The sequence below is a fragment of the Esox lucius genome, chromosome 1 (genome assembly GCF_011004845.1).
Source record: "Esox lucius isolate fEsoLuc1 chromosome 1, fEsoLuc1.pri, whole genome shotgun sequence".
Taxonomy (NCBI): domain Eukaryota; kingdom Metazoa; phylum Chordata; class Actinopteri; order Esociformes; family Esocidae; genus Esox; species Esox lucius.
The window spans coordinates 22,561,703-22,683,598 of NC_047569.1; the positions used below are offsets into that span (position 1 = coordinate 22,561,703).

Genomic DNA, 121,896 nt, shown 5'->3' on the forward strand with positions numbered 1-121,896 from the left:
GCCTTGTTACCACTGTGCAGGCTGGTGGTGGTGGTGTAATTTCTAAAGAATGCTTTCAGCAAATTGTTGAATCAATGCCACGTAGAATTAAGGCAGTTCTGAAGGCGAAAGGGGGTCAAACACAGTATTAGTATGGTGTTCCTAATAATCCTTTAGGTGAGTGTATAACTGTAGCTAGCTAGAAAACGTCAGCTAACCGCTAGCAAACGTCAGCTAACCGCTAGCTAACATAGCGTGACCAGTAATTCCGTGCAGTGAAAATGAATATTTAAAAAAAACTATATAAGAAGCATACAACGGGTAACGTAACTTCTAGAAGAATTTTACAATGGTTTTGATCGGTTGTCAGCTCTTCCAGGAAATGTTAAGATGCTCTATAGTAGTCCCTAATATAATTTGTTTTTGTGTATTAGTGTTGGGCTGTTGGTACGTAAGTAACACTTCTTGTCCCGATTTGAATTCTACCTGGTTAATATCATAGTGTGGTTTTGAAACAATTACAATCAGGAAATAAAGTTATAAACACTGTTTGAGCTTAATGTGAGTAAATAACAGCACGGTTTGACCAGCCATTGTTACGTTACTTGTAGCTAGGCATGCTAATGGTGCGTTCTAAACAAGACGTTCTAATCACACCGGTGTGATCGTACGCTTCAGGGACCACTCTAGCTTGATTACACTGGTGTGATCGTAAATTACAACATTTCATTTTTCTTTTAAAACACAGATACTCAGAATCAATAAATGTGCCAGTAATACACTTGCACATAAATATTTTGGCCTATTTATCTTAGTTGTTCAACTTAGTTGAAAAATGCTTAAGGACTGCCATTTTTAAATAGTGCCAGAGATTCTCATTGGGATTGAGATCAGAGCTCATCTAAAACATGATACACATATTACTTGTCTTTACATTTACATTTCAGATAAAGGTCCTTAATGTCAGGTCCTTAAAGTCCTTTATGTAATAAAAATGTCCAGTAGAAGAAAATTATAGCTCTTAACAATACATGTTTACAGTCTTCTAGAATTTGTGCAGTGTGACTTCACAAGTGGATTAATAGATCGGTTTGAGTTAGAGACTCAAAAGATGCTAGTTAGACAAGAGTTAGACAAGATGCTAGTTAGGGACAACCTCCCTCCCAATCCCTAATCACTGCCCATTGGAAGGGGGAGATACTCAACGAAACACTGGCTAGAACTAGGACTTGCAAATCAGACATTATCAAAATACATTTTTGTAAACTTTTATTGAAACAAATGGCTGCCTTTAATTAACAAAACACCTACAGTGTACCTGCTTTCCACTCATTTCCTCTATTGACCACACCCTTTCCCTGGCCTCCCATTCACACGTCGTCACTAGATGCTGTTTGTCAACTAATCTCATTACAGTTCTCTGAATACTTCCTCTTCCTTTCTCCTTCTCTCTCCTCCAAGCCCTTCCACTCAGCCCAGAGCCAGATGGTAAGTTGCTGTTTCAATCTTTATTCTCTCCTCACTACTAATCTCTTCTTAGTACAGTGCCCTTTCATTATTATTGGTACCCTTGGTAAAGAAGTCATTGTTGTTCATGAGCTCTTCCACAGTACAGCAGAGAACCAGTGAGTTCACCTGTCTTCCCTAAGTCCATTTGTTTCTCTAAACCAGGCCAGGTTGGGGAGCAGTGGAGGTCAAATAACAATGTCTGAAGTACTTTTAAATCCTACCTGATAGATTTCCCCACCCTATACACTGCTCCAAACAAGCTCTCTCCTCCCCATGATCACAAGTTAAAGTTCAAAGATATTGTTATATGTTACGCACTACAGATGCTTTGTAAAGAGAAATCCCAGCCTTACATTTATGTAAGCTCTTAATGCAATACTTTCATCTTAGTCACCCCTTTTTCGGATTTATGTAGGACAGATGAGTGATTTTGTGAACCTGACACCTGTGTCTACCAGTGCTCATTTGTTGAGACAGTACAGCACTTCACGTCTAAATGTGGAGCCATAATTTGGGTAGGGTTGGGGTTGGGGCTGGGCAGGGGTGGGGCTGGCCCTCCTGGCTGCCCTTGGAATTTTCCCAGAACTTGCCGGCCTTCTTCCTTGGGGGCCTTGGTGAGAGGCTGATGTGGAAAGTGGGGGCATGTTGGTGCCAGAGTATTTATCAATAATGTATGTTGATTGCTCCGATTAAGAGCTTCACCTAAATGGCTAAAATATAACTGTAAATGTTCAGCACATTGTCAATTCATTGGAATTTATTATTCATTCAGAAATGTAATAGATTGTACCTGTCAGACTATGCTCCAGCAGGACATAGCTACTGAAGCGTTACTCAGCACCATGACTTTTCCTGCTATCAGGGCATTCAGGGGTAATCTATTCTCATGTCTGGAGTTAATAAAGATGAAAAAAAGATTACTGTAAACATCATAGTCAACCATTCATACTGGGACATTAAAACAGTGGTTTTGCTTTTAAATTTAGGTTGGCATTTGAATGCAAAAACAAAAAAATCTGTGCAAGTCGAACTAGAACTTTATTTCTAGCCAATTATAAATGTACATTTCAATTCTCTTGAATCTTACAACAATTGCTCAAACCTACAATAGTGAGCTGGAATGACAGTGGTGTTTCCATGCTCTGGGGAATACTGTTCTGTTAAATGGTGTAGTCCTCACTGACCAGATCCTCCACCTTGTTCACCGTTTCCCTGTGATTTATAAACATGTTGCCATAGAACAAAAGCGTATGTAGAGTTACCTTGTTCTAGTGATATTTACATGATTATCAAAGTGCAGAGTCAAAAAATCCTTTATGAAATAAATAAATCATGTTAACCTGAGCTTTTTTGGGGATTATGACTCACTATTTTAGTTGAATGCAAATCTATTTTTTATACCCACTGTTTACAAAAGCCTGGGGACAAGGTTATACTTTACTGACACAAACCTGCACCCTTGTGCAGTACCACTGCAGCTCCTCCTCTACATGTTCCACTTCCACATGGCAGCTAAGAGACACCATACTCTTTGTATCCTATAGTAAATTCTTACCAAATGAATTCCAGTTTCTCTCCATAGAGATAGGGTTACATCAAGAGCTGCTTTATTTATTTTACAAGACAATCATTTTTTGTAAATCATGGCTCCACATTTAGAAGTGAATTGCTGTACTGTATATAAGAATTACATTGTCAAGGCAAATAAGGCAGTCAGAACAATTAGAACTCTACAAAGGATTTTATCAAGAGCCAAAAAGGGTACCGAAGAACATGTGGTTCTACTTTAATACCTTTTTCTGTTCCTGTATCTAAGAAAGCAGAATAATATCATTTGTTTTAGTATTGTCTCATTCATGATAACACAGACCTGAAAGCAGTACATGGGTTTTGTAATGTACTTAGTTATTAAATAATACCATCCAACTGTGACACACCTGTAAAAGCCAACATATTATATGGAAATATTATAATAATGTTGGGTGATTCATGATGGCTTTTCTACATGGCTTTTATTCTTTGGTTTGGTATTTTATTTGTGATTCCTGTTTCACACTGTATACACACACCTCAGACAACACATACTGAGCTGTACAAGAACTCATTAATTATACACCAAGCACTAGCACTCACTGAACATATTATTTTGTGCTGGGAAAATATTATTACTATTATTACCAAATCTGGGATGAATGCCATGTAGGAGGTGTTTTTATGTACGCGCTACCTGACACAAAACACCCAGGAAGAGAAGCAGGTGGAGTCTCTAATCATCTGAAGTTAAATTATTCCACTAAGAGCTGAGAAATGAAGACGAGGAGCCAAGGGGGAAAATGTTATGCCTGAAAGAAATAGGTTCTTTCTGTAGAGCCTGTGGTCAAATGGTAACTATCCGTGCTTGTTACACATAGGCTGTTAATACAACCCCATTTCCAAAGTTGTGATGCTGCGAAAAAATTGAAAAACAGAATGCAACGATGTGCAAATCATTCAAACCCTATATTAAATAGAAAATTTTTATAACTGAGACATTTTATTATTTCTTGAAAAAATATACCCTCTTTGGATTTGATGCCAGAAACATGTTTCAAAAAAAGACTGGAAAAGTTGAGTAATGCTAAAAAACTAAACATGATGGAATATCACACAACTAATTAGGTCAATTGGTAAAAGGGCAGTAACATGACTGGGTTTCTCAATGTAAAATTGCAAAGAATTTGGGGATCTCAACCTCCACAGTACATAATATCATTAAAAGATTCAGAGAATCTGGAGAAATCTCAGTACGCAAGGGGACAAGGCCAAAAACCAATATTGGAGAGCCGTGATCTTCGGGCCCTCAGGCTACACAGCATTAAAAACATAAATGACTCTAGTGGAAAACACTGCATGGGCTCAGGAACATTTCCAAAAACCATTGTCTGTGAACACAGTACGTCACTGCATCCATAAATGCAAATTGAAACTATCATACAAAGAGGAAACCAGATATGAACAAAACGCTGCCGCCTTCTCTGGGCCCCAGCTCATTTATAATGGACTGAGTCGAAGTGAAAAACTGTCCTGTGGTCTGATGAATCAATATTGGAAATTATTTTTGGGAATCATGGACACTGCATCCTCCGGATTAATTAGGAGAGGGACCATCCAGCTTGTTATCAGCACACAGTTCAAAAGCCAGCATCCGTGATGGTATGGGGGTGCATTAGTGCACATGACATGGGTGACTTGCACATGTCTGAATTAATGCTGAACAATATATACAGCTTTTGGAGCAACATATGCTGCCATCCAGATTACATCATTTTCAAGGAAGGTATTGCTTATTTCAGCAAGACAATGTCAAACCACATTCTGCATGCATTACAAGAGAATGGCTCCGTAGTAAAAGAGTCTGGGTGCTAAACCGGCCTGCCTGTAGTCAAGACCTGTCACCCATTGAAAACGTTGGCCTATTATGAAATGGCCTATTACGAAACGAAATATGACAAAAGAGAACCCAAACTGTTGAGCATCTGAAATCCTATATCAAGCAAGAATAGGAATACATTACTTTATTAAACAAGTACCATCCACCTATTGCCTGTTCTCCGTGCATTGAGAATATATACATGCGCAGAAGCTTCAGGAAGCTCTGAATCAGTTTGGCTGTTAACACAGGTGTGTCAATAGCAACAGTTTTTAGAGCAATCAATAAACAGGTGCATTGGAGTTTTGAAAGCAAATGAGCCACTGTGTGGGCTCTGTTTTATTACTCACAGGATAGTAAGAGATGGTTGAAGTCAAATAACACAATTACAGGAAATCTGTACAAAACTTTCAATTGGATTTCTGCAGGAACATACTCTCACCAATAGTCTTTCTCAAGATTAAAAGTTAACATAAGCATGACAAGAAACAAACATAAATTAGTTTTTTTAAATATTTCATGGTAATACATAATTTCTGCCCTTCCCACCACATTTTATCACATGCCAGCTGAAATCAAAATCACTACATGTGTAACTGTATAATTCCTATTGTGTTTTGAAGATACATTGATTATCATACAGTGTACATTCCAACCACTATACTTATGGGAACAATTATTTCATTGCTCAGATGACATTGCCGTGATTTCTACAAAATCAATGTTTTAACATTAATCAACATACAAATCACAAGTCAAAATCTGTGTTTACACTTGAATATTCACTCCAGAGTTTTCTATAATTCTATATACTACTGGCTATAAAAAGCTAGTAGTAGTGAAAGCAGTGGTCATGAAACACTAAGGGACCCCATTTCTTGTTTAACTCATCCAATTGTGTACCACATCACCAATTTCATAACTTGTTATTATAGTTTGAAATTATAATAATATCACACAGGAAATGGTGCAGGTACTAATCCAGGCACTTGTCATTTCTCATCTGGATAACTGCAACTTGTTGGCAGGGCTCTCTGCTTGTGCCTTCGAAACCATTCCACTTAACGCCGAGCGGTGCCTGCCTGGTGTTCCTCCTTCCCGAGTCAAACGGCTTCCATGTAAAGCCTGCATCCACTACAAGACTATGGTGCTTTCCTACAGAGCAGCAAGGGGAATAGCCCCTCCCTACAGTGTAATTACTACTAAGGGGTACCCCATTTCTTAAGATGAATATATATATAAAAACATATATACATTTTCAAAACGTATGATATACAGTGTCCCTTAGGTAAAGCTTAGCATGAAAAGCTATACTAAAAATTTCATTATTGTTTATCAGCTTCTTCATACACTAAAAAAGCATAGAATTCTCACCTTTAATAGAGGTTAAAACAATATTGGAACCCCAGAACTAAATGAAATAGCAGTATTTTATATTCACTGGGTTGTAAATATGTTCATTTAATGGTCATTTAAACATTTATCAACATGGCAAAAGTTATAGAACACACAAAAGAAAACAGACCAAGGTTGTTGAACATAAATTAGGCTATAGCTATAAAAAAAAAGTTAAACATTTGAAATGTTTATATGGCAATAATTAAGATGTTTTAATCAACTGGGACTGTTCAGTAAGATCTATTTCCGTCTCAGTCAATGTCTAGACAAACCTGTCTAGTCCGCCACAGTTATCTTCTCAACTGTTTTCAACAATGCAGCAATGTTTAGTTGGGTAGTCTGTTGTGATTGCATTATATTCTTTGTTTAAAAATAACAGAATATTTATGTTTAAGAAAAAATACGTTAATGATGTTGCATGATTGTGTCATTTAAAGATTAGTTGGTGAAGCTTTGTGATTGTGATTTTGCACTGAAAAATATGTTTTGTTCTTTTTTTGCCACCAAGGCTCAAAAACTACAATTAGACAAGGCCTCTACTTTCGTCATTAAATAAATGTCAGTGGCTGGAGTTTGCTAACCATCACTGCACATTTTATTGGAACCGGGTTCAAAGGTCAGACGAGAGTAGAAGCTTTCTTTAGTCAAGATGTCCAAATAGGTTGTTGGCATGGTTATTTACATAGCAGTATTTATGACTTTTACATAATTTATCAATGTCAACAGACTTTGGTCTAATTTAATTTGTGTTCTTCCACCTTTCACATATTAATAGATGACTTAGGGAGTTTGGCATGTCTGTAAATGTATACCCCAGTTGAACAGAAAGTCACAGGTGACCACTAAATAGTTCGTAGTGACTGATGAACCTACAACAAAAATGACTGTACTTGCATTCGATTTTGTTCACAAGAACTTCTAGAGCTGATAATAATTGTGACGTCCTGAGAAAAACATTGATTTCTTGTTGAAGATGATTTTTTCTTTAAACAATTTAACCTCAGTTAAAGATTGTTTCTATAGTTTTTTTATTCAGTGTTTGATCGTGCTAATAAATAAAAACATATTTTTGTAGCATTCCATCTTTATCAAGGAGGCCAATAATTGTGAAGGGCACTGTATACAGGTGTGCTTAAGATCCCGGAATGTATCTCTAACTGTATAGCATGACCGATCTACAGACCCAGACCAGATACAGAGATTTTATTTACATTCACGTTTTAAATATAGTCACTGTTCTGTCATTGGGTTAGTATGTTTCGATAATGGCCCAATAAGGTGGTGCTATAAAGGCAGAAACCATTCCTCTTCATCTCTCCCTCATTGCAACCACGCAGAGGAATACTGTCCAGTCAATAGGTTCAAAGTTTAACCTTGAGGCAACTCTAAAGCTTTGGCTCTTTCTTCACACTTATATAAACTACCCCAGTGCAAACTTTGATGAGACAATCATCTTAAATCTGAACAATATAAAACACTCTACGTTTAACAAGAGGCACCAGCAACACTGAACATCCTTTGACTTTGCATCCCAGAACAGTTTTCAATTGTCATGCTCTTGGACTCCAGGTATTTACACAATAAATACTTAATAAAGAAATATACATAAATGTACATAGAAGCACACACCCGTAAACACACACACACACACACACACACACATACAAACTCCCTAACAGTGCATGCGTGGTGCTGCATGTCTCCATTTCCACAAATAGGTCAAATGTATGTACAAGACAAAATATCAAGATACAATGCACTTTCTCATTCATTTAAAACTCATACTTTGGTCAAGCAATTAGAATAATAATGTCATTTTCATAATTCTACACAACAACAAAGTAAAATTTAAGGCAAAAGTAATGATCAGATACGTTAACCAACAAAGTTCATAAAACACACTTTTAAAATATTTCTGTATGCTGTGTTTTATCATAGAAAAATATGTGGCAGATCTTTTGAAAAGCCACCATAGAACACTGTGATATTGGAACCTGGTACCTCATATCAACAAACAGAACCGTTCATTAGCTTTAGGACTCCATCACAGTTCAATATGTGGCTTTCCTAAAATAGATGTCAGCTAGACTACAGCATTTTGAACCACAGCATGTTATTTCACCTGACAAGAAAGTTATGTTCTATTGCAAGATATAGGCTAAGACTGTTATTATGTATTCTGTTTTAATTTTCAATTCCTTTCTACCATAACAAAATTAATTAATCTACAGTATACTATCATTCTTCATGGCAGGTCATCATGACTACTCTGATGTCTGTGTCTAACTCAGTCAGAGCAACCTTGAGGGCCGACCAGGTTCTGTGGCCCCTCCCAGGAGTGCTGTCAGAAGCTATTTTCTGCCTCACTCGTTGACTAAATGAGGTAAAAAGGAGAGACGGATGAATGGATGGATATCTACAGGGCTAAGGCTGGACTGGGGTCAGGTCAGGTCATCAGGGCTGAGGAGGTTAATGTCCCCAGGATGAGGCAGCCAGAGGCTCCACTGCAGTACTGGGGAGAGGGACCATAGAGAGGGACAAGATGTCTGTCCTATTTACATAGAGGATTATTGCAGGAATCAGTCAGTGTAGCTTTGCCACCTGTCAACACAGCAGGTCAATAAACACACTGTCCAGAACAGCTTCTGATGGTGTGTTTCTTGGACTGAAACACTTCTGCTGTAGGTTTCAACCAGTCCTCCTCCGGTAATGTCCTTAATAGGGGACACAGAGGAGTCTGGTGGCTTAACACTGTGGGCGTGTCCGTCTGTTGATCTCCTGTTCTGCAATAGGGGTGTCCTTACAATTACACTGCCAATTGCCCATGTGGCTCTGTTCAACAAAAGATAGGTGACACATTGGTTTCTAAACACTGCCACTGAAAAAATTTACGCTACACTGGATGTCCTTTGAGCTTTAAAAACAACCAATGGACGGATCAATTGCTGTTTTTAAGCATTAGGAGAAAGATTGAGGAATGTGTGAAATTATCTTTTGAGTCCTGGGAGTGAACTACAGTTCTAGAAGTGTAAAGGGCCAAGCTTCAGGAGGAGCAGGACGTTAACACACAGCTGACACCAGCAGAACATCCAACACAGGTGAAGACACTGCCAAAAGAAAGATAGATTCACATTTAGCATGTGATTCAAATGTCAACACACATTGCCATATAAACTACAGCACATGTAAGCAGTGATTTCTCCTTTATAATTTCTGCATGACTATTAAAACAAAACCAGAACTTCCTACAGGCCCGCTAGGTGACACAGCACCTATGCCCCCAATCTGTTGGCAAAAACACTCTTCCCAGATCCAGAAATGAGTCCTGACTTGACAGTAGTTGTAAGTAGTAGTAAGTAATCAGGCCCTGCAATTACATTTATGGGTACATTTTCACCTGGCTCTAAGCAGCTCTGAAAATGGGAAAATAGTAGGCAGTGGGTTTTCAAAATAAAGAAGCTGCTCCTAATAATAGCAACAGCTACCTCAGGCTGCCTCATGAATATGTATGAGGGAGTATTCAGATGGAACTCTGCTCTCTCTCTCTTCAGTATTCTTTCTCCCTATATTTCTGTCTGCTCTCTCCATATCTGTCTGTTCTCTACCTGCTCTCTACCTTTCTTTTTCTCTGTCTGCTCTCTCGCTTTTTTCTCCCTGTCTGCTCTCTCACTTTATTTCTCTCTGTCTGCTCTCTCCCTTTATATCTTCCAGCCTTTTTTCTGTCCCTTTCTCTCAAATCTCTCAGGCTCTGTCTGACTTCCCTCTCTATCCATCCCCCCCTCTCCTTTCTGTAGCTTTCCTCTCCATCTTTCTCAGCAGTCTCTCCATGTTTTGCTTTGTCAGTCGAATCTCTCTATACTTATCTTCCCTTCAGACAGTAAAGCTGTTCTGTTTAGCTGTATATATACATTTATTGACATTACACAATAAGAGCAAAGCAAATCAATCTAAGCCGGAGTAAAGCTGGGTACACATTTTAAGAATCCCAATTTCCATCTCTGTGTTCTACAGATAATACTATCAACAAACTATTGATAAAAAAACTGCTTGTTAAGCATAGGGTTGAGGTAAAGGTAAGGGTTAGTAAATAGTTAAAATGTCGGTATATAATCTATAGAGTATCTACAAAAATATATTTGGGACTCTCAACATGAAGTATTGACATAAAGCTTTATAAAGTTTCAAGTTCATAAAAGCATAGGAAACCAAAGCCAAAGGTGAATGTTTAAACTAGACCACATAATGACATTAGAATAACTTCTAGAATTTTATAGGGCACGTTAAGCTATTACAACAAGTTCTAAGAGTTGGATATAGGACACATTAAGCCATTAGGATAAGTCTTAGACACAGGATATAGTAAACATTAAGCCATGAGGAAAAGTCTTATTTTCAGGATATAGAACACATTAAGCCATTAGGATAAGTCTTAGGTACAGGATATTGGACACATTAAGCCATTAGGAATAGGCTTAGGTTTTGGATATAGGACACATTAAGCCATTAGAATAAGTCTTAGGTTTTGGATATAGGACACATTAAGCCATTAGGATAAGTCTTAGGTTGAGGATATTGGACACATTAAGCCATTAGGATAAGTCTTAGTTTAGGATACATTACGCCTTTAGAATAGGAGTGCTCACCTTGGCCCAGGACACTGAGACCCCTGTCCACCTCCTTTTCCATCCGCCATCTCTTTCTCTCTCTCTGTCCGTCAGGGAGTGGTGTCTCCACGGTGCATGGAGGCCCGCCCCCAGACGCCATGACCACCGCCTCCTCCACCTCCTCCCCCCGGGTCCTTGTCAGACTCTGGTTGGCTCTGGGCCCGCTCAGGCTTGGGGTTTGGGGTGCAGGGTGGGTCAGGCTGCTGAACAGACATGGTTCTCCTCAGGTGGGTGCGTTTACACAGGAAGTCGGGTTTGGCAGAAAGGCCAAAGGAGCCTTTCCTCAGGACCATTCGGACCGAGGAGGTCTTCTTGGGTCTGGCCCGGTGGCCAAACTGCAGGGAAGAGAGGTGCACTGCATAGCCATCACTGAGGAACTAGGGGAAGTGAGACAGAAAGACAGTGAGGATGATCACGGTAGATAGAATAACAGAATATAAAACAGATAGCAAGAAAAGAAATGGAGAGAGACAGGAAGCCACAAACACACCAGAATAGAGTTGATACATAAATAATCAATAGCTTTTAGTGAGTCAATGCTCTTGGCTTGACGGATAAAGAAAGGGAGAAGGAGTGTACAGTCCCCGGCGTCTACCTGGCATTGATTCTGGTACTTCTTGGAAGGCCTGCCCACAATATAAATCTGTGAAGGGCTCAGGCCCAGCATGTTGTACACTGAGATGTCCTTCATGGAGCCATAGGCAGAGTTTATCTTAATGTGACACTGGTAGAGAGAAAAGAGACAGCGTAAGAGTTAGATAGACATAGAGACAGAAAGAGGAGAGAAAAAAGGGGGTGGGGGAGGATGAAACATTTGATAATGGGTTTACCACTTGTAAGCGCTCGGTCCAGACTTTATACTCCTGACTGCCTACAAAGTTAATGTGAGAATCAACAAAGTCTGAATGACAAAATAATTTTGAGAGACAGAGAGATGGAGTGAAAGAGAGTGAGAGAGTCAAACAGTTGTTTTTAGAAGTATAAGTATTTAACAACTGAATAGTACATTGAACTTGATCTAGTAAAATTCCTAGATATTGCTGACTTACACTGTTTTATATGTAGAAGTCAGAGGTGCACTATAGTTTCGTAACATTTAGTCTCTCCCTATTTTACAATGTGGGAAGAGGTTTCCTGGGCAGACGTGTGCAAAATAATGTATGCTATTGCAAAGTCCAATGCTTCTAACAGAAGTCGACGTGATGAATAAACCATCACGTCGACTTATACTGTCTTTTAAATGGGCTTTTCAATAGTTTGCATAATAGTTGAATGTGCATTTGCTGTCCAGATTTGTCTATCACTATACCCTACTGAGGGACTATATACCTGGGAGGAGTTGCACTAGTCATCATGGCTATGCAAAAACACCATTGAATCGTTTAATTATGCAGACATATGGTGATATATTGCCATGCCATTATTATAGAAGGAAATCTCAAAGAGTATTGTACCAATATAATATAATATCTATCAGTACAGTAGAACATTTAAAAAGTAAATATTATGAAGTGAGACCAGAGGATTTTATTTTCCCTAACAGACTTTAGTTCTATATCCAACTAGATTCTGTTTGCTCTTTGTTACCCCAAGACACTATTTTGTTGAGTAGGCTTGCTATAACTTTCTTTCTGGTAGTTTTAAACAAGGAAAACCAAATGCACAGGTATTCTGTATGAGACTATTCAGTGTACTTGCCAATGACCTCATGATGACTTGATTCAAGTTCCTTGTTGTAAAAAATGTAAAACCCAAAACGATTTGATATTTTCATGTGACTGTGGTGAAAGACAGACTCCCCAAAACAATAGTTGGTACATTTCTGGCACATCTTTGCCTCTGTTTTGGTCCCATGGCTTATGGTCCCATGACTTTTGGTCCCATGGCTTTTGGTCCCATGGCTTTTCGGTATGAAGAGAACCTGTGCCCATGTGCCAGACAGTGTGTGACCGCATATCACTCATCCCAGTATCTGCAGTGCTGCTTGTTGCAACGTCCTTTGGCTAAGATTACCTTTCAATGGTGAATGCCTGTCATGATTGCCTGTCATGAAGTGCACATCTGTAGGAGTCTGCCCTACTAACCTCATTCTATGGATATTTTCTATTAAGCCTACATAGTAATATGTGCCACAGTGACAAGACAAAGTGAGATGTGTCATTTTCTACAAAACCCCACTCAAGAGATAGTTGCCTCTATCTATAGTTGGTTACATATCTTAACTCACTGGAATAAAAAATTAAATGGTGAATACATGGTGTCAGTGAACTCCACATGGAACTGTTCCCTTCACACCTTTACACACAAGTATTGAACAATTCTAATGTAATGGGTGTTGGAACATATCAGTGGAAAAAATGAAACTAAGGAAAAAAGAACCGAAGTTCCACAAAACGTAACAACGACCGATTATATACATCAGCCAAGGAGGAACCTAAATGGGGACAGTGTTCAGGAAAACAGATGAGGGCAATAATAATGAGGGATAGCAGGGCTGTCATGCAGAGACTTTACATTTGCCCTTTCTTTTCCTATAGTCTATTCAAAGCAGCACATAACTGTCTAATTTAGACAGATTCACGTGAGTTAAGAGGAACTGATCAAACAAATGACATTTCTACCACAAATGAACAGGGAGCTGTTGATAACAGCTTCTTTTTCATCCACAGCGTTCAAAACGTTAGTTTCCTGTGCAGGTCTCCAGCTACCCAGACATTCCTAGCCTGATGAGGTGCAGTAAGTGTGTCTAGCATGAAAGCTGTGCAAACCTGTGTGTCCAGCTATGGATTATAACATCCAACTAGTGCCTGTTGAGGCAAAGGTCCACCACAAAAGTCCCCTCCGAACTCTGCAAGCATCTAGAGCAAGGGTTAACTTGCTCGGTTGGTTGCTCAGGGTTGGTCCTAGTCTGTCGTCACTCATTTAGCCACTGTATTATTTGTAATATCTGTTATGTTTCTGGGTCATTGGGAGAATCTTCATTATATTTCCTTGATTCATTGCATCCTCATATCCTAATGAAAATCTAATGACTGAAAATGTAATGGGTTTGAGAAGGAAGTAAAATAGAGAAAATGTTAGCAATCAAGGGAATGCTGCTTAGACCCTCTCCTTGACTGATTCATTCATTTGTTTATCATTATTAAGGAATTAGCATGGCTACACATGATAGAGAAGTTGACTTAAGCAGAAACAAACTTGGCTACATGACATGCACATAAAACATGCCATGTGATATTATATGTATATCAAATCATTTTAAATGCTGTAATATATAGAAATACCTATTTTCAGAGTGAGAATAAATTAAGGAAATGAACAAAAGATCTGTGAATGTAAGGTACCTCCTGCACCAGGTTTCTGAGGAAGATGGTTTTCTGCCTCAGTGGATCATGGACCAGGCCCTCTGAGAAGAAGATCATGCCCTGGGGGAAGTTGTGTTGGGACAGCCATGACACCACACGTTGCTTCTGCATGTCTGGCCTCCCCGTGATGTAGATAATCAGATAGCCCAAGTCCTGCCAGTGTCTGGAAACAAAGATGGACAAATACATATCAATATTCCTATGAGAAGGTACAGGCTTTCAGTTAGAATAAAGACAGACTATAATAATGGTCCTCTGAGAAGAATGGTGTCTTGTTTTGTCTCCTTATAGTTGTGGAGTTGTGATTCATTGACCATTTTCATTCAATTAATATTTTTTCTCTGCTTGCATTGGGCCTAAATGATGCATTCTGGGATCATACGTAGACCAAATCCATATGCAATGTTACCAAATGGATTCCAAGCATTTGACATTAACCGCACAAAAAAATACAAATAAAATTCCATACGAAATGGGCTGAGTAGTACATAAATGGATGAGGTAGCACACAAAAAAGGGGGTCTGTTTTGACAAAATTTGAACACTTTCACTACCTCTTGGCTAAAACTATTTGAAAACTCTGGATTTTTTTTATAAAACAAAAGCTGTAAAGCATACTCTCCCAGCCCATGAACACACACACACACACTTTGAGGAATCAGTTACCTGACAACATCCACCGCTCCGGGGCGGACTTTGGGGTCGCTGCCCATGATGGAGACGCTTGCAGCGAAGGAGCCATCGATGCTGAACACCACACAATCCATCCCCCGAGGCAGCACTGTCAGGTAGGCCTCCGCACTCGTCTGGTCTCCCCTGGGGACAGAGAGGGGAAGATAACAGGAGATTATTGCTTGGTACTGGAGGCCATTCACAGCAGCAAGGGCCTCGTTTTCAGTCAGCACCCTGAGTTCACTGTTGGAGCTTCACAGTGTTCACCTCTACCACTTATATGGACTGGAATTCAATACCACTCGGCTCAAAAAAGACCCATTCTGCATCCATTTAATTACGGATACAATCACAAAGCAATGGTAACAATACAAAATCAAAGCTACTGTAACAATACAATCTCAAAGCTACTGTAACAATACAATCTAAAAGCTACCATAACAATACAATCTCAAAGCAACTGTAACAATACAATCTCAAAGCTACTGTAACAATTACCGTCTCAAAGTTACTGTAACAAAACAATCTAAAAGCTACCATAACAATACCATAACGATACAATCTCAAAGCAACTGTAACAAAACTGTCTCAAAGTTACTATAACAAAACATTCTCAATGCTGTGATAAAAATACAATCTCAAAGCTATTGTAACAAAACAATCTCAAAGCTTTTGTAACAAAGCAATCTAAAATCTACCATAACAATACAATCTCAAAGTTACTGCAACAAAACCGCCTCAAAGCTACTATAACAAAACAATCTCAAAACTAATGTAACAATACAGTCTCAAGTCTACTGAAACAACATAATCTCAAGCCAACTGAAACAATACAAACAATACAAGCCAACTGTAAAAATACAATCTCAAGCCAACTGTAACAAAATAATCTCAATCCACAGTAGGAAAGAAAAGGGAGCCGTAAACTTACTTTACCACCATTTTGATCGGGTAGACACCAGTGGCCAGCTTTTTGCTTTTGGGGAGAGTGTAAACCACTCTGCCACTACTGGTGGTCACCTCTGTGTCAAAATAGACCCAGCGGCCAGACTGGGGCTGTGTCATGAGGAAAATGTCCACCTGAGGGAGGACAAAACATTCACAGATGGTTTGTAAATAGTTTACACATCTGCAGAATATCTATAGGCTACTATCCAAATAATGTGATACAATTAAATATATTTGTTTTACAAATAATCAGCAGCAACTTAAGTCCTCTCAACAATCTTTGGCATTGAATTGCTTCAGAACAAGTTTGAGTTTTTCAGATGACAGGTGCCCGCATATGACCAGTAACTAAAAGGCTGCTAAAATCAATACATGAGCCGGCAAGGTGACAAATAAGTAATTCTGCCTCCAAGCCAAATAGTTGAGGCCCAATATGTCCATTCTCTGTTGGGGGGCTTTGGTTAGATGCAGAAGTCAAATTTGGACCTCAATTAGTGACTAGGTGAATTTAATATTTTAATCAAATTCACTTGATTGGCCTACAGGCTTTTCATTGGTGAAGCATGTTGTGTTGCGGTCACCTTTTCCCCAGTCAACGTCACCATGTCCAGGGGCCCATACATGAACCGACCAACCAGAGTCTGTGGCCCCTCCTCTGTGGAAATGACATCATTCACCCTGTGATTGTCAGTCACGTTCTGTGTGGGAAACACAAAGATTCGCTGTCACTTTTGTTTGGCTTTGTGTTGTTGCCAAATGGCACCCTCCTACCTGTAGGACACTGGTTTAGGACAGGACTTATACCCGAGTCCACGTTGTGTTCTATTAAGGGAATAGTGTGTTTAAAACATAGTGAAAAATAAAGTGAAACAGGGTATTTGTCTTTCATGGCATTATTCATCACTCTTCCATAGACAGTACTTCAGATATTGGCAGTAGGAAATTGGATGTTAAAGGAAGGATGATAACAGTCTGTTTCCCATATTTCCCTGTTTTGATATGATGCATCATGTTAGAGATTTGAGGTGAAGGAGTCTCAGAAAAACTGTGTACTACCACATAGAAATTGTAGCCAGGCATCATTTTGAAGATTTTAGTCAAATCATTAAGCCTGGCTACACTATCTGTGTTACAAAATCCTCTTCATTAAGAATGGCTACATAATCTGTGTGAGTTACTCTCCATTAGACCTGGCTACATAATCTGTGTGGTTCTAGTTACTCTCCATTAGGCCTGGATACATAATCTTTGTCATTGTAGTTACTCTCCATTAGGCCTGGCTACATTATATGTGTGGTTGTAGAGTAGTTACTTTCCATTAGGATTGGCTACATTATCTTTGTAGTTGTAGTTACACTCCATTAGGCCTGGCTATATTATCTGTGTGGTTGTAGTTACTCTCCATTATGCCTGGTTATGGTACTTTATCTGCATGGTTGTAGTTTCTCCATTAGGTCTGGCTACATTATCTGTGTGGTTGTACAGTAGTTACTTTCCATTAGGATTGGCTACATTATCTTTGTAGTTGTAGTTACTCTCCATTAGGCCTGGCTATATTATCTGTGTGGTTGTAGTTACTCTCCATTAGGCCTGGTTATGGTACTTTATCTGTGTGGTTGTAGATACTCTTCATTAGGCCTGGCTACATTAACTGTGTGGTTGTACTTACTCTCCATTAGGCCTGGCTACATTATCTGTGAGGTTGTAGTTACTGTGGCAGACTGTAGCAGCAGAGATGTGTCACAAATGGCAACTTAGTTCATATGTCATGCACTACTGATCATGGCCCATGTGGTCAAAAGTGCACAACATAGGGAATAGTGTACCATCTAAGTAAGGCAACAAATCTCATTAGGATTTAATGGGAAATGAAAGCAGAGGAGTTGGCTATCGGGCTCTGTGATACCATGCTGTTACCTCAGTCATTACCTCAGTGAACGCCAGAGGTGGTTTGTGATAAAAAAGACATTGGTGTCGATTGACTGGATACCTTCAGGAACATGTTAAAGGCCATTTATAAGGGTTGCGGTTCAGTAGTGTCCCGTAAATTATGCAATGAACATTGTAATGCCATTAATGATTCACTATAAATATACAATCGTTTTACCAAATGGCAAATTGTTTTTGTGCATCAACTGCCACATAAACAAGCTGTAACTGTTGAGGTCTCATAATACTCTTAATACTACGGTAAGCTTCATAAGCCTAGTTTTATCACCCTGACTTATGTGTTGTGTTTCTGCTCCTTGAATAGTGGGACCCCGGTGCCTAATGGACCTAAATTAAAGTATTTATCATCTAATGAGGCAAATAAACATTTCCAGACACAAAGCAATTTGCACGTTGATTAAGTTGGTCAATTATTTATTCTCATCTGAGAAATGCTGACGCAGTTGTATCTCAGCATGCAGTTGACTCACATGTAAAATGTACGCATGCATGCACCTGCAACACACACACACACACCCACACAAACACACACACAATCCAACCTGAACTCACAGCTAAGAGCACTTGAAAATCAAGTACTATATTGTAAACAGTGGTGGCCTGGCTGCAGACACACACACGTACACACGCAAACTTCTACATGCTCGAACAACACTGGTACGGTCTTCTTACTGTGAATAGACTGAAAGGCCAGATGGAATCCACTATCTGTCAACATTTCTCTGCTACAGGTCACTGACAAATCTCCCAGCTTGAAAGCCTGTCTCATGGGAAAATAGCTAAACATTTCGCTATCACACCAGGTTAGCAGTAAGTTCAACTCTCCCTCAGACACACACTAGCACGCATACACTCATTCACACAGTCAACCATACACACGCATACACACAGTGACAAACACACGCAAACAAGCACCGAGTGGAGTTTATGGGGAGAGTTGGAGAGGCAGACTCCTATTTTACAGCAGTTTTCAGGAAGTGGCATTGCTCTCAGCGTGGTGGCCCTCTCCATCAGTGACAAAAAGCCCCTTACTAGAAAGGGGCCTGAAGTCCCAGTGTTATCAATGGCATCCAGGGCTTTCTATATAATATCATTATTCCCTGGATGACCTGGCAGAGCCCAGAAGCCTATACACTGTAATAGGAGACTGTACGGCCACACTCAGTATAAATGAATGTAAAATTGGTTATTAAACTGAAGGCCTGCTGGCCAAATCTGGCCCATACATCAATAAAGAATCAAGTACGAACATTAATACGAAATAAAATAAATCCCCCCAAAATGTGATATTCAGTGCCAGCATGAGCCCTTACTCACTATTCTCCCATGGTAGAATCTGTTTTCCTGTAGTCCCGCCAATTAAGTCTCAAAAAATATCACCCAGTGCACCAATTCCAGCCAATCTGAACAACTAACAGGGACAGTCTGCCTGCCTGTCACCACTGCCACAAAGTGTGCAATGGACTAATAGGTGGTCAGTTGAACACAACACGGTCTCAATTATTATGGTTACCATTAACTTTATCCGTTCTACATGCTGCAGGGAGTAGCATGTATGCAAAAGCAAGTTGCCTTTCTCTGTGATTGCCACCACAAGACATTTTTAATCTAATTTTTTGAGTGACATCTTAAATTATTTGCCTGGCTTTATAGGAGAGGAGTTAAAGATATATATTTAAATGATTGACAAATTATAGTGCTTTTCCTAATAAAAAGGTTTCTTCTCCTATTTAAGCCCTATAAAACTGCTTGATTTCCCTACACAACGCAATGAGTCATTATCAGCACAGATTACTCCTAATCACTCCTCATTTGCCTTAACACGATTTTGATGACTTTCATCTCCCCACATAGGTGATGCAACGAGTTATGGGATTGTTCTATTCCGATGTGCGGAGGAAAAAATATGAAATGATAAAGAAATGCAAAACAGAAACAGAATGTGGTGCTGGTCCCGAGATAAGCTATGAATCATGTTATAACACCTTTAGGTAGAATAATCCCATTCAAAATATTTTTCACTTCAGAAATCAGTGTTAGTCCTGAGGGGTGGGGGGTTTATGGGGTAATAACATGCATGGATGAAGTGAAGGTAGGTAAGGAGCACTTCTTCCGGTCTCATCCATGGCAACATTGTTCACCTTTATCTATAATTGCACAATCTTTACAGTACTCAATTGAAAATTTACTTTTAACACTTTAATCGACAATTTAATAGAAGGCATTTACTTCACTGATATGTTGATGCCCAACAATTAGGATAGGACAGGTAGCTACTTGAAGGGGCTATTTCAAGCTGTGCATTTAACCAAAGTTCAATGGTATTTAGGTGATGTACTACAAGCTGCTCTTCCTTCCACATGGTGGCTGGAGCAGAATATGTAAGACAGTCCAAAAATAAAACCAATCATCAGCTTCTTTAAATTTGGGGGAGAACAAGTATTTGATATACTGCCAATTTTGCAGGTTTTCCTACTTACAAAGCATGTAGAGGTCTGGTATTTGTATCATAGGTACACTTCAACTGTGAGAGACGGAATCTAAAACGAAAATCCAGAAAATCACATTGAATTGTAAATAATTAATTTGCATTTTATTGCATGACACCTTTTATTTGATCACCTACCAACCAGTAAGAATTCCGTCTCTCACAGACCTGTTAGTTTTTCTTTAAGAAGCCCTCCTGTTCTCCACTCATTACCTGTAATAACTGAACCTGTTTGAACTTGTTACCTGTATAAAAGACACCTGTCCACACACTCAATCAAACAGACTCCAACCTCTCCACAATGGCCAAGACCAGAGAGCTGTGTAAGGACATCAGGGATAAAATTGTAGACCTGCATAAGGCTGGGTTACAGGACAATAGGCAAGCAGCTTGGTGCGAAGGCAACAACTGTTGCCGCAATTATTAGTAAATGGAAGAAATTCAAGATGATTCAATCTCCCTCGGTCTGGGGCTCCATGCAAGATCTCACCCCTTGGGGCATCAATGATCATTAGGAAGGTGAGGGATCTGCCCAGAACTACACGGCAGGACCTGGTCAATGACCTGAAGAGAGCTGGGACCACAGTCTCAAAGAAAACCATTAGTAACACACTACGCTGTCATGGATTAAAATCCTGCAGCGCGCAAGGTCCCCCTGCTCAAGCCAGCGCATGTCCAGGCCCGTCTGAAGTTTGCCAATGACCATCTGGATGATCCAGAGGAGGAATGGAAGAAGGTCATGTGGTCTGATGAGACAAAAATAGAGCTTTTTGGTCTAAACTCCACTCGCCGTGTTTGGAGGAAGAAGAAGGATGAGTACAACCCCAAGAACACCATCCCAACAGTGAAGCATGGAGGTGGAAACATCGTTCTTTGGGGATGCTTTTCTGCAAAGGGGACAGAACGACTGCACCGTATTGAGGGGAGGATAGATGGGGCCATATATCGTGAGATCTTGGCCAACAACCTCCTTCCCTAAGTAAGAGCATTGAAGATGTGTTGTGGCTGGGTCTTCCAGCATGACAATGACCCGAAACTCACAGCCAGGGATACTAAGGACTGGCTCCGTAAGAAGCATCTCAAGGTCCTGGAGTGGCCTAGCCAGTCTCCTGACCTGAACCCAATAGAAAATCTTTGGAGGGAGCTGAAAGTCTGTATTGCCCAGCGACAGCCCTGAAACCGGAAGGATCTGGAGAAGGTCTGTATGGAGGAGTGGGCCAAAATCCCTGCTGCAGTGTGTGCAAACCTGGTCAAGAACGACAGGAAACGTAGGATCTCTGTAATTGCAAACAAAGGTTTGTGTACCAAATATTAAGTTATTCTTTTCTGATGTATCAAACACTTATGTCATACAATAAAATGCCGACTTCTACATGCTTTGTAAGTGGGAAAACCTTAAAAAATCAGCAGTGTATCAAACACTTGTTCTCCCCACTGTAATTTCAGTTTGCCTTTAAAGAACAGAAACATATTTGTTGTTATATCATTTATCATTTGAATATAGTTGGGCAAAATGGATGGCCCAGAAATAGATTGGAATCTTCCAGCTTGGCAGTGGACATGTCTTTTATGCTGGGGTATCAGGTAATTGTGTTGTCGTGCTTGAATCAATGATCCAAGGTGAAACAGTGGGTCTATTGTTGGACATTCAAGTCTCAGCCCACACACTGACACACAAGCAACGATGACCAAGACCAGTAGCTCTCTGCCCATTCAGCTGTGGTGGTATTTTTAGTTCAGCTGGAGACCAAGGCTATTGAAGCAGAAATTCTTAAAGCTGTAAAATGAGGTGTGAAGCTAACGTAAAGTGTGTGTGTAAAAATGTGTGTGCGTGTACTTGTGAGTGTGCTTGTAAGCATGTGTCAAAGTGTCGGTGTGCATGTGTGGTCATTGTGTATGCACAAACGTTCTTATCACTTTGCCTCAAACATGGTACATTAGCTTGAGATTAAAATATATAATATTGGAACATCTTGAGCAGATTTCAGCTAGTGTTTTGATTAAATATTCATTGGGTTTTCTTCATACAGGGATTTAACTTCACTACTTAGCTGCTCAGGCTCTAACGGCTTGCTACAGTACAAAAACAAAAATAAGGGTCCTGGCACAAACCCGTTTTGGTTCCAGGGAGAGCCTTTTATTCCAGGGAGAGCTGAAGCACACATTTGGGATCTTTATTTGCTGAGAGTGTAAGGTTCTGTCAAAGTGTTCCCTTACTTCCCATGAATAGATCATGTCGGTCTCCTCACCCTCAGTTTGACCGGGGTCCTCCTGCGAAGCCACTTCTCCCGTGGGCTGGAGGGAGAGAAGAGGGCTGAATCCCTCCTGTCGGCTTCCTGGGCCTTCACACTGTCGCATCGCATGAGCTGCATGAACACACACACACACACAAGATAATATGCAAGAACACACACACACGGACACACACACACACACACACACACACACAGTCCAGATGAATCCACTGCCAGCCTTGTCCAAATAGCCTTCTCTATAGAACATTTACTCCTCTCTTAGGGACTTGATGCACATATACTGTACCAGTGGAGGGATACACACTAGACGGTCAGACTATACAGACAAAACAATGTACCATAACAATGGAGGGATACACACTAGACGGTCAGACTATACAGACAAAACAATGTACCATAACAGTGGAGGGATACACACTAGACTATCAGACTATACAGACAAAACAATGTACCATAACAGTGGAGGGATACACACTAGACTATCAGACTATACAGACAAAACAATGTACCATAACAGTGGAGGGATACACACTAGACGGTCAGACTATACAGACAAAACAATGTACCATAACAGTGGAGGGATACACACTAGACTGCCAGAAAAACAATAACATGGAATACTCATCATGTAATGCTTTACTATACTTAAGAGCTAATTAAACTAGGATCTTCAGGCAAACACATTCCCAGCTGCTAAAAGGAGCCCATTTGTTAAGAGGAACATTGACAGGCCAGAGGATGACATTTTAGGGGATGACAGACTAGAGGATAACAGGCTAGTAGATGACAGGTTAGAGGATGGATAACTATTGAGTGAACTACAAGACATGTACAAAAAAAAGAATATCTTTAACCTAATTAATATGTAGCTGGGGCACACTGAAACAGTCCAGCTAATGATGTGAGATCACGATGGGAATTCGTTAATATAAATGTATACATTTAAGGTTGAACTTATAAACAAGAAAGGATTTTGAATAGTTAATTGATTTCACTTAATTCAAACTAGACCAGCTATTAAGTATGGTAGAGTGAGAGACTGAACTCCCTGGACCATAAGCTCCCTAGGTATGGATTTCCATAATGTGATATGGATTGGAGTTGAAACCCACTGATCCAAGATAACCATGAATCAGTTTATTAGCATCCCAGCAGGGGCAGATAACACTAATTATTTCCTGAGTCATTTCTGATTCCTGTCAAGTCGCTCTCCCTAACCAATAACAATAGCCAATATCATTGGTGCATGCCAATTGTAACTAATTGTCTATCTAGTCTCATGGGGAATACATGTCCCCATATTAGTTTACATTCCGATAGTATCTAATATCCTATCTAGGCCCATTAGTATACATGTCCCCCTATTAGTTTACATCCCAATAGTATCTAATATTCTATCTAGTCCCATTAGTATACATGTCCCCCTATTAGTGTACATCCCAATAGTATCTTATATTCTATCTAGTTCCATTAGTATACATGTCCCCCTATTAGTTTACATCCCAATAGTATCTAATATTCTATCTAGTCCCATTAGTATACATGTCCCCCTAATAGTTTACATCCCAATAGTATCTAATATTCTATCTAGTCCCATCAGTATACATGTCCCCCTTTTCACACTGCATTGTTCTTAGCCCCAGTGTATGTTAGCCCCAGGCGTAGACTGGCCCTCTGTTGGTTTAGCCTGTGTTCACATCAGAATTTGTTAACCCTGGGCTAAGGTTAAACCCAAGGCTAAGGTGCAGTGTGACCACACCTAATAGGTTCTAACAAGACAAATTGCTTGGTTCACTTTACTTTCTCTTTAAGTGTCTAGGGACACCACAAGCAGACACACACACCTTTTACATCCAAATAATTCAAGCATATACAACAGAAACACACACATGTATGCATGCAAGAACACACATACACAAAACCATAATTAACATTAAACCATGCCAACTTCCATGTGAGTGTAGGGAGATCAGAATGTAACACAAAGCTTCGACTAAAATACACATACCTTCATAGCCTGTCCATAACAACCAGACTGGTTTACCTATACAATTACATTGCATTCCTCTCTATGTGTTGTATGCACACGCAAATCTGCAAAAAACACACACCTACCTGTCGCAGCACAAATGCAGCTACATCAGTGGACTCCCAGTAGGAGGCATGGAAGAGGTGAGGCAGAGCCACTGTGGGGAAGGAGGTCAAGACATCTGGACAGTACAGAGCATAGTCCATCCTCTTAGAGCCCCACCAACTACTGGAAACTGAGTCACACACACACGCACGCGGGCGCACACACACACACGCACGCACGCGCACACACACACACACACACAAAAGGACCACAATTACCATAGGCCTATCAAGATAATGAGGTGTTGTTGAGGTTATTATAAGTGATTTGTGGGTAGTAATGGTATTATACAGCCACCACTGTGTTACCAATAAGTATGTTAATCTGAGGTCATAATTGGAGAGGCTTCAGTCATTCTGGGTCTGTCTACCCAACGTACATAATTCATTAAATAATGTGTGAAGCACAGGCACAATGGGCCTTTTTATTCTGATCACTAATAAACACGCTACCTCCCTCTCTCCACCACTCTCTCCCTCGAATTCTGACGTTCCTCTTTATTTTCTTCTCTCTCCCACTTACTGTTGGCGATGGTGCTACTCATCCGGCCCACTGAGCAGACAGACGTCTCACTGTCCAGGCTGGTCACACTGGCCCGGCGCCCTGCTCCTTCCTTCTCACTGCTGTCTGTGTCCGGAGCAGGGGGCACAGCCAGGGCACCAGGACTGGCCTCGGCCTCCAGGAAAACCTCAGGGTGGCTCTGGATACTGTCAGCTAGAATGGGATGGGGGGGTTTGTGTCACTCGTTGCGGCAGTTAAGAAAACCTAGCCGACCAATAAGATGAGGGAGTATGCTTAACACTAACGTTCAAAAGTTTGGGGTCACTTGTAAGAAAAGCAAATTTTTCATCCATTAAAATAACATCAAATAGACCAGAAATACAGTGCAGACATTGTTAATGCAAAGGAGCTATTGCATCTGGAAACTGATGAATGATCTTTTTTTAAGTAATATCTACATAGGTGTGCAGAGGCCCGTTATCAGCAACCATCACTTCTGTGTTCCAATGTTTAGTTCGAGAAACAGATACCTCACAGGTCCTCAACTGACAACTGTTCATGTAACACAGGTTTTATAAGTTATATTTTATATTTATTGATTGAGTGGCCCAACAAGTGACCACTCAATTAGTTCAATGACAAATGTACAGTATGTTGAATGAAAAAAGAAACAAATGTGGACAACCTACTAAGCTCACATCATTTCCTAAACAACATCTCAAAAATTGTACAGAAAAATATTCTAAGCATGTAATGTTGAAAAATGCTATCTTAATGAAAATCTTTCCTCTTACAATGCTTTGCATATTTTCACCAGAAATAGTAATAGGCTGCTCTGTCTATTTTCCATTTTACTAGATGTGATTGTAACACCTCATTATTATTTTGTCTGTGGTATCGCTGGGGCTTAGTTCTGATTGGTGCAGTTCAATGGGACACGGGTGTGTTTCTGATTGTAACGAAAGGCTGTTCCGTAGACTGTATAAACACATCCATATTGTTTCAGCTCTGGTTACACTATGACTTGCCTTGTGTACATGAACCAACATGAAATTCCTGGATACAGCTCTTAGATGTGGTATATTGTAACCAATGCAACAGCACAGTAAAAAGTTATATGCTGTAATACCCATGGGGAATTTTTTAAGAATAATTGAACTTTTTTACATCTTAATGTCAGATGGTTACTTACTCTGAAAATAGTCCATTAACCAGCAGAAAACAAATTATGATAAGTGAATGCATACTAACTACATTCTTCCACTAGACGATATAGTCCAGACAACATCTGGGGGTTAGATCTTGTTATGTTGCCACAGACATTCATTCAGTTTTTTGCATAGTTGCTATGTAAAAAAGACTGGTCAGAGGAGGCTGTCGTGCACACTGGCTAATGCTTGTTTTACTTGCTGTCTTGCTGAGCTCAGTCAAGTAAAACAAACAAACTAAAACGCCTAGCTGAATTTTTGTACATTTTAGATGTTCTGCTGGCATTAACTGATCTGTAAATTTCACACCGTTTACTCATGGTTGCCAACTACTGCCTGGCTTGATCACATTTCAAAAGTGAAACTAATCTTCCAAGTTCAAAGAGTTTAACTTAACCCCATAAATTCAGATTTACCCCTGCAGTACAAATGTAATTGTTAGGGTTGAAACAATAGGAAATAACGTGCCAATAGATAAATACAATAAATAGATTCACAGTAACATGCTGATGCTGAACAACACTTAGCTGTGATTGGTCATATATCACAGCCCTCATGCCTTATTGCTTACTTATACCACAGATTTCAGCCAATTAGCATTTTGGATTCAAACCACCAATTACAGTGTATATAAAAAGTCTACACACCCCTGTTAAAATGCCAGGTTCTTGAGATGTAAAAGAATGAGACAAATTTAAATCATGTCAGAACTTTTTCCACCATTAATGTGACCGATATCGTGAACAATTCAATTGAAAAACAAACTGAAATCTTTGAGGGGGAAAAATAAAAAAGTCACAATAACCTGGTTGCATAAGTGTGCACACCCTCAAATTAATACTTTGTTGAAGCACCTCTTGATTTTATAACAACTCTCAGTCTTTTTGGGTAGGAGTCTATTAGCATGGCATATCTTGACGTGACAATATTTGCCCACTCTTCTTTGCAAAAGCACTCTAAATCTGTCAGATTGCTAGGACATCTCCTGTGCACAGCCCTCTTCAGATCACCCCATTGATGTTCAATTGGATTCAGGTGTGGTCTCTGGCTGGGCCATTCCAAAACGTTAATCTTCTTCTGGTGAAGCCATGCTTTTGTGGATTTGGGTGTGTGCTTTGGGTCGTTGTCCTGCTGAAAGGTGAACTTCCTCTTCATGTTCTGCTTTCTAATGGACACCTGAAGGTTTTGTGCCAAAATTGCCTGGAATTTGGAACTGTTCATATTTCCCTCTACCCTGACTAAGGCCCCGGTTCCAGCTGAAGAAAAACAGCTTCAAAGCATGATGCTGCCACCACCATGCTTCACTGTGGGTATGGTGTTCTCTGGGTGATGTGCAGTGTTGTTTTTGCGCCAAACATACCTTTTGGAATTATCGCCAAAAAGTTCAAACTTGGTTTCTTCAGACCATAACACATTGTCCCATGTGCATTTTGGAGACTTGATGTTTGTTTTTGCAAACTTCAGCCGGGCTTGGATGTTTTTCTTTGTAAGAAAAGGCATCCGTCTTGCCACCCTCCCAATTACCCATTCATATGAAGAATATGGGAGATGTCACATGTAGCACACAGCCAGTACTTGCCAGAAATTTCTGCAGTTCCTTTAATGTTGCTGTAGGCCTCTTGGAAGCCTCCCTGACCAGTTTTCTTCTTGTCTTTTCATCAATTTTGGAAGGACACCCGGTACTTGGTAATGGCCATATTTTCTCCACTTGATGATGACTGTCTTCACTGTGTTCCATGGTATATGTAATGCTTTGGAAATTATTTTGTACCCTTCTCCTGACTGATATCTTTCAACAATGAGATCCCTCTGATGCTTTGGTAGCTCTCTGCGGACCATGGCTTTTGCTCTGAGATCCAACTAAGAAAATGTCAGGAAAATCCTACTAGAACAACTGAATATTATTTGTGATTAATCAGTCACTTTAAATGATGGCAGGTGTGTAATGACTTCTATTAAACATGAGTTTGAATGTGATTGGTTAATTCTGAACACAGCCACATCCCCAGTTGTAAGAGGGTGTGCACACTTATGCAACCCGGTTATTGTAAGGTTTTTATTTTTCATTATTCCCCCTCGAAAATGTCAGTTTGTTTTTCAATTGAATTGTTCACATTATAGGTTCATTTAAGAAACAGCCACAATCTGTTGTCTGTCAGTCCTTAACATCTAAGGCATTTACCAAGGATTAGATACTGTCTCATTACATGACCAGCAATGTATCATTGATTGTCGGTTCCTCTGAAAGAGCTCATTTGAATTTGTTTATGCTATGCTGAGCAAGACAATGAAGGTCTGTTTGTGAATCCTTCTTTGAGATTGAAAATGCCAACAACAGTGACACAAGGAGCATTTTACGTTCTACCTTCATATTGTGGGGATTTTTGGAACGAGGTTAGGCTAAAATATACAACTGGGGTTAGATATAGGATTACAAGATAGGGTTTGTATGATTACTGTTAGCTAGCATTGCTGAAAGACACAGATGTGAATAGTGTACATCCCTGTTTGATGACATGTTTCTCAGCAGGCTATCACGACCTCTCCATGTTGAACCAGTGCATTCATCAGCAGCCAGGTATTTCCTCATTATATTTTGACAGGGAGCAGCAGAACAGAGAGGGGCAGACGATTTCTGTAATGGGGATTATCTCCTATGTGACTATATCTGAATGCAAAAGAGGTTGTACTGCTTCCCCACCTCTATTGGTCAGATAGAGGACTCCCTAAGAAGGAGTGCACATAACACATCTCTGTGATTCTGTCCATGTACTTGGTTGCGCATGTACAGTATTTATGTTCATGAATGTGTAGTATACTTTATATGCCAATATTGATGTGCTTGCACGTCTGGATATTTTTTATTTGAAACAATCTATCTGGCCGGTCTCTAAAGGCTTCCTATCATTATGCACTTCATTCCAGCAAGGTTAAAACCCTTTGTGTTTTCCACCCTGACCTTTAACAGGGAATTTAAACAAAGCATCGGAGGCTCTTCCACGTTATCTGGCTGTCAGTCTAATTTTGCAGGTCTGTAGGGAAGTGAAAGTCGCAGCAGAATACCAATTCCTGGACACTTCACCAGGCAGGCATGAGGGGGAATCAGGTGGAGCTAATACAGGCCTGCTCTGGTTGTGGCCAAGGAAACTCTGGCCTTTTAATGTCATGGATTCTCCCCATATGTCTTCCAAATACAGGAGAAACAACCAGAGTACTCCATTATGGTCTCCATGAGAGGGAAATTAGTTCTATTGTATGTCAATTAGTGTGAAATATGAGGCTGAGGTGACAGTATTTATTTTATACACACACATGCACAAAGGCATACACACTCACACACGCATACATGCACACACACACTTACACAAAGTCACACGCAAACACACACACACACAGACCCAGACCCACCCAATCATCTGCTATCTTTAATCAGCCCTGTTCCATACTCGCAGTGGAGCCGTCATCCTCTTTTACTCTCTAGTGGGCTTTGTGTTTCACAGCACACTGCACACAGACAGGCAACACTGACAGTGACACACTCTGTTGAGAGAGAAAAACAACACATACACACACTGTGTGCTGAGCAGGAAACAGAGGGTGAGAGACAGACTCAGAGAGAGAAAAAGACAGATGAGAGAAAAACAAAATCACTGTCTCAAAAAATAAACAAAATGTTTGAAAGACAAAAGGTGAGCGTGAGAAAGAAAATGATAAAGAGTGAGAGAGTGAACCTGGAGAATAATTGGGAAATGGGTGGGTGACAGAATTTGTGAGGGGGCGATGTTTGATATAGGAGCCATGAGGGTTGGGAAGGACAGAGGGTTGAGGCCCCGGAGAACCATGAGATAAACACCAGAGCATCACTATCATTATTAAAATAAAGGGGTTGAGGACCAATAGAACCAGCAGATAGGGACCATAACACCACGGTCATATAATAGAGGGTATGAGGCACCAGTGTCCGCAGGGGTTAAGAGAATAAAAGCACCCAGGTTGTGGTTAGTAGCAGACAGGAGGAGATTTTCAAATACCAAGAGGAAAAGGCATGATTATACTGTGGCCTTGAAATGTCTCTTCACTACAGGCTGGCTTTTAAGGCAGTGTGTGTGTGTGTGTGTGTGCGGGGGTGCGTGTGTGTTGGGTGCTAACAGAATATAGTGAAAGGACAGAACTTTCCCTGTGTGATATGAAAGCCATAACTCCATACAGAGTTAAGAATTGACAGTCCCAGAGCATTAGCTATTTATCTATGACAGTTACACATGATCATCATTCACATTTAGCCCAAAGTTCAGTCAGTAGAAATAAAATCCAAACAGAAAACAATTTGCACCTGTACTACCATACATCACAGCAATGCCTTCACACAGAGGATCCGGTAAATTGATGGTAAACTTGTACCGGCAGCTGGATTTGGTTCCTTCTCCAGGCCACCACTGCAAAAACTAATCATCAAATTATGGCACCATAGGTAATGAGTGGTGTGTGTTTGTGTCTGTGTGTGTGCAAGGATAGATAAACTAGAACATTTAAGCTGCAAACAATGCTGTGTGGGGTTCAGCATTCATCTATCTTGTTTAGGACCAAAAAGATCTAGGTTTAAATGTATGAAATACCTGAAAAGTAACACTTTTGTGATGAGTGAAACATTTTTCAATAGATTCACTTAATCAGGAATTAATGGTTTTTCCTGTCCATTGGCCAAGTTGAACAATCCTTTCTAAATCAAACCTTGTGATATAATCGTGTACACTCAGTGACACTGATCAACAAATACTGTCATCTGGCTGGTAAGCCGTCACCTTGTGGCCAAACTGAATTTCCTTGCACATCAAAGCGTAATACAGTTTTAGATTTTTATACTAACTGTTATTATAATGATTATTGGTGTCTGATTTATATGCATTCATCTGCTAAACCACACCCATGTAAATGTTTAACAGACAAAATTCAAAATGTCCAAAAATCCAATATGTCTTATCAGCACAACTTTTCCTTGATGTCATGTACATATCTACCATGTTCTCACAAGGACTGTCAGTAACCCAAGGTGAGTGAAGTGAGCACAATAAGTGCCTTGTTATAGCGCCACCTTGAGGCCAATTTACATTGCGTCGCATGGCAGGGTGTCGCCTCTGGGCCCTTGCCATCATGCAAGTTTGGGCCATTTTTGGCTGTACCAACTTTTGCAAGTGGAAAGAATATGTATTATAATAATATGATAAATAAAAATGAACAGAAGCAGGCAAGCCTAGTTCGGCCGGCCCCCAATTAGAAGGGATGAGTGTTGTTGACCTCGCTGGATTCGAACCAGGGCCTCCCATGTGACTGGCTGTGTCTTCAACCTCTATGTCACTAAGCCATAAGTGTGCAGAGTGTCGTGACATTAGATCATTTTGTAACGCATTAACACTGCGCCCAGTTTTATTATTTAGACAGACACCATTAAGCATTGTGTTGAATTGACGAATGTTTCTTATTAAGTTTACTTCCACAACAAATAGAATCTATGAACTATGAGCTTTTGCCACTGGCTGTTTGAACAGCTTATTAGCCAGTAATAGGCTAACTAGTATCTACTAACTTAATACTTGGAATAGTCATTAGAACTGAGCAATTTCTAGCAAGATTAACTTTACACCGCCCAAGCTATTTAATTTCATGGCACAACAACGTACCTTTTTCTTTCATTTGTGAATGACTGTAATGCCTATGCGGGAGTAAGGAACCAGGCGCAGGCAGAAGGTGGTCCATTTCGACTTTTTTAATTAAACAAATACCAAGCACAACCAAACACCAAAAGAAAGGGGCTGACGGATGCATTCATCGATCAATCTGTAACATACATCTGACGGCAACACACACGACAACATAAAACAACTATGATCCACCAATGTGGGGAGCAGAGGGGAAACATTTAAACACATACTAATGAGATGATAGGGACCTGGTGTGAATGATGAAGGGCGTGACACGAAACAAGTCCAGGATGCGTTCGTATGTGATGGGAACTGAACGGTGGCACTGCTGCTCACCGTACCGTGACAACGACATTGATACAATAATTATCAAGAAAGGTGACGATAACTAAGAGAAACGATGAGAGAATCGTGGAAGTAAAAAAAAATAATGCAGTGGTTCACAATAGATTTGAACCACAGTCTTTAACCATAACGCCATGGCATTACGCATTTCACCAGTCGCTAAACACTATTCAGCATTGTGTTAAATACTGACTAATGTTTCTTATTAAGTTTACCTCCATCAGAAATAGCGTCTATGAGCTGTTAGCTTTTGCCACTGGCCGTTCGAACATCTTATTAGCCTGTAATAGGCTTACTGGTATGTACTAACTTCTTAGGAATAATCATAAGAATTGAGCAATTGCTAGGGAGACTGAAGATGAACTTTTCCATGCCAGAAACAGTCACAATATAACCGTATACAATTTCAGGTTCAATAGGGAATAATTCACAATGCGTACTTTGCTTTGCCGGCGAGGAGATACGAATTCGGGACCTATTGTTCACAAGTCCGCTTCTCTAACCACTACGCTATTTGACAAGAGGTAATCAGTCAGTCAGTCACTCACTCACAGTAAGAGACATTCGCGGTCTGGCAAAAAAACTACTGAACAACATTCTTACATGGTAACGGGGGAACAGAAAGTAAAACAGAGGGCTGAACACACTCCCCTGGGGGCCCATTGTTAAGAGACATTGAGGAGGATGAATTGTTGTTATCAATTCTCACAGCCTGAGGTCCGCCCATCAGAAAGTCTATCAGAGGTGTATAGAGACCCAGCGCTTGGAGCTTGGCGACGGTCAATGAACAGCATTCATACATAGGCGTTCCTGTTCTGTAGGTGCTGTGAGTTGGAAATTACACTCTCTGTGGGTCTGTCATAGCAGAAGGTGAGTGGATCCGTTTGAATCTGCCGTTGAGCCATGAAAAGCACTTCATGATGTCATGGGTGAGTGTGACGGGGTGATAGTCATTTAAGGCATGTTACGTTGGTGTTCTTGGTTTTCTTCAGGGACAAGTTGAAGAAGTCTGTAAAGTTGCCCATCAACTTGCAGGCAACTGCTCTAAAGCCGCAATTAAGGACGCCATATGGAACAGTGGCTTTGTGAGAGCGTTCACTCTTTTTATAGTGTCCCTCATGTCAGCCTGGGTGAGCGAGACCACCTTGTCGTCTTGAGCAGCAAGGGCTTTTCTGGATGGCTCAGTGATGTTTGCATTGCGGCTTTATTAAAAGTTGCTCCAAGCATTTCCCCCTTTTCAATTTTGGGATTTTCTAGGTGGGATAAAAACATGTATCTATCTCCGTACGTAGGTTTTTCTCATCAATTCAAATGCTGCTAACCCTTGCTCACTGAATTATCCTTAAATACATGTCATCTACTCGTCATGCCTCAAATTCAGTTGAAATCTCACCGGCGTTGTCACCTTTGGCGTAGAGCCTTTAGCAACGTATCTTTGTTTGGCTTCCCAAGAACCCAGGAGCCGGGTGACATTTTTACACATTTCCACCAGGTAGCCACTGGATTACCCAGACTGACCGTAGCTGTTTGAGATGTAGCGTCTCTCCATCTAACCACACCAACAACATGATTAATCGGTAAGCAGAGCCTGATAGTACATGTATGATGTTTTGGCCTATCTTAAAAAGCTAGTTCACTGTATTTCTTTTTACACAGATTAGTTAATGCAATGACCAGCTACAGTACACAGAGTAGGTAACAACAACAAATGCAGGCAGCTATAGTACCAGTCAAACGTTCACTTGAATAGGTGTGTACAAACGCTTGTCTAGTCCCATATACAAACACACTACATTGGCTGGATGACAATAGATTTGCAAGTACAGCTCTGACCTGGAGAAAAGGTTACTGAAAGTTCAGCCGTGTCCTGGATTCACAGTGGTTGGTAACATCTATGGCTAAGTTTTTTCGCTGTTAATGTGGGACAAGAAAGTTACATGGCTATTCATGAGGATTTAGAGGCAATAAAACAAAAAAAATAATACATTATCCATTATCCATTATTGGCCCCTATTGGGGTTCATTTCTTGGTAGGTGATTATGATGACACTTAACTAATATAAAATGTGAACATTATTAAGATTTGTTGTCGAGTTTACGGGCACATTTAAGCGAACATAGAGTGTCTTTAGGACATTTGGTAGGGAGAAATCAGATGGCATCCATTTGCCTGTGAGTTCTGTGCTGGCATTTAGTCCTTAGCCATTTCATAACAAGTTGGTTACGGACTTATAGCTTGAATTGTTATTTCCATTATTTTTCCATTTATTGTGACAGACTGTAGCAGTGTGGCATTCAACGTGTTTGGTTTACAGCTAATCTCATACTATTCTACAGATTTCGAGGCTCAGAGAATAGTTTGTTGTTTTAAAAGACAATTTGTGATGTTGGACAAACAAACAAATGCTATCTGGATGGGGGACCTTAAAGCTTGGTGTCCCTTGCATCATGGAGGGGTGGCGGCACTGCGTTTAGCTCTGTGTAAGCTGTGTCAGAGTGGGAAACACTTCTGTAGCATGAAGCAGCTTAAAGTTGACCCCATGGACAGAATCATAGCTAGTCATTCCTTTGTAATTCAGAATTTATATTGATGTCATGTTATGAAGGATGTAATTCACAGTGTAATATACAGCCTTGTCTTTCTCCCCAGATTTATCTTAAAAGGGGCAGGGGCAGAAGGAGGCAAAGACATAGTATAAGTGAGTCTCAATGTCCCATGAGGTGGATAAAATCATTCTTAACATAAATCTGGGCTTCATTGAAGAGTGGAAAAGCGAGCCAACTTTCCTCCCCCTTTATCCCAGATGGAATCCCTGTACTACTTAGTACCAACTGTACCTAGTCACATATATCTAACCCAGTACTAACAAATAAACACATCTGACAATGAACCATCCTTCTGAAGAAGTATCCTATTAACCCTAAACCTAACCTTTAACCTAATCTTTAACCTAGCCCTCAGCCAAATGTTTTACCTCAACCCTATATCTAATCCTCAACCCTATACCTAATGCTCAACCCTATACCTAATCCTAACTCAAACCCCAGTTTTAACCCTAATATTAACAATAATGTAACTGTAACCTTACTCATAAGCTAAAAAACGCCTTTTAGCCCATTCAAGCAGAAATTCCAATTTGGACCATTTGGTCCCCACCCAGACAGTAAATCCTGTACACACCCAGACATACAAATACAGACACACACAACCGTGATCAGTATCTGATCCTCAGAGAAGTACGCGTTCAGTCCAAAGGTGTCATAACAAACTAGACAACAAATGAATTTATCTTTTCATATGCCAGTATTTCTTTAAGACAAAAAGACAGTGGTGTTCAACATTGTGAATGTGTTTAATAATATAATAATGTGAGGTTCTGTTTTGTTCTGTTTGGTTTGGGCCTTGTGTTTCGGAATGTAGCCTGTCCTTTTTGTTCTGATTGCTTTCTCCAGTTTGTAATTTGCTCTCGTTAGCTCCCTATTTGGTCTGCCCAGTTTCGTTCAGCCGTTGTTGAGTTATTGTGTGTCTTGCCTGCTGTTGTGTGTGGTTCTGCCTGCTTGCCTGCCATGTTATTGTATTCCCGCCATTTTGTTGTGTTTTGCCTGTCCTAGTTTCCTTATTAAATCTGTGATTGTCCTATATCTCTGCGCGTGGCGTCCTGTCCCAAAACCATTACAAATAAATCCTAGCATCAGTTCTGCCTTTTTCATTACAAACCAACCCACTTAGAATTCCCTTAATGTTTCACACTGACTTTGAAATGCAAAAACCAAAAGATGAGGAACATCACACAACAATACAATTACAAGTGATAACAGACAAAACAAGCATTCCATTTGCTTCAGAAATACATGATTTTCTAGGCTACGTTTCCTTTGAACTCACCTAGGAGTGTGGAGCGTCCATCGCCCATTGGGTAGCGCTGATAGCGTGGCATGGGAAAGGGGGGTAGCTTATGGAAAAGAGGCTCCAGCAGAGGTTCCAGTCTTGAAGCAGAGGGATCCGAGGGGTAGAACAAGTTGAATATCTGGGTGCAGGCTGGACGGAGGTGACTCACTGAAGGACACAGGACAACAAATAGGTAGAGCAGTGGGCACTTAGCCTGAGATGAAACGGCATGCATACAAAATGTGAGATCATTGGGAAGGGCCAGCCGTATCTATATATAGTATCTGTGGTCTGAAGAGTCTGGATTTACTACATTATGTATTGGGGTTCACAAGTACATTTTGCATGATTGTTTATTTGGTCCTTGAAAGGGGTGGCGGTACATTACGGGAAAGTTGTTGCATCAGCGTCTGTCCAGACACAGAGGTGTCTGAGATACGTGGATTGTGTGTGTGCATGTGTGTTTTTCACAACACCTACCCTGGACTGTGGGCAGTACCGTGCGTCTCATTGCCAGCACCAGGCCCAGTGGACAGCCCAGCAGAAAACACTGAGAAACCTCAAAGTCAAACTTCCCTGGGTTCAACATCAGACTACTACTGCTGCCAGGACGCAGGTCCACTCCGTCCTGCATCAGACTGGGAAAAGGAGTGAAGTTAACAGGAAAGAGGTGTGGAAGGAGAGGGCCATGAAACAGAAGAGGGAAGTGGATAAATAACATCTACACATGTTTGAATCTCTGCTGAGTATAATGGATTTGTAGTCCACTGTGTTTGGATAATGGATTTGTAGTCCACTGTGTTTGTCCTTTAGGCAGGTGAAAGGACTGGTTGATACATTTATCTGGAGGAGAAGACCGGGTCCTGGGCGGACCATCCCGAACTACTCGTTTCTCACTCCAGGTGAATAGTGAGTGGGATGCTGGGTGTTTGAAAAGCCAAGCTGGCCTCACAACTACTGCCTAAGATCCTCCAGAAACTGGGGCTGTGTATGACCTCTTGACCTTCCTGGTCGACCAACACTATCAGTCTGGATGCTACGTCCAGCATTGGAGTTAAGGATTATGGTCAAATCTATCTACCATTGCTAGCTGCTCTCTTTGTCTTTTCAACACCTGTGTCCTACTGGCCTTCCACCAATCCACCCCTTTCTGTTGGAGTCTGAATGCCACAGGTTATCTGTCAGCCTCGTTGTCACTGCCAATGTTTCATTAGCAAAAGAAAGAAAAAGAAACTGAACAGAAAGAGCAGAGAGAGAGGGATAACTAAAGATATAGATATAGGATAAAGACTGACAGATCAAAATGGCAACATATACACTGTCGCTGAGTGTTAGCACTGCCAAATGAGTAAAAGGCTTTTGTTCATACCAGAGTGTCTACCGTGAAATCCCTTGGTTGAGGTGAAAGTGTGAGCAGGTTTCCCAACGGACCCCTATAAGAGGACTGATGCCTGGGAATCACAGCGCTAATAAGAGCGTGAATGAGCAGAGCCCTGTGACTAGGCTGGGACGCTCCGATGGGGAGAGCAGAGGCTGGGAGGCTCTTTAATCATCATCCACCATTTTCAACATTGCTGAGCTGACAGGGGTTTAATGAAGAGAATAACAAGCGGTGGAGAAGACCAGAATAGATGTGTCACCATGGACACACTGTGGAACCATGCTGTATGAAGTAGTCAAATCTCTGAAAGATTAAAGTTCAGTGCAGGAGTCTAAGGCACTGCCCCACAGAACAGCAGCATCGTTGCAATCAGGAGTTGGCGTACAGAAAATGCCAGGGAGTCTCGTAGAGGGCGGTGAGAATTGGCTCAGCGGGGTCTGGGGCAGCAGGCCAGGGGCTGCTAAAACAAGGCGTGTTTATAATCACGAACTGGGCATCAGTGGCAAAAATAAATATGTAAACCTACTTTAAGGTGCTCTGCTTGTTGTATCTAGGTTGCCAGGGAACTGAAGTGTGTATTTCGGAATTAGAACACTGGTTGCTTGGGGCCGATAAGTGGTGATGATTAACTTCCCATTCACCAAACTATAGCTAGTACCCCTAAGTGGTCAGTGTCATATGCAGAATAGGCTATTATTAGCCCAGAACAGGCAGACAAACAGTTTGACAGTGGTTAATTCCATACAGACCTAGCTGGGGGCCAGATCTCTACAGTACAGCCTTGCACACCTCACTAAACTGAAAGGGATTGACAAGCACTCACACACACATCATTTGATGATGATGAATATTGAATACATGTCTGGAAGAAATATATTGTAAAATGAATATACTAGGGAATTGTGAGTACTGGCCCTTATTTTCACTCTTGTTTACTGTTGGTAAATCAACATTTTTATTTTGTTTAGTTACAGAGAAAACTGGTTGTCTCATTTGGTTGTCTCATCTTGCTGCCATCAATTGCCGTAGATGCATTGTGTCCAACAACGCTATAAAAAGTTCTAAAACACTCCAAATTCATACCAGAATCCCATTCAATTATAAAATGCTCTAAAACACTCCAAATCCATACCAATAATCCGATTCAATAATAAAATGCTCCAAAACTCTCCAAAATCATACCAGAATCCCATTCAACTACAAAATGTTCAAAAACACTCCAAATCCGTAATGGAATCCCATTCAACTATAAAATGCTCTAAAACACTCCAAATCCATAACAGAATCCCATTCTGCACTAACTATAATTGTTATCATTCATTTTAGGCCCAATAAACCGATGGCATTCTATTTTTCTCCACCCTATGACAAGATGGGTAGCAATTGCTGAATTTCAGCTGGACAACAGCCCTGCCTGAGTAGAATGACATGACTTATTATTATTATATTATATTATTATACAAATTATTCCCTATTTTTTATGCCAATTAAAAAGATACAGTATATGCACAGAAGAGTGGAAATAAGCACACACGACAAATCAGTGAAACTCCCCCTTAAATAGGGAAAAGGGAGAGTAAAGAATCTTAGGTTAAGGTTGTGGTTCAGTGCCCGTCAGTGTGTCGTCTGTCCACAGTACCTGCTGAAGAAGCTGTGTTGTCCAGTGGATGTGTCATCAAACGAGTCACTCTGCTTCCTGCCCAGAGGCTGTCTGCCCTGGCTGTGGCCATCGCCGGGCAGGGCCGAGATATCAATGTTGCTCTTACTCAGCCTCTTACTGGAGTTGAGACCCAGGCTGGGGCTGGGACAGGGGCTGTCTTCAGGGTTATCCTGTGTGACAGCAAGAGAGCGTGGGAGAATTTTTTTTTCAAGTTCACTCACACATGAATACTGTACAGGGTACTGTACATAAGTGAGCATCTGATTGTTAATTCCTCTGTCATCAGAGAGGAGAATGCATATTTGTATTGTATTTAAATACTTATATTCTTATAGTATATTGTATTTTTCAAATGATGTTACCGAATCAAGCAGTTGTATCTTCTATGAGTAATACAGTGGGGAGAACAAGTATTTGATACACTGCCGATTTTGCAGGTTTTCCTACTAACAAAGCATGTAGAGGTCTGTCATTTTTATCATAGGTACACTTCCAACTGTGAGAGATGGAATTTAAAACAAAAATCCAGAAAATCCCATTGTATTTTAAATAATTAATTTGCATTCTATTGCATGACATAAGTATTTGATCACCTACCAACTAGTAAGAATTCCAGCTCTCACAGACCTGTTTTTCTTTAAGAAGCCCTCCTGTTCTCCACTCATTACCTGTTTTAACTGCACCTGTTTGAACTTGTTACCTGTATAAAAGACACCTGTCCACACACTCAATCAAACAGACTCCAACCTCTCCACAATGGCCAAGACCAGAGAGCTGTGTAAGGGCATCAGGGATAAAATTGTAGACCTGCACAAGGCTGGGATGGGCTGGGTCTTCAAGCATGACAACCACCCGAAACACAAAGCCCCTTAGTTGCCCTACTAAGGAGTGGCTCCGTAAGAAGCATCTCAAGGGTCCTGGAGTGGCCTAGCCAGTCTCCAGACCTGAACCCAATAGAAAATCTTTGGAGGGAGCTGAAAGTCTGTATTGCCCAGCGACAGCCTCGAAACCTGAAGGATCTGGAGAAGGTCTGTATGGAGGAGTGGGCCAAAATCCCTGCTGCAGTGTGTGCAAACCTGGTCAAGAACTACAGGAAACGTATGATCTCTGTAATTGCAAACAAAGGTTTCTGTACCAAATATTAGGTTCTGCTTTTCTGATGTATCAAATACTTATGTCATGCAATAAAATGCAAATTAATTACATAAAAATCATACAATTATTTTAGATTTCGTCACTCACAGTTGAAGAGTACCTATGATACAAATTACAGGAAAACCTACAAAATCGGCAGTGTATCAAATACTTGTTCTCCCCACTGTATATCTATAAAGAAATAAATAAACACTCTAGTGTACCCCAAAAAACCCCCAGAAATATAGCAGTCTGTGTATTTGTGTATTTTCATGCATGCCAATATGTTCCATCATGCGTTTCAATATTCAAGCTGTCTTTCCTTTCAAGTCGGTCATTTTGGTACAGCACATTATGGGGCATGCACTGTCACCACCTGCACACGTCAATTCACAATACATAAACGCCTTTCAATACATTATCGCCTTTCAGTACATTATCGCTCGAGTCCGACAGGAATGCCATCGTCCCCGGATGATGTAATACTGGTTTGGCACTCAGCACTCTTCAGCTCCTCATCGGACTGAACGGAAGGTCTCACTTTTCTAAAGAACCAGCATTTTATAACTTGGAGAAGATTCACTGCCAACTTTACGGCATAAGCATGCCCACTGAGGGAGGGTGTACCCCGTTGGCACTAACACTGTGTTAACTAAAGGCAATCAGAAAGATCCTCAGCTAGAACCAGTTGGCGAAGGGTTGGACCAAGTCTTTTATCATGAACCACCGATCCCTTAGTGAGTAGCGCTTTGGCCACACTTTTTCTGCCCGTCCCGTTGGTGTGCGAGACGTGCTCCAGAATGCCATATCTTACATGAACACCTCCTCGGTTTCCTCAACTTCAGCTTTGTCCAGATATGTGGCATTGTGAAGATCTTGATCTCTTCTCTGAGCTTGTGATATTCTTGTCGTGGGTCAGGTGACTGGTCCAATGGAGGGACATACAGCTGCTGTTTAGATGACCGACAGTGATCCCAACAAGCTTCCTCAGTGGGCGCGGATGCCCTGTGTGTTGGTGACTCAATAAGGGGAGGAAGGTCTGTGACACACAGCACATAATTAACTTGATGTGATCGCTCCTAGCGATTTACCTATTGCTAAGGCAGATCCAATTGTTGGACGAGAATATACTGAATCAACATGACTGCTGTTGAGACATGGCACAAAATAATAGCTGGGCCAAAATCAACAGTTTTGTACACTAAGAAGAAGAAAGAAAGCACTGGTGAGTACTGCAATGGCAGATTACCTGGAAGGCCAAGAACAACCTATACAGCGCATGACCAAAGAATGCTTACCGTCATGAAGACGATCAAACAAACAAGTGTCCGCGCTCTCCAGGAGGTAGGCATGGTTGTGTCACCCACTACCATCTGCAGAACACTCCAGCAGACTCCTCTGCAATTAGGATGAATTCTGAAGTGTACAGAAATGGTCTGCACAGATATAACCTAATGCCTCTAAACTCATTGGACTGCACTTCTGCAGTCACTTCTGCAGCAGGACAATGATCCCAAACACATAACTACTGCGACCAAGCAGTGTTTCAGGGACCAGGTCACCTGGTCTGAATCCTTTTAAGCATGTCCTTCACATATCAAACATTGAAAGCAAAAGGCCTCAGAAACTAGCAGGAACTGAAAATGGCTGCTGTACAGCCCTGTCAGAGCAAAAACACAAGTAGCACCACTGAGTGTCTTCCAGAACATGTGTGAGTGTGTTAACTGAATTGTAGTCAATCATGTAATCAGTGACTTAATCAGTTATGGAGTCAGTCATATAATCAGTGATGGAATCAGTCACATAATCAATGATCGAATCAGTCACGGAATCAGTGATGGAATCAGTCACATAATCAGTCATGGAATCAGTCACATAATCAGTTATGGAATCAGTCATTGAATCAGTCACATAATCAGTCATGGAATCAGTCATGGAATCAATCATGGAATCAATCATGGAATCAGTCATGGAATCAATCACGGAATCAGTCATGTAATCAGCCATGGAATCAGTCATGTTACCTTGAGGCTCTCAGTGCTGTTGTCTCTGCTGCTGCTTGGGCTGCTCTGCTGTCTCTGGCTGCTGCCGCTGCTACTGAAACACAGGGCGTCAAAGCAGAGCACCCCGCCCACACAGTCACCCATCAGACACACCTGGAGAGGAACACACACACACACACACACAGTCAAACACACACAAGCAAGGACACACACCGTTAAAAACCATCACTCCACAAGTGTCGGCAGGTTTGGGCTCGTTGTTTAGGACATTTCTCTTTAAAGATTCAGTGCAGTCAAAACCTTTATTTACAAAAAGAACACTCTGTATTTATGAAAATTACAATAATGCCACATCTTTTTTGTGTAAGCAAAGAAATCACACAGGGTGTGATTCAACATCCTGCTAGTCTAATGGTTGACAGGATTGTGAAAACAATTTCTCTGAATGTGTGCAGTGTGTCAAATCTGAGGGTGTGTTGTGGTGCGTTGTTCGGACCTATTGCTTCATGCCTTTGTTTGTCATTGGAAATGAGAATTGGTTCTCAACTGATCTGGTTAAATAACATTAAAATGTGATTATTTTTGCAGATGCTCTAATCCAGATCAACTCAGTAGTGAGTACATACATTCTTTTGTACTGGCCACTTGGCATGGAAATAATCCCACCCATGGTTTATACACAGATTTAAGCTTATGCATGACTGAAAAATTACAAAAAGGGAATTATCATAATTTTCGCAATTATACAATTACAAAGACAGCATGGGGTCTTTTGTACCTGACGTCCTGACTAATTGACTAAACAAATATCCAAGAAGGAGCAGTTTATATAGTATAGTATGTATAGTATTAGCATGTCAGTACAGAAGGAGCAGTTTATATAGTATAGTATGTATAGTATTAGCATGTCAGTACAGAAGGAGCAGTTTATATAGTATAGTATGTATAGTATTAGCATGTCAGTACAGAAGGAGCAGTTTATATAGTATAGTATGTATAGTATTAGCATGTCAGTACAGAAGGAGCAGTTTATATAGTATAGTATGTATAGTATTAGCATGTCAGTACAGAAGGAGTAGTTTATATAGTATAGTATGTATAGTATTAGCATGTCAGTACAGAAGATTACCCACTCCTGCCTAACTGAATCATCCCTTTGCATGGAAATATTTGGATACCATTAAATGAACTGGACTCCAATGTTGAATTTGGCATGGGAGGTCAGGCCTAGAATGCAGCAGATCTCTCTATCACTCTGTCCCCTTCTCCTATCGTGTTCCTTACAGTATGACTCATCTCCGGTGAGTCAGCTTGACCCAATGGGAGCCAGGTAGACAATTTACGGTATTTTTACTCTCACTTGTCCAGTGAAGCCCTATATAGAGGGATTTTAAGAAAAGAGATCTACAACTCTTTCTGTACATTGTCCAAAGCTGGTGGTTTTCTGTTCTACCTGATAATAACTTTCAGAGCACAGACTCACCGAGCCGGTAAAGCCCTGTCCATCCTGGGACGCCAGGAAGCTGTGGTAGACTTGGTTGGCGCGGGCAATGAGGGTTGCCACGGCATCCTGGTAGTGCGGAGCTGCGATGGCGAGGAGTGGGAGGGCAGCCAGCGGCAGGTGATCGACGCTGCTGGACACACAGCTCTCATCATAGCTGTACGGGTTCAGACTGGAGGGGAAAAGAAGTGGGACACAAAACAGGAAGTATTTTGTAAGCCATGAACAAATTCCATATAGCTTTCATCCCAGAGCCATTCCTTTTATCCTCATATATTGGTGTCCCGGACAATGGAGTGAATGGGTATTCCTTACATTTATTCATTCAACAAGAGTTTGTAATGCAAAAAAATATATAATCTTGTAATTGGCTTTCTACTTCTGCTAATATATGATTCTTCTTGGAAGCAGAGCCAATAAAATGATTTGTTACCATAGGAACGTATGAAATGATGAGTGAGCCTGTGGCTGTTCAGATTGTCTCTCTCCCACTCTCTCTGCAGGTGCAGACTGGCACTCTGCTGGCACAACTTCTCCTCCTCTGCCAATCTGATAGCACTGTACACTCTACCTGATGGTAGGGAGGGAAGAGTGCATGTTTCTCTATGTGTGCATGTCCATTTCCATGTCCCGGGGAGTGAATCACAGGGAGTGAATCATGGGACGTGACAGCACACGTTCCACAGCTACCAAGAGCCTTTATCCTACAGACTGATGAAAAAGTGAAGGATTGCCATGCCCCAGCCCGCTCTCCTTGAACCGATGTGCCAACCCTGTCACCATCCATCAGCCACTCAGGTTACAGGGGCCAACATTGTCAAGGCTAAAATATGGGTTGAGTCATGGACACATGTACCGGCTCCTTTAATGCACAGTACACAGTACACAGTACACAGTACGCAGACACACATAGTTTGCATCCCAAATGGGACTCGATTCCCTACATAACACACTACTTTTGACCAGGGATCTAGTATGAGATGAACCGGTTGTTGCTGTCAATAAGAATGTGTTGTTAGCATACTTATCTTGTGATATAATAATCAAAAATGAAGCCTGCAGAAAAGAACATCTACCACTACACCATTAGGAGACCTGATGTGTCAAACACCACCTAGGATGGGCTTCACAGGGTGTGAAGACTCTGCAGAGGAAATGCACTACTCAGCACCATCCCTGTCAGACACACCCCCTAGGAGGGGCTTCAGAGGGTGTGAAGACTCTGTAGAGGAAATGCACTACTCAGCACCATCCCTGTCAGACACACCCCCTAGGATGGGCTTCACAGGGTGTGAAGACTCTGTAGAGGAAATGCACTACTCAGCACCATCCCTGTCAGACACAACCCCCAGGAGGGGCTTCAGAGGGTGTGAAGACTCTGTAGAGGAAATGCACTACTCAGCACCATTCCTATCAGACACACCCCCTAGGAGGGGCTTCACAGGGTGCGAAAGCTCTGTAGAGGAGATGCACTACTCAGCACCATCCCTGTCAGACAAATCGTCATTGATGAGAACATCCACAAGAAAAATTATTGGAGCCTTCAAGAAGGATAGCAAGATTAAGCAGTGATTTCTGTCTGTTTCTGTTAAGGAAGCAGAAGCTCTCTCTTTCTCTCTCTCTTCGGTGATAAATGATCGTACTGGAGGAGAAATGTGAAGAAGTCGGGCTGAAAAGGCTGCGTCGTGTTAGCATGTAGCGTGAAACAGCGACATCACTATAATAAGACATCCACTACACTTACAACTGATATGTACGGTTCTTAGTTATTTCACAGGTATAATACTACAGGCAAGGTGCAACATTAGGTCAACGGTGCCATTTACTGGAATGCTGCATGTGACTGTGGCTCACTATGCCTAATGTAACATTTTGGTACAATGCCACCAGAATGGCTTTCCGCTTTTTAAGGGGATATCTGTAATTTCCGCTCTGCAGTATCCACACTTAGAATATTAGATACCACGGTACTCTGTTGATTGCCTCAGCAGCTTACTAGTTAACAATAAGCTAGCTTGGCAGTCTAGCCAGGGTTTGGGGAGTATGGGATAAAATGTAATCCACCACATTGGTGCCATGCTTTGGTGGCTACTATATGTTTAAAGATCGTAACATTTGTGCTGCTTTCAATATTTTAGGATGAAGACTTAACATATCATAGTGTATGGATTATAAGACATTATTTGAGGAAATGTTTGTTGGCAACATCAATTGGCCAGGAACAGTGGCGTCGGACCAGTGGAAAAGGCGTACTAAGTATATAGGGCCCTAGTGTGGAGAGGGTCCCTCAAAAATGTTTGAATGTAGAATAAAGCAGGGAGGGGCCCTCAGGGACAACCTACGTACAGGGCCAAGAATGTTGTGCTACACCCCTGGACAGGAACAGCGAGCCATGGCAGATTCATCATGTCCATTCAATTCCATGATCACTGCTAAGCTGCATGCAGATATGACATGTGATTATGCTTGCTATGGACAACAGACATCCGTAATAGCGGCTGCAGACAATATTGAAGCTGTGCTCATTAGACATATTTCTGGCTTATTTCTGTATCACACGTTTTAAAAATCACTGATGGCCCTAATAATTACGGGCTACATTTGCACACTGTAATACGTTTGTTTGTGAGCCTGTGTTTCTGTTGCACTCTAGCTTGAGCGTGTCGGGGGGGTTTTCTGGGAGGCAAACACCTTTGAAATCCTCTAGGGAAATGTAGCGCAGCGGTGATGAGCTACAGATAGCCCTGCCTTTATGTACCATAACGTGATTGTGAACACCACTCCGGCTCCATATCAGCCTGTGTGTCTCTCAATCACACAAAGGTTGTGCTTGTATTTATTCTAGCTCTCCAGAGCTTTATTCCAATTTCTTTTGGGACTGCTAATGGTTTCATTTTCTTTCGAGTTCTGCTATAATCTCTTTCCTTCCATCTTCATTTTATCAGTCATATTTAAACTGGAAGAAGAACTGGAGAAAGTAATGAAGGTGAAGGGGGATGTCAAATAGCGTGCGGCAGAGGAACCCAGACTAAAACCACCTGGAACAAGATATACAAGAGAAAATCATCAGGACAGAATCTACTGAGCATTAATACGGCAACAATAACAAGCACTTAGGCTTTAATAGTGTTGCTATATACTACCAGGTTTAGCCAATCATCTTCATCACAGAGCCAAATCAGGAATTCAAATTCTGAACTGGTTTCTTCAGAAAAAAGGCCAGTTATTTTAACATATATAGGTTCAGACATTTAAGAGTGCCGGTCAAAACAACACATCATATTGTATTTTACTAATACTTCCTGTATGCTGAAATAAATAAAATCTGCCATTAGGACTTCCCCAGGACATCTGGAAATTGTGTGTCGGTCACATTACCCCTGCTATATACAGTACTGTAGGTGATGCACAGGGAGTCACTAATGACCAGCACTGTATCACGTACATGAGTAATGTGAAGTGTATTAATGTACTGAGAGCTGTTCTCAACCAGCTTTACTGTCATGTGGCAGCTCCTGTCATGTTAACAGAGCCCGGGAGCCTCCTGCAGCTGACACAAGACATGTCCAGAGACCATCACATGGTCTGGGGATGTTCTAATGGCAGATTTTGGTTTGCAGGGTATAATTAGCAGCACTTGCCAGGGGACACAAATTACCATAACACCACTGGACAGGCAGTTACACTGTGCTAAAAGAAGTACTAAGCCCCAGGCCCTGGGTCAAAGGGCACTAGGCATAACAAGACAACATAAAACCACCCACTCGGCTTCACTCGTCTGCCTGTTAATTATTTATTTCTACAGATGGATAATTAGTTGTCTACTTATGCAAGCACCTGCTGGTATTGCTGTGGGATGTTTTACCCTCACCCAATATATATTTCCATTTTGTCATTTGCCAGATACTCGAATCCGGAGTGACTCAGTTGTGTGACTCAAATTGCATTAATCTTAAGATACAGTAGCTACGTTAAAAAAAAAACAACAACCATTAATACTAAGTACATTTTACTCAATAAAGCAGCTGTTCACAAAATCAGTGTTACAAGAGATATTTTTAAGCAAGCATTATTTCACTAAGCCTTACCAACACTTTGCATTTGCACGCTGCAAATACGGCGTTCTGTGTGAGGTAAAGTTTTACTTTACAAACGTTGTTGAGTATAAACCTGCTTTAGAAGAGTAGCTCTGTTATGTTAAGGTTCGCAGATATGTGTATATCTACCTAAGCATCAGACGTGGGGAAGGAGAATTTGTTTTGACTGTCACCCACATACCAATTATAGGAAAGACCTTATAAGGAAGTGACTTGGAGTGTAGAGAGAACAGAAACTGAGTCCCAGGGGACACTATAGTTCTACTGGTGCTTTACCCTGGAACACCGGTGATTTACTCCAATGTTGGCTCCAGACTTTTCTGTTTCCACTATACATTTGGTACCAAGGACTTAAGGAGGGGCTCACGTGGGGAGGAACGAGTAAACTATCAACGCGATTTGGTTTTCTGGTTACTAAAAATAAAAGGCAATCTTTTTTCTGGTACTAAAATGAACAATAACACCATGTTTTGTTTACAATACGGCATTTGAACTTAAGTAACAAAACTAATTTATTCCTCAAACTCCTGTGACCGGCTCCTTCTACACCTACACTCATGACACTGCAACTGTAAGCCAGTGTATTCATTGTTTAGTTTAATAAGTATTTTGTCAAAACTATCTAAGTTTAATAGAAGGATCTGGGAGAATTCTGAGGTAATGTTGTGTTGTTATAGGTTCTGCAGGCTATGTCTCAGTCTCAGCACTCCGTTTATCTATTGAGTCAATGGCATCGTATCACCTTCGGTCGTTCCAACTCTTTCCGTTCTGAATCTTTGCTTCCCTGCACTGTTGCTTCTTGTTCTTAATTTGATCAGGGATCTGTTAGATCAGATTAAAACCATTACGAGAATCCTAAAGCAAATGACATGCAGCGTTTTTCAAATAGAACAACATGCCGCGTTTTCACACCATGTAACCACGCCCTAAGTCCTAAAGACCGGGGCTTGGCACCAAGTGAGAGACGGGCTACTCGGCCATTGCCTAGTGGCCGACTGGCCCGTGTCAGTAGAAACAGAAAAAAATCTTTAGGGTAAAACACCAGTGTTTGGCACCAGTGGAAACGCAGCATAATAGTGAGAGCTCATAGAGAAAACCCTGATCCTCCCCACCTCAGCTGGCATGAGTGACCTGCCAAGCAGCAATCCAGCTGTGTGCAAACCCTGAGACCCCACGAACAGAGACAGAAAAAGAGAATCTGATGGTTCACATGGTCAAAGGCAGAGGGCAGATCAATAGACGAGACGAGAAAAGCAAAGACCCTCTGTGACACAGAGGAGAGTGGTCCCTTCTTGAAGCCTGACTGGTTGGGTTCAAGAAGAATGTTGTGAGAGATATGCACATTTTTGATGTCACAGGAGTCAAGTGTTGTTTTCTTTGGGGGGGGGGTTGACTCTGAAATCAGAGGTGAAGTAGTCGGTGGTCAGGGATGAGGGAAGGAACAGGAGAAGGGCTCCAGAGGTCTTCTGGTCAAGACCGAAGAGTATTAGGTCGAACGGGGCAGGTTGCCTGTGTGACCCGACACTGCTACAGAGAAATCAGGGAAAATATTCTTTGAATTATGCATGGATCAGTCTGGTGTGTGAGGGTCCAATGGACTCAAAAGGTTGAGTAAATGATGTGTGGATATCATCAACCTTCTTTACAAAGCGCTTGACAAAGTAATGCACGGGGGAGATGTCCTAACAATGCTTTCTCACTGAGCTTCACCAACTGACAATCAGCTACACAGCTACAGTATACTGATATCCAATGTCCATGTTGTACGAGAGTAAGGCTTGGCATGCTGGATGTTCTCAAGTAACATCTGATCCTTGCCTCTCCTTGTCATTAACAGTGCATTTGACACACGCCATGGAGTACAGGAAAGTACAGACTGATATCCAGCCTAAGAATATGCTGTTTATTTTGTAGATAAAAAACAAAATTAATTAGATGCATCGAAACAACACATTCTTTCAGGTGTAAAACGAGTACTCAGCCAGGGGCTCCTTAATTAGCATCTGAATTGACATTGAAAAAAGTAACAAAATCTAAATGGTAACTTCTCTTAATCTCTTAGATCGGGCAAAGTGATAAAACGGTAGAGGAAACACATTATAGCTAACCACAATGCACCAGGTGCAGGACTTTGAGGAATCAGGTGAGAGCCTGTTCACATGAGCCTTTGAGTGATCTTCAGCCCTAAAATACATTCAAAAGATTTCCTATGTATTTCACTGGGTTTATGTATATTCAAATTTATTTTGCAGTTGCATGTTATCTGTATTGTTTTTATTTCAAAATAAATGTTTCATTCATTAGGAAAATATATTGAAAAAGTCAAACACACTAATGAGGCCGACAGCAACACCAATACCGCAGCACTGCTTGAGACAACGGGTCAGGAAACAGAACAGAGTAAACACTGGTATCTGTCCGTCCTCAGGAGACTGGCACTAACAATACATGTCTGCCTCAGTTGGACACATCAACAACACGTTGCCTAATGGGAGCACAGTGGGTTTTCAAGTCTTGAGACCTTATTTCAGAGAGTATCTCTGCCATGTGAGGTAAAAAGACATTCACATACACAAAGACACACACCACTAATGCTAACCCCATTTACATCTCTCTCTGTATTCTCATTAGGATGGTGAAGATGAGGATAAATCGTAGTCTATTATCAAAGCAACACAGACCTTCAAAGAACCCCTCTGTAAAGACGGCAAGAGAACACTGTTATTTGCTACACTTGCTCTCTGCTTGTGTTTAATACTTGTCACAAAAATAGACTTACCACTGTCAGCTCATTCCTACAATATGTAATTTACCCTATTCAATAATACAACTTAGAGCATTGGTGGTGGTGTAAAGTTCTATCAAGGTCATTCACAAAGTGCTTGTCAATGCACTGCTTACTGTTGTTTTTAAAGCCAGGGGAACCCAAGTAGTTCAGTAAAAAATACAGTGCAATTCTGGATACAAGGTCTTTCATCCCATCTCCGGTGCATTTCTGATTCTACCAGTTTACATAAGAATGTGCTGATGAAGAAATGCCTAGCTAGCTGCCATTAACAGGACCCGTCCATTAGGAGTGGCACTACAGGAGAGAGGAGACCAGGCTCACTGAACTGAGAAGCACCTAACCCAACATTAATAAGCCAGCATCCCTCCTCATACCCAACACTACAGCCCTCTTCATACCCAACACTATAGCCCTCTTCATACCCAACACTAAAGACCTCCTCATACTCAACACTAAAGCCCTCCTCATAACCAACACTATAGCCCTCCTCATACCTAACACTAAAGCTCTCCTCATACCCAACACTATAGCTCTACTCATACCCAACAATACAGCCCTCCTCACACCCAACACTACAGCCCTCCTCATACCCAACACTACAGCCCTCCACATACCCAACACTAAAGCCCTCCTCATAACCCACACTATAGCTTTCCTCATATCTAACACTAAAGCTCTCCTCATACCCAACACTATAGCTCTACTCATACCCAACAATACAGCTCTCCTCATACCCAACACTAAAGCCCTCCTCATACCCAAAACTAAACCCCTTCTCATACCCAACACTATAGCTCTCACAATATCTCTCACATGACATCACAAAACTGAAAAAAGGCTATACATTCAAAGAGAGTTTGTGCTTAGTTGCAATGTCCTCGTCTAAATGGACACATTATGAAGTAGGTGAGACGCAGGGGTAGGGAGAGGCAGGGGATATACAGAGGTAGGGAGAGATAGAAAGGGAGAGGCAGGGGATATACAGAGGTAGGGAGAGATAGAGAGAGGCAGTGGATATGCAGAGGCAGGGAGAGTTAGAGAGATGCTGGGTATATGCAGAAGTAGGGAGAGTTAGAGAGAGGCAGGGGATATGCAGAGGTAGGGAGAGATAGAGAGAGGCAGGGGATATGAAGAGGCAGGGAGAGATAGAGAGAGGCATGGGATATGCAGAGGCATGGGATATGCAGAGGCATGGGATATGCAGAGGCAGGGAGAGTTAGAGAGAGGCAGGGTATATGCAGAGGTAGAGAGAGTTAAAGAGAGGCAGGGTATATGCAGAGGTAGGGAGAGATAGAGAGAGGCAGGGGATGTACAGAAGTAAGGAGAGATAGAGAGAGGCAGGGGATATGCAGAGGCAGGGAGAGATAGAGAGAGGCAGGGGATATGCAGAGGCAGGGAGATAGAGAGATGCAGGGGATATGCAGAGGCAGGGAGATAGAGAGAGGCAGGGGATATGCAGAGGCAGGGAGAGATAGAGAGAGGCAGGGGATATGCAGAGGCAGGGAGAGATAGAGAGAGGCAGGGGATATGCAGAGGCATATCTTGCAGTGAGCTTCATTAGACAGAGATGTGTAATAGACTGACTGAGAGTCCTCCTGTGTGTTGTTCTTGGTCAGAATAATGAGATGAAAAGATGGCGCTGCAGCTGGTAGTCACTGTCTAAAGGTCCTGACCAATCCCTTTATGTCTTGTTTTTATACTGCTCTCTACCGTCTGTACATTTACCCAAGAAGAACTTCTGAAAATCAAAACAGAGATCAATTTCTTTAACAACTCTGAGGTCCAGGATGTACTGCTAACTTCATAAAAGGCTCTGGTCTCTGGTCTCCGAGGCTCAGAAGACGCAGTAGAATAGAAACAGACCAGGCGGCTTTCTGATGAGACTACATCAGCAGGCAGACAAAGCTCCATTACCCACTGCCCTACAAGTAAACATGAAATTGAAAGAAAATCAAATAATTCTATTCTATAAGAATCAATTTCTTAAACATTTGAGTGTTAATGTGCGATACTCTCTGTTAGGTCGATGAGATACCAATGGGAGTTGAATGGTTTAACTACTGCAGCTAGCATTTGCATGAGATTAAACAAACCTTCTCAAAAAGTATTGATCGTCTCAACAGTATTAACAAATAGTGTACATTTTTCTAAAAACCCCATAGACAACATTCAGCGCAAGGAACCATCTAATACCATGTTTATGGTTGGTAAAATTCGCACTTTGACTTTTTTTTTTTGCCATTTCCTTTAACTCACCCATATTTCTCCCTAGACAATGGTAAATAGTAATGTGTGCTTTGAAAGCACATTGGTGTGTGTATGAAATGTGTACATTAGGGGATCCACAAAGACAGTAAAACACAAACTGCTCCCCACCAAACGGTATGGCTCCCCATTGAAAAGGTTACATTTAGGGTAAAACTTACAATGGTAAATTGTTTTTTCGAATTTGGGTTACCTTTAGGCCTTATCAGTTAGAATTAGGCATTAGGGCTAGGTTAGGTTTAGCCATAAAGGATAGGTTACCCAAGTTAATGTTAAGATTAGGGATAGAGAACATGGATTTCTGCATGTGGGTGTGTGAGAGGATTATCTTGCGGGTTCCTTTTTTTCAACGCTCTCATTACAGCGCTCCCCTTGACACCTACTGCAGTAGCTCACTAGGGGCACAGGGTCCCTTCATTAAGAGAGGAAGCCCATAATGAGCTTCAGGGTCTTTCGGGACCTCCAGAGGCCTCAGACAGACACCAAGGGTGCAGGACAAACAGCACCCTACCAGTTCTCGCCAGAGCACCACACAGAACAGTGAGCAACCCAAGAGAACAAGCAGCACCCGTAAGCGAGAGACAAACACACGGTAACTCACTCTGTTCTTCACACAGGGAATCACGCCCTGGCCTCCACAGACATCTGGTTACACTTTGGCGTGTTAGGAGACTATACAGCCCATACACTCCTACTGAGATTTCCCACAGAGCTTTCGAATCCCAGCAGGAGATTGAATTAGCAGCGCAGAAGCAATCTATTTTCCCACCACCTCCTCTGCAGCGTATTCCACTGATGTTGTTGTGGCTGGTGTTAATACTGGCAAGCGTAAACAAACGAGGCCAACACAGCCACCGGTCATGTGCTGTCGTAAGCACACGCACACCATTCAACGGCAGAGCTGTTACCTGTGTTGGTGTTCGCGTGCATGTGCGTGCACGCGCGTGCACGCGGGTCACGCACAGTGCACACGCGTGGGAGTTGGTGTGTTTATGGGTCGGGCCCAGCCGAGGTAGAAATGGAGCCACACTCATATGTATTTTTTACTATCCATGTGGGAGTCCAAAATATATTCCTGATTTGTTTTTAAATTAACGTAACACCTACCCTAAAAATCCAACCTTAGTAGTAAATCCAAGCTTGATTGTAATCCTAACCTAATTTGTACAGTTACCGTCAAGTCCAAAATAATTTTTCATCACGAGGTCTGGCTAAATATTTAAGGTTTATTCGTCAAATGCACCGAACAACACAGCATCATCCTGCACAATGAAATCCTTGTTACATGGCACCTGACAACTACATAGTGAGAGTTAAGGAGAAGAATGTATAAGCAAAAATAAAGCCAGACAAAAATAATAATAAAATAAAGCAACAATATACACTCACCTAAAGGATTATTAGGAACACCTGTTCAATTTCTCATTAATGCAATTATCTAATCAACCAATCACATGGAAGTTGCTTCAATACATTTAGGGGTGTGGTCCTGGTCAAGACAATCTCCTGAACTCCAAACTGAATGTCAGAATGGGAAAGAAAGGTGATTTAAGCAATTTTGAGCGTGGCATGGTTGTTGGTGCCAGGCGGGCCGGTCGGAGTATTTCACATCTGCTCAGTTACTGGGATTTTCACACACAACCATTTCTAGGGTTTACAAAGAATAGTGTGAAAAGGGAAAAACATCCAGTATGCGGCAGTCCTGTGGGCGAAAATGCCTTGTTGATGCTAGAGGTCAGAGGAGAATGGGCCGACTGATTCAAGCTGATAGAAGAGCAACATTGACTGAAATAACCACTCGTTACAACCGAGGTATGCAGCAAAGCATTTGTGAAGCCACAACACGCACAACCTTGAGGCGGATGGGCTACAACAGCAGAAGACCCCACCGGGTACCACTCATCTCCACTACAAATAGGAAAAAAAGGCTACAATTTGCACGAGCTCACCAAAATTGGACAGTTGAAGACTGGAAGAATGTTGCCTGGTCTGATGAGTCTCGATATCTGTTGAGACATTCAGAGTCAGAATTTGGCGTAAACAGAATGAGAACATGGATCCATCATGCCTTGTTACCACTGTGCAGGCTGGTAGTGGTGGTGTAATGGTATGGGGGATGTTTTCTTGGCACACTCTAGGCCCCTTAGTGCCAATTGGGCATGGTTTAAATGCCACGGCGTACCTGAGCATTGTTTCTGACCATGTCCATCCCTTTATTACCACCATGTACCCATCCTCTGATGGCTTCGTGCCCTGGATGTGCTTCCCACAAATCTCCATCAACTGCAAGATGCTATCTTATCAATATGGGCCAACATTTCTAAAGAATGCTTTCAGTACCTTGTTGAATCAATGCCACGTAAAATTAAGGCAGTTCTGAAAGTGAAAGGGGGTCAAACACAGTATTAGTATGGTGTTCCTAATAATCCTTTAGGTGAGTGTATGTCAGAACTGTCTATTTACAAACATCAAGTAAGAATGAGAGAAGACTTGCATTCTACAATGAACTCCTCAGGTATTTGGACAAACAATTTTTTTGACCCTGTATTCCAACACTTTGGATTTGAGTGAAACAATGACTACAGGATATAAGTGCAAACTGTTAGCTTAAAAATTGGGATATCCATATACACTGCTCAAAAAAGTCCAGCTCCTCCAGGATGGCACATCCATACGTGCCGTCGCAAGAAGGTTTGCTGTGTCTCCCAGTAGAAATTCCAGGAGACAGGCCATTACACGTGGAGAGCTGGACAGGGTCATAGAAGGGCCTCAACCCAGCTGCAGGACCTGTATCTGCTTCTTTGTGTGAGGAGGAACAGGAGGAGCACTGCCAAAGCCCTACAAAATGACATCCAGCGGGCTGCTGGTGTGCATGTTTCAGACCAAACTGTCAGAAACAGACTTCATGAGGGTGATATGAGGGCCTGAGGTCCTCACAGCCCAGCACAATGCAGCTCAATTGGTATTCGCCAGAGAACACCAGAATTGGCAGGTCCTTCTCAGTAGTTCTCTTCACAGGTGAAAGCAGGTTCACACTGAGCACATGCTGCCTGCAACATGACCAGTTTGGTGGGGGGTCAGTGATGGTCTGGGGAGACATATACTTAGAGGGTCACACAGACCTCCACGTGCTAGCCAATGGTACCCTGACTGCTGTTAGGTACCACGATGAAATCCTCAGACCCAATATCAAATCCAATTGAGAACCTTTGGGACGTTACGTATTGGTGCATCTGACACCACCAAGTAGCGACACAGACTGTCCAGGAGCACACTGATGCCCTGAACCAAATCTGGGAGGAGATCCTCCAGGACACCATTATGCACCATTAACAAATTACAGAATGTGTTCTACTTAGTCCCCCTTTTGGGTGCCAAAAGTATTTGGACAGATTAACATATACTGTACAAGTGTTATTTTTAGTAAAAAGGGAAACTATATGGGGAATCATTTGCAATTTGGGAAGCAGATTCCACCATAATAATTAAAGTCATATAGACACAACCATTCTCACAAGCATATCAATGGAAAAGAGCTGTGCAAAACAAAGTGACATTTTACCAAAGACAATATGGAGTGGGGAGTTGTGCATATGTCTAACAAGATTCCCCCCCAGAAAGACTGGCAGCTTTAAATACAACATGAAAAGATTAGTCATGCTTAAGAAGCTCTCTGCACAGCCAGGAGCACAGTGCCTACAATCGCCTGAACTGAACGGAACAGAAAGATATGCCGCTGCCTCCTCAAAACGGCTGAGAAACCGCAGATAGTCTGCAGAGCCTTTTGGTTGTCACCTCCCCAAGGTCTTCATTACTTAATATAGGTGACAATAGGAAGAACTAGAGGATCCAAAGACAGTAAAAGCTATTCCAACTCATGTGTGAATGAGGACTCACAGGAACCCATCACCAAAAACATTATTGGGAAAAAAATCTATAACAATGCATGCTTTAGGATAAATACTAAATTACATTCATCTTCTTTAAGGCAGGCAGTTGCTGTGACTGATGCTTGAATTTTATTAAATGGAGCAAAATGTTTGACCATTATTGTACCATGATTCGATGAACACCTTATTTACAACCTAGGAGCAATTAGGGACAGCTGTCTTGCTCAGGGGCAGGATGACAGGGTTTTCCCTTTGGGGTGTAGAACCTGCAACCTTTTATTCATGGGGCCAAAAGTCCTGACCATTAAGCTACCCTGCTGCCCTCTTTGACCCTTGAGGTAACCGCCTCTTTAGGAAATCTGTTTTATCTGTTTCTGGAATTCTGTTTAATCTTTCTCTGTCCAGAGAATAGTCCATTGTGTCTTTATGGTGGGATTTAACAATTAAATAATAATAATAATAATAATAGTAAGCAGTGAAAAGAGGTTAGGAGTTTAATATTCCAAATGCCTCAAAATGCAGGAAAATGTCAATGGCATGCTAATTAACATTTCAACGTCTGTTTAAAGGCTGCCCGCTCGATATGTTTTCCCATTTAACCTTCAACACAATTGCCGGTTTGGCAACTCTGTCACAACATTGCTGTTTTTTCTTTTGACTCACGAGAGCGAGTTCTGTGAACTGGAAATCTTTATTCATTTACGGCCACTTGGGTATTTAGTTCTGCCTCCTTAAAAGGACAAACATGCCGAGTGAAGTATCATTCTGACTGCCAGACTAAAAAGGAAATCACTGTTGGTTGGTAAATTCAAAGCAATTGCAATTCTGTCAAATAGAGAACATATCACAAGCAATTATTGATTTAACAACAGGGGAATCCAAACCTTCAAAGTCAGGGCTTCCAAATCTTTTTGCATTGTGACCCACCAATTCAGGTGTTTTGAGTTTCAACCGACCATAAAGGTTGGGAGCGAAAAAACATCCAGACCAAAGAATAAGTGAAGAAAATGTTTTCATAACACCGATCCCTAAAAACACGTAACTGAATGAAGATTTTTGATTTTTGTACAACTGCTTGTGACCACGTTTTACAGATTGACTTTATAATTAGGGAATTATGTTTTAGGGCTTAGCAATGAATGAATTATGTCCGTAGGCTGAGCAAGCATGTATATTTGACACCCTTCTCTTCATAGAGAGGACAAGCTATTAACATTAACATGGTTAATGCTGGGTTTTTATGCTCAAATGTGATCAAACTCTGTAAGTGCACTCATCATAAGACACAACTCAGAAACAGGAAGTGTCACATCCTGGCATGGCATGCCTGCTGTGTCAGTGAGACCCAAAAACATTTCTTATTAAAGTGATAGTTCGACGTTAGTCTAACCAACCAATCAACTCCCACAAGACCTTCTCCCACATGTCGTTTTGCACCTCAGCACCAACAACTCTGTTATAACAAGGCTGTGGGACAGCTGAGAATACAGCACAGCTGAGCTGTCTCATACCGTACTGACTGAACAAGGCAGCTCTTGCTTCATTAAAACAGATTGACTGTGATGAAATAATGTTAATACAGCATCTACAGTGGATATAAAAAGTATACACACCCCTGTGAAAATGCCAGGTTTTTGTGATTAAAAAATTAGACAAAGATTAATCATGTCAGAACTTTTTCCACTTTTAATATGACCTATAATGTGAACAATTCAATTGAAAAACAAACTCAGCCGCAAAAACAATACTGCACATCACCCAAAGAACACCATACCCACAGTGAAGCATGGTGGTGGCAGCATCATGCTTTGGGGCTGTTTTTCTACAGCTGGAACTGAGGCCTTAGACAGGCTGGAGGGAATTATGAACAGTTCCAAAAACCAGGCAATTTTGGCACAAAACCTTTAGGTGTCTGATAGAAAGCTGAAGATTCAGCATGACCATGACCCAAAGCACACATCCAAATCCACAAAAGCTTGGCTTCACCAGAAGAAGATTAATGTTTTGGAATGGCTCAGCCAGAGCCCAGACCTGAATCCAATTGAACATCTGTGGGGTGATCTGAAGAGGGCTGTGCACGGGAGATTCCTCGCAATCTGACTTTGGAGCGCTTTTGAAAAAGTTCTGACATGATTTATTTTTGTCTCATTCTTTTACATCACAAAAACCTGCCATTTTTACAGGGGTGTGTAGACTTTTTATATCCAATGTACCTACTTAATTAAAGAAACGTTGCTTTGTGTGATAGGATATTAGCTGGTTAGGTTGTCTTTTGTCTAATGAAGTGTCTGGCTCAGGTTGTCATGGGCAGAAATACCTCTCGATTGGGAACCATGCCTCACAGTATTTTGACTTGCTACATTTAAGATAAGATAGATAAAAGGCATTTTATGAATTTTAAGCATTTTAATGATCTTATGCCATCTTAGAAAATTGTTTAAAGCTATTGATCTGGGAAGTAAGTGATTATTTGCATGTAAAAAAAAAACAATGCTACATTAGAATGAATAAAAATTAAGATTAAAAAAATAAAAAGTAACAGGAATTTCTAACCATTTTGTCCAAAGAGTAACAGAAGACCCCAAACGTTTTTATCTGATGAACAGTGCATAAAGAAGATATCCCTAATTAATCTAAACTTTCACTCTTGGTCAACTATAAAAAGGGATTTAAATACAAAAACAAAATATTTGTATCATACAATTATCTCACTTGAAAAGACATTTAGTGAACTGTGTAGATAATAATAATAGCCACATAATAGCAAACAGGAAATTACCTGAGGGGTGTTCGTCTATAGGCTTTTGGAGAGATGGTCACGTATCTTACTGATGTCAGTGGAAGAGAGGGAGGGTGCATCTTTTTCATTTGACAACAGAATCCAGTCTTGCTACTGTTGACTAATAGTAGGGGTGGTTTTGTACACCACCGAAATAATGGTGAAACACTATTATTCTACTGTCAGAAGAGACATATTATGGATATTTTCTTAATACAATGCAAAAAGTCTATGTGGCTACTTGAAAACTCACTTCCTTGAAGGACAGAAGTAAATCCAGTGAAGTGCTTGCTCAGCAACTTGCAGAGTCTTATCGTTCGTTACAATTTCTCACAGCTTGACGAATTGGCAAACATTTTATCTTTCAGCACGATAATGACCCCAAACAATTTGCAAAGACAATTAAGACCCACTTGCCACAGAAGTCCTCAGATGGATCATTCACATCACATTAGCCATATCAGAGCTCCATAACATCATTTAAGATGTGTGAGACCATTAAAGAAATCTGCCAAAGCATGGAAGACTAACATACATTGCAAAAAAAAAAGTCCTTAACCTACTGAGACCCTGTTTCCACATATGACACTATATTTTAGGCTTCCTGCACCATGTACTTTATTCTGTCCTTAAAGAGGACAGTTGTTTGCGCCATGCTTAGAAATTATACTTATCAGGTCCTATGTATTATTAAAAATGCTTACATTATCAAAGCTCAGGTCTTAGGAGTTAAAAAAAACATAGATATCAAGGTTTTTGCTTGAAATATGTGAAATAATCTGCCAATGGAACAAAATAAATCACTTGATATTCAAGACTTATTTTCTGAAACCAAGCAGTATTATTTAGCTTGTTAAGAAGAAAAAATATTTTTTTTTTTAAAACAGAATATGTTTTAGTAACTTTTTATTGTATTCATGTTTTTTGTGTTTACTTCAATGTTCAAATGTTTTTTGCAAAATGCTTCTCAGATACATTGCTTTAAACAATATTCTCAGATGGCCTAACATATTGGCACAGTACTGTACATACCATTAGCCCACTATATTTTCTTTGTGTTTATAATTTGTTTTGGTCTTTGCATTTCCATCTCAAAAGTGTATTCAAAATACTATAATATTAATAAAAACCAGCAATCTACTTTTTTTCACCCACAGTTTGGGAAAACCTATGATAAACAACTCTCCACTCAAACGATAAACAATTCCACAATAAACAACTCCACACTAAACAACTCTCCACTCAGCGATAAACAACACTAATGCGACAGCTCACCAGAGAGCAGAAATCGTCCCACTAAAGAGGGGCGAATCCTTTCACTACTTTCCTCTCCTTCGACAGACCGTGTGACCGACTCACTTTGAGACCAGCGAGAAGGCCTCAGCGCACACAGCCGGGCAGGCCACCAGCTTGATCATCATGTGTTCAGCGGCCGCCTGAAAGTGAGCGCGTGCCACCTTCTCCAGCACGGAAGACAGCGTGGTGGCATCGCCAGCCTTGGTGCCAGGGTCGCCACCACCGGTATCCAGGATGTTCCCACCGTGCAGGACCAGCAGCAACACGTGGGTCTTACACTGGGTCTTCTACAGAACGGGGATGGGGAGGGGTTGGATGGACGTGACAGGAGAGAAGTGACAGGTTAGTGGTAAGTGGAACGGCACCGAGGTCTGCATAGTCATGAGGCCAGGAGAGGTATACTCACACGTTACACAGAGAACCTAGAAGACATTTTCCAAATTAATAAAAAATAAACCGGAGAGGACTTGATTGTGTATACCTTCACACCCGAGAGTTAACACTTGGAGGAATTACCTTTGGCAAGACTGAGCTGTGAGTAATTTCCAATGATATTCTATGAACTATTCATCTCTATGGGCAAAAATGTATGTCAGTGTAGACACTGGAAACCTCAACATCTGTTAAAAAGCTATTCTGGAGATTTAGATATATTTATACAGTTCTAACCCAGGATAAATGAGGATTCAGGCCTGTTTTCTTTTGACTTTATGTGCTCCTTTGATATTGGTTTTGATCTTGATAAATTCCCCAGTCACTGCTGTTAACACGCATACAGACAATATAATGTAGCCACAACAACACTTGACAGTTGAGAGGTTCTACCTCTGTGTTGTGTTGAATTACATAACACCCAGACCTGTAGGTTTTAAATTAGGTCTGAAATGAATTGTCTTTGCAGTGTTGTCAGAATTACTTAACAGGCTTTTTGCAAACATGGATAAATTGAAGTGGATTTGTCAAGACAAGATGTGGAGTGAATGCAATGTTGTTGATACAACTGAATGTAAAGTATTATGGTGGCAGCATCACATAAGGATCTGTTTATCGCTGGCAGGGACTGGGGTAGTAAAAGGCTCAAAAGACATGGAAGGATCAAATATAGGACTACCTGTCACAGTCTTCTGAAAACTAACCCTGTGATATAAATAAAAAATTCTAGGGGCCAATTTCCCAAATTCTTATGTGAAATACACGATATGATGGCTTTCCATGGGTTTTGAGTGTACCTGATGGGTCCAATCTCAGTCCAGACATCCGTCAGGTACAGGGTTTGAAATTTGCTGATATAATATTGATGATTAACCCCAACCCAATTTGCTCATCTTAAGCAATTTGGCCAAATGCAATGGATGTATATTGCCCTATAATTTGTGCAAAGTTGTTAGAATCTTATTTAAATTGAGTTGAAGGATCTTCAACTAAGTACTCTCTTGGGTATGAAAAAATACACAATCAATTCGTCTTTTGATTAGGACAATTCAAAATGTTTATAAAAAATAATACAGGAAGTTGTTCAAGCTATAAAATAATCCCTTTATAGAATTAATTTGAGGACAGCAAAGGTGTGTAGTCCAACACAGATCTCCTGAGCAGGGCAGTCGACCTGGTAACAGTCAGATCTATACATGTGGGTTTACTAGATATTATGAATGTGATCCTCCTACCTCCATGTCCTCTAAACCATCGATGCTGCTCTGAGGAACACAGCGAGGACGCCCCAGACCATACAGGCTCTCTACGCAGTCAAGACAGAAGAGACGGAGAGAACCGAGAGAAATGGAGGGTGGAGGAGAGAACGATAGAGGCCGGTGAGGAAAAGAGGGAGAGACAGGGATACAGAAAGCAGATAGGGAAGACAGGAGTAGGAGTGAGAGGAATAAGGAAGGAAGAGGTAGGAAGAGAGAGACAACGGGCAGATGAGCTACATCTCAATATTGTTCCCAGGAGCTGGCCAATTTCAGGATTAATAAAGGATTTACTTTTTGCTTTATTTGTAGATGGGTCACAAAATCCTCAGATCTCATAACCCCATACTGTCGAAAAGTGGTTCATAAAAGTGAATCCTGTCTTACACACACACATGGTTATGTCACAACCACAGTAGCTGGCACTGTCACATAATTGGATCTTGGCCTGTCAGAAACAGCTGAAGCCATGCAAATATACACAGGGGAATGAGAAAGCTGCAGATACCTACATAGTGCTTTTCCGATCCACCAATGCAGTGTCTGTCTTCATTCCTATGTAGAGTGTGCCATGCCACTGGCTCATGGCCAAATTCATTATCCTCCCCAAAGCCTCTTTATGCTCTGCCATCTCATTCCAGAGCCCTCGCTCTGTCTTTTTCTCTCTTCCCCTCTCCCCTTAAACCTCTCCCTCTCTCCCTCTCCCCCTCCTCTGAGCCCACCCCCCAACCCTTGAGGCTCTGCTACACTTTACCTTACTCAACATGTTTATTGGTTGTCCTTGCTGGTAGCATTTCCCAGAAAAGACTTTCACAACCTCCCAGCCAGCCCTATCCCACCTGCCTGTCTGACATGCTTGGGCCTGCATTGTACAACCTGTCTGCCTGCCTGCCTGCCAGCCTGTCTGTCTGTCCGTGCCAGCATTAAACAGCTTTACAGTCAGCCTGTCAGTAGGTCTCTGGATATCTCTTCCCTGCCTCTCCTTCTAACTGAACACTCAGGGGACCCACCACACTATTCTTGTCACAAAGTTAGCTACAACAAATCAATCGAAAAGTTTCATTTTAAGTGGGAAGTGGAATTTAGATGGTGTACTTTTTTCTCCTTTGAACCAGTACAGGAAGCGTTGTACCGATTAGTCATACAGACAGAATGAATTGTTATCAGAGGTTCACTGCATATTTACAAAGAAGCCTTTTGGCCTTTTTATGTAACTTCTTCTGAAGATTTAAAAGAATCTGAAGATTTAGCAACAGATCGTTTGGAATGAACCCAACTCACCAGGAATCCCCATCTTCATATTAAGTGGTTAAGTTAGTATTGCATTAGTTATAACTCTGAAACCAATTAGAACATCCCTTTAAGACGGCAAAAATCAACCAGTGTCTATATGTTTGCACATATGGTAAACTGTTGGCAGCACGTCATTGCCAGTGAAAGCTGTACACAAGCACAGACTGTAGACAGGCAGAAGCCCACTTTACTATAAATAAGATATTTGTTTCATTCTGAAGAGCATTGACGTAATCGTATTTGTGCTGAGTGGTAAAAAGCAGTCTCCCATGGTCCTCACTAAGCCTGTCAGGCAGCCTGGCGGACTAGCCAGCAGCAGGAGATCTATCCAGGTTTGCACCACTACTCAACTCTCCCTCCCTCTCCCCCATTTCTTCTACTTTCTACCTGTTTTCCCCTTTCCGCCATCACTCTCTCCCTCTTTCACACAGCAGTCCCCTCTTATTCTGCCAATCAATATGTGCATTACAAGGCTCAAAGGTGCTTAGTGTCACTAGCTGCCTCTCTCACTAAACTAATGAATTTGCACAGAAAGCCCACTCTAGAGTACTCCAGTCTGGGAGTGCAGGGTGCCAGGATTCAGAAGCACCACGTCTGTTGTCACCACCCAGTCTCAGCCATACTCACAAAGCCATCATGTCCACTTCAGATTCAGCCCCCATCTTTGGTGAACTAACAAACTGGACATTTGTGTTTGTTTTCAAGCACTAAATGGACATTTATAATTGTAGCATTTTGCAAAAGACAACCATAAATATATCTCAGTTTTTTAGGGTATCATGTGACTATATGGACGAATAAGAATATTCTGCCTGATTGAATAATTCAGCGAAAGGGGGAGAGTGTGAGAGGAAAAGAGACAATGACAACAGGGAGATAATCCAGTAGGGAAGCAGGAAGGAGTGAGGTCAGCAGGAAGAAACTGAAGGACAGAGAAGAAACAGAGGTGGAGGATTTGAAATAGCCGATTGGCGCCCGGATCCCTCTGAGTCGTTCTGTCTGTGCCACTATTTCTTCAAATATAATTCTTCCATAAATTCAATGAAAACCTTTTGTTTTCCTTCAATGTCTTTTGTTCCTGCCAGTTCGAGTTCTTCCCCCATCTCTTTCTCTCTCTCTCTCACACTCTTAGTCGATTGCTCTATTTCTCTCTCTCTCTCTCTTTCTCCTGGTACAGCTACTGCCCCAATGACAGATTTTTATCAGCTTAGAGGGAGCAGAGAGAGCAAAAGAGACTGGGAAAGACACACACACAAAAAGAGATAGAGGACCACATAAGGGGCGATTCATAATATACTGTGGAGTGCAAGTCTAAGTCATGGTGTCTTATAAAAACTAAAAGAAATCCTGCAAGAAAGCTGCATTTTCAAATGACCCTCCCATTGGACTGCAAAAAAAACGTTTTAACACCCTCATAAAATTACAGCTATGACCACAAACAACCATAACTGTAGAAACCCTGGGTTGACAAATATGGAAATCAACTCGGGCTACCAACCAGAATGTTAAGGGTCAGCTTACCACACTGGACCACAGTCCTACATGCAACCAATAAGCAACAGGTGACTGATGACTTTGAGCACTTCAACATCATTGTTTGCATTTCAACATCCCAATCAAATAAGCGTACAGTATAATCTGACCAACAGAAATTAATAAATCCCTCTTTATCTTGTACCTTTTACCACATGTGAAATGTAATACGGTTTGAAATAACACATTTCTAGGCTATACTGAAGGTCCATTGAGCCTCTCTGAATAACTGGGCCTGCTGGGATAATAGGCTTATAGGGTCACACTATATAGAAGAATGACTGACAATAATGAAACAATACAACCTGCTACTGTGCCTTTCAGGACATCATAATCTAAATTGTATGAATAAAATTTAAAATAAAATAACATTATTTAAGTGATATTTCCAGTGCAGTTCATATAACCTAGAATCAAATGTTACTCAGTTGAACTCACTAGGCAGGATCATGTTACTGTCCCAAAGCTTTCTGAGCTGAACGTGTCCAGTCATTATTTAACGGACATTGGTTCACCTGGGAGGTGCATGTAAGCAGATGAGGATGTGGCTAGGATTGAATCAATTACAGAGTACCTTCAAATAACAAAATAACACAGACGCAAAACAACATACATTCAGAAAACCCTGAGGCCCCTTACAAAGTGATTTTGCAGAATACAGATTTCCAATAACAAACGTGTCTCCAAAAATATCCCACTGAGGCTACATAATGTCAGCTCCACTTAGACTGCAGGCTTGTGAACTGTATGGCTTACTATTGGAGGGCCCTCAGTTGAAATGCAGACCCAGAGAGAAGACAGAACCTTCCCAGATCAAAATGTGAACCCTATTTGACTACTCACGTAGTGCTCGAGGGAATGTTTTCACTCAGTGAGACAAATCCCTCACCACACGCCAACATTGCTTTGTGTAGAGCACTTAGCGCCTTAACAACATTCACTTGTGTCCTGCCATGCAATGCAAGCTATGTACTACACTCTCAACACCCCATACACACCCAAACACTAGAATCATAATCAATTATAACAAAGTTAGATCCCTCAACATGATTGCCACACTCATCAGACTCGGTTGCGGAGTGCATTTTCCAGGGCATGTCATTGGTAATGAATCAGATATGGAACGATAACAACTCCGAAAGAAAGATGACACATTACAAACTGTTAGGAACCAGCCTGAATATGCAAATACGAATGTTACCCGATTCTCCATATACACATACGACTGCTGAAAAGTAGTGCGCTACATGCAATAGGGTGCCATTCCAGACAAAGTATTCATCTGACTTTTCCGGCATAGCAGCTGGTTAGGATCTTAATAAAAGATTGTTCTCAGTATCAACTGACATGGAGCTGTGACCTTTGTGACCTGGCCCAGGGACATCGGAGGTATGCAAACATCCAGCTCCATCTGTTCACTACAGGCTGGAGGTCAGCGCAGCACACACAACAGACAGAAGGTTCACCACCATTACAAAACATTTAGAACATTTAGACAAACACACAGAAACACACAGGCGCCTCAAACTGAGAATACATCCGCGTATGCTTGGACAAACATTAACAAGTAGAAGGACCACATACACCGATCAGCCAGAACATTATGACCACCTGCCTAATATTGTGTGGGTCCCCCTTTTGCCGCCAAAACAGCCCTGACCCGTCGAGGCATGGACTCCACTGGACCTCTGAAGTTGTGCTGTGGTATCTGGCACCAAGACGTTGCAAGGAGGGGCCTCCATGGATCTGAACTGTCTTTCCAGCACATCCCACAGATGTTCAATAATTGATTGAGATCTAGGGAATTTAGAGGCCAGGTCAACACCTTGAACTCATTGTGTTCCTCTAACCATTCCTGAACCATTTTTGCTTTGTGGTAGGATGCACTATCCTGCTGAAAGAGGCCAATTCCATCAGGGAATACCATTGCCATGAAACAATGCAACAATGTTCAGGTAAGTGGAAACAATGCAAAGTAACATCTACATGAATGACCCAGCAGAACATTGCCCAAAGCATCACACTGCCTCTGCCGGCTTGTCTTCTTCCCATACTGCATCCTGGTGCCATGTGTTCTCCAGGTAAGCGACGCACACGCACCAGGCCATCCACATGATGTAAAACGTGATTCAAGAGACCAGGCCACCTGCTTCTGTTGCTCCGTGGTCCAGTTCTGATGCTCACGTGCCCATTGAAGGCGCTTTAGGCAGTGCACAGGGGTCAGCATGGGCACCCTGACTGGTCTGCGGCTACACAGCCCCATACACAACATACTGTGATGCACTGTGTGTTCTGACACCTTTCTATCAGTAACAGCATTAACTTTTTCAGCAATTTGAGCTACAGTAGCTCGTCTGTTGGATCGGACCACACAGGCCAGCCTTCGCTCCCCATGTGCATCAAATGAGCCTTGGCTGCCCATGACCCTGTCGCCGGTTCACCGCTTTTACTTCATTGGACCACTTATGATAGGTACTGACCACTGCATCGGGAACCCCACAAGGGCTGCAGTTTTGGAGATGTTCTGACCCAGTCGTCTAGCCATCACAATTTGGATTCGCTCAGACCCTTACGCTTGCCCATTTTTCCTGCTTCTAACACATCATCTCTGAGCACAGACTGTTCACTTGCTGCCTAATACATCCCGCCCACTGACAGGTGCCATGATAATGAGATTTACAGTGTTATTCACTTTACCTGTCAGTGGTCCTAATGTTACGGCTGATCGGTGTAATAACAACACACATACGGAACCTACCTACTTACTTATCTACCTACCTGCCTACCTCCATAGAGTACCTACACACATAGACGCACAGACACAGTCCCCCAGTAGGTCCCTGATAGGCCCAGTGGCTCCCTGCATCCTGCGGAGCTCTGTTCAGTAGTGCACTGTGTAGGAAATAGGGTGCTGTTGTGTATCCAGCCTCACTGGGGCATTCCAGTTCTTCACTGCTAACACACATTTCAACACTATAAAATGCTTCAAAACTCAAACTACACTGACCAAACCCCAGACTTCCAACACAAAATGATACATCACACAAAATCATATTATCTGGCTTATGAATGAAACTTTGCACCGCAAAAGTCACATAAAAACATCAAATACAATGACACTCCTATTCTAGGAACTGAAAACATGTATTAATTAATTGCAATGTGTAACAGAACTCCCCCTATGAACTTTGCCCTTTGCATGATTTTATAGGCCATAGATGATGTGACTACGAGTCAGGTGAGTCGGGGAATGAGCTGGGGCGGTGTTGTTTTTGGGTACAGGATTAAGGTAAAAGGGTCTAAGGTACAGATCAAAGTGCAGGGCAAATAGGTAGTGAATTAATGGATGGCCTTTGGGTACATGTCCTCTTCCACCACCACAGCATTTAAATGGACAACGCCAGCTACACACCCTCACATCAGTAGTAAGCATCAATCACACATCTCCAACAGGTCCTAAAGCTGTCAACAAGGACCAGGACTTGTACATCTACAGTTAAAACTTCCATTTTGATTTCCTATCCTTTTACGTTTCCTGAGCCTCAACTAATCACTTCAGGTTTGATTACTGGTTCACAGTGTTATCACACCATATTTCCCACCAGACAAACTGTGCACATACATACACACAGCCAGACAACCCCCCCAACACACACCTTCCCAGATACCTGCGCGCACACACACGATTGACAAACACGACATCCCAGCAGAGAGACATATAGTGTTCAGACCTAGGAGGCAGACCGATCGCCCAGATATTTCAGACTAGCTGTCTCCTTCTTAACGTCCATCACTTGTAATCATTATGTCTCCTCTGACTTCCTTTGTTCACCAACCTTTTATTATTCCAGAGAGAGGCTGTCTGTCTCCCCAGATCACATGTTTTGGGCATTTTGTGTTTAAAGACAGAAGTCGCAAAAATGCATAAACTGAAAAAAGTAATTAGGAATTAGCTGATAAACAGATTTTGTCTGCCTTTACCAGCAGTGTATTACTTTCTTTTTTTTTTTTTATTCTTGGCAGGTGCAAAATTTAATGGGAAGGATAGAGTAGATTACATTTCCTCTGTGTACAGAAAAGCTAGATAGCTAGGGTGCACAGAAGGCTAGAGATAGCAGCTAACTACAGTATGAAAGTCTAGAGAGAGCAGCCAGCTACAGTTAACAGGGCTCGAGAGAGCAGTCAGCTACAGTTAACAGGGCTAGAAAGAGAAGGTAGGTACAGTTAAACAGGGCTAGAAAGAGAAGGTAGTACAGTTAACAGGGCTCGAGAGAGCAGTCAGCTACAGTTAACAGGGCTAGAAAGAGAAGCTAGCTACAGTTAACAGGGCTAGAAAGAGAAGGTAGCTACAGTTAACAGGGCTAGAAAGAGAAGGTAGCTACAGTTAACAGGGCTAGAGTGAGAAGGTAGCTACAGTTAACAGGGCTAGAAAGAGAAGGTAGCTACAGTTAACAGGGCTAGAGTGAGAAGGTAGCTACAGTTAACAGGGCTCGAGAGAGCAGCCAGCTACAGTTAACAGGGCTAGAGTGAGAAGGTAGCTACAGTTAACAGGGCTAGAAAGAGAAGGTAGCTACAGTTAACAGGGCTAGAAAGAGAACGGTAGCTACAGTTAACAGGGCTCGACGAGTGAGAGCAGTCAGCTCAGTTTAACAGGGCTAGAAAGAGAAGGTAGCTACAGTTAACAGTGGCTAGAAGAGAAGGTAGCTACAGTTAACAGGGCTAGAAAGAGAAGCTAGCTACAGTTAACAGGGCTCGACGAGAGCAGCCAGCTACAGTTAACAGGGCTAGAGTGAGAAGGGTAGCTACAGTTAACAGGGCTAGAAAGAGAATGTAGCTACAGTTAACAGGGCTAGAGAGAGAAGGTAGCTACAGTTAACAGGGCTAGAAAAAGAAGGGTAGCTACAGTTAACAGGGCTAGAAAGAGAAGGTAGCTACAGTTAACAGGGCTAGAGTGAGAAGGTAGCTACAGTTAACAGGGCTTAGAAAGAGAAGGTAGCTACAGTTAACAGGGCTAGAGTGAGAAGGTAGCTACAGTTAACAGGGCTAGAAATTGAGGTAGCTACAGTTAACAGGGCTAGAGAGAGAAGGTAGCTTACAGTTAACAGGGCTAGAGTGAGAAGGTAGCTACAGTTAACAGGGCTAGAAAGAGAAGGTAGCTACAGTTAACAGGGCTAGAAATGAGGTAGCTACAGTTAACAGGGCTAGAAATGAGGTAGCTACAGTTAACAGGGCTAGAGAGAGAAGGTAGCTACAGTTAACCGGTTACTGCAGTGGGTGTCACACAGACTGTTTTTCTGTACCCTGTGGTGACTATTTGGAAAGGCTTCAGTGGTAGTCCCCTCTAGCGATTCCCCAAAATCTTGGTCAACATCTACCCAAAAAAGGAGCGGATATCTAACATCAATCTAGCTTGTAACTTAGAGGAAATATGTTTTGAAGGTTCTTGTTTCGAAAGTAATCCCTATTAATTCGCATTATTTGTGGACCAAAACAAGATACAAACATCAGGAAGGTGACATTTCCCCAATTCCCTGTATAATAAAATTTGAACTACCTACATTTGTATGGTGGACATCTTACAAATTGAGAAATATTTTGTCTCAAAATCTGCTTAATTGTGACTACATGTTCAACTAGATGGGACTATTGACCCACTGAGCATTTCTGAATTAAAAAAAGAAACACGGCAGTATCAGGCTGACAGCACTAAACAGAGCAGTAAGCTAGACTCTGCAAGGCTGGAGAGCAGATGACGACAGTTAACAGGACAGTAGGCAAAGCTAAAGGGAGCAACTACATACAGACTACAGTCGGATACAAAATGTCTACACACCCCCTGTTAAATGCCAGGTTCTTGTGATGTAAAAAACAAAGGAAATGTGATTCATCAGACCAGGCCACCTGCTGCCGTTGTTCCGTGGTCCAGTTCTGATGCTCACGTGCCCATTGTAGGTGCTTTAGGCAGTGGACAGGGGTCAGCAAGGGCACCCTGACTGGTCTGCGGCTACACAGCCCCAAAATGTGACAAAGATAAATAATTTCAGAACTTTTTCCACCTTTAATGTGAAATTTTCCACATTTGAATTTAAAACACAATAGGGTGTGCACACCCTTAAAACTAATACTTTGTTGAAGCACCTTTTAATTTTATTACAACACTCTGTCTTTTTGGGTAGGAGTCTATTAGCAAGGCACATCTTGACGTGGCAATATTTGCCCACTCTGCTTTGCAAAAGTGCTCCAAATCTGTCAAACTGTGAGGACATCTCCTGTACACCGCCCCTCTTCAGATCACCCCACAGATGTTCAATTGGATTCAGGTCTGGGCTCTGGCTGGGCCATTCCAAAACGTTAATCTTCTTTTGGTGAAGTCATGCTTTTGTGTTGTGCCACATATCCTCCACTTGATGATGGACGGTCTTTGTTGTGTTCCATGGTATATCTAATACTTTGGAAAACATTTTTTTCCCTTTCTCCTGACTGATACCTTTCAACAATGAGATCCCTCTGATGCTTTGGAAGCTCTCTGCGGACCCATGGCATTTGCTCTGAGATCCAACTAAGAAAATGTCAGGAAAATCCTACTAGAACAGCTAAACTTTATTTGTGATAATCAGAGTCACTTTAAATTATGGCAGTGTGTGTAATGACTTCTATTTAACATGAGTTTGAATGTGATTGGTTAATTCAGAATACAGCCACATCCCCAGTTATAAGAGGGTGTTGCACACTTACGCAACCCGGTTGTTGTAAGGTTTTTATTTTTCATTTTTACCCCTTGAAAATTTCAGTTTGTTTTTCAATTGAATTGTTCACATTATAGGTCGCATTAAAAGTGGGAAATGTTCTGACATGATTTATCTTTGTCACATTTCTTTTACATTACAAAAACCTCGGCAGGGGTGTGTAGACTTTTTATATCCACTGTATATGCATTGGTTTCAATTGGGTATTGGGAGGTGGGGGGTTAAATAACAGGCAACGTTGACATTGTTTACAGCTTATTCTTTGCAATATCATTGGTAAAATAGTTGATCCCATGGGCCTGATGCCATGAGGTAGGAAGGGGTTTTCACATAGATTTCCTATTCATTTATAAGCAGTCATGATGTCTGCATCTGAATCTAAATCACTTGACCTTGTTGGCCACCTGCGCATGTGTCATCACTTAAATAATTCTAGCATCTGGACAGCTAATGTCAACATGATGAATGGAAATTTATGAAAATTAATGAATGGAAAGACAGAGAAAAGATGTCTGATGGCATTTGGTAGCTAGGTTATCATATATTATCTTGTCGCGTACACGCCGTCGCTGTCTTCCACATGCAGTTTTCAAATAAAATGTTCATAGTTTGCAATAACACCAAACAATGGTGTAATTACCTGTAGTACGGAAAGCCTTTCGTTTTTCATGTTTCATTTATGTATACAGTGACTTTATATATCCAATATTTCAATTCTTAATGTTTCGAAACCACTGTCACCAGACAATAGTTGATTTTGAATGTCAGCGTTTTAAAACATCAAACAGAATCACATTTCAAAGTACCAATTGTAACTCAGCAAAAGGAGAGAACTGGTAAGAAGTTTGAATTCACTTTGCAAGGACTATGTGTGTGTGTGTGTGTGTGTGTGTGGTGTGTGTGTGTGTGTGTGTGTGTGTGTATATATATATATATATATATATATATATATATATACACACATATGCATAAACTGGTCCCTTTTTGCAATGTGCATGCAGTGCACACGATGCTGCAGTGAAAGCACAGCACAGCTTTCATGCAGGAAATGGATGTGCCTTGTCTTTTTTACTCAGGCATCTGAAGTACTCCCTAAGTGTTGACACCGTGATGTAAGATAATGGTGCCCACCAGGCCTGGCATCAGCCACTGAGACAACAGCCAAAATCACAAGCTCTTATTTTCGATGCACATTTAAATTCACAAAAGACCCGTTATATAATGTAGCTATTTTAGGCTGAGACTATACTATAACACATTGGTGGCAGAGGGGAACTGGAAAAACAAAGCCATGTACGTAAGTAGTGTCGCATAAGTAGCGCTGACAAATCTCCACCCAGTGTGCAGGCAGGTATAACAGGGCTAAAGACACGGAACAGATCTAGAATGTTAGATGGATAGGACTGCAGTCCGTTCTGTGGTGTCACTAGGCAGGCGGGCCGTGGAGGGGGGAGGTTAGGATCCATCAGAAGCAGTGATACAGGAGAGGAGCCCTCACCGTCGACGTGACTTTCAGACATTGTAGTGAGCTGAGTCATTGTGACGGAGGGGGTTTACGCTGGGAATAAATTGGGCCTATGATCCCAAATGGGGATGAGCACATACACCTTCTGTTATGCCGTTTCCATCTATGACAATATCTAATGAAAATGATCACTGAAAAAATATTTAATTGTTCCACTCTTTTCAATATCACACAGTAAGGCATGGATACAGGTTAGGCTACCAATCCAAGCAACAGTGAGCATGCACAGTTCTTGCTGTCATTTGAAGAAAGAGAACTGTGCAATAGGGAAAAGTTGAACCTTTCACAGTATTGAAAACAAGGTGCCAACTAGGCAAGTAAATCATTATGCAACGTTACTGTGTGTCAGCTGCATTAAAATGAGTGGACTGAGCGGAAAACCAGCGGTAGACCTAGCTTTACACTCCAACTTACGTTGTGGTTCGACAAGAACACTAACGTTTTGCCAGGCAGGTGATATTGTGGTTGAAACCGTTATAGCAGCAGGAAAAATCTCTTTCCATCCATGAAAATATGGGTTTACAATGCATTGCTTCAATGCTGGAATTATTTCAGGCTACTAGGTTGTAACACTTTATGTTTCCTGTAAAAAATACTGTACATCCCAACACTGGATCCCCAAAGCAGCTTCCTGCGACTAAATCCCAGTTTAACTACATGGTTGCAGAAGGGTTCAATAATGTAGGAACAGATAAGAGAGTGAGATTGAGATACCAAATAGATTTGAGTCAAATTGTGTGACGAGAGAAAGACAAAGAAAATAAAGATAGTGTGGTTAAGAACTAGCCGTTTAAACATACTCTCTAAATCTTTATGAAAAACACATGATCAGTATCACCTTAATTTGGGCTAATACAGTTCATATACAGGTATCTCATAAAAGTGAGTACACCCCTCACATTTTTTGCTAATATTTGATCATATCTGAACACTGAAGAAATGACGCTTTGCTACAATGTAAAGTAGTGAATGTACAGCTTGTATAACAGCGTTAATTTGCTGTCCCCTCAAAATAACACATCACACAGCCATTAATGTCTAAACCGCTGGCAACAAAGGTGAGTACAACCCTAAGTGAAAATGTCCAAATTGGGCCCAATTAGCCATTTTCCCTTCCCCGGTGTCATGTGACTCATTAGTGTTACAAGGTCTCATGGTGTGAATGGGGAGCAGGTGTGATAAATTGGTGTTATCGCTCTCAAACTCCCTCATACTGGTCACTGGAAGTTCAACATGGCACCTCATGTCAAAGAACTCTCTGAGGATCTGAAAAAAATAATTGTTGCTCTACATAAAAATGGCCCTAGGCTATAAGAAGATTGCCCAAGACCCTGAAACTGAGCTGCAGCACGGTGGCCAAAGACCATACAGCGGTTTAACAGGACAGATTCCACTCAGAACAGGTCTTGCCATGGTTGACCAAAGAAATTGAGTGCACTGTGCTCAGCGTTCATATCCAGAGGTTGTCTTTGGGAAATAGACGTATGAGTGCTGCCAGCATTGCGGCAGAGGTTGAAGGGGGTGGGGGGTCAGCCTTGTCAGTGCTCAGACCATATACCGCACACTGCATCAAATTGGTCTGCATGGCTGTCGTCCCAGATGGAAGCCTCTTCTAAAGATGATGCACACGAAAGCCTGCAAACAGTTTGCTGGAGAAAAGCAGACTAAGGACATGGATTACTGGAACCATGTCCTGTGGTCTGATGAGACCAAGAGTAACTTATTTGGTGCAGATGGTGTCAAGCATGTGTGGCGGCAACCAGGTGAGTAGTACACACTATCTTTAATTTTCTTTGTCTTCCTCTCTCTCACAATTTGACACAAATCTATTTTGCATCTCAATCTAGATACTCTATTCCTACATAATTGAACCCTTCTGTAACCAAGTGGTTAAACTGGGATTTAGTAAGTCCAGGAAGCTGCTTTTAGGATCCAGGGTTGGGATGTACAGTCATTTTTTACAGGAAACAAAGTGTTACAACTAGTAGCCTGAAATATTCCAGCATTGAAGCAATGCATTGTAAACCCATGTTCTTCATGGATGGAAAGAGATCTTTTTTTCTTGCTGCTATATGTGTTTCAACCACAATATCACCTGCCTGGCCAAAACGTTAGTGTTCTTGTTGAACCACAATGTAAGTTGGAGTGTAAAAGCTTAGGTCTACTGCTGGCTTTCCACTCAGTCTCTGACTGAGTGATCTGACTGACTTGAGTAACTACCCATTGTTAAATAGCGTAGTGGTTAAGAGACGCCAGACTGCCATGCCGGGCGGCTGGTGTTCGAACCTCGCCTCGGGCAGAAACAAAATATGCTATAGTAATGTTTAGGAACAAGAAACCAGGCAAGCCTAGTTCACCTGGCCCGCAATAGAAATGGTTGCCATCTCAAGATTTAAACCCAGGTTGCCCATGTGAAAGGCTGAGTCGTTAACCACAACACTGAAAACATTTATAGTTAATTAGCCATTCGTGGAATGACATTGATACAGTTAAACTGACTAACGTTTCTTACTAAGTTTACCTCCACCAAAAATAGCGTCTATGTATTGCATTTGCCACTGGCCATTTTAACAGCGTATTAGCCAGTCATAAGCTTTACCGTTATCTACTAACTTACTGGAACAGACATAATAATTTGAGCAATTGCTAGCGTGTCTGCCAAAGCTAATTCATTTCATGGCACAAGAACATATTTTTTTCTTTCATGGCCAAAACAACATACTTTTTTTCTTTCATTCGTGAATGACATTTATACAATAACTATTAATAAAGGTAAATACAAATTCCTTTTTCATCAAGTGAAAAAAAATATTAATAAATGTAATTGATCTCAATAGATTTAGAATTTAGATATTCCACATGAGAGACACTGACACCATAGCGTCTATGAACTGTATTGCTTTCGCCACTGCCGTTTCAACAGCTTATTTGCCAGTAATAGGCTTACTAGTAATCTACTTCCTAGGAATAATCATTAAGACTTGAGCAATTGCTAGCGGGACTGAAGATGAACTTTTCCATGCCAAGAAACAGTGGCAATATAACCGTTTACAGGTTTTAGGCTCAGTATAACATAACTACTGTATGTTAAGCCAACAAATGTGTTCGTTCTATCCTGACCCAAAACGCATGCACAAATGCATACTTTGAAAATCCACCAGAAACAGTTGCAATAATCGTAAACTGTTTTATTTCAGGCTTACCATAATGTAGATACTAATGGTTTTAGCCAGCTAAGTTTTCGTCTAAATGGAATAATTCATACTTAGCTTCACCTGCGAGGAGATTGTGAACTATAGTTCACAAGTCCGCCTCTCTAACCAATACTCTATTTAACGAGGGGTAGACCATCAGTCACTCACTCTGTAAGAGACATTCGCTCTTCTTGGCTCGCCCCGCTTACGCAGTCCAGCAAAAACAAACATTTTGCTGGCTACAAGCTTCAGTAGCTATGGTTACAGTGAGCCTAAAGTAAAACTGTTTATTTTTATACGTGAGGTATGTACATGTAGTACGTTGTATGTAGTATGCGATTTGAGATTCAGACTTAATTTCCTCATGGTTTGATTTCCTCATAATTCACATAGCATAGTGGTTAGCTATTCAACGGCCTACAGTAATCTTTGTACAAGAGTACACTTTAGTTCTGTTAATAAACATTATTTTGTTATTTTCAGCAGAAATATAATGGCTGGTATAAAAGTTTGCATTTGGAGACTGTACAGAGGTAGTCTGACTACCAGTGAGCACTGTGGTCTTGTGGGAGCATCCCTGACCTTGACCCCGGTTCAATTCCCGTCTCAGATGTTTCACATTTTTTGTCTCTCAGAAATATTTATCCACTCTGTACTTTTCAGCTGTTACACAACAATACATATATTGTACATCGTGCAATTGGGCTGAACTCTGCTGGCAATACTCTGCCCTCATTTCAGGGTGGTTGCGGTTAGTGGGTGTCCCTATGGTTGATGCTTGGCAATGTGGGTGGATTGATTTCCTGCCTGTTGGGCCCTGTCCGGGGCCTCCCCCAGATAGGGCCACAGTGTCACTGGACCCTCCCTGTCTCAGCCCCAAGGTCGTACGCTGCTCTATTATTGTGCTGATGGGAAAATGGCTTTAAAAATACATTTGATTTAATTTGATTGATTGATTCTTTGAAATAATCAATTAATTTGAATCAGTGATTCATTTAATTAATCTTTTGTCCAAGCTCTTAATTCTATCACTATCATGGTGGGACCTCGTTGTTTGCTATAATAGCAATCAGTTAATTGACCCACAAAAATAGTAATGCAGGTTGCAATTTTTCAGTCTAGAAAAAGAATATCACAAGTAAATGAAGTAGGCCGCCATGAACAACAGCAATAAAAACGATGTCGAATGCATGTTTGGTTTCTGCAGTTAAATGAGAGAAATTACAAATGTTCAGTAACTTAAATATGATAGGGTAGCTCGGCCTACGTGTCATACACGTTAAACCTGAAGAGGAGGTGGAGGTCTTCACAGATACCACGCCTAGGGGACACGAGCCAATAAAGGTAGCATACGAGTGGGGGGCGGTTACTGTGCGTACTACGAAATAGAATCCTGCTGGCGCCACTGTGACTGGGCACAGTTCAGCCCTGGTACTAACGATGGTGGGCACAACAATATCAAACAAAACTGAAAGCAAATATGACATTACAATGAATAGTGTGTCACAGAACTCACAGCTTGGGCATCTGAAACTCAGGGTGTACAGTAGGCCAGTTCAATACAAACATGGTTAAAGGTTAGATTATTATCGTCCAAGACACATTCAAGCTAACTATTTATCCATATTTCAATTCTATATTCACTGGATGAAACAATGATCCAGATAAATGGAAGTACCTTGCTCAGAGAAGCGGTCAGTGTCATACATTTAATTTGGCCACAGTTTGAATAGCAAAAGAATATCAAAGGCCAAACTAAATCCATAGGGAGATATTGTGCACACACTTGATTCTATGACAGAATACAAATAAAACACATTTATTATGAATTGCCTGATGTGCGGAAGGAAAGTGGATGCACATTGATAAATCTTATGTAACAAGCATTACCTGGTGAATTTGGGGATTGTGGTGAATAACATCCAGGATCCAAACACCCCTTTGTAGAAAATTAATATTAGGTGTTTAAGAACTGACTAGAGAGAGATACACACGTGGTTGTTTCACTCCCTCAGTCTTGGAAGTGGATCTGCCCTGAAGGCTGAAATTAATGTGACTGGTAAAGTCAATCGAGGCAGCAGAGGTTACGTCCCAGTTTAAGTTTACATTGGTCAAACCCTGGTCAGTTTTCCTATATTAAAGCATTAGGCCATTTCAAATGCAAGCTCTGCCCTCTCCATTGACTCAACTAGACACAACTCCAAGAGATTGCCTAGATAGAAAAACCGAAAATTAAAATGGCCTTTATTTCTTTGTTGTTTTTGCGAGTTATCTGATTAATATTTCATTTTATTTGGTTGGCTAGCTTAGACAGCTACAGTGACAAAATCTTTACAACTGGTTGGTAATACATTCTACACGGTTCTATTATTGACAGTTAAGCTAACTCAGGAAATTGGTTTGAATCTAGGTATTCATTTTACATTTTGAGAAACTTAACCAATATTTACAAATATTTAACTTATTATCATTGACTAGTGAGGACTCTCTAGTCTTCTTCGCAAGCAATCCGTAAAAGTCTTTAGATACTCTGTGGTGTTGTTCCATGCATGCAGCATCAAACCAGAGAGAGAAAGCAAGAGTGTGGCAGGAATGAGGGCCCAATGATTGCTTCTTCATCACCATGTCAGTCCTGCTTAAGACCCCTGGTTCTTTATTCCAATTTTCCTGTCCAATAGAGAAGTGTAGCTTTGTTTATAAGAGTAAACACTCAAGTTGTCACAAATGAAACCCAATTCCCTATGTAGTGCACTATATTTTACTAGAGGGTATATAGTCCTGGTGCACTATATATGGTATATGGAGCCATTTTGGATGCAGCATCAGACTAGAAAAAGACTGAGTAACCGGGTGGCTCAAAGAGTAATCCGATCTGGGCCTTGCTAGGGGAACTCTACAATATGAAAAAGATGTGCTTCATGAACTACAGAGCATTGGGCTGTATTTCTACCACTGATATATCATTTATAGTACGGTATGTGTTGAGGCTGTGGGATGTCCGTAATTTAATATGGCAATAGTTAGACTCCAAAAGGCTTTGTGTTGGTATTTTCAAAATGTTATGATAATCTCCCTGTACTGAGACTACAAACACAGATCTATGATACATAGAGTAATTTGCAGTAAACGTAAGAGGCTAATTAGGGAAATCACTTGGCTGTACAACATCAAGCTTGGATTTCAGCAATCCCATTTCAAAAACATGTCGCCACATTTAAAAAAAGCGATATTTCATGAATGTAAAGATTTTCTGATACCATTGATGTGAGTTGACAAACATTGTCAGTCTAAATAAAGGGAAACAGAGAGACAGAGGGCTCTTTTAGAGAAGGTAATTGGATTACAGTACTTTCTTCATCTTGGCATGCATAGATCCGCCTCTGGCTTGTCGATCTTCAAAGAACAAATAAGAATGGAGAGAGCAAGACCAAATCAATCCCTGGGGTTCGCGAAACAGAGTTCTAAAAACAAGAAAGAAACCAACTAAATAGAGAAATAGTTCGTGGGTGACCGTATTGAGCAGTAATGAGGACGTCACCCTAGTGACTCATGGCCTTTGTGGCTTACTCCGATAAATAACAACCTGTGTACAATCAATATGTGCAGTCGAACACAAACAGAAGCAAATGAATGGTTGTTAAATGTATGTGTTTCAAAGCTAGTTTGTGATTTGCTATGCAAAATCATTTGGTGTGAGTGTGTGTGTGTGTGTTTGTTTGCTTGCTTGAGCATGCATGGGTGTTTTGGAAAGCGAGTGCAGCTTCATAGTAGGATGTGTAGGGAGCTGAACAGATGTTAAGTGGGCATTAGAGTCCCTTCATGCCCCTAGTGTATCCTGTGTGTAACGTACCTTGTGATTGGTCCATGTGTCCCAGGGTCTCAATCTGCTCCACCAGGTCATTGGAGTTCCACTGGCTCATCCCGAGCAGGATGGCACTCTTCCCCTCCAGCACATCTGCTGGTACACACACAGATAAAGGAAGGAAAAGTTCAAGACTGTATGTGCTGATACACAGGGAGGAAGGTTCAAATCTGTCTTCATGTGCTGATAGACAGGAAGGGAGGTTCAAATCTGTCTGTATGTGCTGATAGACAGGAAGGAAGGTTCAAATCTGTCTGTATGTGCTAATATACAGGAAGGAAGGTTCAAATCTGTCTGTATGTGCTGATAGACAGGAAGGGAGGTTCAAATCTGTCTGTATGTGCTGATAGACAGGAAGGAAGGTTCAAATCTGTCTGTATGTGCTAATATACAGGAAGGAAGGTTCAAATCTGTCTGTATGTGCTGATAGACAGGAAGGGAGGTTCAAATCTGTCTGTATGTGCTGATATACAGGAAGGAAGGTTCAAATCTGTCTGTTAGGTTAGTGTACCGGAGAGCATGTCAGTAGGAAGATAACTGTTATTCATATAACACAACTGGCCAATACAGATAACTGTTATTCATATAACACAACTGGCCAATACAGATAACTGTTATTCATATAACACAACTGGCCAATACAGATAACTGTTATTCATATAACACAACTGGCCAATACAGATAACTGTTATTCATATAACACAACTGGCCAATACAGATAACTGTTATTCATACAACACAACAGGCCAATACAGATAACTGTTATTCATACAACACAACTGGCCAATGACGATACTGATGTTTTGTTCATTCTCTACCTGTGAACCATGGCATAGATTAAAGACTGATGTTTGTTCATTTCTCTACCTGTGAACCATGGCATAGATTAAATACTGATGTTTCGTTCATTCTCTAACTGTGTACCATGGCATAGATTAAATACTGATGTTTCGTTCATTCTCTAACTGTGTACCATGGCATAGATTAAAGACTGATGTTTCGTTCATTCTCTAACTGTGTACCATGGCATAGATTAAAGACTGATGTTTCGTTCATTCTCTACCTGTGAACCATGGCATAGATTAAAGACTGATGTTTCGTTCATTCTCTAACTGTGTACCATGGCATAGATTAAATACAGATGTTGCTTCTGATGACGCTTATAATATATGTGTAACATCCCCTGCTGGCTCACTCACGCGCCAGCCTACCAGATCACGCCTTCCATTACTGCAATTCTGAACACCCATTTTGTTTCTCACTACTCTCATTCCACGCCCCTATATATATATATATATATATATATATATATATATATATATATATATATATATATTGCACTGTGTTTCCCTGTTTCCATGTTCGATTTTCGGCATTACTAGCAAAACATTTCAAGTATTCTGGCCCCTTTTGTCGCAACCTAGATTTCTCCTGAATATGCTTGTTACTTACTCCTCCTGTACCATAGTCATCTCCCCTTGGATTACACTGGTTTTTGACAGTAAACCAATATGACACATCAATTTAACAAACAAAAACATTTTGTATATCATTTTGGATGGCTTTTTGTGGCATCTCACTACAGACAGTTTTGATTTAAACATTGCTACTTATCCAATTAGAAGCAGTGAAACAATTAAGCCTGCACCGCTGGCCCATGCTCATGGTCCAGGTAAATTGAAAATATTCATACTCTCATTCAGCAAGCAGCTATCTTTTGTCAAATCTTGCCTGAGTTAATCGGACCTGGTATGGGTATGTCATAACAGGCTGAATGTATTATTTTTATTTTATGTCACCTGCTACTGTAACAGACTGCATCCTTAGAGAGTACCACTTGTTCCTGATTTGGAAAATGCCTGGCAAACCCCTCCTTCATAACACGCGACCGCCCTCTTTGACAACATTTCAACGGTTTGAGACACCAAAAAAGAATTTGACAGAACCTGTCAATGGCGAGGAAAAGTGAGAAGACCAAAACTACAACATAAAATAGTGCCTACTTTTCTATAAGCTATAAGGGAGAGAGAGACTACTAATTGCTACTGGTGTTTTGCTATATGCACTGATGTTGGCTGTGTGTGTGCATGTGTGTGTGTGTGTGTGTGTCACCAATGGTTGAGTCACAAAATTGAACCTTGAGTCGGACTCCAGTACTACAACACTGGTGTTTATAAAAGACGTGAGCAGAGTGGCTGTTAGCTGTGATGCTCTCTCTCACACCGTGCCTGGCACCTCACAGTGGCTATGACACCGCTCTGCTAGGCATGCCCACTCCAAACCCACTGGGGAGACTGACTGGCCACTAAATATCTGTCTTCTGTACCCCTTCATCTCCCTTCTCGTCTTCTCTCTGACAAAAAAAGAAGAAAAACACACACAGAAAACACACATGAATGTGTGTATATGCATTTAAAACCTACAGGATATACACAAATAAGCAAATTCATTAATATGTGCAAATGGACACAACATACATTTTCATCCAGGCGGTTTCATCCAGAAAAATCTAGAGTTTGTGCATATATGTTTACGATAGGTAGACACAAACATGAACCCACTACCCTTGAAGTGACCTGAGACCGAAAACACCCTGCAGGACTTTAAAAGGCATGAGTTAAGACATGCTAGCATGCAGGTTTTGAATTAGCACTGAGAATGCACTTATTCATTTCCCAGAAAGCATAGCTGATTAGAGCAGCTCACAGGCACATTGGAAAAACCCAACTCCACTGAAGTGTGAAATGTGTTTACAGTAGAAGAAATACAAAACAGAAGAAAGCCTGGCACTACAAGCAGAGAGATTGAGATTTCAACTACAGAAAGCAGCCGGGAACTAAAAACAGACAACACGGAAACCTCCACTCAGCTGTTGTAGCCCAGTGCAATGTAATAGGGAGACTAAAGTTACTAAAAACCAATTAACAGACATATAACAAGGCTCACAGTGGCCCAATGTATCAATGTACTACAGTTTACATGAACCCATTTAACCTTATGTATTTTCTTTTACATCTACTAATGTAGATGTCAAGTGAGACTTTGCAGCACAAAACAGCATTGAGCTGGTCAGAGGAGTAAACTGCAATTTTATTTGAACAAATTAATTCACATACACATACCTACAGTGGGGAGAACAAGTATTTGATACACTGCCGATTTTGCAGGTTTTCCTAAAAAGCATGTAGAGGTCTGTCATTTCTATTGTAGGTACACTTCAACTGTGATAGACGGAATCAAAAACAAAAATCCTGAAAATCACATTGTATGATTTTTAAATAATTAATTAGCATTTTATTGCATGACATAAGTATTTGATCACCTACCAACCAGTAAGAATTCCGGCTCCCACAGACCTGTTAGTTTTTCTTTAAGAAGCCCTCCTGTTCTCCACTCATTAACTGTTTTAATTGCACCTGTTTGAACTCGTTACCTGTATAAAAGACACCTGTCCACACACTCAATCAAACAGACTCCAACCTCTCCACAATGGCCAAGACCAGAGAACTGTGTAAGGACATCAGGGATAAATGTGTAGACCTGCACAAGGCTGGGATGGGCTACAGGACAATAGGCAAGCAGCTTGGTGAGAAGGCAACAACTGTTGGCGCAGTTATTAGAAAATGGAAGAAGTTCAAGATGACGGTCAATCTCCCTCGGTCTGGGGCTCCATGCAAGATCTCACCTTGTGGGGCATCATTGATCATGAGTCAGGATCCAAGTGTCCTTTTAAACCTTAAGAGGACCACCCCTCAGGATCCAAGTGTCCTTTTAAACCTTAAATGGACCAATGCTCAGGATCCAAGTGTCCTTTTAAACCTTAAATGGACCAATGCTCAGGATCCAAGTGTTCTTTTAAACCTTAAGAGGACCACTCCTCAGGATCCAAGTGTCCTTTTAAACCTTAAGAGGACCACTCCTCAGGATCCAAGTGTCCTTTTAAACCTTAAGAGGACCACTCCTCAGGATCCAAGTGTCCCTTGGACCACCCTTCAGGACTACTTGGCCTGATGACTACTAGCTGTACAAAAGTCTTCCTGGTTATGTTGCTGATCTACAGTACTTGCTGCTTAATGATGCCCACAGCCCACCCAGCCGTTCCTGTCATTGTCGACCTGGATTCGCAGCAGATCTGGATTCTGTTTAAGGACTCTGGACACATGCACCTCAATATGCATTTATTAACCTGCTTTGTCGAGCGAACATGCAAAAACACTGATGTCACCTAAAAGGTCATGTTCTCTTATAAAATCTTTACCCGTGACAGCCAGAAGACGACGGCCACTCTTCAAAGTCTGGCTCCTTTCTACAACACAGTTTCCCAAAAATTTGGGACGCTGTATAAAATGTAAAGAAAAACACAATGCACATCAGCGGGGACAGCTTTTTTTTGCAACATTTGATATGTTGTGTTTGTATTATGTCATGTCATGTCATGTCATCATGTCATCATCTTCCGCTTATCCGGGGCCGGGTCGCGGGGGCAGCAGTCTAAGCAGGGATGCCCAGACTTCCCTCTCCCCAGACACTTCCTCTAGCTCTTCCGGGGGGACACCGAGGCGTTCCCAGGCCAGCCGGGAGACATAGTCCCTCCAGCGAGTCCTAGGTCTTCCCCGGGGTCTCCTCCCGGTGGGACGGGACCGGAACACCTTCCCAGGAAGGCGTTCCGGAGGCATCCGAAAAAGATGCCCAAGCCACCTCAGCTGACCCCTCTCGATGTGGAGGAGCAGCGGCTCTACTCTGAGCTCCTCCCGGGTGACCGAGCTTCTCACCCTATCTCTAAGGGATCGCCCGGCCACCCTGCGGAGAAAGCTCATTTCGGCCGCCTGTATCCGGGATCTTGTCCTTTCGGTAATGACCCAAAGCTCATGACCATAGGTGAGAGTAGGAACGTAGATTGACTGGTAAATCGAGAGCTTCGCCTTGCGGCTCAGCTCTTTCTTCACCACGACAGACCGATACATCGACTGCATTACTGCAGAAGCTGCACCGATCCGTCTGTCAATCTCCCGTTCCATCCTTCCCTCACTCGTGAACAAGACCCCTAGATACTTAAACTCCTCCACTTGAGGCAGGCACTCTCCACCAACCTGAAGCGGGCAAGCCACCCTTTTCCGACTGAGGACCATGGCCATACTCAAACCCCTCCACCACGTTAAGGTGGCAGTTCTTGGAGAGGTGTTTGTATTATTTTCAATTAAATATAGGGATCAATGCACATCATTGCATTCTGTTTTTTTACACACCGTCACAATGTGCATGTCAAATGTTAGGAAAAGGGGTTGTAGGTTTCTTCCTACGTTTCAACTAGGGAATTTTTCCTAGCCACTGTGTCTTGTTGTAGTGTGCTCTTTGGAGTTTCAGGCTGGGTATCTATAAAAGCCCTTTTTGACAATTGCTGATGTAAAAAGGGCTTTATGAAACAAATTGTATTGATTTAATTTAAGGGAAAATGTGTATGTATCAAATCATGAAATTAAGGATGATAGAGTATGATATCATAACTATTATTTTGGAACTCAGTAATGGCCTTCATATCCACATCACAATTGGACATACTGGTTGATAACACACAATTTTCTTCATTCTTCATTTTAATTAAGCTCTGTTGTTTTCAATGTTAATTAACGGTGCATTTTGTCATTTTAATAAATACAATTTGTCTAACTGAGAGTCACTCAATTATGTTAACTCAATGTTCTTTTATTGGGTGTGATATGCACTGAGTTTCTCATCTCTTGTTTCATGATTGTCATTTACACATAACGGGTTTTAGTAATGGTAGGCAGTATTATCGACAACTGGATAACGAGATGAAAGCCATTTTGTGAAGAGAAAATCTTCACCAGATTTGTTTTTTATTACTTTATTTTACTAGAATTTGAGATTATATTAAAAATATATTACTTTCCTATCCACAACAATGTTCAGTTTCAGAATGAGTATTGTAATTGGTTTCACCAGAGAAAAGAAACATCTCTGGAACAAACCAGCTAGCACTTACAAGCCAAGCTAGCTAGAGGTCTCTAACTGCAAACACGTTAGCAAACATTCTGCAGTAATGCTAGCAGCACACATATTGACTTATATCCTTAGCAATCAATGATAATAAAAATAGTAAGTAAGCCATCTAGCTATTATGGAGACACAGAATGTCTAGTTAGTTACAGCATACACACTCCATTCTTGTGAGCAATCCTTGACAGCAAACATTTGTTAACAGGTATCCTACATCATCTCCCTTGTTCACCTTTGTTAAACCAGCCAGCCAAAGCTAATGTTAATGTTCAAGTTTAGCTAGTTTTCTAGCACTTAAAATAGTTAAAAATGTAACCCAACTTCTGCTATGGTATCTCCATGCTTATTAGGCATCTGCAGATGCCTAATAAGCATGTTATGGTCAAGATTAAGTTCATAATCCTTTTATAAAGTTTTATAGGCAGACTGGCCATGTGTTTTATTAAACTGTAGTTAGCCAGATATGTTTGGTTTTACATGAGCTATAACAATTAAGCAAGGAAGTTAACTTTTGGAGCTCTTGACAACAAGCTCTGCATTTCCTGATAGGGACAACATGCATTTCAAACATTCACAAGACAAGGCCATAAAATGCAAATGGTCTTTGATATCTCAATCAACCCTGGCTAAAACCTACTGTGAAGCATGGGGGTGGAAACATCATGCTTTGGGGCTGTTTTTCTGCAAAGGGACCAGGAAGACTGATCCGTGTAAAGGAAAGAATGAATGGGGCCATGTATCGTGAGATTTTGAGTGAAACCCTTCTTACATCAGCAAGGGCATTGAAGATGAAACGTTGCTGGGTCTTTCAGCATGACAATGATCCCAAACACACTGCCCGGGCAACGAAGGAGTGGCTTCGTAAGAAGCATTTCAAGGTCCTTGAGTGGCCTAGCCAGTCACCAGATCTCAACCCCATAGAAAATCTTTGGAGGGAGTTGAAAGTCCGTGTTGCCCAACGACAGCCCCAAAACATCACTGCTCTAGAGGAGATCTGCATGGAGGAATGGGCCAAAATACCAGCAACACTGTGTGAAAACCTTGTGAAGACTTACAGAAAACTGTTGACCTCTGTCATTGCCAACAAAGGGTATATAACAAAGTATTGAGATTAACTTTTGTTATTGACCAAATACTTATTTTCCACCATAATTTACCAATAAATTCATAAAAAATCCTACAATGTGATTTTTATTCTCTACCTATGATGATAATTACAGGCCTCTCATTTTTTTTAAGTGGGAGAACTTGCACAATTGGTGGCTGACTAAATACTTTTTTGCCCCACTGTATGTGGCCAAAGAGCTACAGGAAGAGTCAAGAGTCAATGAAATTAAGTTAACTGTATTCCCATTTCAAGAAGACCCTTATGTAAAAAAAAACTATTACTAGATTGTTGACAAATTCTGAAAGCACAAGTTTGTCATTACCAGCACTGTAGGATTACATTAAGTCTGAAGAAATAAAGCTATATTCATTTCAAAGTCAAAGTGTAAAATGTCATGGTAAAGTAATGGTATTACATTTAGTGGCTGTAGTGATTGTCTGTGACAACAGGAAAGGATATGTTTCCAGAAGCCATTTATTACCATTTTAGGAGAGTGGCTCAAACCTAACAGTGAATATGATCGGGTTAAAGCATACTAATAAATTCTCATCACTCAAATTTGTGTCATCAGATTAGTTGGTATTAAAGCAAAAGACATTTGTCAACAGTACACGTCAATAAACCCAGAGACGGTTGAACATACCGTAGGCTTGGTCTGAAATTAGACTACTCATTTGGAACAATGTGAGATTTTCCTAACTGCTGGACAAAACCCGTCACTTACACAGTACAGGTTAGTCTTTCCTCAGCTCTATACAGAGTACAGGTTAGTCTTTCCTCAGCTCTATTGGGAAAAAAATGTAAGGGGTTGGTATGAGACATACTGGAGACTCATATTGTCAAGTGCCTTTCCATTTCTTACAGGAGTGACACCCTAACGCATCAAATATAGTGCCAAAGCAAGAAATTCATAAGAAATTTGTAATCAGTATTTTCCTAGAAGATTTGACACCATGGACCACAGCGAGCTCCCACTAACTGCACAGCTGACTGTGGCTCAGGAGCTACAAACCCAATTCCAAAAAATGTTGGGACACTGAACAATTGTGAATAAAAACTGAATGCAATGATGTGGACGTTTCAAATTTCAATATTTTATTCAGAATACATAGATGACATATCAAATGTTCAAACTGAGAAAGTGTATCACTTTAAGGGAAAAATAAGTTGATTATAAATTTCATGGCATCAACACATCTCAAAAAAGTTGGGACAAGGCCATGTTTACCACTGTGTGGCATCCCCTCTTCTTTTCATAACAGACTGCAAACGTCTGGGGACTGAGGAGACAAGTTGCTCATGTTTATGAATAGGAATGTTGTCCCATTCTTGTCTAATACAGGCTTCTAGTTGCTCAACTGTCCTAGGTCTTCTTTGTCGCACCTTCCTCTTTATGATGCGCCAAATGTTTTCTATGGATGAAAGATCTGGACTGCAGGCTGGCCATTTCAGTACCCAGATCCTTCTTCTATGCAGCCATGACATTGTAATTGATGCAGTATGTGGTCTGGCATTGTCATGTTGGAAAATGCAAGGTCTTCCCTGAAAGAGACGACATCTGGATGGGACGACATCTGGATGGGAGCATATGTTGTTCTAGAACTTGGATATAACTGTCAGCATTGATGGTGCCTTTCCAGATGTGTAGGCTGCCCATGCCACACGCACTCATGCAACCCCATACCATCAGAGATGCAGGCTTCTGAACTAACCACTGATAACAACTTAGGTTGTCCTTGTCCTCTTTAGTCCGGATGACATGGCGTCCCAGTTTTCCAAAATGAACTTCAAATTTTGATTTGTCTGAACACAGAACCCTTTTCCACTTTGCCACAGTCCATTTTGAATGATCCTTGGCCCAGAGAAAACGCCTGTGCTTCTGGATCCTGTTTAGATACGGCTTCTTTTTTTACCTATAGAGTTTTAGCCGGTAACGGCGAATGGCACGGTGGATTGTGTTCACCGACAATGTTTTCTGGAAGTATTCCTGAGCCCATGTTGTGATTTCCATTACAGTATCATTCCTGTATGTGATGCAGTGCCGTCTGAGGGCCCGAAGATTACGGGCATCCAGTATGGTTTTCCGGCCTTGACCCTTACGCACAGCGATTGTTCCAGATTCTCTGAATCTTTGGATGATATTATGCACTGTAGATGATGATAACTTCAAACTCTTTGCACTTTTTCTCTGAGAAACTCCTTTCTGATATTTTATACCCAATCATGTTGCCAATTGAGATAATAAGTTGCAAATTGGTCCTCCAGCTGTTCCTTATCTGTACATTTAACTTTTCCGGCCTCTTATTGCTACCTGTCCCAACTATTCTGGAATGTGTAGCTCTCACGAAATCCAAAATAAGCCAATATTTGGCATGACATTACAAAATGTCTCACTTTCAACATTCGATATGTTATCTATATTCTATTGTGAATTAAATATAAGTTTATGAGATTTGTAAATTATTCCATTCCTTTTTTTACTCACAATATGTACAGTGTCCCAACTTTTTTGGAATTGGGTTTGTACCTCGTCAGCCACAGGCAGACAATGAGGTGCAGAACTAGCCTTTTTTAACGCATGGACAGAACCAGCTGGAGAAGCCCAAGGTGGAGTGCTTTCTCCTCTACTGTTTGCGCTATTCTTGAACACCCAAGACTCCAGACTGTAAAGTAATATCCATCTTGATGACTCCACACTCATAGAGTGGCTCCCTGGCAACCTAACCATACCAAACACAAACAATGTCCATAAGCCAAAACATTTGCTTTCCTTTCACTGATTACGATACTTCCATTATGACAATATTACCTGCTTGTACACCTTAACAAAGTAGCGTACTAAATAGTGAATATGGTGCTATTCGGGAGCCTGGCCCATGGATCATCTCTTTATTAGAAATGATATTTCTGACAATTTAATACCTTCTCATGGTTTTACTGGCCTGGAGATTTGTGACGTGGGTGACAACATTAATCATCCTCAAATAAATAACACTCCCAGGCGCTCATCATGATCATTGAATAGTATAATACAGCACACCCGCCCTCTCACACTCGCCCTCTCACTCTGTCACTCTCTCTCTCACTCTCTCTCAAATGTTATCTTCCTCATTTCTCTCTTCTCTCTAATTCTCTATCTCTCTCTTTCTGCCTCTCTGTGTCTTTCTCTCTGTCTGTCGCTCTGTGTCTTTCTCTCTGTCTGTCGCTCTGCATATATCTTTCAATCTCTATATTTTTCTCTTTGCTTAAAACAAAGTTTTTAGTACCTGACCATTACTTAAAGCGCAGATGACAGCATTTTCCCTTTCCTACCTTCGTATTAGCTTGTCTTGGTTTTCACTTTTGAACAGCATCCCTGTCTAAAAATATATTTATCGATCCATCCTTAAGTAGACTTACTGAAACACATACAATTCTCAATGAGGTCATTCCAGTGTTTAAGCAATCACAAACAAAGTCATTAAAAAAATCTGCGTAAGAGGTTGTCATCTTTCCATTGATTGAGATAGGGAAGCTTTCATGTAAACTTGAAAGGTTTCTCCAAGGCTTTCCACATCCCAATGCTTCAAAAACACCCGGTAGACAATTTCAATATTATGCATCAATCAGAGACCGGCGGATGAAGTGTGATTGGTGGGTCGCGATTTCAAAAAAGCAAACACAAATCAAAGGACTAAAATCACATCCAGAGATGAAAAGCTTGTGAGAACAACTGGCTGCCACTAACATCGGCCCCTTTATTTAAGTCCCGTAGTTGTGTAGTGGGCCAGGAAGTTGTCATTACAAATGCATGATACATTTGTGACATGAAAGATTGATGTGACAACATGCAGCTGGCTGATTGCACGGAATAGTGTTGCCAACTCATTCTTACAGCTACCGTGGAATTCTAATCAGAAGAGGGAAATACAACTACAATACCATTAGAGTCATAAGAGTTAAAGGAAAACCCAACTACAATAAAAATCATAAAAGAGGTAGGAACAACAAAATGGGACAACACAAGGCACCATGCCATTACATTATTAATGTCACGGAAGCATGTTTGTTTTGTTGTAGTGTTTTTAATTGTGTCGCTTAAAAAGGTCCCACATCATAACAAGTGTGTAAACTGCTTCAAAATACATATTGGTCCATTTTGCAAACTGTGCCAAATTGACATCCCCCCACAGTGCCCCAGGTTTAGCATTCATGTTATGCACTATATAAGTGTGTCTCTAATCATGGGTACTTTATGCTGCACTGAGAAATAGTGAGGAGGAGGGCATGGGGTGCCGGGGTAAATCTGTTATACTTCATAGGCCACATGGTATCTGTCCCCTAGTGACTGGTGACTGCCAGTACAAATGCAGTACATTTCTCATGATAGGTCTGAGAAACAGCATATTGTTAAGGAGAAGGATATGCCGCTGAAATGTTGTTGTGTGTGTGTGTATGTGCACATGTGTCAATGTTTATAAATGTGCGCGTGTATACAAGCTGAATACTCCAGTGTTCTATACATTAGCAGATTTGATGGCTTCTCAGTCAAATCCCCTCTGTGGTGGTACACACATAGAAAAATACATCAACACACCCCAAGGAAGACTGATAGTGAGGGGGCCCTCTGGTCCTGTCTGGGTCAGGTTGTGGTCCCTGGTACTGTCTCTATTTCAGGCTGTGGTCTCTGGTCCTGTCTGGGTCAGGGTGTGGTCTCTGGTCCTGTCTCTATTTCAGGCTGTGGTCTCTGGTCCTGTCCATATTTCAGAGTGTGGTCTCTGGTCCTGTCCCTATTTCAGAGTGTGGTCTCTGGCCCTGTCTCTATTTCAGGGTGTAGTCTCTGGCCCTGTCTCTATTTCAGGGTGTGGTCTCTGGCCCTGTCTATATTTCAGGGTGTGGTCTCTGGCCCTGTCTCTATTTCAGGGTGTGGTCTCTGGCCCTGTCTATATTTCAGGGTGTGGTCTCTGACCCTGTCTCTATTTCAGGGTGTGGTCTCTGGTCCTGTCTCTATTTCTGGGTGTGGTCTCTGGTCCAGTTTGTATTTCAGGATGTGGTTTGTGCTCCTGTCTCTATTTCAGGGTGTGGTCTCAGGTCAGGTCTTTATTTCAGGGTGTGGTCTAGGGTCCTGTCTGGATCAGGGTATGGTCTCTGGTCCTGTCTGGGTCAGAGTGTGGTTTCTGGTCCTGTCTCTATTTCTTGTTGTGGTCTCCAGTCCTGTCTTTATTGCAGGGTTTGGTCTCAGGTCCTGTCTGGGTCAGGGTGTGGTCTGATGTCCTGTCTCCATTTCAGGATGTGGTCACTGGTCCTGTCTCAATTTCAGGGTGTGGTCTCAGGTCAGGTCTTTATTTCAGGGTGTGGTCTAGGGTCCTGTCTGGATCAGGGTGAGGCCTCTGATGCTGTCTCTATTTCAGGGTGTGGTCTCTGGTCCTGTCTGGGTCAGAGTATGGTTTCTGGTCCTGTCTGGGTCAGAGTGTGGTTTCTGGTCCTGTCTCTATTTCTTGTTGTGGCCTCTGATGCTGTCTCTATTTCAGGGTGTGGTCTCTGGTCCTGTCTGGGTCAGGGTGTGGTCTCTGGTTCTGTCTTGGTCAGAGTGCGGTTTCTGTGTGATTGCTAATCTGTTCCATCTGGGAATTATTAATTTGGTTTTCCTTACAGTTTCAAGATACCAAACATATAAATACAGTATGGACATTAACACAGATCTAGACAGACTCAAATTGCAAACATGAACAGCTTCAGTAAAAACAACCAATTGTATAAAAAGATATATAGCAACATTTTCAGTTCAATAACAATTGAAATTAATAAAATTATTAAATAGGTTAAAAGTACCGGAGAGTTTTCAATCATGAAACTGCTATTCCCTAACTGACAGCATCATTTAAATGGCTGATTATAAACTGTATTTATTATGAAGCATTTTCCTTGCTTTTATATCAACATATCAAGATGGCCCATCTACTGATATAATGCACTGTGTGTGTGTCTGTGTTTGTGTGTGCGTGAATGTGTGTGTGTGTGTGTGATGTGCTGTGCTCTATGTGGATTTCCCTCCCTAGAAAGCCTCTTTCCTCCCATCCACAGTGCTTATCATCTTTCCCACTTTTTTTCCCACCTCTAATGGTGATTATCTGCTTAATCACATGGCTATTCTTAGACTAGAGACATGGCAGATGGAGAACGCCGGGATGACCTCACCAAGAGGAATACCCGATTTGCTTTTGAAAGGATAAAAAAAACAAGATTCTGTGTAGGTATACAGTCTAGCCAACACAACCGGCTTAAGCGTTCATTAAATTTGTCCCCTGACATTTCCGCATGAAGCATAGAAGGTCTGTGTTCCTCAGGTTCCTAAATAGTACCCTACTAGCTAGTGCACTACCAGAGCACTAGAAGCACAGCTCATAAGTACAAGAACACAGGAAATAGGCTGGAATTTGGGACTAAGCCCCTGTGAAGGAGAGTGGACTGGAGATATATTGATCCAGATAGGGGAAATAGTTAACAAGGACAAAGCAATTAGATTTGACAAAGCAACAAGCAACAGATGCTGCCTATCACGGACAAAGGACAAGATTCCATACCATCTATGATTTGAAGAATGACAGCTCGGTGTTAAGGGCAACAACACACATGCTACTATTGTGTTCAACTATTGAATCCACTCAACAGTGATCAGGCAAGCCTTACTGTTGTACTGCTGAGACTGTGCTTTGCCTCTACTCAGTGTTGGTCTAGCATCAGCAATCAGGTTTCCCCTAAACAGAATTCTGTCCAATCAAGGAAAACAGCAATCATCAACCACATTAACACCTTGTATAATCCTACACGCAGCTGTGATGGAATGGCATTCCCAACAACTACTTCTGGTATGAAAAAGAGTGCACTCTGGCCACGTTGTCTGCATTGTGTTCAGCTCTCACTTTCTCCTCCCACTAATGCAGATTAGTTTACAGTCCCAATAAAAATGGAATACACTACATGGAACTGGGGTGCTGTTTCAATGTTTGTTTTTACAGGTTCTTTATATTCCCATTTCAATCTTATGCATATCTTAGCTTGGCATATCTGTATGGGCACAGCAAAGTAGATATGCCCTTAAATATATTGATATGGAACATTGAATTGAAATGTAAGAGGACCAGTGTTTGGATATAAAAAAAACATTTTTCAAGTTTTTTATCCACAAAGATTCACAGTGTTCTTAATTATATGGCAGCCTATGGCCTACTCAATATGTAGGATGTACAGTATCTCACAGAAGGAAGTACACCCCTCACATTTTTGAAAATATTTGATTATATATTTTCCTGCGACAACACTGAAGAAATTACACTTTGCTACAATGTAAAGTAGTGAGTGTACAGTTTGCATAAAAGTGTACATTTGCTGTCCCCTCAAAATAACACAACACACAGACATTAATGTCTAAACCGCTGGCCTCAAAAGTGAGTACACCCCTAAGTGAAAATGTCCAAATTGGGCTCAATTAGCCATTTTCCCTCCCCGGTGTCATGTGACTCGTTAGTGTTACAAGGTCTCAGGTGTGTATTGGGAACAGGTGTGTTAAATTTGGTGTCATCACTCTCACACTCCCTCATACTGGTCACTGGAAGTTCAACATGGCACCTCATGGCAAAGAACTCTCTGAGGATCTAAAAAAATGAATTGTTGCTCTACATAAAGATGGCTTAGGCTATTAATAGATTGCCAAGACCCTGAAACTGAGCTGAAGCACGGTGGCCAAGACCAGGACAGGTTTCACTCAGAACTGGGAGCACAAGGTCTCTAACATCCATCAGCTCCGTGATGTCGTCATGGAGAAGTGGAAGAGGACTCCAGTGGCAACCTGTGAAGCTCTGGTGAACTCCATGCCAAAGAGGGTTAAGGCAGTGCTGGAAAATAATGGTGGCCACACAAAATATTGACACTTTGGGCCCAATTTGGACATTTTCACTTAGGGGTGTACTCACTTGTTGCCAGCGGTTTAGACATTAATGGCTGTGTGTTATATTGAGGGGACAGCAGATTTACACTGTTATACAAGCTGTACACTCACTACTTTACATTGTAGCAAAGTGTAATATATTCAGTGTTGTCACATGAAAAGATATAATCAAAGATTTACAAAAATTTGAGGGGTGTACTCATGTTTGTGAGATACTGTATATGTTGTAGAGTTAAGCTGAAAAACATTCAACTAAAAATCTTAGCCATCTTCCTGTCACCTAACTATGTCATCATCATCATCATCTTCCGCTTATCCGGGGCCGGGTCGCGGGGGCAGCAGTCTAAGCAGAGATGCCCAGACTTCCCTCTCCCCAGACACTTCCTCCATCTCTTCTGGGGGGACACCGAGGCGTTCCCAGGACAGCCGGGAGACATAGTCCCTCCAGCGTGTCCTAGGTCTTCCCCAGGGTCTCCTCCCGGTGGGACAGGCCCGGAACACCTTCCCGGGAAGGCGTTCAGGAGGCATCCGGAACAGATGCCGCAGCCACCTCAGCTGAACCCTCTCGATGTGGAGGAGCAGCGGCTCTACTCTGAGCTCCTCCCGGGTGACCGAGCTTCTCACCCTATCTCTAAGGGATCGCCCAGCCACCCTGCGGAGAAAGTTCATTTCGGCCACCTGTATCCGGGATCTTGTCCTTTCGGTCATGACCCAAAGCTCATGACCATAGGTGAGAGTAGGAACGTAGATTGACCTAACTATGTTCATATTTAATACATTTTAGTGAAGCAGTTGTTAAATGCTGAAAGAAAATTTCAATTTGCCTGCCATAGCCTTTCTCTTTTTACATTCAGAAGAGGTTACACTGAGCCAGAGTTTGAATACAGCAGGAGTATTTTTAGGCAGAGCACTGATGACGTTGCCCACTGAATGTGCTAGGCTTGGCCGGATTGCATTTACACTGAGCTGAGATGGGAATAGAATGTGAGTTTGTCCTCTGCAAATCTGCTTACCATTTGAGCTCTACACGCAATGAGGGCATTTAGACCTGGCATTAACATGTATTTATTTGAATGTAAATACGAATGAGCAAATTTTAATACAAGGTGTAAATGGGTCTGACCAAAATGTTAAAAAATATATAATCATTACAGTTGGCTTCAAATGATTTCCTGTTAATAGAAACCATGTGACAAAGCCTGTGGATACGCCTGACCCTCAACCCTGTGATGGGATGTGGTGTTAAAGGAAGAGAGGAGATGTGAAGAAAGGAATGAAGAGAGGAAAAATACAGAGCAGAACTAAGCTCTTCAAGCATTATCAATGGAACTTATTAAACTAACCTCTGGCATCAAAAAACTCCTCATCTGAGCTGTCAACAGACTCCTGTGCGATGTCCTGCATTCGCCAGTGGGTGGCGCTGTGCTTGCGGGCTGCAGCTGAAGGGTAGGAAGAGAAAAGAGGTACAATTATCATCTCCGGATACGGTTAAGCATGTCATCATGTCATTATTCCGGGTTTTCATGGACAAATTAATTATGTGAATCCATATATTTTTCAGCTTCAAGTACATTGTCTGTCTGTTAATTGCAGCAGAAAAAATCCATTAGCTTTTAGAGCAGATGCTTCATTGGTCTCCAGTGTCACAGTACACCAATCAAGTAACCAGAGTCCTATAGCAAGAAATAAAGAGTCTTACTCACTAAGCACTGGAGATGGTGACTACATATCCAGGTTCGGTCCCTTAACAACACTCAGGTACCAAATACCCAATATATGAAATAAGCATTTAGTTAGTACAATGACATTTCACAGTTATGAAGTGAATATGTATTAAAGCCTGTGAGTTCCTCAAAATGATTAAGAGCAGGAGAGAGATGACCATCAGCCTGCATATTCCCTAAGCCCCATTCCTCCCAGATCAGGGTTAATAGACTTAATAGTAATGCCAGACAAAGGAAATAGTGTTCATTATAAATAACTTTCAGACAACCAGCTATTCTTCCTTTAAGCACATAAGTGATGTGATGTTGAGAACTGAGGCTGCATTAGAGTCAGTTATTTGACTCACTTGACTTGTTTTCCAACTGTACTGGCTTCGCTTGCTGTACGGCGATGCGCTAGTTGTTGTCTTCCCATCGAAATTGTTTTCCAGTATAATTGGACTGTTTACAAATCTGCCATACACACACTCTAACCTGTCGGACGCCTGCCCACTCATTCTACCTATTCTGAATTGCTCAGTGGGGTCTTTCTTTAACATATCGTTAACATTCTACCAACAGTCTGATTTTGTAAACAAATACATCTGATAATACATAAGCACTGATTTCTGTTGCTAGAGCAGAGTAGGTAGTAGCTTTTCTAGTCATGTTGTTTTTCTGTGGATCGCAAAAACAAAATCTGCATTACGTGAGAACTGAAACATAACTGACAAGTGGTAAGGTAATAAAGTGTAAGAGTAATGCATTACGGATTCTATGCACTTGGGGATTTGTGATATTACACTTCTGGATCACAGGGGAGTGTTTTTTCCCTTTATCGTACTGTATAATGAATGACACTCTTCAAAGTTTTTAGAACTGTAAACATACACAATATACAATGATGTATCAATTGTTTTAAGACATTCTATTGGTTAAATGTAGTGGTTTACTTCAGAAAGGTAGTTGTTGTTCCCAGTGGTTTGAATTTGAGAGGGAAAACCTGAAGAGAACATGTTAAAAACCAAAACCAGAAAAAGTAATACCAAGAAAACCTCTTCCCGGCCCCTGACATCAGGGGGTTGTGGTACATGGATAATATACCAGTGCTAAACCTTTAAGACCAGGCTGCTTGTGTTTGATCTCAGCTCATTTCCTCCCTTCCTCCATGATCCACTTCCAGAAAAAAACTTCCAGAGTATCATACTGCCTGTTGAAACGTTGAGGTCACAGCTTCCATTACCACGGTACCTTCATCACCCTCACTGATTTCCCTCAATCTATCTCCCTTTCATATGGCTGAGCTTACACACAATTATTAAAACACATTTCATTTTTCACAGGACCCTAGGTCAAATGTTTTGACTATTAATATCTCATCAAGGAATGGGTTCCTCAACCTTTGGAGTTAAGAGTCATGAAATAGAACATATTGCATGAACAGTGGTTTGATTCTTACGAGGTATTGCTTTACCACAGCGACAGTGGCAGGCCAGAACCAACCAAACCAGACTCTCACCATTATATCGAAATAACTGAGATAACTTCAAGCTAAGACAATGACGCATGGGTTTACCTAGGTACATTTCGACTGGCTAAATTCATTTATAGCAATGTGCATGGAGACGCCCTACAGGTAATGCACTGTTCCCTTTAATTTAATTACAGTAATACAGATAGTACACAAATAAAACAATAGGATAAGAAGCTTTATTTAGATTTCCCTAAGCTTGTGTAGTGCAAAACCACAAACACTACATGTACTGCAAGAGGACATCAATACAATGAAAAGAAACACAAACGTACCGTGTTACTAAAACAGGTCAGTATTTTCTGGGCCTCCCTTAGAATACTAAACTGAAGCAGTTTGCTTTAGGCGACGGTTAATTCATTTTTATGAAGTGGTCCCATGGTCAATTCTTCCAAGCTTCTTGCAGGATTTGCCATAATTCCTCTCTTGACATGGGCTGCTTGTTGTCCTTTCCCCGGTCCAAGTGATCCCACACAGCTTCATATATGTTGGGGTCGGGGTTCTGAGGTGGCCTGTCTGATACTGTGGCTCTGCCATCTGTAGATGTTCCCTCCAAGTGGTATTTAGTCAGGTTTGCAGAGTGTTTGGAGGGGTGCGGAAAGGTGAGGTATTAGTCTTTTCCCCAAATGTCCACTATGATGAATCAAAATCTGTTTATAATTCACAGTATTCATAATTATATTGCGTTTGAACAGATCCCCTATAACATGGGCTGAAATGTACATTCAGACCATGACAGCCGTCAATGTGCTTCACAGAAGGCTGCAGACAGGTATTAATGTGCCAACTCTCCTTCCAACATGCTGGTGTCTTTGTGAACTGAAGATTTCATATTTGGTCTCATTGCTCCAGTGATTTTCTGCCACTGCTTGTCTCTTCATGTTTTATGATCTTCTGCATATTGCAATCGCTACAGATTTTTGTAGCAAGGAATTTGGCAACAGATGACTGTTAAATGCTGGGCATCACTTCACTGGATTTCAGTGTGTGCCTCAAGAAACTGACCTTTAAGTACTGTTCATCCAATGCAGTCAGCTTTTTGGGTCTTTCTTTGCATTTTCTGTCTTCAACATGCCACGTTTCTTCTAATTTCTTTATGACAGTTCTTCTAGCCATCTCACATGATATACATTATCTTTTGGATAGATAATGCAAGGAAGCTTGCTTGTAGAAGTGTTTTAAAAATGAAAGATTGTTTAGCTTTGGGCAGATTCATATTTCTTCAAGTAATTGCACAATGATCACTGACATAATTTCAGAATATCCCAGTACATTAGGCCTCCATACAAAAAGGTTCCCCTGGTGCCACTGTAAAAAGCTGAGGAAAAGGGCTTCAGCTATGAAATCTTGCTCGATTTCATATACAGCTCTGTATGTGAGGACTGAGAAAATTACAATGTTCATGTTTTAAGTTTATTTACTTTTCGATTCACCAACTACAGTGGCAATCTAAAGCTAAATGCCCTGAACTGCCTCTCAGGGCAAGTGTTCTAAATGACTTAAACAGGACTTTGTTTGCAGGAACACGTACATCTAGATTGTTGCTTCTGAAACATTTACAACAGTAATCATGCTGCCATCCACCTACAATGCACCGCCGCCCTCAGCGCTGGATCTGAGAAGACGCATCATTCACCTAAGTGAGGTCAAAACTGGGCCAGCATCAGAGATAATACTTTGCTTAGCAAGAATCCCAACCCTGGGTCAAATAGATGAATAGATAAAAACATGTGCCCATCACAGCACCACTGAAAGGTCATTATTCAGTAAACAAATACTCCTGACTGATTTCTATGGATTTATTTGCCAGACAGCACCAGTGTGACTGTATATTGTCAGGAAAACCATTTTGTTCCATTTTGTATTGAACTGAAATTATTGTGTTGAACAGATTGGTCATTCGCATAAGCTGCACTTGGAATTTTTTTTAGGGAAATTAAAAATAGTGGAAAATCCATCAAAACGTGGCTGGTGCACATGGCCGATCTTTAAGGCGAGATGCAACATTCACCCAAGTTTAATCAAAACAAGCCTAGAGGTGTCCCTGCATGTGCGTATGGAGGACAGACCATATTCCACAACTTGATTTCAGTGTGGGAGACAATCATTGGTCCCATTCATCTTTCTACCTCTCCTATCACATACATCGCTCCAAGACTCACCCTGCCATGGAAAAAACTGCAGTGATGTTTTAGGGAAAGAATACATTGGAGTACGGCATGTTCAATCAGTAAATGTATGGTTGGACCCTATCATCAGATGTTGAATAAAAATACCTCCCATTCTGATCTGAAAACAAACACATAGCGAATTACACTCACCTAAAGGATTATTAGGAACACCTGTTCAATTTCTCATTAATGCAATTATCTAATCAACCAATCACATGGCAGTTGCTTCAATGCATTTAGGGGTGTGGTCCTGGTCAAGACAATCTCCTGAACTCCAAACTGAATGTCAGAATGGGAAAGAAAGGTGATTAAAGCAATTTTGAGCGTGGCATGGTTGTTGGTGCCAGACGGGCCGGTCTGAGTATTTCACAATCTGCTCAGTTACTGGGATTTTCACGCACAACCATTTCTAGGGTTTACAAAGAATGGTGTGAAAAGGGAAAAACATCCAGTATGCGGCAGTCCTGTGGGCGAAAATGCCTTGTTGATGCTAGAGGTCAGAGGAGAAATGGCCGACTGATTCAAGCTGATAGAAGAGCAACTTTGACTGAAATAACCACTTGTTACAACTGAGGTATGCAGCAAAGCATTTGTGAAGCCACAACACGCACAACCTTGAGGCGGATGAGCTACAACAGCAGAAGACCCCACCGGGTACCACTCATCTCCACTACAAATAGGAAAAAGAGGCTACAATTTGCACGAGCTCACCAAAATTGGACAGTTGAAGACTGGAAGAATGTTGATTGGTCTGATGAGTCTCGATTTCTGTTGAGACATTCAGATGGTAGAGTCAGAATTTGGCGTAAACAGAATAAGAACATGGATCCATCATGCCTTGTTACCACTGTGCAGGCTGGTAGTGGTGGTGTAATGGTATGGGGGATGTTTTCTTGGCACACTCTAGGCCCCTTAGTGCCAATTGGGCATTGTTTAAATGCCACGGCCTACCTGAGCATTGTTTCTGACAATGTCCATCCTTTTATGACCACCATGTACCCATCCTCTGATGGCTACTTCCAGCAGGATATTGCACCATGTCACAAAGCTCGAATCATTTCAAATTGGTTTCTTGAACATGACAATGAGTTCACTGTACTGAAATGGCCCCCACAGCCACCAGATCTCAACCCAATAGAGCATCTTTGGGATGTGGTGGAACGGGAACTTCGTGCCCTGGATGTGCATCCCACAAATCTCCATCAACTGCAAGATGCTATCCTATCAATATGGGCCAACATTTCTAAAGAATGCTTTCAGCACCTTGTTGAATCAATGCCACATTGAATTAAGGCAGTTCTGAAGGCGAAAAACACAGTATTAGTATGGTGTTCCTAATAATCCTTTAGGTGAGTGTATATCAAATGTGAAGACATAAGGGAGATAAACATTAAATCATATGATATCATAAGTAGTTTTTTACAATTGGATTCATAGTCACAGCCTAGACTTTCTAATGGTAAAGACTACAGTCTTAAAATGTAACAAATGAAACAATAGTGGTGGATTAATGGGATTTCAAAGTACCTGTTTTAATTGCTAGAAAGCAGTGTTCATACTGTGATGTGTAAATCTAGAATTGGCCACGACAAGAACTTGCATGTTATTCCCTTAGATATATGTTGGGGGAACCTAGCACTCCTCAGAGATAAATCAAAACCTGCGGACATAATTTATTTTTAATCAGGAACCTGCAAAGTAATCTTATTCAAACAAAATACTTCTGTCTTTAATAAATCTGGTTTCCCTCTCCCTAGCCCTTCATCTCTCTGTCTCTCCTAATACCCTGGGCCCTTCAAGTAATCCAGCACTTCAGCCAGCTCCGTCACCATTTACTTAATTTGCAAATCAGCCACGTACAAATTCCCTGTCCAGCCTGTAGAATCTGAGCATTAACAATTACAATATGAATGTACGTTTCATTGGAAGTGAATGTGCCTAGATAATGAGAACAACAGAAACACCTCTGTTTAGATTATCTCTCAGTAGGTAGCGCTCTAATGACAGGAATGTTTACGATGGCCATATGGCATGGGGGTTGACTCCTAAAAAGTTAGAAACGCCCTTAATGTATAGGCTAGCTGGTAACCAACATTACAGTGAGAAGAGATTGACTGAGATGAGATTGAGGTTGTGTAAGGAAGACCAGGTCCGTAACCTCATGAACAAGACTTTCTAATGCTGCAATAAATAATATACTTTCTCTCTCCCTTGACAAACGGGTATGCTAATTATTACAACCACTATACGAAACGGCCGATTTCTAACACGATGGTGCCGTGACCCGGATGGATATGTTTTAACGATTCTGCTGAACTTCAGCTGGAGAGCTTAGGGGCTCGATTTGCAATCGCGAGGAAGAAGTTGTTTTTCCCGGTTACTGGTTGCTGAAAACAACTGAACAGTGAGTCATAAAACTACGCCATAGAACGAACTGTCAAGATTGCAAAAAGCGTTAGTTTGTCAAACAAGCCCTATGACGACCCGACTAGGCCGTGATTTTTATTGCGTGGAATCTGTCTGCGGGTGCGGACAGTCCGTCTCAATTTGTTGGGGCGTTGACCGGTGTGCTTCAGTGCTGAACTGTATTCCATGTCGCCATAGTATGATGACACTCCATTTTCCTTTTCGGGATTAGTGTGTGATATTGTATTTTTCGGCAATTATACAGTGACTTGTACAAGTAAAAATATAATGCCGTCCAGTTGTACAAATACAACAAGAGGACTGCAGCCTCTGACGCGCATGATGCGTTCATGTTTAAAAAGCAAGGCGCGAATAGGATACCATCAAGAACGAAAAGGATCATTAACAACGATGCCTGGACTCGAAATGGACAGAAAGAAAAAGAACGTTTTCCGGCTAAACAAGATGGATTCCGAGGAAGTTGTATATAGACAGATGGAGAGTGTGGTACAGACGAAGAGAGAAGACAGAGGAAAGTTAAGATGGCCGAGAAAGGACAACAGTCGAAAGGCGCAAAAGGAGACAATCGAAATGGACGAAGATTCATTCTGTTTGACCACCTGGCTGACCGACAGTAGTCTCAAGATGGAGTCTCTCTTATGGGATCCTGGAATCATGGACAATACTAGGAACTGACGTGAGCTCATAATCATTGATTCAGAGTTCTTAAATGTTTATTTCCTAAAAATGTATCGTACTTAATCATTAAATGAAGCTGGAACTTATCAAGGAAACCTGATCACCTTCCTCGGTAATAGCCAAGCTTATTTAATTAAATATTACATGTAGTTTGAGAAGCAATTAAATGTTATATAGCATGTTTTAATAGGCATTCGAAATAGCCTGTTTTGTTCTGTCATGCTTGAACATGTTTTAATAGGTATTCAAGAAATAACCTGTTTTGTTGTGCTTTGTCATGTGTACTTATGTAATTTTGAGTCAAACAGCTGAAGCGAGTTTATTCCCCAACATAACAATTAGATGTATTTTAAATGCTGAATTGAGTTTGGTTAAATAATATAGTTTCTCTTATTTGTATTTACCAACGATAACTGGGATAATGCTTGTTTTCAAAACCAACACCTGATACTCGTTAATGGAGTTTAAATTCTAAAATGGTAAATTGACTAATGAACAAATAGGTAATTGATGTAACCGTGTTTAAGGCCTACATTGAGTTTCCTTTGGATTACTTATTGTACCTTGATTTTAGTGACGTCATACATCTGTTTTCTGTCTGGATTGCCATTCTTAAGAGTTTCTTAATTTCCACCCTAATGTTGAGTTGTTGTATAGATTATGATGAGCACATTTCTACAAACTGCGAAAATATTAGATGGGTTGGACACTAAATCAAAATCTCCAGTTAACCAAGGATGTCGGCTAAATTGATAGGATAGTCTGAGGACCATAAACTAACATTTGGCCTTTTTAATGGATTGCCATAAATGGGTGGAGCTCATAGTAGCAACCTTTCCCATTACATCAGAGTAGCCTATTACTAAGGGTTGAATTCGAGTGTTCAGTCTGGTCTCATCTATGGTAATTTTATCAACAAAAGCATATACAGTTTTGGGATAAACAAACATTAAGTGAAAGCTAAATATATTTTCCTCTCAATAGCTTTAATGTTGAAATGTATGATTTTGAAACCAACTGAAGTGAGGGTAGAGACCAAAAGTCATCCCCCATTGTTGATGATAGAACAAAGAAAAAGCATAAAGTTGTGATTTAAGGTTTAGCTGACCGCCACTATTTGGAATAAAAATGAATCAAACTTTGCGAATTCCCTAAAATTTAGGAGGTTACTCAAGACACTGTTTTTCATGAGGTAGTTTGGCCGTTGCCTGTAAAAATTCTAAAGTTGTATGCTGTCGCTATGCTAATACAATTGCCCTGGTGGTTGCAACAGGTAAACCACTGCACATGGGCTGGAGTTTTCACTCCTACAATTTAGTTGCACAGTTTATCCCCTGGGGGCCGAACAATTTAGTTAGGCATGTGCCAAGAAACTACAGGATATTATAAATGCATGATAGCCAATTTCACAGACCTGTGTGATGGTACTGTGGCAAAGACAAATTTGAGAGCTGTTTAGCTATGTGGTAAAATTTGTTAATGGGTTATATGGTTTATAATTCCTTCGCACAAGCGACCGTGTTGCACATTGATGTCTTTGTATTAGTGAATGTTTGTGTTTTTTAACTTGTTCACTTTGTTTTGATGAATATACAGGATGCAACTCCTTATCGAATGGATTATAGATCCATCCCTACTACCAATTCTCTATTTTTCATGTCTGTCCTGAAAAGATGGCCAGTGTGGGTTCAGGATGGCGCCTCCTGTAGCCTTATTTGTCATTGTTTTGCATTCACTCATGGTGTCATTTTCCATTGACTTAATGAAGTGAAGGCAGGGGGGATGTATGATATGATTATTGATTATGATTGGAAAGAGTTGAGCTTAGGGCTCAAGGCAAATCAAATTGGTATTTATAAGGAGTTTTGTGAAAAAATTAGTTTTTCCTGTTTGCATAGCTATAACAGAGCATTGGCATCTGTTATGTTTTACATTTTCCATTTACAGGATGTTTTTAATTGGTTTATTTGGAAATTGTTTTGGTTGATGTAAGGTCTAACATTTTAATGGTTGAATAGTATAGATCTAACCATTTCTGATTTGGCTAAGCAAAGTCAAGTCTGACAATTTTATTCCACTGCTAGCTGCTATCGGGCATTAATATAGCACAAGGAGTCATAAAACAACCAAGCCAGTTCTGGATGGGAAAGGAACTTTGACATAGACTTTTATGGAAACTTGTCTGAATAGAGTGTACACTTCACTCTTATGATGGAACTTCTGAGATCCACAAGTTTTCAGGACTGATCTATGGTCTTCATTGTTGGGAGTTGACAGAACCAGACCCAGTGGATGAAAGTCTGATGGTATGTTGAACCACACTAATCGTTGCTTTGTAGTTATACTTTCAACAGATCAGGACATCACAACCCCTTTTCTGATGATACATCACGTCACTGACTGGACACAGACAACTGAGTGTGAGTACCAGCAACATGTTCAAGAAGGACTTCTACAACCACATTGGTTGAATCTGTTTCAAATCTTCCCGACCACTCACATGACAGAACGATGCCAGGGTCAGAACAATTGGCTTCACACTCCATTTATAGATGTATCGTTGACAGCGAGATGAGGAGAATCCACCTTAGTCCTGAAGGACTCCAAATACTACAGGTCAGAGTACCACGGGCCAGTTGACTGGAAAGGTCACAGGGTCCCAACACAGTGGAAGACACTGTTGTGGTGTTAATCTTGATTAAGTGAAGTGTTGGAAACTCACTTATCTATTATACACCTACACTGACTTGTTAGGACAACCAGGCAAATTGCTGGGTCCACATCACACTGACTGCAATAACTGATTTTGGAACTTTCATCACTGATGCAAGACAAGAACTGAAGGACACTTGATTGGAAACTAACTTCTCTAAGATTTTCCTAAATAAACTGATATGGTGATTTCATATGTATGAAGGTTTGTTTCTCGCAAGACAGGTGGGAAAATCTATACGATGACAATCCCAATATTGGACTTCGCCGTATTTGTGATGATGCTTAATTATCTACATTAAGATGGCTATCATGGTTTGTTTGGACAGTGAATTGTTCCCTATTATAGATGGTCCCTGACAAAGGTAGATGTTTTCCCTATTTTAAAGGTTGAAATCTGTCACAGGTACAACAGGATATGCATAAGTCTTTTGTATGATTTTGTCGCATGGATCATGATACGGACAAGGGGGGTTTTGATTGTTCAATGGACTTTGGGGGAAATGTTTTAATCATGATGTCATGTTGAGTCTGGTTTTCTGCTGAACACCGTTAACACTGATAATAACCTATTGATGTCAATGTTTCTTGACCTTGATAATCTGAGGTGGGGACTGGATTGATGACTGTCATATGTTGAGTTATGTGTCGGAGTGTGGTGTGTCAATTGTCTTGTTTACATTCATTTTCATTTGAGGAACAATAAGACCTGATTGGTCAGATACTCCTTTTGTTGTTTCATCTTAGTCATTTGTAACATAAGTGTATGAGCCTTTTCTTTTCATTAGGAATTGAATTGTACTTGTAATGTTTTATCAAACATGTAATGTTTTTCTTTAAATGTTTGATAGGGGGGACTGTAGAATCTGAGCATTAACAATTACAATATGAATGTACGTTTCATTGGAAGTGAATGTGCCTAGATAATGAGAACAACAGAAACACCTCTGTTTAGATTATCTCTCAGTAGGTAGCGATCTAATGACAGGAATGTTTACGATGGCCATATGGCATGGGGGTTGACTCCTAAAAAGTTAGAAACGCCCTTAATGTATAGGCTAGCTGGTAACCAACATTACAGTGAGAAGAGATTGACTGAGATGAGATTGAGGTTGTGTAAGGAAGACCAGGTCCGTAACCTCATGAACAAGACTTTCTAATGCTGCAATAAATAATATACTTTCTCTCTCCCTTGACAAACGGGTATGCTAATTATTACAACCACTATACGAAACGGCCGATTTCTAACAAGCCCATAGAAGTTGTATGCATTACTAACAATGCAAGAAGCTGTGACCTCACAGTCGGAAGGAGGGAGGAAGGAAGAAAATGTAGGGAGTGATTTAGGCAGGGGGAGGTGTGGATGAAGGGGAATTGAGAAGGTTGGAGAACGAGACGGAGGTAACAATCTATAGTAATATGTGGATGTCATTTATAGAACATCACAGTGTTACTATGCACTAAGATGATGGACTTACATAAAGAGTTGTGAGCCAGTTCTAGTAACATGTGGATGTCATTTATAGAACATCACATTGTTATTATGCACTAAGATGATGGACTCACATAAAGAGTTGTGAGCCAGTTCTAGTAACATGTGGATGTCATTTATAGAACATCACAGTGTTACTATGCACTAAGAAGAGGGACTTACAGAAAGAGTTGTGAGCCAGTTCTCAGGCCTTGTATTTTCTTTCTCTTCTCCCTTCGCAGCAGACACAGTAATGTAATGTGTTGGGAACACACAATCCCAATCAAATCTCAGCAATACAATTTCAGTAGGGGGTTCATCAAATTCCATTTAGAAAATTCCCCCAGTGTGCAGTGTCTGGAGGCAAAGTGGGAACCAACCCAGTACATAACTGGCCACTGGGCATAAATAAGTGTTGAAATATCAATAGGTAGGTGCTTATATTTGTCCTGTTTTACAGACAAGCAAGGTTTGTTATGCTCACGTGCAACTCTCCACAATCATATTTGAGTGCTAACCCCCAAAACCAGCTAATCCCAAAGCACGATCACTGGTCTCGCAATGATGCAGTAACTGGAAGGCAGTGACTTTACCCCTGGGCCCATCAAGGGCCCCACTAATATATATATTATTTTTTCTTTCTTTTTTTTATCTCTGTGAACCATTCGTGATCTTTGAATCTCTTGAGCCTAATGGGAGGTCTGCAAAAAAACAAGTTTGTAACTACTAACTGGACATCACAAAACAGTAAGAAGAAAATGGCAAAAAAGGTAAATATTGAGAACATTCAGTCTACTATGAATTGGATATACAAATTAATATCCAGTCATATAATCATTTATTTATATAAAGAGGTAGGCTAGGAACAAATGGCTGAAATTGAGTTGCTAACCTTTAAAGCTTGACATCTCTGTGCTTTATTAGTGGATCAAAAAATGATATTACCAGCAAGAGTATGAGCAGCATTTTAATGTTGTAACCTAACAGAAAAATAATGATTTTTTTTAAATAGTTTAAAAGCATTAAAAGCAGGTTTCTTCATAAAACTTTGGATGGGTTTTGTTGTTCTTCTTGAATCATCAGTTTGAAAGATGGATTTTTAACCAACCTGGTGACATATGTTTGCCCCAGAACAGCCATTCTCTACTGTGGTTCTGCTAGCCTTGCTGGTTAGTCTGACTATAACAGACTATATTATAGATGTGTATTTAGGGAGCCTCAGTACTATCTTAATTACAACATTTTGGAGCTACTTGTTTGGGAGCATAATTGCTCCATGCTGGGACAGCATACTTAAGCCGAGGCCTGGTGCACCTTCGGCATACTCTGACGGCTGTTCCCTGGGCTGCATTGCTCATTCCTGAACCTTATTCTCAGGTGGTTCAAGCATTTTCTTCCATCTTTCTCCAGGTTGTCAAAACGGGTGCTCCACTTCTTATTCTTATTTTTTTGGGTGCTCCACTTAATGTCTTTTTGAAACCCCAGAACTTGGCTGTGGACTGAAGTGTTTACCCAAGGGGGAGCAAGACAGAGAACAAGAGAACGAGAGAGAGAAGGATAGAGCAAGAGAATAAGTGAGTGAGCGAGTGAGAGCAGGGGGGAAAAAAGCGAAAGAGGAAAGACAGGGAGACAGGGTGAGAGACATGGAGAGTAAGAGCAAAAAAGGAGAGAGAGAAACCTGCTGTCTGTCACGGCCTCTTCTAGCGCAGAGCTATTTTTAGCTCTGTGCTGAATCTCAATCATTTTGCAAATCAGGAAGGACAGAATCATTTGGGCAGAAGCTGAAAAGGTGGGCCAATATGGAACTAATTCAAGCTGGAATACAACAGCTGCGCTGATATAAATAAATAACGGACATTCAACCAGGACATCATTCCAGCTCTAGGAATAAAGACGATTAAAGTAGAGATTAGAACTTCATCATCTCCTAGAGGTGCGCCATCAGTAGCCAACAACACCTAACCGGTTGTAAAGTGTGCTGCCTGTTAACTGGCCACAAGCCTCCCGGAGGCTGATGACGATGAGCACTCCAGCGCAGGGTCATTAAATGGCCATTTACTTTCCTGGTGTCTTAGTTTCATATGTAGGCAGCAAATACTTCGCTCTGTGTAACAGAGGAATAACGAGGTTGTATTTGTTCTTTCTGTCTTTGGCCAGCTTGTCAGGTTGGCAGCTGGTAGCTGTTTTAGATACTGATTACAAGTTTCAGGACTGAGAAACAGCGGGATCTCACTAATTGTATTAAACCCGCCAGAAAGCAAAGCCGCCAAAGGAAGTCTACCAAACTGCTCAAACTAATGAAAGTATCTAAATGATTTTAATTCAACTGTAATCACTGTTGTTAAGCCTTCCTCAGCAGCGTTGTATTTGAAAATAGGAAGCAAAAAATAGTTTCTTTGAGAACATTATGTTCACTTCCTGAAAAAATATATTTCAGTAACAAATCAATTTAAAGCCCTTTATGCAGAAAAATGGTCTAGGGAATGTCTGGCTAGCTTGTTGATGGCACTGCTCACTTTACAAATTAATACTAAATAAATAAATAATAAAACCTGTCTATCATATTTCTAATCGTTGCCATCTCCTCTAATATTTTCACAGTAATTTGGAGCCAATGCGAACAACAATAAACTCATGTGACAAGGACTGTGTGGTGTCTCTGTTCTGATTTATTGGCAAGCAAAACCAAACCCTTCAAGATCCTGACATACTAATCAAATGAAAATAGAAACAGCTCGTTACAGCTCAATTTACTGGCTATGTCTCAAAATTATAGGTAAGGTTTTTAATTTTTCACAACAGCTAATCTAAATTTCCTCAATATGTATTACCTTTTCTCAAAACCATGAACACGCTTCTCAAAACTCACACCATTATCGATAGAAAAACGGACTTCTCACCAAAAATACAATTATACACAAAATCCGATTATCTGTCATATCAATAAAAATGTGCCTTCAGGTGCCACACAAAAGCATCTAATGCAATGACACTGGGGTTGCACAGAAATTCACCAACACTTGACAATTTTCCCAAGAAGACAAAAAGGTATTTTTACAAGCTACAGGGTACAGTAAATATACATTTAAATAATATACACTACCATTCTTTCTCAGACTAGATAATCTGAGGTTTTTGTACTCTTGCTCAGTTGTGCACTGGGGCCTCCCACTCCTCTTTCTAATTTGTTTAGAGCCAGTTTGCGCTGTTCAGTGAAGGTAGTACTATACATTATTATAGTACTTCAGTTTATAGTACTTCAATTACTCGCATTAATTGCCTTTGTTTCTTAGAACAAGAATAGACTGATGGGTTTTAGAAGAAAGTTTTTTGTTTCTGGCCATTTTGAGCCTGAAATCGTACCCTCAATTGCTGATGCTGAAGATACTGAACTAGTCGGAACCAGTTTTATTGCTTCTTTAATTAGCACAACAGTTTTCAGCTGTGCTAACATAGTTGCAAAATGTTTAGCCTTTAGAAATGAAAAACTTGGATTAGCAAACACAACATGTCTTTGAAAAACAGGAGTGATGGTTGCTGATAATGGGCCTATGTGGATATTTCATTAAAAATCGGCTGTTTCCAGCTACAATAGTCATTTACAGCATTAAGTGTCTACATTGTATTTCTGATCAATTTGATGTTATTTTAATAGCCAGTGCTTTTCTTTCAAAAACAAGAACATTTCTAAGTGACCCCACACTTTTGAACAGTAGTATACATTTATAGGTCTGATATGTAACTGCAGGAAGTGTTTGATTAAGGTTATTCCTGCCAAAGGAGGGTCAACCAGTTATTAAATCCAAGGGTTCACATACATTTTTCCACCCTGCACTGAATGTTTACATGGTGTGTTCAATAAAGAAACTGTTAGTTTAAGCAGACAGTTTTTATCTACTGTTTTGGACTTTGATGAAGATCAAATCAAATTCTATGACCAATTTATGCAGAAATCCAGGCAATTCCAAAGGCAATCCCAGGTAATTACAAAGTAATTCCCAAGGAATTACCTGGATGTTTTCTCGCCACTGTACACTCAGTTACCAGTTCATAAGGTACCACCCTTTAGTATCGGATCAGACATCTCTGCATTTAGAAGAGAATTGCATGGATTCTACATAGTGTCAGAAACACAGGGATGATGGTCCAATGCGGACATTATGGCATCACAGTTGCAGCAGACTGGAGGTCAGTCCACTCACACGGCAAAGAAACCTGTTCACGATGCTGGATTGGGTGGAGGTCTGAACCAAACTGGGATTTGCTGTGACAGGCAATGCTTTTCAGCTCCTCAATTATTCTGTGCTGGCGACAATAGCATCATCAGTGTTGAGGGTTGTGGAGCTATACATTCTGAGACGCTCTTCTGCGACCCACAGTTGTAGGCTGCCCCGTTCATGGCCCCCGCTGTTAAACGCTGTTACCTTGTAAGATTCCTGCAATTATCCTTCAACCGTCTCTCATCAGCAATGTGTTTTCATCCATGACGGACACGTGCTGAATGTTTTTGGCTCGACACAGCATTATATTAACTGGCCAGTGAGTGTGTGTATAAGAGATCCATTCCCTTGGAGAGGGTATATTAACTGGCCAGTGAGTGTGTGTATTGCACTACTAATCACACCTATTCTTACAACACTGAACTGCTTCTGCTTCTATTCAGTTTCACTGAGGAAATATTGTTTAAAGAAAAAGCTTTAAGTGCACCAGATATGATATCCAGTTTAGTAGAGATTCTCCCAACAACTAAACAGATGTTCCTATTTCCTCTTGTCAAAAAGGACTGGCTCCCAGCTGCTTTTTTTCTGAAAGATTTTCTATAGTGAAAAGAAATGAGGATGTGCGAGAATCCTAAGAGACAAACTCCAAAAAGCTCCAGATTCACTCAAAGCTACTGTAATCTCAAGTAACGATGATACGAAGATGTGTGTGTGAATGAAAGATTAAACTGAGGTGCCCATCAGGCACCTATCCACCCCTATTCGGTTGTATTTCCTTCATAGATCGGATATTCTAGTTCACATTCGGGTTTCCAAACATGGCCCAAGGTTACTAAAAAATATTCACAAAATGAGTGTGGGAAAGAATTGGTGATATGTGTGGAGGTGAAAGAAACAACAATAACCAAATTACTTATTGAGAATTGTATCTTAGCTGTTAAGTGTAGATTCTTGCTGTTTGATCATTTTACGAAAACTGTGTCAGAATCTGTTATATAATAGTATAGACCCCTGGAGAGACTACCTCATTGCACAACAACTGCATTCTTGTGGCCAGGTGTTTGAATCCTGATTCCAACATACCAACAGTGCCCATATCAACAGAGCATGTGAGTCCAACAGAGGTTGCCGCAAAACTGTCTTAGCTCATCCCCAGGGTTGACGGGCGGATGTCTGACAGCACTGCCATGTCTATTCGCATTTGGACATCACATAAAACAAATATATTAGCTCGGTAATATTGAGAGACTGAGGCAAAACTCAGTATGTCATTCACAATTATGAAACAGAAGAACAGCAGGTGCTTCATTTTTTTCATTATATTAAAACATTATTGGACAGGAAAGCAGTGAAAGAGAAGTTTACTGAGAGAGCAGTAGGGCTGATTCAAACACACACTGCAACAGTACATGTGCACCAGAGGCAGCGACTTAGACCACTGGACCACACTGAACCACAATGCAGATGTTTCTGATTATTTGACCACTGGAACACATTGAACCACAACGCAGGTGTTTCTGATTATTAGACCACTGGAACACTTTGAACCACAACACAGGTGTTTCTGATTATTAGACCACTGGAACACCTTGAACCACAACGCCACTGTTTCTGATTATTAGACCACTGGAACACCCTGAACCACAAGGTCACTGTTTCTGATTATTAGACCACTGGAACACTTTGAACCACAACGCCATTGTTTCTGATTATTAGACCACTGGAACACTTTGAACCACAATGTATGTGTTTCTGATTATTAGACCACTGGAACACCTTGAACCACAACGCAGGAGTTTCTGATTCTTAGACCACTGGAACACCCTGAACCACAACGCAACTGTTTCTGATTATTAGACAACTGGAACACCCTGAACCACAACACAGGTGTTTCTGATTATTAGACCACTGGAACACCTTGAACCACAACGCAGGTGTTTCTGATTATTAGACCACTGGAACACACTGAACCACAATGCATGTGTTTCTGATTATTAGACCACTGGAACACCCTAAACCAAAACATAGGTGTTTCTGATTATCAGACCACTGGAACACCCTGAACCACAACGCAACTGTTTCTGATTATTAGACCACTGAAACACCTTGAACCACAACGCAACTGTTTCTGATTATTAGACCACTGGAACACCCTGAACCACAACGCAACTGTTTCTGATTATTAGACCACTGGAACACCCTGAACCACAACGCAACTGTTTCTGATTATTAGACCACTGGAACACCTTGAACCACAACGCAACTGTTTCTTATTATTAGACCACGGGAACACACTGAACAACAACACAGGTTTTTCTGATTATTAGACAACTGGAACACACTGAACCACAACGCAACTGTTTCTGATTATTAGACCACTGGAACACCTTGAACCACAACACAACTGCTTCTGATTATTAGACCACTGGAACACACTGAACCACAACGCAGGTGTTTCTGATTATTAGACCACTGGAACACCTTGAACCACAACACAACTGTTTCTTATTATTAGACCACTGGAACACACTGAACCACAACGCAGGTGTTTCTGATTATTAGACCACTGGAACACTTTGAACCACAACACAGGTGTTTCTGATTATTAGACCACTGGAACACCCTGAACCACAACGCAACTGTTTCTGATTATTAGACCACTGAAACACCTTGAACCACAACGCAACTGTTTCTGATTATTAGACCACTGGAACACCCTGAACCACAACGCAACTGTTTCTGATTATTAGACCACTGGAACACTTTGAACCACAACACAGGTGTTTCTGATTATTAGACCACTGGAACACCCTGAACCACAACGCAACTGTTTCTGATTATTAGACCACTGGAACACCTTGAACCACAACACAACTGTTTCTGATTATTAGACCACTGGAACACCTTGAACCACAACACAACTGTTTCTTATTATTAGACCACTGGAACACACTGAACCACAACGCAGGTGTTTCTGATTATTAGACCACTGGAACACTTTGAACCACAACACAGGTGTTTCTGATTATTAGACCACTGGAACACCCTGAACCACAACGCAGGTGTTTCTGATTAACATCATTGCCATGTGGGTGGTGGAGAGATTTAAATGAAAGCCCTGAACAGAAACATAGGCTGAAAATAATGAGCACGTCTTATCACAGGAAAAGACACAGTATTTTCCTTAAAACCTCAGGAGTGTGACAACTGCATGTTACACTTTTACAAAGGTGATGACGTAAATGGAAAGTGAAGCTATGTTACCGTATATTGCACAGGAAAACACACTCTATAAAGCACACTAATTCTGATTAAAAACTACAGCCAAAGGTGTAACTATGTTGAACAGGTAAAAACTAAAAAAGTAGGAACAGTAACAACTATTGGTTTGGCAACAATCTTGTTTCAGCTTGTTCAAGGATAGCAGGGTTCAAATGATCCTCCTGAGCAGATTAGGTCAGGAAGCATGGCTGGAATATATAGATTTGCAATTAGCGTTAAGGAGGGCTAATGATTCACATTGCATTGTAACAATTATGACAAAGTGACAAAATGCCCCCAGTTACCACAACTTAGAATACAATTAGTCTGTGAGCCTATCTCTGTATCTATCTCTCCATTTAATTTCAATGTAAAGAGCTTTATTGGCATGTGAAATATTTGCTTACGTTGCCAAAGCGAGTGAAGAAATACAGTGAAAACAAAGAATGTGGTTGAAATAAAAAATATACAAAATACTATGCAAAAGTACACAAAGGAATTTGAGTGTTATATAATAAGCAATGTACAGTATGGTAAAAAATGTGCTAATAGTTATGAGGAACAAGGAAAAACTAATAAATTGTTGAGTCTATTTCTGAAAATAACCAGCTGAATACTGGTTAGTTTCACAATGTTTCTGTTCCCTGGTAGTGTTTTTTAGCAGGTAACAAATCTTGCTGTTGTGATTGCACATTGCCTAAAAGATATGATCTATTTCTCTATCTATAGTTATGCTAATGTTGTTATGTAAAGGAAAATGAATAGAAAGTTTGTCTCCCACTCCAACCACCCACCCTGCCCCTTCACACCACTAGCTAGGGTTGCTTGCCAATACCATGGACAGTAAGGACTGGAGATCATTTCAAAATACACACTAGAAAAAAAACACTTAAAGGTAACTCATTTATATTTAGGCTATATATAGGTTATATTTAACCTATGCAGTGCCTTGGGAAATCCAACCAACAAACCATCCAATTACGGAATTCAGAAATAAAAGATTTTGGCTCTCAAAATGGCTCCATAATAAACTTTGAAAAAATATATTCTGAGAAAACCATTACATTAATATGTTCTACAGAACATTCCCAAAGTTCTGTAGACTTGGTTGTATTTAACACCCAAAGATGTTTTACTATGAAATTACCCCCAGACTTTTCACTGTGTTCTTTTAACTATGAATAACCACTTATACACTGTGTTCCCAAAGGCAGGTAGGCACATTCCTTATTTTTTGGCAGTGCCCTGCAGTTAAAAGCTTCTGGGAGAAAGTCACTTCCAAGAATTTGAATGTAAATCTGAAATTCTTCCCAACCACTATGTTACTTCACAATAACAGCCCCTGGAATCTCTCAGTTAGAGACCTACACTGTAAACCCCAATGTGGTCTCATTACTCAAACATTTGAGGAAACCAGGTGCAAATACCCTGCTCAGAAAAAGTAAGGGAACATTTAAATTACACATCGGGTCTCGATGAATAAAATATATTACAGAACTCACACTGAAAATCTAAGTAAAAATTTTAATCACAAGTTGTTCCAATTTGCTTGAATTTCATCAACACAACTCATAATGTGACCCAGTAATGTGTATGGCCCCGAAGTGCCTGTATGTACTCCAGACAATGTCTAGACATGCTCCTGACGAGACGACGGATGGTGTTCGGGGGGGATCTCCTCCCAGACCTGGATCAGGGCATCAGTGAGCTCCTGGACAGTCTGTGGCGCTACTTGGCAGCATAGATGCACCAATACATAACGTCCCAGAGGTTCTCAATTGGATTCAGTCAGGGTACCATTGGCTTGCACATGGAGGTCTGTGAGACCCAAGGATATGCCTCCCCAGACCATTATTGAACCCGCCGCCAAACTGGTCATGCTGGATGATGTTGCAGGCAGCATAACGTTCACCACGGTGTCTCCAGACTCTTTCACATCTGTCACGTTATCAGTGTGAACCTGTTCACATATGTGAAGAGAACAGGGCGCCAATGGCAGACTAGACAATTCTGGTGTTTTCTGGCAAATTCCATGCAAGCTGTATGGTACTGGGCTATGGGCTATGAGCACAGGTCCCATTAGAGGACGTCTGGCCCTCATGCCACCCTCATGGAGTCTGTTTCTGACTGTTTGGTCAGAAACATGCAAACCAGTAGCCTGCCGGAGATCATGTTATCGGGCTCTGGCAGTGCTCCTCCTGTTCCTCCTCGCACAAAGGAGTAGATACTGGTCCGGTTGCGGGGTTTATGCCCTTATACGGCCTTGTCCAGTTCTCCTCGTGTAACGGACTGTCTCCTGATATCTCCTCCATGCTCTTGAGACTGTACTGGGAGACACAACAAACCTTGTGATGGCACATGCCATCCTGGAGGAGCTGGACTACCTGTGCAACCTGAATGGGCTGCAGGTACCGCCTCATGCTACCAGTAGTGACAAGGACACTAGCAAAATGCAAAACTAGAGTAGAATCAGTCATGAAGGGTAAGGAGAGAGCCACTGTCTGTGGTTGCCACTTGCAAAACGATTCCCTTTTTCAGGGTTGTCTTGCTGTTGCCTCTCCAGTGCACCTGTTGTCACTTTAATTTGCACCAAAAAAGGGAGACACTGATTCACAATCGCTTATGCTTCCTAAATGGACAGATAGATATCCCTGTTTAATTGACTTGGTGTTATACTGTGATGATTACATGTTCCCTTAACTTTTTTGAGCAGCGTATTTCAGTACAGGTAGTTACTTAAAATTATTTTGTAGTTTTTTTCACACCAATTAAGTCTATCGGGGTTCCAGATTTGAGTTGTATTAGCTTAAAATAATTGTTTAAATGAACCAAGCCACACCTCCAAAATACAGTAATCTATTTGAAGTTACCACCCGTGACTGTATATGGTAAGGACAAAGACATGGTAATTGAATGCATTCATTGTCTATCCACACTGCTCGTTAAGTGGGTCAGTGCATATGAAGGAACGCTCACTCACCTGAACACAATAGTTAGCTACGAAGGTCCCTATCATGTCTTTAAAGCCAAGTAAGGAGGTTTACTTAGCTTGCCTGAACATTTGTACTGAACAACACATTTACACAAAATGGTCTTGAAAGACTTTGAGGAGCATTTACCTGCGTTAGGTTTCTGTGGTGAGGTTTAGCTTGAAACAATGGGTACCGAATTTAAAAAACACTGGCATGCTAACAGCATTCCCCATCCCAATACCTCACCATTTTCTGTTTTTAAATTAGTCATTCAGTACAGCATTGTTTCTTGCCAAATGAAAGTTCCAGAATGTAAAAAGATACTTAACACTGCTTTTGCTCAACGAATGTAAGTCATAAGAAAACAAATTTAAAAAGTACAACATGGACATGTGCAACAAGTGTCCACATTGCTCTGTTTTTGAGTGACGCTGAGGGAGGTTATGTTTGAGTGACCACCTTTGCAGACAACATTTACAGTGATGCCCTGATCCAGAGGAGCAGGTGAACAGCTCAATGATGAGTTCACTCCAGTGCATTTTAAGAGTGAATGTTCTACATAGAGATGTTTGGAGTTGCTCCTCAGCCTGAAGTGTCCACCTTCAACCACTACTTAACAGCCAGCCTTTGTGTAGCGCAACAGGTTAAGGCATTTGAGGGAGGGTGGTAATGTGTGTTCATGAAGCAGAGCTCCAGTGTTTGCACCAGGCATGTGCCAAATTGGGAGATGGTACCTTATTAGGCGAGCATTGTGATGTCTTTCACACTGTCCGTTTTATTATAGATACAGTTGTAGAATGGATTTGACTGGGTCATTCTAAAAAGAAATCACAAGCCGCTCATACATTTTTAATTACTCTTCTTTCACGGAAGTTGGACTAAATCAGACATGGTCCACATCATAAATGGCCACCTATATTCCCTGCATGTGAGATCACTATGGGCCATTGTAAAGTGGTAGGCCTAGTGAACTAGGGAAAAGAGTGAATTTTGTAAGCCAACCCATGCTGAACACAGCCCTGTTCCTCACACAATCGGTTACATAATTTTTGCACAACTAATGTATTAGTGTCCAACTATTCATCACATCTGCCATATATTCAAGATATCTCCTTGAGTGTTTACACTGACCCAAAACATGAATTCAACAGCAACAATTATTCAGCAGTAGACCATTTTCAATCTAATTAAATTGCCCAGTGTCACCTTCTTCATCAAATACTGTAGAATGATAACGCTTTTCAAGGTTCACTTAAAGGTCATGGAGAAGGTACAATGCAGAACTGTCTTATTAACTTGAACCAAATGTTGGTCACATAGAACGTTTATTCAATTAAATGAACTGCATAATAAATGAAAGGCTATCTATTTCTAAGATCAGTAGAATGCATACAACAGCTAAGATACATTGTAGTGTAGTGCACTGAATACTTTCCTATATATTAATATATGTTGGTAAGTTATTGCACCCCATGGTGATCTACAGGATATCAACCAGGTACAATGTAATGAAAATATACAGTAACAGTTGTAACATCGCAACTCCTGTTTCCAATAAGACAACAAAAACGCATTAGCCTTAGTGTTAAATACTTGTGAGGACAACAAGAGACTAACAAATATCCTACATAATAATAACATCCAGTAACGAGGTTTTCCATTAAACGGTGTGCATCACACGTTTGTTTCTCAAATGTAATTACATTTGAAGTATGCTCATGACAAAACACAATTTACCACCAACACCATTTCAGAAAAATCGAAAATGAGACCGACTGCTTTCAATTCGAAAAAAGCCAAATGAGCATTAATACCACGCATTCCAACAGATTGTCTGCCAAATGGGCTATTGCGCGCGGGAATCCTTTCACATTTAGGTCGAGACGTTGACTACCTGTTAGGCTATGACACCGGAGGAGACCTGGTTGGGTATTTAAAGGTATTATGACTGAGCATTGCTTACCTTTCCCTCTCGTTTCATTTGCCATCCCGACCTTGGTGTCTTTGACAATAGGTGCGGAGTCACCCGAGTGTAATTTTGTCCGATTGTTATCAGTGGGCGCTCCCTCCCTCGTCCCCGCACCTTTAACGCCTACCAGGCGAGTAGGCTGCGCGCAGTAAGCTGATTGTGTCTGGTCTTGAATTCTCCAATTCCTTTGGTTGATGTGTGACAAGACCCACATCAAGCGGATCTGCCTCATGTAATGAACACACTTTCAGTATTAGTGTCTGTGCAGACTTAGCTCCTACCCTCCCCTCTACCAACTATCAACTGTTTTAAGGACCAGTGTTCTACTGCCTCCAGCGGCGCGCCAGTGTGCCATCCAAGGTCGTTCGGTATATGAATTGTCTCAGGCACAGTTGAGATTCAAGAACAAAAATTAGTCGACAGTGACATATTGAAACAAACTGAATAGCATATGGTGTGTTATTGGATACATACTTAAAATTCGCTAACTCACTAAAACTGGTTCTGTAAACAATATAGCCTAAATAAATCAATTTTGCAAAGTTCCAGAAGGAAGACCGTTTACTCCAAAACCATAAGCACTATGGCAATTTTCGCCGAAACGTCTGTTTCTTACACTTTTTGCAAAACCTTACATACCGCTCTATGTAAAGCGCAATTGTCACAATGTTGTCATGCAG

At 41.1% G+C, this 121,896-nt stretch overlaps 1 protein-coding gene across 4 annotated transcripts; it reads right to left on the minus strand.

Annotated features, from left to right (window-relative positions):
- Positions 1–5,200: 5,200 nt before the first annotated feature.
- Positions 5,201–121,498, minus strand: pitpnm3 (PITPNM family member 3). 4 transcript variants are annotated; one of them, XM_034292060.1, is made up of 20 exons: positions 121,211–121,498; positions 97,445–97,540; positions 81,037–81,141; positions 62,875–62,945; positions 61,271–61,494; positions 44,075–44,264; positions 42,613–42,744; positions 39,434–39,624; positions 36,894–37,051; positions 36,411–36,581; positions 25,294–25,485; positions 24,753–24,901; positions 22,632–22,748; positions 16,526–16,642; positions 15,928–16,076; positions 14,991–15,140; positions 14,304–14,487; positions 11,555–11,683; positions 10,939–11,336; positions 5,201–9,402 (listed from the first exon to the last, which is right to left on the minus strand). In XM_034292060.1, exons 1-19 carry the CDS (start codon positions 121,446–121,448, stop codon positions 11,010–11,012), a joined length of 3,090 nt encoding a protein of 1,029 aa, XP_034147951.1. In that variant the 5' UTR covers positions 121,449–121,498; the 3' UTR covers positions 5,201–9,402; positions 10,939–11,009. The 4 variants fall into 4 exon arrangements, with proteins under 4 accessions (XP_034147951.1, XP_019905376.2, XP_034147952.1 ...); XM_020049817.3 differs by having other exon boundaries at positions 81,037–81,144; XM_034292061.1 differs by lacking the exon at positions 62,875–62,945.
- Positions 121,499–121,896: the final 398 nt, after the last annotated feature.

Excerpts from the sequence above, each read along its gene's own strand:
- pitpnm3 (XM_020049817.3), bottom strand. The coding sequence starts at position 121,448 with ATGAGGCAGATCCGCTTGATGTGGGTCTTGTCACACATCAACCAAAGG. Across the intron at positions 44,265-61,270 it reads GCCTTCTCGCTGGTCTCAAA|TCTGAACCCGTACAGCTATG; the intron begins GTGAGTCGGTCA and ends TTTCCCCTCCAG. Across the intron at positions 22,749-24,752 it reads CTGCATTTGTGCTGCGACAG|CTCATGCGATGCGACAGTGT; the intron begins GTAGGTGTGTGT and ends GTGTTCATGCAG.